Source organism: Lemur catta, chromosome 11 (genome assembly GCF_020740605.2).
Source record: "Lemur catta isolate mLemCat1 chromosome 11, mLemCat1.pri, whole genome shotgun sequence".
NCBI lineage: Eukaryota > Metazoa > Chordata > Mammalia > Primates > Lemuridae > Lemur > Lemur catta.
In genome coordinates this window covers 72,444,538-72,576,575 of record NC_059138.1, presented here as the reverse complement: position 1 = coordinate 72,576,575, position 132,038 = coordinate 72,444,538, and the positions used below count along the sequence as shown (strand labels likewise).

The 132,038-nt window shown below is 41.8% G+C and overlaps 4 protein-coding genes across 12 annotated transcripts; 1 reads left to right on the top strand and 3 right to left on the bottom strand.

The window, feature by feature from the left end:
- Nucleotides 1-13,355: 13,355 nt before the first annotated feature.
- Nucleotides 13,356-14,393, bottom strand: LOC123647218 (exosome complex component RRP43-like). Its single transcript, XM_045564515.1, has one exon. The coding sequence runs from the start codon at nucleotides 14,209-14,211 to the stop codon at nucleotides 13,381-13,383; it is 831 nt and encodes a 276-aa protein (XP_045420471.1). The 5' UTR covers nucleotides 14,212-14,393; the 3' UTR covers nucleotides 13,356-13,380.
- A 5,865-nt stretch (nucleotides 14,394-20,258) lies between these two features.
- Nucleotides 20,259-31,610, bottom strand: CBX3 (chromobox 3). 4 transcript variants are annotated; one of them, XM_045564513.1, is made up of 6 exons: nucleotides 31,233-31,251; nucleotides 29,744-29,795; nucleotides 26,878-27,020; nucleotides 24,526-24,688; nucleotides 22,163-22,257; nucleotides 20,259-21,497 (listed from the first exon to the last, which is right to left on the bottom strand). In XM_045564513.1, the coding sequence occupies exons 2-6, from the start codon at nucleotides 29,765-29,767 to the stop codon at nucleotides 21,371-21,373; spliced, it is 552 nt and encodes a 183-aa protein (XP_045420469.1). In that variant the 5' UTR covers nucleotides 29,768-29,795; nucleotides 31,233-31,251; the 3' UTR covers nucleotides 20,259-21,370. The 4 variants fall into 4 exon arrangements, with proteins under 4 accessions (XP_045420469.1, XP_045420468.1, XP_045420467.1 ...); XM_045564512.1 differs by lacking the exon at nucleotides 31,233-31,251 and adding an exon at nucleotides 30,957-31,071; XM_045564511.1 differs by lacking the exon at nucleotides 29,744-29,795 and having other exon boundaries at nucleotides 31,233-31,610.
- A 72-nt stretch (nucleotides 31,611-31,682) lies between these two features.
- On the top strand, nucleotides 31,683-42,096 carry HNRNPA2B1 (heterogeneous nuclear ribonucleoprotein A2/B1). 6 transcript variants are annotated; one of them, XR_006738167.1, is made up of 13 exons: nucleotides 31,683-32,217; nucleotides 35,088-35,123; nucleotides 35,221-35,331; nucleotides 35,500-35,646; nucleotides 35,913-36,123; nucleotides 36,296-36,397; nucleotides 36,474-36,554; nucleotides 37,046-37,108; nucleotides 38,431-38,550; nucleotides 38,779-38,901; nucleotides 39,626-39,708; nucleotides 41,072-41,144; nucleotides 41,759-42,096. XR_006738167.1 is itself a non-coding variant. In XM_045564507.1 (12 exons), the coding sequence occupies exons 1-11, from the start codon at nucleotides 32,212-32,214 to the stop codon at nucleotides 39,685-39,687; spliced, it is 1,062 nt and encodes a 353-aa protein (XP_045420463.1). In that variant the 5' UTR covers nucleotides 31,683-32,211; the 3' UTR covers nucleotides 39,688-39,708; nucleotides 41,759-42,096. The 6 variants fall into 6 exon arrangements, 4 of the variants coding, with proteins under 4 accessions (XP_045420463.1, XP_045420462.1, XP_045420464.1 ...); XR_006738166.1 differs by having other exon boundaries at nucleotides 41,072-41,207; XM_045564507.1 differs by lacking the exon at nucleotides 41,072-41,144.
- A 4,025-nt stretch (nucleotides 42,097-46,121) lies between these two features.
- NFE2L3 (NFE2 like bZIP transcription factor 3) lies at nucleotides 46,122-74,369 on the bottom strand. The gene is made up of 4 exons (XM_045564505.1): nucleotides 73,496-74,369; nucleotides 54,296-54,475; nucleotides 49,673-49,756; nucleotides 46,122-47,913 (listed from the first exon to the last, which is right to left on the bottom strand). The coding sequence occupies exons 1-4, from the start codon at nucleotides 74,063-74,065 to the stop codon at nucleotides 46,642-46,644; spliced, it is 2,106 nt and encodes a 701-aa protein (XP_045420461.1). The 5' UTR covers nucleotides 74,066-74,369; the 3' UTR covers nucleotides 46,122-46,641.
- Between the last annotated feature and the right edge of the window lie 57,669 nt (nucleotides 74,370-132,038).

The window sequence follows — 132,038 nt, the reverse complement described above, 5'->3', positions numbered from 1 at the left end:
CCTCAAAAGTCCATCTGTGTATAGGAGCTCCCTCTCTGAAGGCCCACCTTGGGGGGTGAATCATAATGCAGATTCAAGCTAATGGCATAATAATTACCCTTAGATTACTCTAGGTCACTTCTTAAATCCTATAGTGCCTGGGCTGAGGAATTCCCAGATTGACAAAGCATGCCCTCCTTCCCCAGGTGTAGCAGTTGGTCGGGATAGGATTAATGGTAGGGCAACACCAAAATGGAATGTGCACCTTCATCCTTCTTCCCAGGTGGGGCAGTTGCTCAAGGCAGCACCAAAGCAGGGCACCCTTGTCCTGAGAAGAGCTGGAGATCCTAACAGACCCAATAAGGGCATTGAGCCCACAGGCTCCCCTCTCTCTCTATTCCTGCCTGTGCTCCCCAACCTCTGTGTGTGTGTGATTCTCACATGTGCCTCATACCCACCAAAGTTTTAAGTAATAAAATCTTTATTTCCATCTTGTGTCTCTCCTAATCATTGGAAGGGTGCTTTCCATGTTAAAGATTCTAAATTACTACACAAGTTCTCACAAAACCTCTTTGGAGCATAGACCAAGGAGAGAAGGGTAATTCATCTGTATTATTTTCCCCTTAAAAATCTTCCTCTGATGGAAATTCTTCAACAGTTCCCCCACCAGAGAGTAAAAGTCTAAGTCCTTTGAATGATCTACAAGGCTTTACCCTCACATACCACTGATCAATGTTAATTTTAAAACTTATCATCGAGCAGCATAAGGCCTCATCTCTGGTTACCAGCACCTTGGTGTGATCACAGCGTGCTGGGGGCTCATGCACAGATTTGTGGCTCTAGAAATTTGCTTATGGCCCAGAGTTAAGCAGACATACAGACTTATGTCAACCATGAGCATTTCTAGTTGTTAATTTTACAATGGAGAGGATATAACTTTCCAGTAGAGAGAATAGGTATGTCCTCTATCCACTCCTTTTCTGGCTGACAATCAGAATTACTGACCAAAAAGCTGCCTGGACGGATGGAATCACTGCATGATTGTAGGGGGTAAGGTGATGTCAGACTGAAGGTATATTTATTTAACACAGGAAGTGGATTAAATACACTTTTGGTGGTAATAAATATTAGTATACCTTTGAAGGGCAATTAAGTACAATCTATTAAACTTTAAAATGCATATACCCTTTGATATAATAATTCTGCTAGGTACATAGCGTAGCTTTCACTTATGCAATAGACTTATATCTGAGGATATTCATTGTAGGATTGTTTGGAAACAACATAAATGTCCATCAACTAGGGGATTGGTTAAATAAAGAAATGGAATATCTGCTGATAAAAAATAATGAGTTATGAATGGAAAAGGAATGTTTTCAAGAGAATTTTAACCACTTGGTTAAAAATTACATAGAGAGACTATCCCTATACTTCTATATCCTAGGGAGGACATATAAGAAATGATACTAGCAGGCAGCTGTGGAAAAACACTTGGGTCCGCCTCTACTACCTGGGGAACTGCCCCAGCTCAGGGATCAGGTAGATAAAATCCGCTTAGTAAGCCTATGATAGGGAATAATGCAAAAACCTTTTGGCCCCTCTCTCTGTGTTCAGAAATTTCTACCTCACAAAAATGAAAAGAATTTAAGGTAGTGTGACTAGATTGAGCAAACAGCTTTGGGAGCCAGACCGTCTGGGTTTGAATTCCAGCTCCACCGCTTATAAGTTGTGCAACCTCAGGCGGTTATTTCACTTCTGTGTGATACAATATTCTCATCTGAAAATGAGGATCATAAACACTACATGTTTATATTCAGAAAGTTGCAGAGAATTTGAACGAGTTAATATATCCAGGAAATTTAGTTTCTGGCACATAGTAGCAACTCAAAAAATGTGAGCTTTTCTTCTTAATATTATTAAACTCAGAGAGGAAGGGAAGGGAGTCTCTAACCTGGCAATCTTAAGAATTGCTTTTCACTGTGTAAATGTGAATGTTTGATTTCTTAAAAACAACAACCACCATGTGCATTACTTCCTTCGGGAGAAAAGAAATTATTCTGCTGAATTAAAAACAAAAAAATCCAGTCATGGCAGATTGGAATGAACTATCAGCTCTACCCCAGGGTATGCTGGGACAGATCATTCATTCATTCATTCATTCATGCATGCATGAGCATCAAGGCCAGGTTCCCTCTCCTAGTCTCCTTGCCTCTCCATCTCTTCCCTCGACTCCAGTCCTCACACTGCTGAGCAGAGTGGCTCTCTCAACTGCATGTAGAATAAAGGAGTAATTAAAACCAAAATAAAATGACCAATTGGGATTTTTATTTTGTTTGTTCATTTGACCTATCTGATTGGCAAAAATTAAAAAAATAGTAAGTGTATATTTTGGTAAAGATGCTGAGAAACAAGAATTCTCATACCCTGTAGGTGAGATTAGCCATCTTTTCTGGGAATAAATCCGGGCATATGTGTCAACATTTGCAATGTGCATGTCCTTTGCCTCAGCATTTCCACTTCTGGGAATTTAAGGAAAATGACCCAAGTATACAAAGATGGATGTACAAAGATTAAATGTAGCTTTAAATGATAATAATAGAGGACTGATTAATTACTTAGGGTGTATTATACAATGGATGCATGCATTAAAATGATTATACAGAATTATTGACAGAAAAATAAATAGTATATACAACCATGCTTGTCACATGATCTTTATTCAGTAAATATTTATTAAATGAATCACTGTTCATAATGTATTAGGTAAAAAAACAGGTTATAAAACAGTGTATGTAGGCCGGGTGCGGTGGCTCATGCCTGTAATCCTAGCACTCTGGGAGGCCGAGGCGGGCGGATAGTTTGAGCTCAGGATTTGAGATCAGCCTGAGCAAGAGCGGGACCCCGTCTCTACTAAAAATAGAAAGAAATTAGCTAAACAACTAAAAATATATAGAAAAAATTAGCCGGGCATGGTGGCGCATGCCTGTAATCCCAGCTACTTGGGAGGCTGAGGCAAAAGGATTGCTTGAGCTCAGAAGTTTGAGGTTGCTGTGAGCTAGGCTGACACCACGGCACTCTAGCCTGGGCAACAGAATAAGACTCTGTCTCAAAAAAAAAAAAAAAATTATATTAAAAAAATAAAAAAAAAACCACATTGGGTGGAATTTACAGATAAACAGGAATTCACATGGATGATGGAAGTGTAAATTCCTACAATCTTTACAAAGGTAATTTGACATGTTTCAAAATCCTTAAAAATGCTCGTACCACATGATGCAGCAATTTTACTTGAAGAAATTTATACAAAGGAAGCAAATAAAAATGTCCACCAAGATGCTGAATAATATAAGGCAGTTAAATAAATTGTAATATCCATATGATGAAATAATACATAGCTGAAAACAATGTAATCATAGTTTCGTGATATTAAGAAAGGATATCTACATTTCCTAGACCCGTTTTTCCCTCTCCCCATTTAGTTATCTCAGTGGAAGAGAAAAAAATCTTTAAAATTCAAAAGGTGAAGAAGCCAGTGTGGATAGATGAAAATGAGCTCAGACTAGACACCAGCCTTTCTTCCCTATCCCAGCGACCCTTCCCCCTTTCCACCCCACCTGTACCCTGGGTGGAAAAAGAAGAGCAAGATGTAATTGACTGAGATTTAATTTTTACTCCTAAATGGAAGGGGTTTTGGAAAAAAAAATAAGTTCAATTATACAGAATTTAGTTATAGTTCTTGTATAGCTGAGTTTGTATCTGATTCTGAGATTTAAAAAAAATACATATGCATAGAAAATATTGAAGAATATATACCAAAATATTCACATAATAAATTTTTAAATATCTGCATTTCTTTTCTTGTCACTTCTTTTTTTACAATGAATGGTATTACCTTTGGAATTGAAAAAATAGTTATGTTAGAAATACTTCTGAGTACAACTTTCCCTGCTTTGCTTTCAATAACATACTGTAAATGCTAAGTTTCCACTCTGCAGCTGACTGTGGAGGTGTTTATATTAATAGCTATTGACTTTACCAAGCTTATCTTTGTTACTTTTTGTTAAATCCAACTTTCTGGGGATTTTTCTCTCAGTTATGCTTGTGTTTTTCCATGTTCCTATGGTGAAGGCAAAAGTAGGCACTAGAGCCTGTTATAGATATAGATGACACTAAGTTGGCTTAAAAGTATTCAATGACAAGATAATATAAAGTGGCCGGGCGTGGTGGCTCACGCCTGTAATCCTAGCACTCTGGGAGGCCGAGGTGAGTGGATCGCTCGAGGTCAGGAGTTCGAGACCAGCCTGAGCAACAGCGAGACCTCGTCTCTACTAAAAATAGAAAGAAATGATCTGGCCAACTAAAAATATATATAGAGAAACTCAGCTGGGCATGGTGGCACATGCCTGTAGTCCCAGCTACTCAGGAGGCTGAGGCAGGAGAATTGCTTAAGCCCAGGAGTTTGAGGTTGCTGTGAGCTAGGCTGATGCCACGGCACTCACTCTAGCCCGGGCAACAGAGCAAGACTCTGTCCCCCCCCAAAAAAATAATAATATAAAGTAATTATGTAGTCTCTGAAACAAAGTAGTCATTTTTTAAAAAAAATATTAAGTCAGTGAAGGAAAAATTGGCAATGGTTTTCATAGAGTATTTTATGCTTTCATTGTTCTTTATTGAATTATATAGCTATGAAGGATGTCTGGTGGTGTTAAGGTCAAACCTGGAGGTGACACGAAGCCTTAACCTAAATTCTGATCTTAGCTCTATCACTAATTGAGCGTGTCTGAGGCCTCTGAGACCTGTTTGCAAAAGGGTTTAAAGCAATGACCTGGCCGGGTGGGCCAGGTGGCTCATGCCTGTAATCCTAGCACTCTGGGAGGCCGAGGCGGGTGGATAGCTCGAGGTCAGGAGTTCAAGACCAGCCTGAGCAACAGCGAGACCCTGTCTCTACTAAAAAAAATAGAAAGAAATTATCTGGCCAACTAAAAATATATAGAAAAAATTAGCTGGGCATGGTGGTACATGCCTATAGTCCCAGCTACTCGAGAGGCTGAGGCAGGAGGATTGCTTGAGCCCAGGAGTTTGAGGTTGCTGTGAGCTGGGCTGACGCCACGGCACTCACTCCAGCCCAGGCAACGGAGCAAGACTCTGTCTCAAAAAATAAATAAATAAATAAATAAAATGGAGCAATGACCTGGCAAGGTCTCCCACTGTTCAGAGTAGTGCCCTAGATCTGGATAGTGCTATTTAACAGCTCTTTCAAAACCTTTTTGCATGTAGGTTCTTATGTCCTTCTCAGAGTATTATATATTCTGAAAATGCAATGTGTTTATTTGCAGATGATGAAACTGAGAAAGAGAAAGATTAAAAGTTGACCAAGGTCATGCAGCTGGATTGTAAGACAACAGAGATCTGAAGCTGTAACTTGCAGCCCCTGGAACACTAACCATTACAGGAAAAATACATAAGGAACAAATGTTTGTGAAGTGTTTAGCATGAGCAGGCACCACAACAGTACAGTTCAGCAACTTGAAACACTATCTTTTCCAACTTCGATGTTCTTCATCAAAATTCTTTCAAATGGCTACATTAAGAGTTCATGCTGTAGCAGTGCTATAATCTACCACTTTCCTAGTGTTGGGCATTTTGCTGAGTGTATGCTATTTGAACTTCATTTTTATATATCATTTAATAGTTTTATAGAAGTAGGAGTTCAATAGACAGTTATTGACTGAGTCATCAAACCCCTGAAGACAGTTGAGAGGAGTTACATAGGTGTTTTCTCTCTCTTTTGTCCCAGCAGACATCCTAAACCTAGCACAGTTTCAGGAGTATAGTAAGAATTGTTGGAAGACCGATGTGAATGTTAATACTTCATTTATAAAGGGATAAGCACTATAGGAATCATCTAATGAGCTACTATTTCTCCTTGAAGGATTATTCACTTGCTTGATTTTTCTCTCCTGTTCCCCCCTCCTTTGTTAATCTGATGGTCTGTCAGATTAACAAAACTATTACGAGTTTTGTCCAATTTTTAGAAAGGGCTCTCTCTCTGAAAGACAAAGAAGGTGTCTTAGTCCATTCGGGGTGCTATAACAAAATACCATAAACTGGGTGGTTTATAAACAACAGAAATTTATTCCTCACAGTTGTGGAGGCTGGGAAGTCGAGGCAGATTTGGTGTCTGGTGAAGGCCAGCTTCCTGGTTCTTTGATGGCCATCTTGTTGCTGTAACCTCACCTGGTAGAAGATGCTAATGAACTCTCCGGGGCCTCTTTTATGAGGGCACTTTTATGAGGGCTCTGCCCCTTGACCTAATCACCTCCCAAAGACCCTGATCCTAATACCCTCACCTAGGAGATTAGCATTTCAACATACGAGTTTTGGGGGTATGCTAACGTTCAGTCCATTGCAGAAGGTATCTGTGTTAGTTATGTATTGCTGCATAACAAATTACCTCCAAATTTAGCAGCTTAATACAACAATCGTGTATTATTTTACACAGTCTGGTTCTGAGTGTCTCTCGCGAGGTTGCAGTAAAGCGGTTGGCTGGAGCTGCGATCATCTCAAGAATTGACTGGGGCCAGGAAATCGGCTTCCAAGCTCACTCAGGCAGTTGCTGGCAGGCCTCAGGTCTTCCCGCCTGGTGGCTGGCAGCTGCAGTTCCTCACCAGGCAGGCCTCCCCAGAGGGTGGCTCCCCAAGTGCAGCTTGCTTCTCCAGAGCAAGTTAGCTGAGGTCGGGAGTAGGGGTGGAGAGCACCTGAGACAGAAACTGCAATCTTTCATAACCTCCTCCTGGAAGTGACATACCATCTTCTCTGCTGTACACTTTTTGTCACACAGACTAAGGCTGGTACAAGGGACTATACCCACGGGTGTGAATACCTGGAAGCAGAGTCATTGCAGGAGATCTTGGAGGCTGCCTACCCCAGCCCCCAACCAACACCGACTGCCTCTGCAACCCACTCTTCCCTCCTGAAGATTAATAGAAACAGGGAAACACATTTTCACTTTTAAACAATGAGCTTCCTGCTTAGTCGTGCTGGGAATTGTAAACTGACCCATGGTTCGCCAAGTCCTATGTGGTTTACAGAGGCATATGTTGCATGGAGTGGAAATGTCTTTGCTCTCTTGGTGGTATTTAATTAGCATTCTGCCACATTTTCTGTTGTGCTTATCTGATATCTGGATGTTGTACACAATGCATTCTTGGTATTAGTTACTTCATAATAGATCTTTATTTCCCCATTGAAGCACCTAACTATGTATAAAATTCTACCAGTTCTGTACTTATAAGATTACTAGTACTTTTTGCATTAAATTTTTTTTTTCACCCTGAGCGTTTCCAACTTTATGTTAACAATTATGACATCTTTTCATAGAGTCTTTGTCTTACTGTGGGCTTAAATGCACATACTCCAACGTGTATTAGAAAAGAAACACACACACTATTGTGAACATTTGAATGACTATAAGAATGCAGGTATATAATTTATTCTTAAATTTTTCTGTGCCTAAATAAAACCTTCTATTAGCTAACCCACAATTTAACTTAAATATCTGTGGATGAAAAGTATTTACAACCAATATTCCACAAAAAGTGATGAAAGATCCGGAAGAAAATAACACTTCTGTTTCTACATTGTATAACAGGGTCCTAGGCATTCTGTGTGTCCATAAAGGATACAAATGCCTGATAGAGGATATTAACTGTGATGGTAATAATGCGATCTCATAATTGCTTTTACAATTAAAAAAGAATTATAAATAGAAATGAACATTTTATTTGATTTATGGTTTATTTTTCTTGTCTTGTCCTTACCAATATTTTTGTACAATTCAAGTATTACTGCTTACTGTTCAAGGAAATACCCCCAGTGTTGCAGGACTCAAGGGATTCCTTCATATGCCTTTATGCAAACACAGAAATGACTTCTGATTTCTTTTTGAAACAATGAGCTGTGTCCTAGGTCTGGAGTTCTGTCTTTTGGCCAGGAGTCTGCCACTTTCTGCCCTGGGCAGGAGTCTGCCACTTTCTGCCCTGGGCATGCTTATCATCCACTTTAGCCTTTCTTGTGCTACCCCCATTCTGCCTTCTCCATTTACATCAACTGCGTCATTGCTCCTCTGCTCCACCAGGTCACCCAGGTGGGCGTTCCTGCTGGGCTTTTGCACCAGTCTCCTTCGCCTTCCACATCCATTCATCAGCAGGCCCCACTCATCCTCACCTATCCCTGTCTCCAACGGGCAGCATCTAACTCACCTCTTCATTTCCTCTTCCCGTAGCCCCCATTATAACGCAGCTTCCTGCAGTATGGCGTTCTCACTGTATCATGTTCCTCCAGCTCCATACTTAGTCTGGCCCCTCATGATGGCCACAGCTGACACAGTTCATGCCTGTCTTCCTGACACTGCAGTGCTCATGTCCTCACTTACGATGGTGAACTCATAGCTTGGCACTGTGTTTCCGGTACATCCTCTCCCATAGACTGAACTTCTTTTCAAAGCAAGAAGCAACAGGGAAGTAAGAGTGGCCAGGGACTGTGGCAGACACTTTCACTAGTGACTCTCAACCAGCAATGATTTTGCCTCTCATGGGAGAGTTGGCAATGTCTGGAGACGATTTTGGGGGTGCTACTGGCATCCAGTGGGTAGAGGCCAGGGATACTGTTTAATATCCTACAATCCACACGACAGTCCCCACATCAAAGAATTATCCAGCCCCAAATGTCAACAGTTCCAAAGATGAGAAATCCTGATATACACTCTCATTTAGTCCTCACAGAAGCCCCACAAGGGTATGATTAACCCCTTTCTCTAGATAAGGAGGCTGTTCCTTTCCTCAGTTTCCCTTTCCAGGAAATGGAGACTGAATAAGTTATTTTCCCCAGTTCCACCCTCTGGTGGAACTAGAATTTGCATTCAAGACTCTTGGCCTAGAGTCTGTGCCCTTTTTCCTACTACCTCCACCTTGGTGCAGGCCTCTCCCGGCTGACAGTCAGGAACTGCTAGCACAGGGCTGAGGGTGCGCCATGCCTGTGTTGTTCAAACTGCAGGTTCTGATCTATTACTGGGGTATATGTGAAACTAGCGGTGGTCTGGGACCTGCAAAATAACAACCACCACCACAATAATAATAAAAAGGACATAAAAGACTAGAATACATATGGAAGTGTTGTTTTGTGAAACTTTAGTTTTGTGGTGGTGCAATTACTGTATCTTAATGTAAAATTTATTTTTTATTAAGATTTGCCATCAAAGTGAGAAACATGTTCTATACAGTTGCTAAATTGGGAGTATAATTCATAAAGAAACCCTTAGCCATGATCCCTGAGGATAGATGGTTTTTGGTACCCCAAAGCCAACTTTATCCAGCCCATGGGAGCTAGGAAGGAAAAGGTGAAATTGGCTTAATTATGTACTAGAGACACTATCTCCCCAGTAATCATCCATTCATCAAATATTTACTAAGCATCTGCTCTACCTGAGTCTATTCTAGGCAGTAAAGATAGAGTGGAGAACAAAACAGTGAAGCTCTAATGGAGTGTACATTCTGGTGGGGGCAGGCAAAAGTCAGGTAGACAGAAAGAGACAAGAAATTACCCCTCTAATGGAGACTGCAGTCACTTAAAGAGGTGCTGCTGGCATGGGCACCTTCTCCCCTGACATTCCAGTCAGTCATCCCATTGACATACTTTATCCTGGTTTCTAACAATTTGAATTCACATCTCCCTCCAGAATCAATGCAGTGATCAACCTCAGCACACACAGAATTTAGAGAAAGGAAAAATTAAAAAAAAGAAGATGGCTGGGAATGAGTGAGAGATTAGATAAGTAATCCCAAAACTCTACTATTTACTAGAGCTTTTAAAATACTGGTAAGATGCTGCAGAACTGCCATGAAGAGAAGATAATAAGTCATGGAGCTTTTAGCCCTGTAGTTTAAAACACTATATATTTAAACAACATGTTCTTCCTCCCAATTTGTTTTATGGGAGAGTTGATGGGGTTTTTTTGTTGTTGTTTTGTTGTTTTGTTTTGTTTTGAGAGAGTCTTGCTCTGTTGCCTGGGCTAGAGTGCTGTGGTGTCAGCCTTGCTCACAGCAACTTCAAACTCCTGGGCTCAAGCGACCCTCCTGCTTCAGCCTCCAGAGTAGCTGGGACTACAGGCATGCGCCACCATGCCCGGCTAATTTTTTTTTTTTTTTCTATTTTTAGTGGCCTGGCTAATTTTTTCTATTTTTAGTAGAGACAGGGTCTCACTCTTGTTCAGGCTGGTCTCGAACTCCTGACCTCAAGTGATCCTCCCACCTCAGCCTTCCAGAGTGCTAGGATTACAGGTGTGAGCCACTGTGCCCAGCAGAGTTGATTTTTTTTAAAATAGCTTTTTTGTTTGTTTGTTTGTTTTAGAAGTTTTCCTAGAACAGAATTAATAGCTTTTTTGGAGTCCATCTCATGTTTATAGATGATGACTCTTCCTGAACAATGGATTCTGTACATAGGAGCGAAAGGGCTATGAATTATTGATACAAAGTCAATAAATAATCAGACTGATGCTTCCTCTGTTGTTACGCTACAGTAACACTGTATGACACAGATGAACTTTCATATTAGAGATATTTAGAATTTTATGAGATGTCATATAGATATATGAACTGCATCTGTCTAGGGCTGGAAGTGGCTGGTTTGTGAAGTGAATTGAATTTTTGGCCATTGGCAGGTAAGGACATTGCCAAGAATGAAGCTGTGAATTTAGGCGGAAATGGCCTTTAGGCTCTGGGAGCGTGTTGCTGTGTGTGTTGCTTGGACAGGCGACTGATTGAGATTTTATTCATAGCCTCATCAAATGGCTAATCTGAATTGGCTGTGTGTGTGTGTGTGTGTGTGTGTGTGTGTGTGTGTGTGTGTGTGTGTGTGTGTGCATGTGCGCGCTAGTCAGAGCCTAAAACGGCAAACAAGACATGGTCCCTGCTCCCTGGGAGCTTGTAAGGGGAAGACAGGCAAATTAGCTAGTAATCACAATACTGTGAGGTAAGAGGTGTGATGAAGTAGAGACAGAAGCTCATGGGAGGGAGCCTAACTTATACATTTCTTTTGGGGGAAAAATGTAAATTATTAACAGTAGTTACAGTGTAATTGAAAGCAGAGGAAGTAGGTAAGTAAAAGAATGGCGAGATCACAGAATGGCAGGATGTGTCCTGAGGACTATACATGAGCACTCTGAGGGTCACCTTGAAAACTCCAGCCTTCCAGAAAACTTGTAATTCCAACAGTGAAATTTTGAGTATCATTTTTAGGACCCTGTTAAGAGTGTACATATATTAAAAGAATAGGGAAGGAGGGCAAAGTATTTCCTTAGCTTACTGATTTCACCTTGAAAAACAGAATCCATGGTTCTGAGAGGTGGGAAACGGGGCAAGTGAGTTTAAAGAATGCTGCAGAAAAGAACAAAAACAATAGTTTAAAATCAACTTTCCGTCATGAATTAATTATTTGAGAATAGGTTGTAATTCTCCAGAAACACACACACTCCCCACGAAGTTTTGCATTACATTCTTTCTTTCTTTCTTTTTTTTTTTAAATATTTTTTTAGTTCATTCCAGAAGAGGAATGGCTCAACCCTGGCAAGTGGAGGAGACCTTGCATTAAATTCATGGGGCCTCTGGCATCAGGTAAAGAACTGGTTTGAGGCACAGGTGTGGGCAGTCCCCAGTGAAGTGCCATGTGAGGAGGCCCTGGGCAGCTATAAGGGAACCAGAGAGTGGGAAGGGAAATCTTTGGAAGAGAGGAGGAGGAACTCAAAAAGAAATCACACAATTTTCCATACATTGGCCTTGCAAGGTAATGGTGTACTATGGTATAAAGTAGGTATGCCACGTTGATAATATAAGGTAGAGATTCTTAATTGTTCTTTTAGAGGAAAGGTTTACCTACACACCTTTTTAAAATTTTTAGTAGAGATGGGTAATCTTTGATAATTAAAGATTATCAAACTACAGTACTTGGGCCAAATCCAGCACTCTGACTATTTTTATATGACCAGCTGCCTGTTTTTCTGTGACCCAAAAACTAAGAATGGTTTTAAAAGTTTTAAATGGTTGAAAAAATATCAATGACAGAATATTTCATGATATGTGACAATTATATGAAATTTCCATTTCAGGGTCAATACAGGTGTTCTTGTTTTTGTTTTTTAAAGACAGGGTCTCCGCCGGGCACGGTGGCTCACGCCTGTAATCCTAACACTCTGGGAGGCCGAGGCAGGTGGATCGCTTGAGGTCAGGAGTTCGAGACCAACCTGAGCAAGAGCGAGACCCTGTCTCTACTAAAAATAGCAAGAAAATTATATGGACAACTAAAAATATATACAGAAAAAATTAGCTGGGCATGGTGGCACATGCCGGTAGTCCCAGCTACTCAGGAGGCTGAGGCAGTAGGTTCGCTTAAGCCCAGGAGTTTGAGGTTGCTGTGAGCTAGGCTGATGCCACGGCACTCACTCTAGCCCGGGCAACAGAGCAAGACTCTGTCTCAAAAAAAAAAAAAAAAAAAAAAAAAAGACAGGGTCTCACTCTGTCACCCGGGCTGGAACTTTGAACTCCTGGGCTCAAGAGATCCTCCTGCCTCGGCCTCTCTGGTAGGTAGGATTACAGGCGCACACCACCACGCCTGGCCAAGTTTTACTGAAGCATAGTCATGCTCATTCATCTGTGGCTGCTTTTGTGCCACATTGGCAGAGTTTGTAGTTACAACAGAAACCATATGGCCCACAAAAGCCTGCATATTACCACGTAGTCCTTTACAGAAAAAGTTTGCCAATTTTGCTTTAGAATAAAGCCAATAGGCATCAAAAGGCATAAATGATAATATGAGTTATTTGGAGCTAGTATCAATGAAATAATTATTTTCATAAAAACACATCATTTAATTTTTTATACATCGGTTGGAGGGAGGTTGAAAAATATCTCACCTGCTCTTGACATTTATATTAATCCTTAGGATTAATATACCAATAAAGCTATGACAATTTAATTTAAAATATATAATGTCTACATATAAACTATTGATCTAGGGTGATATCTTATTTAAAGTACAGATGAAAAACAAGTGACATAGGCCGGGCATGGTGGCTCATGCCTGTAATCTCAGCACTTTGGAAGGCTGAGGTGGGAGGATTGCTCAAGCCCGGGAGTTCAAAGTTACAGTTATCTATGATCACACCATTGCACTCCAGCCTGAGCGATAATGAGACCCTCTCTTAAAAAAAAAAAAATGTGAGTTAAAAAAGAGCTGTAATTTTGTTCTTCTTTTTTTTTTTGTAGTTTGATATTTATTTAGTATAAAAGGTTTGTGCACAGTTCAACAAATACAATTTTTACAAATCTGTTTTGAAAACGTGGTGGCTATTTATTTGGGTTTCATACTGTTAATTACTTCATCCATCAGTTTTTTTACTTCTTTGTGTCTTGTAACTGCTCGACTCATACAGTCCTGAAGTTTAGCTCCAGTCAGTCCACTTCCACCTGGTTTGTGAAGACAACAGAGCTTGCTTTCCTCATCCATTACTATAGTTAAGGTTCCAGTTGCCAGATGTTCCTCCTCTCCAGTAGGGTCAACTATGAGCAAAGTGTCATCAAACACAGCAAAGGAAGTTGCAACTGGATGAGTTCTAATATTCAAATAATTTTTCTTCTTTAAATTAACTTCTGCTAAGGCAGTTTCTTCATTTATAGTAACTTCAGGCAGCTGTACATTTTTTAAGGCCGCTAACAAAGCAAACGTGCAGGCATCCAAAATGTTTCCATCATAGTCAAGACAAATGAGATCACAGTATAGAACCCAAGCAAGCTTTCCTGGAGAAATGCATAAGTCCTCTTTCTGAATTATCTGTGAATTTTCAATGACGTCTGCAATGAACTGGCTAGCCACTTGCGCCTCTTCTCCAGGAGGTCCAGACCGAAATCTTGATGAACACAGGGGTGGTAGATCCACATTAGGAACAACATATCCTTTACCAGGGGCATCTGTTGGTGGTGCTGCAAATTCCGCTTTAACTCCACAAATTACTGTAGTATTTCCCAGCTTCACTAAAGCAGAACCATCTGCAGTACTAATTGAACCTATGTTGACAGTTGTGGTCCTAAATTCACCAAGTTCCCTTCCATCAGGATGGCAGTTCTCTTTCAGAAATCTCCTGTAATAGTCCAGAAGTTCCACGGTTTTGAACCCAGTCGCCATCTTCCCGCCCACGTGCCTGCCTGTAATTTTGTTCTTAACACACCCTACCTACCTTCTACCCCCTTACTGGAATTGTCTGTTCACTGGTGGGAATATATAGCCATTCTGCTGTACAACTTCAGTGCAGTCATATCTATTTTAGTATCTTCTATGCTGCAAATCAGAGCACTGTGATGATTACACAAAGTTGTTTGTTTTTCTTGTAATATTTAGTTGACCACTATAGTTCAGGAGTCCTTTCTATGAGCATGAAATGTGAGGCCTCTTAAGAGAATTTCTATCTAATTCTAAAGACTCTTTTATGATTTACCTTCGAACTAGAGTCTTTATCCTAAAGATAATTGTTTCTTGTTTTGGGGAATTAAACTGCTGCCTTTTTTGCTGCGTAAGAACAGGTTGTCTATCCATTCTAAGTATGCAAAAAAAAAAAGAAAAAAGAAAAAGAAAAACGAAGAGGTTGGGAATAATAGTTAACTTGACATGTTAGGAGATATTATTTTAAAAACTCATCAGCTGGCATTAGTAATTTATTTTAGAGGTTTTCCTTTGGGTTACCTTAAAGAATGCTTTGCATTTTGATTTTGGAATTTAGCAAGTGAACTTTGTTTTCTGGGGTTGGGGGCGCCAGAGATAAACCAGTAAAAATCAATCAGTAAATAGACAGCAAAATATGGGCTATAACTCTGCTTTCTGTCAAAAAGCTGGCAAGTCTGCCAAAGTTCAGGAATTGTTTGGAAGGTGGATTTCATCCGGATTAATTTCTCTTGACTGACACTTGGGTTTCCAGTCTGTAGGAAATCACTGCAACCCCAGTAGGGTCAGAACAATCTACAGGGGACCCCAAAAGACTTAACTTAGAAGTCATAGTAATGAATCCCAGGGGCAATAGTTGAGGATGTGGCTGAGAATGTGAAACAAAATTCAGAGTCCTCAGGTTCTCTGTGGTATAAGCCATCGGATAGCATAAAGTCCAGTGTCCCCATAACTGACTAGGAAATCTGCCTGTTAGCATGTCTCTCATCCCCAGGCCAGCTTTGTGGAGTGAAAGGCATTCCAGGATTCAGGCGTCGACCCAACTCAGGCCATTCTGCACCAAACACTTTCATAATCATCCTGTTAATTCTGCAAGATGGATAATATGACTATTTTATTGATGTCACACCCTAGAAAGATGTGAGGAAGGGAAGACGTGAAGGCAAGAGTAGGAAAGTTTCAGGAAGATGACAGAAAATAATGACATGATCAAATCAAAGCATCTAGAAAGGAGAAAAATAAAAAGCGTGACTTTTTAAGAATTTAGTTTAATTTTATTTTTTAATTCCCCCCCAGTTTTATATGGTATAATTGACAAATAAAAAGTATATGTATTTACAGTGCTTGATGTGATGTTTTTGACATAGGTAGACATTGTGAAATGATTAAATCAAAGTGATTAACGTATCCATTACCTCACATTTTTTGGTGGTGAGAATAAGATCTAATCTCAGCAATTTTCAAGTATGATACCTTATTATCAACCATAGTCACCATGCTGTACAACTGGTCCCCGTAACTTATTCATACTAACCGAAACTTTGTACCCTTTAACCCCTCTCCCCCTCCCCATTCTCCTCTCTGCTACTTTTTTTTGTTTTTGTTTTTTTAGAGACCTGTCTATGTTGCCCAGGCTGGAGTGCAGTGGCCATTCACTTGTGTGCATAGAGCACTACAACCTCTAACTCTTGGGCTCAAGTGATTCTCTTGCCTCAGTTTCCCAAGTAGCTGGGACCACATGTGCACACCACTGTGCCCGGATCTACTCTCTGCTTCTATGAGGTCAGCCTTTGTATACTAGATTCCACACAGAAGTGAGATCATGCAGTTTTAGTCTTTCTGTGTCTGGCTTTTTTTACTTAGCATCATGTCCTCCAGGTTCATCCATGTTGCCACAAATGACAGCATTTCTCTCTTTTTAAAGTCTGAATAATATTCCATTGTATTTACACACACATTTTCCTTATGCATTCATCTGACAGACACTTAGGTTGATTCCATATTGTGGGTATTGTGAATAATGCTGCAGTGAACACAGGAGAGTAGATAGCTCCTCAACATACACATTTCATTTCCTTTGCATATATACTCAGAAGTGGGATTGCTGGATCACATAGTAATTGAAATTTTAGTTTTCTGAAGCATCTTCATTCTGTTTTCCCTAATAGCTGTACTAATTTATATTCTCACCAACAGCATGGAAGGGTTCCCTTTTCTCCTCATCCTGGCCAACACTTGTTACCTTTTGTCTTTTTGCTAATGGTCATTCTTACAGGTATGAGGTGACAACTCATGGTGGTTTTAATTTGCATTTCCCTGATGATTAATGACATTGAGCATTTTTTCATATACCTGTTGTCCATCTGGGAGAAAATATTTGCAAACCATTTATCTGATAAGGGGTTAATATCCAAAAAATATAAGGAACTCAACTCAAAAGCAAGAAAAATAATCAGATTAAAAAATGACTTTTGAACAGTATTTTTTCAGCTAAGTGCCTTCTCATGCCTCAATTTTTTTTTTTTTTCACCTCAGATCATTCGATTCTCACAGGGAGCGTGAACCCTACTGTAAACTCTGCATGGGAGGGATCTAGGTTGTGCCTTCTTATGAGAATCTAATGCCTGATGATCTGAGGTGGAGCTGAGGCGGTGATGTTAGTGCTGGGGAGTGGCTGCGAATACAGACAAAGCGAATACAGACAAAGCTTCCCTGGCTCACCTGCCACTCACCTCCTACTGGCCTGGTTCATAACAAACAGGCCACAGACCGGTACCAGTCTGCAGCCTGGGGCTTGGGGACTACAGTGTTAAAACATACACAGAAATTTAAAAGTAAAATTAAAAACTTTCCTTTCTTTCTTAGTCCTTGTGGGGTGATATAGCCATACATATGGGCACAGCTTGGAACCTGAGGGTAGAGTGGTTAAGACAAAAAAAACCTGAGCTGCTGTTTGTGTGACAGAAATAGGAAAAAATGATCAAGCTCAAACTGATAATTTCCTCACATTTTCCTAACATCTATCTTTATTGCCTAGTTAAGGTTCAAAGTTTTGAAAGGACAGGGATAATATTTTTAATATCTTAACAGTTACCTTGAAGTAATACTTCCATTTTTTTTTTAAATAGAGACAGGGTCTTGCTATGTTACCCAGACTGGTCTCCAACTCTTGGCCTCAAGCAATCCTCCCACCTCATCCCAAAGTGCTAGAGATTACAGGCATGAGCCATCATGCCTGGTTACTTCTCCCCAATCTTCATCTCTGACTAGTCTGTGGTAGTTACTATTGCAAGCACCCTGTGCAGTACCTATGCATAACGAACCTTTTAAAACCAGGCTGTTGGCAGGTCCAGTCAGAATTACCAAGAACCACATCTCTGGCTTATCTATAAATAAGATATGAGATTTTTTTTTCAATTACAAAAAGGAAAGCATAGGCAGGGGAAAGGTAATGAAAGATCATACTATGAACACTTCAGAGGTACTAAATGTGGCTTTTGTTCTCAAGAGTATTAAACTCAGGGATCTTGTGAAACCAACCAATACTTCTCCAAGCATCTGAGCAGATTCCAAATCCTTTATAAAAAAGTTTCAGTTTAATCTATTGACCAACTTTTTCTGCAGTAGCCTAATGATTTTCTTTGATCCATAGTATTTGGGAAACTTTGCTATCTATATATCTGACTTCTTCAGCAAAGGTACTGATTGTCCATACTGTAAAACAAAAATCAGAATCATTCATCATAATAGCCAATGAAATCCCAGACAGATTAAAGACCTGACTATAAAAAGCAACACAATGAAAACAAGAAAATTTAAGATATTTGTATAACTTCAATCTCAGGATGGAGAGATATTTTTAAATGAGACAGGAAATCCAGAAGACACAGACTGATGAGTTGACCACATAAAAAAATTTGGTACAACAAAAAGATATAAGGATATGTTCCGAGAAATGCACCTTAGCCCATTTTATTGCTGTGAGAACACTGTAGGGTACTTAGACTAACCTAGATGGTATAGCCTACTCCATACCTAGACTACATATTGAGAGATATATATCTTAGGCTACAGATCTGTACAGTATGTTACTATACTAAATACTGTAGGCAACTGTCACACAATGGTTTAAGTATTTGTCTGTCTAAACAGAAAAGGTGTATAAAAATACGGTATTATAATCTCATAGGACCATCATATATGTGGTCCATTATTGACCAAAATGTTATGTAGCACGATTGTAATTTACAGAGTGGAAATGCAAATAGTTCATGAAAAGAATGCTCAACAAAAATATCAAACATGCAAATTTAAACAAGATGCCATCAGATTGGCTAAAAATTAGTAAAATCAATACTGTTAATTTGTAGTACTAGTGAGGATATGAAGTTATTGCCTATTGATGGAAGAGTAAATCAGTGCAAGTTTGATTTCACTAATGACTTCTGACAATCCATCTGTATCTACTAAGTGTCAGCATACATAAGAATGCTCACTACATTAATAACAAGATACTACCAACCACCTAAGTACTCATAACCCAATAATTGGTTAAACTGGGGACCTGCCATCCATGATAGCCCATATCCCTATTAAAAACAGATAAAACATCATGATTACTAAATAAATACAAGGCACTGTTTTAAGTGTCTCATATGTTTACATTTCATTCTTCCAGCAGTCCCTGAAGAATAGTCTTTCAGAGACAAGGAAACTGAGGCAGAGAGGTGAAGTACATTAATTTGTTCAAGATCAAAGAACTAATAGCAGATTCTAACCCAGGCAATTTGGCTAGAGTGGTTAGCAGGTATGCTATTACAGAATAGCATAGATAAATTGTAACGCATTAATATTTACTAGGTAAGATGGGCCCAAGATAACCAGTTGGTGAGAAATTATATATACTGATTTTCATTAAAAACGGTATTAAAATGTATAAAGTATAAGCAGAGATAAAGAAATGTATATTCAACTAAACAACTTTGGGTTTGAGGGGGGAAGAGACCAATGATGTGGCTTTACTTTGTTAGCATTTGAGTTATTACAAGCAGCATATTTTTCTTTTATAATTAGACATCAGAGGGTAGAAATGAAGGGAAAACAGGTTTTCTTCTTCAGCTGCAAGTCAACGATTCAGGAATTCAAGAACCTGAAAGAATTGTTTGGCTCAATCTTTCCATAACACACCTGTGGTAGACAGGAGTGATAGAAAAGAGGGAAGGAGGAAGGCAGAGACAGAATGTTCGATGCTATACTGCTTGCTGGTTTTGGAGATGGAAGGGGCCAGGAGCCAAAGAATGCAGACCGCCTCTAGAAATGGAAAAAGACAAGGAAACGGATTCTGCCATCAAAGCCTCCAGAAGGAACCACCCTAGCTGATTCCTTGACTTTAGCCCTGTGAGACTGACTGCACTTCTGACCTCCAGAACTGGTAGGAAAATAAATCTGTGTTAAGGCATTAAATTGTCGTAGTTTGTTACAGCACCAACAGGAAATTAATATAACACCTGAGATAACAAAAGTAATACATGGACAACACAGTTTCCAGAAATACCCTTACTAAAATTTAATGTAGGGCAATCAACTGCTGACTGATACAAAGTTCTGTATCACCTGTGAACACACTGTTGAGCAGCGGTAGGTCCATAAGGAGATACTTAATAAACAGCACAGGTTATCATTTCCCTTTTGCTGTTATGGATTACAGAAATCAGTAGAAATGTTTCTGTCAATAGAATCAGCCCTACCAAAATACTTAATTTCACCTAATTGAGGTATATTTCCCCTAGGGATCAAATGAAACTAATTTTTATCTCCCACTAGAAATATTCCTGTTGCAATACATACTTTAAAGTTTAAAATTCATAAGCTAAAAGGATCTAGGCCATGTACTCTAATGCCTTAGTGGTATCATCCAATTTGTAAACATGAAGATAATTCAATAAAGTACATGAGTGGGGGCATTTCTACTCCCAGCATAAAGGCAATTGGATAAAGAAAAAAGTCTAATCGCATAAAGGAATATAAAACTATTTATTGACCACTGTTCACCAGTATTTACAATAAACAATATACAGTTGGATAACATTCTGATTACTACAAGGCTGTTTTTCCTGGCTTCTGCAGAACCAGTAACCCAAATACTAAAAAGATTGAGCCTACATGTAAGAAATGAATTGGGGTAAGAAAAAAACATGCAGGTCAATAGCTTAGATTACAAAAAGTTTGTTTACTCATTTATGTCAGCAGGTCTGAAACTGCCAACGTTTCTAACCATCTGAATAAGTTTCCATGGGCCAAGCCTCAAATATTCCATTAATCATGAACTTTCAGTCAATGCAGCATAGGATTTCAAGTTTTTGTAAAAGAATTGCTCACTAGGGGAATCTTTAATGTTCATTTAACTAAGTCTTGTTTACTGTATTAGAACACATCAGAATTTGTCTAGTTTCCTCATCTGGGTGGGGAGATTGTTGGTAGCGATAAAGCTTTTCCTTTTAGGAATTTTACAAACACAATGTTGCACTTATATGAATATACATGTAGATACGGATTCTAATACTGCTGCCTTTAACTTATCCAATTAATTACGAACCAACTATTTAGTTTGAAATGTTACGGCTTCAGGAAAATTTTCAATTCTTAGGTTGCTCAGAATGATAGCATCACAGACACATGGGCTTATCCATGATTTTTGTTTTGGTGAATGTTTAAAAACAAAGAGAATCATTTACATATGCATTTTACATACACACACACAAAAACAAATTTAAAAAACCCAAAATGGTCCTTAGGCATGAGTTAAACACAAGTTCTGACTGAATAATGGCTATGGAAATTTCCCCTAGCATTTAGAAATGCTATTCTCTAGTGCAGAGGAAATAATATACCACGGTATCATATGTTCTTTTCTGATAAAGGAAGCAACTACAGAAAGCTTTTATTTGTTCAAAGTAACCAGTGCTACTGATGCACCCTCCCCAACAATTCTCTCAATACTACTTTCAAAACAAATGTATCAAACTTGATTTATTAGATGTAGTTATTTCTTCACACTAGTAAATCAAAAACCAAGACCCAGATTGTATATATATATATAAATATATATAAAAAGCAATGCAAACAATTATTGAGCTTCATCTTCTGGACAAGAATGCCAAGTTAGTCTCTCTTCATAAAAAGCAATTACAATTTGAGGACACTTCATATTTGCTTCTTTTGCCAGCACCAAATCTGCCTCATCTGAATCTTTCCTGTTGTGAGGGGGAAAAAATTCCGTTAAAAATCTAAATTGCCATGTCAACTGACAACACCATTCATTTAAGAATAATCCAATAACAAAGTATTTAAGTGTTTTGAGCGGATATATGTTAGTTGTGGCTATGTTCCAATAAACTTAATTTTCCAAAGCAGGCCATAGTGCGCGAACACGTGTGTCATAATCAGAAGTAACCAGGCTGGGCACAGTGGCTCACGCCTGTAATCCTAGCACTCTGGGAGGCCAAGGTGGGTGGATCACTCGAGGTCAGGAGTTCGAGACCAGCCTGAGCGAGACCCCGTCTCTACTAAAAACAGAAACAAAAATTATCTGGACAACTAAAAATATACATAGAAAAAATTAGCCGGGCATGGTGGCGCATGCCTGTACTGTAGTCCCAGTTACTTGGGAGGCTCAGGCAGTGGGATCGCTTAAGCCCAGGAGTTTGAAGTTGCTGTGAGCTAGGCTGACGCCACGGCACTCACTCTAGCCCGGGCAACAAAGTATGAGACTTTGTCTCAAAAAAAAAAAAAATTAACCAGAATCATCCTTTCAGCAGATAATTACTTTCTACCAAAATGATGGAAACTATAAAACCTTTCCTAGATAAATTTATAAACAATATGTCTAATCTTTAAAATGTGACACCTGCATACTTACCATTTCATAAGAAACATTAATTCTCCACTGCTATCCGTGGCACCAATTATTCTTTCAGGATCAAGACCTCTGGCAAAGCCTCTTGGTTTGTCAGCCTATTTAGGAGAGGTTGAGTGATTATTTACATACATGTTTCCATATAGCAAACTAAGGATATTAACTTCTAATTTGGTTTCATGATACACACCTTTTAAACAATTTCCAAAAGTGAAACAAAATGAATAGAGCAAGAGCCCGTATTTGCTATTAAAATATGTAGTAATTTCCATTAATTTTAAAAGCAGAAAAAACAAATCTGGATATCTGATATCCAATGTAGAATACTTAAAAACATTCTGAATCAAGAAAACAGACAAATAACTTTCTTTATCTAAAGACATTAAAGGTAGAGAACTGTGCAGGCATACAAGAAAAAATAAATCCCTTTATTGCTGGTAATGATAATAATTATAAACTCTTGAAAGTTAGTATTTCAAATAAATTCTGGGAATTAGTCTAAATTATCCACCTATTTTAAAAGCATAAACAAAATACAAATAGTAAAAATTTTAAAATTCAAACTAGTATTGCAATTGGTCTGAATTATAACAAACTTTATAAAGTACTTAGTATGAACCAATGGTTCTCAAAGTGAAGTGTAAGAACCCCTGGGGGCCCTGAGACCTTTTTGGGAGGGGGTTCTGCAAGGTTCCCTCTTTTTATGTATTCATGACTTTGGACGGTCACATATACCTCCACCAAAACAACATACCACAACAATGTGTAAAGTAGAGCTGTCTTCTGTTAAGCCAGACATCCAAGAGGTTTGTAAAAATGTAAAATGCCACTCTTCTCAACTTTCCTCCTGCCTCAGCCTCCCGAGTAGCTAAGACTACAGGCACATGCCACCACACCTGGCTAATTTTTAAATTTTCTGTGGAGATGAAGACCTTGCTATCAAGATAGGCCAGGCTGGTCTCAAACTCCTGGCCTCAAGCAATCCTCCCGACTTCACCTCCCAAAGTGTTAGGATTACAGGCGTGAGCTACCGTACCCGGCCTGAAATTTGTTTGTAAATATAAAGGGCTAGCATAATGGCTCTATCCCCCCTTTATGAGCTGTGTGGCTTTGGGTAAGTCAACCTCTTTGCAGTTCAGGTTCATTACAATAGAACAAGTAATTTAGAGTCTCTATCTCATAGATATTTCATGTAAATAAAATTACTTAGAACACTGGTTGGCACACAGTAAGGACTCAATCAACGTATGTGCTAAGTATTATCATTAAAGTTGTGCTTCTGTTGGGCATGTGATTTCATTTCAGAACCAAGTTAGCAGCCAACTCTTGTTTTCTCACCTGTAAAACAGGATCATACCCATAGAGTTGCCATGAAGATTTCACAGACTATCTGCAAAGTTCCTGGCATCTGGTTCAAATGATCGAATTTCAAATCCAAAGTCCTTACCAATTAATCTGCATCGTATGCTTAGTGCCTGAGCCTAGAAACTAATTCAGCACCAAGACCTTTCCCAAAATTCCCATACTACGCTACTAGGCCGGGCAAATATAATTACACTTAAGAATGGAAAGAAGTTACCTGACTTGCCCAAAGCTATAGAGACATTAGTGAAACAAAGACTGGACCAAAGTACATATGTAATGAATGAATCAAATGGCTCGATTCATGTCAATAAAACATACAGCACTGAGACCCTGTCTCTATTAAGAATTAAAAAAGGAAAAAAAAATTAGCCAGGTGCAGTGATGCACACCTGTATCCCCAGCTACCTGGGATGCTGAGGCAGGAAGATTGCCTGAGCCCAGGAATTCAAGGTTATAGTGAGCTACAATGGGGCCACTGTACCCCAGCCTGGGGGACAGTGTAAAACCCTGTCTTAGCAAGAACCAAAACAAAAAATATATAGCAATTTTTATTAGCAAAGATTACATATTTCATAATCAAAGTACTGTTTGGCAATACAGAGATCATAAGCAAAACTACTTTCTGGTAGTCAATGCCATTAATGAACTACAATCAGACGTACTATTTGGATTGTTTTCACTGTAAAGTCTTTCAACGATCCAGTTAGTATTGTTTGTATTTAAGACTGTTAGCCTTGGATCACAGGTAATTGGTTTGATCACAAATCAAATCCAAGAAACTATTAAAAATAACACTAGCACGTTTTAATTTAAGTGGTATAAGCACAGTGTCGGCTAAATCATGCACATCCTTTTTGTCCTACACATCAAGCATTCATAAAAGGCTTCTTCGTGATATTTTAAAAATATCTGAGTTTTAAAAAATATCTTAAAAGTACTTAAAAATCAAACCATCAACCTTTTACAGAAAGATATTCTGGTGCGTAATGTTTTACACTTACACCGTCTCTTTTTTTCTTTGACTTGCTATCGTCAGATTCACTGTCAGATAAAGACTTTCTTTTTGTACCATCTTTTTCTTTACCAGCTTTTTGAGAATTAAGAAATGCTTCAATTAACTCTGGACAATCCAAATTTTCTTCAGGTTCCCAAGTATTGTCAGCACTGTGTTCAGGGGGTTAAAAAAAAAAGAGAGAAAAGTTGATTCGGTTAAACACGGTTCATCACCATCATCTGGATCCATTTAACAGGTATCTGAAAAAAGCGTCCTCTGTACTGCAGATACTAATCATTTCTTCCATTTCCTCTACATTCTTTTGAGACTCTGCTTGGATTTCCTCTTGTGTCTGCTTTCACAGCCCCAACCAAGTGGGCAATCTGCTATTTTTACCTCCAAATTAAATGAGCCTCACTCCAACACTGTAATTGAAGCTAATATTTCTCCAAATCTCACAATTACTTCAGAATTTTTCTCAAAGAGCTTTTAAAAAATGCAGATTCCTAATTCCCAACTTAAGTACTATATCATATCATGCCTAGGGTTGGGACCTCCACTATGCTGTTTTAAAACAATGATGAAGGCATTCTCAAATGTTAGATGAGTTCAGTTTTTGCTGGGCGCTCAAACTGGGAAATGATATAAAGCAGGAGTTGACAAAGCAGAAGCCAAATATAGCATTTTTATGGCCTACAAACTAAAAATGTTTTTTTACATTTTTAAATGATTAGAAAAATATTTCCAGTAACAAACTGTTACTGGAACACATTCATGCTCATTTAACATATTATCTATTTCTGCTTTTGCACTACATATTCAGAGACCTAGAAACAGACCTATGGCCCACAAAGCCCAAACAGTTACTATACTGCACTTTGGGGAAAAAAGATTTCCGACCCCTGATATAAGGCTGAGACAACTATTTCCATGAATTTTTCAGAAGGGCTGTAAAGAAAATGAGTATCAACCAACAAATGTGAGAGTAAGATTATCCTACACAGCAACTGTCTAGCTAACTTTTTGTGCTCTGGTCCAAAAAGACTTTATAGAACTAGATGAAATGAAATTAATCATTTTAGGGATGCCGGGAAAGGTGCTATTAACCTCTGGTACTTAACAACTTGGTCTGCTGATATCCTAAGACTGCAAAATTGGCAAACCTAAATTAGTGGGTGGAGGACGACGTAAGAATCTCTATCCTGTATCATATTCACTACAGTCTTCTATGTTACATAATACATTATACTGCACAGGGCAAGTTCTCAATCATACCAGAGGCTTTAAGTTTTGGAAGAAAAGGAGTCCATTTCCTAATGTTTTGATGGGTAGAACATAAAAGACAAATAGCTTTTCATGTCTCGTGGGATTTTTTAAAAAAGTTAACCATTTGAAGGTAATCAACTCTGGCAAACTAGCTAAATCTAATTTTAAAATAGTTCACAGACTTATTTTGCTTGGTTCTGCTATCTGTAAGAAATTTTTTAGTGGTAAATCATGCACTTATGATATATATTTAGGCTTAACTACCAATACTGCAGGATAAAATAGGGAAACAGAAATCTTCCATTCAATTCATAATCCCCAAATTTCTATGGAGATGGCTTTATTTGTGAACAGTGGAGGAAATAGTAGATAATAGACATTTGAAGCCTCATCACTGGACTACCATATGTCCCATGCTCAGGAGACTATTGATGTCAACCTATCCATTTTTAATTGTTACTGCTTATGGAGCTTTGCTCCCTGTTTTTGTGGTGTCAGGTAGAAAAATCCAAGTAGATTAGCACAATTAAACACAAGTGTTAAGACTGTATAATATCTCTGTTTAAATCATTCATAAGACAGCTAACATAAAGAGTAATTATGAGAGCAATTTGTAAGGAGGAACACAAGGAACCAGTGAGTTTGAAAACTGTCCAGGCTTTACTTTCAGAGATTAGGATACAATAAACCTAGTATAAGACCTAGATTATGATCAGTACTTCTTTTTAAGACCTACTAGTCTATACTGTACAGCTTCAATGTTTTCCAGTGTCCTCTGTATGGAGTGAAACAATGTACATTAGATATTCCAGTTAGTATAGTATCTAACTACATTAAAATGTACCATACAGTAAACTACAATCGACAATTTTACAAATTAGACTCCCCAGGGTAATAAAATGATCTCCAATTTGCTTGGGTTCAACTGTAGACAAAAGACTTGGCTCTTTTTTAAACAGACTTCAAATAAGCTACCTTAAAATTAAAAATGTTTTTAAAGAGATCTCTGGGAAAAAGAGCGAGGCTAAAAACAAATTTTAAAGCCACCTCACTGCAGCTAAACATATGATAAAGAAGCACTGAGGTTTCTTACTCTGTAAATCCCTTCCACTTCAGGAAATACTCCACTTTCCCATTTACTACACGTCGATCCAATACTTTTTCCACCACAAATTCTTCAGGCTCTGCCTCTTCAACCTTTTTACTCTTCCCATTCTGTTTCTTTCCCATTTTTTGCTAAAACAAAACAAAAAGGAAATTAAGAAACACATTTGTGTTGAATTTTGAGCACATGTTATAAGCCAAATTGCTTATATTGTTATATTTGACACAAATTTTTACTTCTGTATCCCAGGGCAGACATCTTCTGAAAAGATAAAAAGCCAATGGACAATAAAGGAATGCTTTATTCCGTTGACTTAATTCCAACTTATGACCCACCACTCTTCACCAAAATGATATAATCAAAAACACTAACTGGAAAATAATTATCTTTTCCCAGTCCTATCTCTAAGTAGTCTGTAAGACTAAGTTTACTAGAGATTTCACTCATTTCAACCACAACACAGCAACAAACGACTACGTATGAAGTGTCAGAGGACAACAGAGTAGAGATTAAGTGGTATTTACAGACTTGTTCGAACTGTAGCCAGACAGTAAGACCCTCTTTCCCAATGGAAACACTAATGCTAAAAGCCTCAATGATACAGAAAAAAGTTAACTACAGAATGAAAATATGGTTCAGAATTTTGGTATCAACCATGGAGACCACGGGGAGGTTAAAAAGGTCAAGATTATTCTTCCATAATCCCTGTAGCTAATTGCCACTTGGAACAAATCTATAATGCTGTCACTTAAAGAGGCCAAAATGCCAGATGTATTTTAATTCTTTAATGTAAAAGAAAAAAAAATCCTTCTTTCCTGCTTTCTCAAGAGAAAGAGTCTAAGTTGGTAACCAATACAATTCATTTCAAAGAGGTGTTTGCTCTTTTTTAGTATAACGCTATTTAAGAGGAGTCCAACCTCAACCAGCTACTTCTAGTAACTCAAACAGATTCATTCTGCAAGGATTGAAAATAGGTAAATTTTTAAAAACCTGAAATGGCTAATTAGAAGATATTAACGGTGGAAAAATTCCTAATGTAATGTGCATTTTAAAACACTTTTATCTTAAAACAGTGCTATTAAAAAATAAAACTCAATTGCCCAGTCATGAAAGCTACCCCACAGCATGCAAGCAGAAGAAATAACAGCAATGTCTCAAGACTGCAAAAAGACATTTTAAGCCATGAAAACATATAGGTGTACACACACACACACACGAGAAATAAAAATCCCCTGGAATTCTAAAAAATGCAGCAAACATCTGATTTTGTTGGATACCGTTTCCAAGTTAGGCCTTACTATTCTAAGTCAAAATACTTGAATACTAGGCCTAATCAAATAGGTTTTTCTGCCTCTTGAAGGTAAAAATGATGGTGGGAAAAAGAAAGAAATTAGAACAGACAATTTATTAGATACTAATCCTAAATAAAAAACAAAACAGCTACTGTCCACAAAGGGAGGAGGCTAACAAAATAAAGAGGATATCAAAATTGAAACGATACATGCTAACATAAACTTTTGAAGTGGTCAATCTGTGATCCTTTTCAATACAAGAAAATACAAATATCAACAAATAACAGACATTGATGACTACCAATTTGTCTGCAAAAGCCAGTTTAATTTTAATGGGAGCATCTGTTTGCCTTCTGTATCTATATTCATCCTCAAAGCCTCACGGACACTTGGAGGAAGATACAGGTAACTGTAAAGTCAATTATCTACATTTTGGTTTAATGATTATGGAATCTGAAGGTCAGCTCAATCCTGAGGAGACACAGAAGACACTTTGTGCTTTTCCCATTGATGGCTTTGACTTATACATACAGTGTATCCGAATCATCTGTACCACAGACTCATCAGATAGGCTTTACATTTCATATCACAATCATTTTCCAAGGCACCTGACTTAATGTAAATCTAATGAAGACTCAGATTAAAAATCACCAACTTGCCCTTTTTCAGCTTGAAACCCAAAGGGAGAATATACAGACCAAAACCAAATACTCTGCTTTACTTAGATGTTAACACTCACCTTTATGTGCTTAAGATTAACACAACGTGCTAGAATTAAATAATGTGAGAACCATAACTGAGAATTATGTATTTTTATATGAATATTCCATTCTTCTTTAAGCTTATACCTTGACATGGCTGAAGGTACATGTTTTTACACATTTCTGTAACTTGTTAGGAACCCTAAGAACGCAAACTTTGGGTTTAAGAAACCACTGGAGAGAAAAAAATTAGGCACTCAAAAGATGCAGAAAAACCTAACCTTCTCTCCTTCCTGATCATATTTGTGATTTTGTTCACCTTGTGGTTAAAAAACAAAAGATTGATATTTTAAATTTAAGATTCTTCTGTATTTAAGTAAGCAAGTTTAAAGTAGAACAAAGTGACCAAAGTAATTTGAAAGATTCAATAACTTTTGCTCCACACCAGTGCGTACAAGCTACCTGTTCTCTAAACTGGGCATTAACGTAAATACTTGACTTCACTAGAATTCAGTAGATTCAAGGAATATTATGCCAACCAACAAGGGCCTTACAATTTTGTTTATGTAACATTCTTTTCTCTTATGTAAATTTGTGCATTTTTATTTGAAGATAAAAATACTCAGCAAAATCCAGACAGTGTTGTCCTAAGATTAGGTTTAAGACACTCTTAAGCCAACTCAGTAAGTATCTCAATGTAATGTTTTCGTTGTTGTCCTTAATTTTCCTCCCATATAATACTGGGAGAACTAAAAAAACGTACAGATGTAAATTTCTCAACCACAGAGATGCAAAGTTTTAATTTTTTGGGAAAAAAACTTGAGTTAAATCCTTATATATTTTAGGTTTTCATTAACTTACCAATGTAGTTTTATTGGAGGCCATTTTTTATTGCAGACTTGAAGAGCTATTACTAGAAAAATGCACGACAGTTAAAAAGAAGTTTGCATGACACAAAAAAGGTAGCTAAATACAAGTTTTGTTTGGATTCCAACCCCCAGATAGATAGTGCACTTTTCAAACCTCCACACTACTCTGGAAAAGCAGATGTGAGCTCCTGCCTAAACTATTAGTGACAGGCTATGCCTAAACATATCGGTGTTTTTAACCAAGTGAGTCTAGAAAGACCTTACTGGGAACCCTGGTACCTGAGACAGCTTTACATGGCGATAAACAGTGGATAATATTTTTTCCTATCTAAATCTCATTTATAATAAATTCAATATTCAATTTCTTTAAATATGACAAACTTTTTGATTTATAATCACGCACAATTACCCAAACAACTCAACGGTAAACATGCATTTTTTTTCTCTATACCTCTGAACGTTCAAAGAGGCTCCTATATAATCCTAACTTGATCTCTTTTAGAAACCTTCTCCCTTTCCAATCAGTAAGTAACTGAAGCAAAAACACACCGAGATGCTCCAGCCCCATTTCGTGACACTTAAAAGAAATCATCTCATATATACCCGCTCTTCCTAAGCCCCAGGCCTGTCTTGCTTTAATACTGAGGCCTAAGCGCCCGCCCCCCACCCGGGAGCGCGGGCCTCGTGGTCAGCGCATCCGCTGGGAGAAACAAAGGCCGCGGCGCGGGGGCTCAAGGGCACTGCGCCACTCGGCCCGCGCCGAACCCCGGCGGCGGCCACGTAACGGAGCGCAAGCCGCAGCCCTGGAAAGCGGGCCGCGCGCGCCGCCAGGCCTCGCGGATGCGGGAAAATGCAGCGCCCTTCCTGGAGGCCCAACTCTCCGACCCACCCCGCATGGACGACTAGAGAACGGCCCCTCATCTTGAACCGGGATGGGGGAGGGGGAAGGAAATGCGCTTTGTCTAGAAATAAGGCGGCTGTTGCCACCGCTCTCCACCCTCTCGAGGACAGAGCCGTCCGCCCAACTAACTACCGGCGCCGGCCCAGCGCCACGCCAGCCGCAGGGCCTCCACTCGACCCTCCGCTCCTGCCTGCAGCTCCCGACGGAGAGGAGCAGGAAGTGGGGAAAGGGGGGCCCCGGGACGCATGTGGCATCTTAAGCACCACGACCGAATGAGAGCGAGAGATTAAAAAACGCCACAGACTTCACCGCCTCTGAGCTGCTCCGGGTCGCGGGTCTACGGCGTCTCTGGCTCGGCGCGCTTCGGGCTCGAGCCACATCGGAGGGGGAGGGGAGGCGGCAGGGGAGCTGCGCACGGGGCCGCCGGGGGGGAGGGGGGGGAGTGGCACCGCCCACGGTGGGCGGCCGCGAGGGGCGGGGCCGTGGGCGCGCGCGCCCGGCGGGGGGAGGGGCCGCGCGACTCGCCGGCTGGGAACCTGGAGCCCGAGGGGGGAAGGGCGGCGGCAACTGCGGCACTTACCGTTTGCGGCGTGGCGCCTGTTGGTCCCCCGAGGGGAGGGATCGGGAAGGAGGGGCGAGGACGGTGACCGGAGTCTTCTCGGCGGATGCTTTTCTGCTTCGCAGCAGTAGCGGCTGGCGCCAAAACCCGACTCCGCCCACTTCCTCGCCCCTGGGGTTGGGATCCTCCAAACGCTAGGGGAGGGGGGGAATTGGGACCTAAAAACGAGTGCCCCTCTCGGGTCATTCGCTGGAAACACCTTTCTCGACCCCGAAGGGTCAGCCCTAAAGGCTAGGGTTACGTCGGTGCAGCGTAGACAATAATTTGTTGACTAAAAGCCGCTTTGGGTGTTTCCGGAAGGGGCTGAGTTAGTCTTCTGCTGGGGAGGGAAAACGAAGGGGGAAGGCGACAAAGATTTTTATGGCGGGAGAACTAAGAGGCCTGTCAAAGGCGTAGCTTCAGGGACCACCTCCCGGGTTGAGGGGGCTGGACCTCCGGGCTGCGGATTAAGCTCCTCCCGACAGCGTTTATTTCAAACTGCGCGACCGTTTCTCACCTGCCCTGCGCTAAGGCGGGGGCTGGAGCTAATTCAGAGAGGAAGTAACACCCAAGACTCGAGCCTTCCGCAATTCACTAACCCCATTTACGCAAGTGACGTCAAGCACTGTTATTGGCCACAAGCGGGAAAGGGGTACGTACTTGGCGTAAGGAGGGTGTAGAGCGTTCCCGCCATTGGCGGCGGTTAGGGCGTTTACGCAACGGCCTGACGTAAGGAAGACGCGTTGGTCGGGGGGAAGGTTCTAGAAAAGCGGCGGCAGCGGCTCTAGCGGCAGTAGCAGCAGCGCCGGGTCCCGTGTGGAGGTGCTCCTAGCGGCGTTGTTTCTCGACCAGTGGCAGTTCTCACTACAGCGCCAGGACGAGTCCGGTTCGTGTTCGTCCGCGGAGATCTCTCTCATCTCGCTCGGCTGCGGGAAATCGGGCTGAAGCGACTGAGTCCGCGATGGAGGTAACGGGTTTGAAATCAATGAGTTATTGGAAAGGGTATGGTGAGGCCGTTGGCGCCTCAGTGGAAGTCGGCCAGCTGCCTCCGTGGGAGAGCGGCCGGAAATCGGGGCGCCTCAGTAGCGGTTGGTCTGGAGATATTTTTAAGAGGGTCGATAGCGGAGGCCTGAGTGTACAAACACCTTCCCCACCCTCAGCCTCCCGGCGCCATTTCCCTGTACTGGGGGTGGGGGAAGGGAACTTCCACATGGCGGACGCAGCCCCGCTTTAGTAAAAGTGAGGCGCGGAAGCGGGAATTCTTATACCCTTTGTAAAGCACGCTGATTTGGGGGCCCCGGCGTCTCCGCGGGGAGCGTTTCGGCGGCCATCGGGTCCCCGTGAGCGAGTCTGCGGCGCTTCCCCTCCCCCTCTCTCCCGGGAACCGGATTTGGCGGCCGCCATTTTCATGTCTCTCCTTCCTCGCAGCGTTTTTCTTTTTAACTCTCCCAGTTCTACTAGTTTGATTTCTTTATCGAATCAGAGACGTGGTTAACTATGTTTCTTTCTTCTCGGGCCGTTTTCATACCGTTTCGAGGTGGATGTGTGGAGTGTTTTGTGAGCTTGGAGGTTTAGAGTCCTGCGCACCTCATTAAAGGCGCTCTGCCTTCCCCTCGATGAAATGGCGCCATTGCGTTCGGAAGCCTCACAGAAGAGCGGGCGGGGGGGCTCCGGGGCTTGCTGGCGCGGTTTAAGACAAGGTATTACGGCCTAGGGCGCTGGGCCGCCTTTGACGCGAGCCAAATTGTAAAGAAACCGTTTTATGTTTTCCTGTTCTTTCTTTGGGTAACGGTTTTGTGTGGGTCTGCAGTGATTAAAAGGGCAGCTGAGTCGCAAGAAACTAAGAAATGAAAAAACTTGGAGCCTTTAAATTAGCACCGAGTACGAGAGTGGCAGTGAGGAAGGGAGGCTGTTTAGAGGGGAGGGGTAGTCTCAGAATCCTTTATTGCCGTGAATGATTCCGTTTAAATTGTAGAAATTCATATTTTAAGTAACATTTTTATTGGGAAGTTTAATGTTTGCTGGGTAAAACAAAACCGTGGATTTTTGTGGATAAAGTTATGAGGAAGGTGAAAAGGTGATTTTTATCTTTAGTTGTAGTGTGGTTAAAACATGGCTCAGCGCTTTAATAATGCGTGTATATTTATGTACAAAATTGTTTCAGGCCTGGGCCACTGTGTATTTGAAATTTGTCACTTGCTTTTCTCATTTGTGTTTGCAATCATGGTTGATCGTTACATTGATAAACGTAAGGGCTCGAGCGAAGGGGGTCTATCTGATAACTTTCTTTGACCCTTGACCCTAAGCACATTTATAAAATAACTTTGTTTATAATCGATAGTGGACGTCGGGTAAGTTTGGAAAATGTGAGGTAAGTAATGAGTTTTTGCTTTTTGTTAGTGATTTGTAAGACTTGTAGATGTACTTTATCTTCTTTTGGGTTTAGAGAAGCGTTATGTATAGATATTTAGAATAGATGAAACTAGCTGGAAAATCCAGATTATCAATTTGCCAAGTAATCATTTTAAAAGACTGTTATTTGAACGTCTTATAGGAGCTAGTTTGATAATTTCAGTTTTTCCTTTTAAATTTTCAGAATCCTGAAAACTCTGAACTATACAGGAAAAAAATCTGGCTGAATTGGTTCCTCCTACCAGTGTATATTTGAACACTTGGAAAAGTATGCATGGAGGGAGAACCTCCATTAGAACTGTGGGTTTAGAGCAGTAATACTGCTTGCCAGGGACAAGATTCTTGCATTAAGAATTACATTTGACCTTTTTAGTTTGCATTGTGCATTCATAGCAGTTGATTCTGGATGTCATGTCCTCTATGTTAAACAGATTTTTCATTTTTTAAACCTAGTTACCTTACCTAGGTAATTACCTAGTGAGGTAGTTTATCTAATTGATTCATTGTTTTTTTAACTTCACAAAATAAAGCGCTGTTCAGTGCAGCATATTTGCTTACTGATTTGCAGATTAAGATTTCAGCTCAGATTTTTTTCCTTTGTAAAATTTGAGTCACTTGTCTTGTGCTGTGTTTACACCAGATGGCCACTTAAGTTCAGTAAGAGTGAGCTTTCACTGTATTTAATGAGTCGATTATCTTTAATGAATTTACTCCAGGTGAATGTGTTTTACTGTACGTACAGTTAGCTGAATAGTAATTCAGATTTTTCTGTACTGTCTCCTAAATAATAATGAGTCCCTACCAGAAAACCAATATGTTAGTTAAACTTTTTAAGCTTTAGGTGCTGCTGGTTTTAAAAATTAGTTTGGGTTAATAAGAGGCTATTTTTAAGGTCATTATGTATATCTTGAATTTTTAAATTTTTTCTTAATTGACAGTCATTATATGGAGAAACTTAGTTTATTAGTTTTTTTTGGTTGAGAGAACTTAAAATCGCCACCAGAGGGGGCAGTTAAAGGGAAAGAAATCTCTTTTCAGATAACTGAATCCTGAAATAAATGGTAGACTTTGGGTCATGAGGAACCAAGAGTTACTTTTTATATTTTAAAAAAAATCTAAATTGGGTAAAAGCTAACTATTGTGTTTTTAGGCAATAGGCTTGAATGATGAAAATATTTATAAGAATTCTTTAGTGACCCATTAGTTACAGGATAGATTTGTTCCTTTATCCTCAGAAAGTGTTTTTAAAAAATTTAAGTGATAGTAAATATGTTCAAGATAATTTAATGTTGTAGATTTAGATCAAGCATTAATGACTTTGAAATTTGTATAGTTCAGCTGAGGCAATATTTTTGGTGTAACACAACTAATATGCAGTTTAACATATGGTTTAAATTTGATGTAAGTTTTTTTTTTCCCCCCCAGAAAACTTTAGAAACTGTTCCTTTGGAGAGGAAAAAGGTACTCTGCCAGCAGGTCACCTCATATTTAAGAATTTAATTTCCTGCATACGAAGAGAAAATGTAAATAAAAATTGAAATGGTGTTTTCCTTTGCAGAGAGAAAAGGAACAGTTCCGTAAACTCTTTATTGGTGGCTTAAGCTTTGAAACCACAGAAGAAAGTTTGAGGAACTATTACGAGCAATGGGGAAAACTTACAGACTGTGTGGTATGTGAGTTAATGAAATTCTGAATGCAGACACTAGTCTTTTTGCTTTATGTTCAGTGAATCATGCAGAAAATAAGGCAGTGTTTCTAGAAAAACTCCTGTAATTCATGTTGTAGTTTAATAACAAAAATAAGATCAAGTATTAAAGTTTACCCTTTGGTTTTCAAGGTAATGAGGGATCCTGCAAGCAAAAGATCACGAGGATTTGGTTTTGTAACCTTTTCATCCATGGCTGAGGTTGATGCTGCCATGGCTGCAAGACCTCATTCAATTGATGGGAGAGTGGTTGAGCCAAAACGTGCTGTAGCAAGAGAGGTAAGCAAAACATAACATGTGGAAAATCTGAGTGGTTTTTGAAATAATTAGTTTTTTCCCTTATTAAAGCTATGTTGGGTTTCTGGACCTTTTCCTCCTTAAGCTAACTTATTTTCCAAAAGACTGGGCTCTTAAAAGCTTCCTTTGTCTGGTGTTTTATCATAAGGTAGATAGAAGCCGTATGTGGTACAAATGTGGTATGCTTTCAATCATGCTTGTGGTTTCTTGTGTCAAGATGACTTTTCTTCTGACCCCCACCGTTTTAGGAGTCTGGAAAACCAGGGGCTCATGTAACTGTGAAGAAGCTGTTTGTTGGTGGAATTAAGGAAGATACTGAGGAGCATCACCTTAGAGATTACTTTGAGGAGTATGGAAAAATCGATACCATTGAGATTATTACTGATAGGCAGTCTGGAAAGAAAAGAGGCTTTGGCTTTGTTACTTTTGATGACCATGATCCTGTGGATAAAATTGTATGTAAGTGTCTATAGGCGCTATAGGTGTGTGGCTTTTAACATATGTTAAACTTAGGGTATGTTATCTACACCTTAATTAAAAGGTGAACTTTCTGTGGTTTTTTTTTTTTTACTATTGCAGTGTTGATTAATGGAGTCTGTTTTTTGTTTTGTTTGTTTTTTTTTTATTCCAGTGCAGAAATACCATACCATCAATGGTCATAATGCAGAAGTAAGAAAGGCTTTGTCCAGACAAGAAATGCAGGAAGTTCAAAGTTCTAGGAGTGGAAGAGGAGGTAACTTCATTAATTCTGTTTTTTCTTTCTTTTTATTTGTGGAAGTGCTTGCTACTAACTAGGACATTTATTGTAGGCAACTTTGGTTTTGGAGATTCTCGAGGTGGTGGTGGAAATTTTGGACCAGGACCAGGAAGTAACTTTAGAGGAGGATCTGGTAAGTTCAGGTTCTAAGTGTTTAAATTAAAGGCTGAATGTGCATGATTAAAAATATTGCTGTGATTAAGTTTTAATTAGAATCAGGAAATCCAGTCTAAATTAAAAGGCTGTCCTTAAGACTTAAATAGGATGAATCGCAGTTAAAAGGTAAAAGAGATTAATACCAGGTCTATTTATCTGAATAGATAACAACGTAATGAAGTGCCAACAAGAAACGCTTTGGTGCCCCATCCATTGTCATTCCTATGTGTAAACAAATGGGATCTCTTAAATTGAGCTTGCTCAGTCCAAGCCCAAAGACCATTGTCTTGGTAATAAGATTTAATTGCGTTTTCATGGTTTTTTCTTTTTATGAATAAACTAGTACACGCAAGGGTGTTCCATCCTAAGGTTCTCACCTCTCCTTGGGGTTACTAACAGAATGTGGAGGGAATGAATTCTAAAAATTGAGTAGGGTGAACAGTTTATAATCATTTCTTTTCCTCACAGATGGATATGGAAGTGGACGTGGATTTGGGGATGGCTATAATGGGTATGGAGGAGGACCTGGAGGTCAGTTTTTTTTATTTTGACTTCTGTGACTTTAACTGCGTTGTATGTTTATCCATCAGCTTTTAAAGTCTTCTGTATTTTACCCCTTATAATGGGCTTAGGTGATAGTGGTTCAGTTATTTTGCTTTTCGTTTATAAATTTGCATCTTAGCTATTTTATAACTTAAGGAATATAGTGCAAAATCATCAATGGATTTTAAATGAGAATTTAAAAGTGCCATCATTCTATCCCATTGTTTCTCAAGCAAACAAATTGGATCAAAATACGATTTTTATGTACTGGAAAGGTATAGAATACGGGAATTGACTGAGATCAACACATGAAGGGAAGGATATGTAAGAATAATTCTTGTCTTAGCCCTCAAGTAGATAATGGGTTTCCCAGAAGAACATCTAAAAAGTAACCTGAGGAATTCAAAATATATGTAAGTGTGCTCTTGGCTACAGATAGGGTTATGAGCCACTGTTACACATAAGTGACAGCTTTAAATGATGAGTTTCATTGGATTACAGAAAAGGGGTTGATAACTTCCTGACTGGTGTCCTAATAAGAAAAGGGACATTTTAAAACTGAGCTAGCAGTAGATTTTAGCTCTGGTTTTGCCATTTACTAGGCATAACTAAGTTCTGTATCTCACCTTTCCAATGTTACTTGGAAACTTTAATTTTAATTTAAAATTACGACTTGTAAATAATTTGAGACTTGGTGTACCAGTTTTGAGAAGTTTTTTTTTCTCTTTCTAAGGCGCTAGATTGAATAAGTTTTGATTTACATGAATGTTTACAAATTTCTGGTCCTCTCCCCAGATTTACTTTGGAGAGGGAACTGAACAATACTGTTTAGGAAAGAGACACAGTAATTCATTTCATAGGGAAACATGAATTGGGAATTTAATATTTTGGACCAGTAGGAAGGAAGTGGCTGTTCTACTGTCTCCTAGCCCATACTGCTAATCTGCTCCTCACAATCCTTACACAAAATACACACGTATTTCAAAATGCCTTCAAGAGGGATCCTTAATATCTTCAGTTTTAGGGGAAAGCTATGGTATTACAGGTATTTAAGTTTCTATAAATGGTTTATGCTGTGGTATTACAGGTATTAAAAGTCTCTGTCAGTGATTTACCCTGTTGGCTGTGGGTAGGCACCCTACCCCTCAAATGTTTGCCAAGGATAATAGGTATTCAGCCCTTAAGAGATTTTGTGGAGGGAATATATTTATGAAAATATGTATTTTGGAAAGCTGGAAGTGGGTGTGATAAGACAGTTCAAATGGAATTGAAAATATTAAGTGATTACTTAAAGGCTTATTTTATAATAGGTGGCAATTTTGGAGGTAGCCCTGGTTATGGAGGAGGAAGAGGAGGATATGGTGGTGGAGGACCTGGATATGGCAACCAGGGTGGGGGCTACGGAGGTGGTTATGACAACTATGGAGGAGGTAATAAATTCACCTGCAATTCTTGTGGGAATTTGGAGTGGAATTAATGGCTTTTAACACTTGATTTTTCATTTCACTGTTGTCATTAGATGCCTTTAAAAACTGTAGATAGGTGTTTTGCATATATTGTGATATGTGGGATTTTCTGAGTACTCAGCATGTATTAGTGGTGTAATGTTTGTTTTATTTTGAGGTCCATTATGCTCCATACTCCAATTTCTTTTACAGGAAATTATGGAAGTGGAAATTACAATGATTTTGGAAATTATAACCAGCAACCTTCTAACTATGGTCCAATGAAGAGTGGAAACTTTGGTGGTAGCAGGAACATGGGGGGACCATATGGTGGAGGTAATTAATAAATAGAGATTCTTCACATTTTTGTGTGATTAAAAGATTAGTCTTTCATGATTTAAACATATTAAGTATGTTTGCATTTGGGTAATTCTCGTATTATATACAGTGTTACTGAATTAAAGGCATTTTGCAGAGATCTCTAGAAGTACATCAGCAAATAATTGTAACATCAGATTAGGGATTGGGGTGGGTGGAGGTGGCTGGTGAAATATTTTGGACTGAGGAAGGTAGTTTAGATAATTCTGATGGGGTTTTTTTTTTCTTTGTCCTTGTCTAAGTACTTATGGAGAAAGTCAATCACTGAGCATATTGCAAGTGGTATAAATTGGTATGGTGAACCTCTTTGAAAGTTAAAAAATAACTATGCTTTTATTCAAACCAGTTTAGCTTAATTTTCGAAAAAGTTTTTAGTAGGACTAACGATTTTATATGTATTTTGTTCTTGATACAGTTCTAAAATTTTTACTTTCTCCAAAATAATGGTGAGAGGACCTTTTTAAAAATATCATCAGAAAAATGTATTAAAGATTGTAAGAAAAGATGTCTATGAACGTGGGTAATTTATCTCCCAAGCAATTTGGCTAATTGGGAACATTAGGTTATGATCTACTTGTTTTAAAGGCTGAATGGGTATAAAATAGAATTAACTATCACGTATTAGGCTGATCCTGGGAAATCAAAGTAAGATTGTTTTCTTTTGCTGTTCCAACAATTCTAGGAAACTATGGTCCTGGAGGCAGTGGAGGAAGTGGGGGTTATGGTGGGAGGAGCCGATATTGAGCTTCTTCCAATTTGCCATGGGTAAGTAGCTTTTGAGTTTTACAATTATTATTGTCTTGGGAGACTTAGCTGCAGGAGTAAAAGCTTTTTAGGATCATGTTATCTTTCCTTAAAATCTGGTTAGATGGATAATTTCATAACCTATTTTTTTTTTACTCTTTACTTCTGTTGAAACAGGCTTCACTGTATAAATAGGAGAGGATGAGAGCCCAGAGGTAACAGAACAGCTTCAGGTTATCGAAATAACAATGTTAAGGAAACTCTTATCTCAGTCATGCATAAATATGCAGTGATATGGCAGAAGACACCAGAGCAGATGCAGAGAGCCATTTTGTGAATGGATTGGATTATTTAATAACATTACCTTACTGTGGAGGAAGGATTGTAAAAAAAAATGCCTTTGAGACAGTTTCTTAGCTTTTTAATTGTTGTTTCTTTCTAGTGGTCTTTGTAAGAGTGTAGAAGCATTCCTTCTTTGATAATGTTAAATTTGTAAGTTTCAGGTGACATGTGAAACCTTTTTTAAGATTTTTCTCAAAGTTTTGAAAAGCTATTAGCCAGGATCATGGTGTAATAAGACATAACGTTTTTCCTTTAAAAAATTTAAGTGCGTGTGTAGAGTTAAGAAGCTGTTGTACATTTATGATTTAATAAAATAATTCTAAAGGAAATTGTGTAATTATAGACTTTTTATTTTAAATAAGTTAAGGAGTGGGTAGTATAATTAAGGTCCGTTGCAAAGCTGTTGTATATTTGTATAAGATAAATGCTGGTCAGATATAAGTGTGTTGTCTGCAATTCATCAGGATTAAATTATGTAGTTAACTTAAGGGATATCTCTGCAAGGAGAAACACCTTTTTAGATCTTTTAGATGCTGCTTCTTCAATGCAAGGAAAGGAAATAACCCCAGCGAGGTACTCTTCAGGGACACAGGTCTAGTACAAGAGAACTCTTGACACGGCTACTAAGTTCAGCCAGTCTTAAAAAACTGCGCTGTTTCTACAAAGCTTTAACTACAGTAGTTTATAAGGATGCCAACGAAAGCTGAGGGTGTAGAGCAAAATAGTTCTAAGCTTCAGTTAAACTTCTTTAGGTAAGATCTTATTTACTTTTCCTTTCTTAATTTTCCTCCCTAAAAGATAAACTAATACTACTCTTCAATGGTCTTTCAGTATAGTGGTTCTTATGTAGTTTAACATAGCTATAAATTGAGTTTAACAATTTATAAACTCAAGAGAATTTTTTAAACCCTGTTTTCCAATCTGTCATTTACTTAAATTATTTTGGTTGTTTTTCCCTTTTTTTCCTTCTTTCCCACCCCCTCCCCCCTCCATGAAGATTCAGGTGCTTAACATATCATTTTTTTCCCTGCTGGAATTTTAGCATTGATATGAGCCATGGACAAGTATATTCTGCTGCCACAAAGACTGTAAAGTGCTTCATTTCAACAGCTGAGGCAAGCCAAGTGATCATTAATAAAGCTTTTCTTGGTTCCTTCAGTGGTGTTGGTAGTAAAATGGTAGGTAAAAGTTAGGCTGCAAGTTGAATAAATCATGAGATTTCCCATCGTTACATCCTTGTGTATTCACATTTCTTGGATCAAGCATTTCCAGTGAATTAGAGTTTTTTTTTTTTTTTTTAAATAAAGACATTTGTTCTGTTACTTTATGGTTCTAGCTTTACATGCTTATCACGAGGCTGAAAGAGAAGGTAGGGGCAAAATGGTTGAATCTACTTTCAGATAATAGTTTATGCTTATGAGTAAAGTTCTACATTATAAATCTTGTATGTATCCAGTACTAAATAGTTTGGTTTAAATGTAGTAATTCTTGCCAGTGTCCTACCCCGAAGAAAGATGTAGGTTGGCTGCTGAATTTCATTTCTTAAACTAAATGTCATTGGAGTTTGATTGCCTGGCTTTATTGCCTTTTCAGGAATGTGATATTCAGGGCTTATTCCACTGTATGCACCAGTGAGTCTTCTTTGATCCTAAGACCACCACTGAAGTTATTTAGGTTCTTTGGACAAACATGATAAACTTCTTCAGATACTTTTTTTTTCCTTTGGCAGGAAGGTGTCTTGCTGCAGGTAACTAATGAAGAAGTGGTCAACCACAGAGTCTTCAAGAAATAAGAAATTCTGTACCATCTGAAAGTAGTTCTTGTTGGTGCCTTCATTTAAAAAGCACTCTTTAAGATAAAAGGGAAATGTTTTCTGATAAAACAAATTTCATTTAGTTCAGGTTCTTGATATAAAACAATTACAAAATGAGTGTTGTTTGTAAAACAGTAACATCAAATCAGCTAGAGAGATAAATGTATCGTGTTTTAAGTTAGGTTTTGTGAGTAGATAGATTAAAATTCTATTTTAAATATAAAGTTTATAAAATAAATACTTTTGTATCTAAATACTTGGTGTAATGTTTACACATAATGTGTCAATCTTGTTCTATGAACATACAGTTGTCTAAAAGATCGCTATCCCCTAAATTTTTAAAGCAGTTTCACAAAGCTATGCATATTTACAGTTTCTTTCAATATTAATACACAAATAAGAAGAGCATTGTGGACATTATTGGCTGTCCCTAATAAAATGCTATTCTTTATGTACTGTATATTCAGCGTTTGAATACTGATGCAGTTTCCTGACTTTACCCTGTATGTTTAACATTGCTGGTGATGTTTTGAAATCATGAATTTTAAATTAACCAGCTAGAGTGGTCCAAAGTATCTGGCTATGCAAAGCACTGAAGGTTAAAGTCTCTCATACTAGTTTGTCGAATATCAATTAGTTCTTTTGCATTTTACACTTAGATGAACATCAGTGGTCATCTTTTTAAAGGGTTAAACTTCTTGGATAAAATTTAATAGTCTTTCCTGTTTGGACATTTACCTGAAATCAAAGAAACCAGAAAAACAAGGGCAAAGTTAACTTTTTTCAATTACAGTTTATTTTGATAAAATAGGTTATCACAGGTAAGTCAAACTAATGGCTATGAGCTGTTTTCTGTTTGAAATAGTAGCTGCATCCATCACTATTGCATGAACACTTCAAAGTTAATTTTGAAGGTTTAAAAACGTCTGGCACAAAGTTGAACTTTGAAGAAGCAAGTAAGTTCATAATGTACCACCTCAAATACCTAACTCAACTAGCAAGGCCAAGGGAATGTTACAAATGATAGGAAAAGATTGGGTGATGCACAATAGGCTGAAATGAACTGGTTTATGAAGGTAAGGGTTTACTAACCATGTGGGTAATGTTGAATATTCAGCAGACATTTTCCTGTGTGTACACTGATCATTTTGCTGAATTTAAGGTATTTTTTTTTTATTTGAGACACTGAAAGAAGAAAACCTACTTGTGTGTATTATTGCTATCATTACCTCATTACTTAAAGGACTACAGAGCAACATACTCTTCAGCATCTGGAACAACGTGTGTGATTCTGGCTAAAGCTCAAGGTTGCGGTCACAAAAAAAACTTGGTTGGGGTGGAAATTAACATTCAAGATGACATAGTAACGGATGTCTGTTACCTTCTCAGTGAATGATTCAAGAGAGCAAGGAAGAACTTAAGACAAACACGACCACACTTTGTCTCTAATGATCACACGATGTGGGAGGGTTCTAATTGACATAGATGGTTTTTGAAGCTGTTCCTAGGTTTTTATGCGTTTCTATGAAACTGGGCTTTTCACCTATTACAAGGTTTTTATGGTCAAATTTGGTCTAAGAATCTAGTCTTGGCCTAAATTTCAGGTATTGGAAGCTAATTTATGGAGGCTTTAAAAGAAGTCTGAGTTGATTACTAATAGGTAGTTGAAAAGTATGGGTTGGTTTCTTTTGTAGAAGGTAGAGACCATCATTAATCTCAGGACTCCCGAAGTATATTCTCAGCTTAATTTTATTCAACCTCAGTCTTTAAGGTTTGGAAGTGATGTCTTTTAACAAAGGTCTTATGCTCTTGCATACAACCCATATGCTAACGTTTTGTGTTCTGAAGGCCAGTGCTGAAATTGAAGGCACCTTTCAGAGGGACCTCAAGCAGTGGTTTGGGGCATACATAGTTGACCTTTAATCTGGTCTCACCTGTGAAGATGTTCAACTTGGCCATCTGCTGACTGCTACCAGAAGGAAATTTGAGGGTTTTAATAAAGGCAATGTCCACATGGTGGGTGGTTTTACCATATTTCACTTTAACTTCCTTGTACAACTGTAATTTCGTGGCAGTGCAATCACTTAATGGGTAGCAGTTTTTATTTTTTATAGGTAAGGAAGGACGTTTATATTGGGATCAGTCCAAACTGAAGTGGGAGGTTGGGGACACCCACTGAATTCAGGAGGGGAAAAGGTGCATACTAGAAAAGGCTACTAACATACAAGGATAGACATTGCAGATTTTGCAGTTCTTGTTTTGCATGTAAGCCCTACATCACATGATTTGAAAATGCTTGGGGCACAACACCGTTGTGGGCTGATGGCTGTTACCACTGTTGAACTAAGGTACTGGCTAGCAATAAAATAAGTCAACCCTTAGCTTTCAGATTAATTTTTCAGTGTACACTAAAGTCTTAACATGAGGTTTCTCCACTGTTAGAATTGTATTATTGTTGATCAGCTTCAGTTTACATGCCCTGAATCCAGTATGTTTGGAGGTGACCTATTCTGGTTAGCAAACTACTCTATGGCAAGTTAGATCTTGTGGACCTGGCCATTGAAAGCATGATTTCTTGACCTTTGGTCACAGTGCATCAGTTGCAGTCCCTTGGTGTATTGGGCAGAAATCCACAGATGCTCAAGTTCCTTATATCAAATGGTGTATTTGCACATAACCTATGCAATCCTCCTATACACTTTAAATCACCTCTAGGTTGGTACCTAATACGAGGGGTAAGCTAGGTAAATAGTTACGCTGTGTTCAGAGAATAATAAGCAAAAAGAAGTTGTGTTCATCACAGGCACAACCATCTTTTTTTCCAAAAAAAAAAAAAAAAAAATTATTCCATATGCAGTTAGTTGAATCCAGGGATACAGAGGAACAACAGTAGTAAATACCTTAGACTTAAAATTTTATAGTTTGAATTTCAATCATGAACATACTCCCAGTTTTCTCCACTGTATTTTTTTTTCCCTTGATATTTTCAGGGGTTTGAAAAGAATACCGAGTCTGGCAAGCAGGCACTCATATGAATAGACTTAGACCAGTTTTGAAACTTAAAAGTAAATTGATACTGTAGGATTTTACTTTGTAGACACAATTTTTGTTTTAATGTGCCCGGAAGTAATATAAATAACCAGAAGTTTTTAATACATTTGGAAGAAAGCCTGCTAACAGCCCAAGTGATCACTGAACAAAGCAGTGGTTGTGGAAGGGTAATGTTTCCATCTAGAAGTATTTGCTGGCAAAACCTAGGGCTTGGAAGAAATGCCTATGCCCAACTTTTAAAAAGGAAAAAGAACTTCAACCATAGAAGTCCAGACTGTATAAATATCTGTGACCCAAAGTAAATACTTTTTATGACTTCTGATATTCTGCATCGTAAGTCAGCGATTTCTACGGCAGAAATAACATCTGAGAACCTTAATTCTGAAAATTTGGAAATTAAGCATCAGACTAACAGTACATGTTGAAATCTTGATGTTCCCCAAACTTGACAATCTGGGTGAGGTCATTGCTATCTTCAGAAAATTCACAATCTCCTGTTTACTGTTCAAATAAACTTCTGAAATGGTTTTCATTTCACATACCATTATTTCTAGGATTAACCACTAGTTGGTTTACTTTCAAATCGGTTTTTTGCCCTTGTTAGCCAACATTTAAATGCCTTTCAGACGCTTCCACTATTTCTAGTTCTTTGGTTGTAAAATCTGTGTGTTCATCTATTGACTTCCTTTTACTGTTGGTTTTTTGTTTTTTTTTTAAAGCTTGTAATGTTTTGGTGACTTTGGTGAGATCTCAGTATCCTAGGATGTTAGGCCATCCCTATGGGCTGACCAAGGACCCCATGGGTTTAAAAATATACACAAGGAATTCTGTTTCTATGCAGGCAGCTCCATTCTATCTCTGGTTACAGGGCACAGAGAGGCCTGTGCTCTAAATTCCCAGTGGCTGTAGGTCTTTGCCCTCAGGCCTAATGCACTCTAGTATTTTAAAGTTTTTGGTTTTGGCACTTTGGCTCAGAGCTTGGCCATTTTTAGTTTTGATTTCATGTAATCTGTGTGTGAAGTTGGGGGGGGGGGTTGCCATACCAGTTTGGCATACTTTGTTGACATCAATCTGGCTTGAATCTGATCAATTTGTGTAAATTAAAACAAATTTTCACTATGCTGCCCTATTTGCAAGATGTTCACTCATATTCTCGAATGATTTTGGAGGGAAAATATCTAAGGTAAATTTGCTTGGAATTTCTGTATAAAAGGGAAAAATTTAATCCATTCAAATATAAAATTTATTTCCACAGAAAGAAAAATTTATAAGTTAAATACTCATAAAAATTAAAATAGCTTTTGAAAAGCCCACTACAGTGCTAACAAGGTGGAAATAAGGCTACTTTACATTTTAAGTAATAAAAAACAAATACATCTTAAAACAATTAGATCTAACCCTGTGCTCTTTTTGAAGAGACCATCTTATTAAAAAAAAAAAAGTTGCCAAAGTGACTGGTAAGTCATACCAGGTTTTCATATTACTCTATTCTTTAAACATAACTATTTATGAGTCTTTTATACAATGCAGTATGAGGATTTTGTGAAAAGTTGTGACTTCCTATAAATTCCCCATAAGTTACCATCTTGAAGTTCAAAATATTTGTCTCTATAAACTTCAAAATGTAGCCTTCCTGAGTGCTTCAGGTAGCAGTACTTAAAAGATGTAACACTTGAAGCAATTTCAATGGTTTGTGATCCAGATTAAGTTTGAACATTACTACTTTATCCACATAATGGAGTCCATCTTCAGTTTCTTCTCTCACTTTTTCTCTTTCCCTTTTGGGTTTCCTTTTTGTGGCCTGAGGTCACCAGTTCTTTGGGTACGATCAAAACACTTCCATCATGACTGCACTGAAGAGCATACTGATTTGGATTGACTGGCCTACCTTGGTCATCTCTTAACCTACTAAAAACATCATGATAAAGGTCATGCAGTTTCTGTTTCATTAAGTCAATAGCTTTGTTACATTGGGCTCGCTCTCTCTTAAGGGTTTCCTTCTTTGCTTGCAAGTTACATACATCATCTTCTAGATTCAAAATTACGTCTAATTTGCGTTTACGACAGTTCTGAGCAGCTACTTTATTTTTCCCTCTTCGTCGGATATCACGGATGAGCGAGACTTGTAGGTCTGTCAGATAGTACCTACTTAACATGCTGTTGAAAGAATCCACAGGCATACGGACAATTTCATCTACAGAAAAAGGGATATGCAGCGCTTTAGCACGCCGTTCATCACGGCTCAAGTTTCTGTCTGTGTCATCGAGGTACCTACTCATTTTCTGTGACTTCCCAGGCCACGAAAAGGATTCAGAAGTGGATTCTGGTGCACTTGGCTGTAAGTGGTAAGTGTGGTTATGAAATACATGTTGAAATGTAAGATCCCCATGGAAACCAGAACCACTCCTATGATCCATGTGACAAAGCTTACGGGGTTCTGCATAGTAGCCTCCTACAGCCCCTTCTAAGTCATGATGGGAAAGAGATTCAAGGTCACTGCTATAACCTGTAGCACCTTCTTCATCATACACAGAATGAGAAGAATTAGACTTGGTGACAGAGATGCTGTTGTGACTTGAATTTAAAGAAAGGCCAGAATCAGAATCTGGTTCTTCAAAAAGCTGGGAAACTTCCATTGGATTAAAATCTTCTTCTGTGGCCAATGACATTAAGTTTATCTCATCAAATATATTTACATCAAGGTCATATAGTAGGTCTTGGCTTGTTAGATTCCTCCTCTGATTGTCAACAGGTGGGAGAAATCCTGTCAAACTAGTTCCACTAAGGGTTTGGTCAGGATTGATGGTATGAGAAGTTAACTGCAGAAATGGTTCTTGTGCCTGTGAAGTCCTTGTTACTGGATCTCTTCTAAATGTACTGTTGGGACACAGCAACATGGCCTCATGAAGATTCACATCGTGACTTATAGCCTGGCTAAAATTTACATTATAATGTGCTGAAGAATTCATGACATCATTGATACTGCCTAGAAGAGGAGAAATACCTCCCAGTGAGATGCCCTGAAAAAGGAAGGGATAAAAGCACTTTAGATATGCATAACTGTTTCAAAATTTGTTGTATAACCTAATATAACTTTCCTCACTTTTGTCAATTCCTCTACACAAAACAGGGATACGCTGTTGGCTATAAATGACTCTGCTTAAAATACAAGCAACATAATACATGGTGTGAGTCCAAATCAGAATATACTATACTTAGGGAAAAGAATCATTTCTTTGAATAAACTGGAAATTTAGAAAGCTTACCTAGGTTAGTATAAAACTTGATCTCATTTTTATAACCTTGTTGTAATTTAATACTTTATAACAAGATGCAAGTCTCATCCTAGCTGTTGGGTCAGAGATAATAAGCTATAGTGAAATAGTTTGTGAGGGGAGAGATTGTTTAAGACTCCGTAAACAAAATAAACTGTAAGACATAAATGCTACCAGAAAAAGCTATGCCTTAGTTTGTCAAATGTTTACCATTTTGCATCAATATGAATAGTCTAAATTTTCTTATTGATATATAACTATACATATTTATGGGGTACATGTGATATTTTGATACAGGCACATGATGTGTAATGATGGAATGAGGGTATTTAAGATATCCATCATCTCAAAGACTTATTTCACTTATCATTTTATTGTGTTGGGAACATTTCAAATCTTCTGGGTATTCTGAAATATACATAAACTATGGTTAAGTATACTCTCTTGTGCTATTGAACACTAGAACTTATGAATATGTATCTAACTTACTGCACGTAACATAATGACCTCCAGTTCCATCCATGTTGCATTTTTTGTTGTTGTTTTTTAGAGACAAGGTCTTACTCTTGCTCAGGCTGGTCTCAAACTCCTGAGCTCAAGCAATCCTCCTGCCTCGGCCTCCCAGAGTGCTAGGATTACAGGCATGACCTACCATGCCCAGCCCACATTGCTGCAAATGACAAGATTTCATTCTTTTTTATGGCTGAATAGTATTCCATCGTGTGTATATATACCACATTTTCTATATCATTCATTTGGTGATGAACACTTAGGTTAATTCCATATCTTGTCTACTGTGAATAGTGCTACAATAAACATGGGGGTGCAGGTAGCTCTTTGATATACTGATTTTCTTTCCTTTAGATTAAAAAACCCAGTAGTGGTAGTAGGATTGCTGGATCATATGGTAGTTCTATTTTTTTTTTTTTTTTTTAGACAGGGTTTCTCTCTGTTGCTCAGGCTTGAGTGTAGTGGCATCCTCATAGCTCACTGTAACCTCAAACTTCTGGGCTTAAGCGATCCTCCTGCCTCAGCCTCCTGAGTAGCTGGGACTACAGGCAAATGCTACCACACCCAGCTAATTTTTCTATATTTTGTAGAGACAGGGTCTTGCTCTTGCTCAGGCTGCTCTCAAACTCCTGGCCTCAAGCAATCCTCCCACCCTGGCCTCCCAAAGTGCTAGAATCATAGGCCTGAGCCACTGCACCTGGCCCTATTTTGAGAAACCTCCATATTATATTCCATGAATGGTCTAAATTTGATTATACCTTTGGGATTATTATTTGGAAGGAGGAATGGAATATATATTTGGTTAATTCTCCAAAGTTGAAGTGTTTCTATAAAAAGTAAACAAGTCTGTGTGCTTAAATAATACACACGTGATACATATTAATAAGTATTACTTTAAACTACAGTATTATCCAAGTAAAAAGGTTATATTTATTCACAAAGAGGTCAGTGCAGATATGTTCCTGCAAAGATAAAAAGTCAAGCCTCCAATTACCTCCAGTGAATTTTCAGGCTGTGATGAAAGCAACTGGAATAAGTCTTCCAGAGAGAAAGATGTATCTGTCCCATTTAGAGGTCTCTGTAGAAAAACACAAAAGGTGCATCATACTTCACATAAATTAAAAGAATGAAGTGGTCGCCTGGGGCTTAGGCTTAATTTTTAAAGGATACCCGGATCTTAACTCCATGCTGGATTTTTTATCCCTATATAGTTCCTTAAAATTGGAAGTTTTACATCCTAGTAACATACTATAGAAATCATCCCTAAAAATATAGTCTTGAAAGTTTTACATTCTATTCCTCTTCTTTTAGTGTCTTAATATTTTAACATGCATACTTGTTTTTCCCCCTAAAAGGCAAGGTCTTACTCTGTTGCCCAGGCTAGCTTGCAGTGGATAGCTCACTGCAGCCTCAAACTGGGCTCAAGCAGTCCTCCCACCTCAGTCTCCCGAGTAGCTAGGACTACAGGTGCTTGCCATCATGCCTGGCTAAGTTTTTAATTTTTTTGTAGAGATGGGTCTGGCTATATTGCCCAGGCTGGTCTCAAATTCCTGGCCTCAAGCAATCCTCCTGCCAGGGTCTCCCAAAGCTGGAGAGTTACAGGTGTGAGCTGCCATGCCTGGTCGACATGCACACTTAAAGTCAAAAGTTGATCAGTTAGAACGTGGAGAAAAAAAGGACAAAAAGTTAATCAGTATATCTCTTCCTGCCCTGTCCATCTTCCATATATAATTTTTGGCTAGTATTTTTACTTTCACCTTATTTGGCCCTCCACAGCCAGCCCTTCCAAATTGGTTACAAAATTATATAATTTTTACAGTCAATATTTATTTTATATTTATCCAAATGTTTTATCAACTTACTCATCATTACATCTCACTCCTGCATTCATAGTTTAGCTTCTTTATTGTTGAAAGAACTCCTTTGAGAGTTGTTTTTAGAGTGGATCTGAGTAGTAAACTCCCTTTGTTTTTGTTATCTAGACTTACTATTTTGCCTTCATGCTTAAATGATAGGTTAACTGGTAAAAATAATGTTTTCTCCCAGTACTTTGTCTTATAGAATTTATTAGTATTAGTAAGTTTGTTCTTAGTGTTATTTACAGTGAATCTTTTCTTAGGTAATTTAAAAGATTTTTTTTTAGTTTTTGACATTCTGCTATTTCACTTTGATAGGTCTGAAACTTAATTTGTTTTTATTTACTCTGCTTGGGACTCTGTGTGCTCCTTTAATCTGAGGACTAATTTAATTCTGGAAGTATTTTGCTATAAACTCATTTTAAACATTGCTTTTCTTCCAAATTTTCTAGTCTCCTTCTGGGTCTCTTAGATTTCCTCATTCTATCATTATCTCAGTTTTTATTTCATATTTTGCATCCTTCTCAGGTACATCCTGAGTAACTTCCTTCACTATGTCTTCTGATTTACCCTTTTCTTTATTAGTCACATCTGATCTGCTGTTCACCTCTTCCACTCTTTTTAACTAAAATGACTACACTTTTCAAATCCAGAATTTCATCTTGGCTCTTCTCTACATCCACTTTCCCTTTTTTCATGATAGTCTGTTCTTGCCTTGTAGATTCTGTTCCTTTACCTTGAACAATTTAAACACCTCGATTTTAGAGTCTTTTCCAGAGAATTTGTGAATATTGATCTTTTTTGCATATACTGGCTATTTATTTATTTGTCGTTTTTAAAAGATGAGCTTTGTTGGGAGTTGTTTCTGTAGGAGTCCCAGACGCCAAGGGTTACCAACTGTTAGACAGTCTGGCACTTTCCTCTACAAGGACCAGTGTTTATATCATTTTCTAGAACTTACTTTCTTGGCTCAGGATTCCTGTTGGTGATGGTAATGTGGATTCAGACCCTCTATCTAGCTTTGTGGTTGATTTCTAATGGATGGATAGAATTATCTCAGTCCCCGTTTCCTAGATATTCTTCCAGAGTTGTCACCTGAAAGAATGGAAATGCCAGTGATTCACTGGCCAATAACTCATTTTTTAAAAAAATTTCAACTGTAAAAGCACCTACCAAGTAATATCTTGATGAAAGAGCAGATGATGACTATATTGTCAGAGCTACTGTAAGAAGTGTGTGGTCTGCAGTGCACAACGATGTGATGTGAATACTGACTGAACACACGGGACAGCTGGAACACGGAGGTGCGTGGGGAGAAGCCGGGCCTGGTTAAGAGCTGAGGCACAGATGCTGCTGTGTGACTGATGTGTTTCCGAAAAGTTTTATCCAAACTGATGTTTGTCTTACATCACATCTAGTTTAAATTCTCTCCAAGGAAGCTTCTTACTTCACCTATCTCCTCATTAATATTTAATGAGTGCCTCTTGTCTGTCTAGCAGTGGATTAGTTACTACAGGTCATTTAAAGAAGTAGAGAAATCAGTTCCCACTTTGCTGGTAAGCCCAGTGAGGGAGCAAAGACAAAGACATACCCGGGAGGAAAACTAACCAACAGCACAAGGCAGTAGACAACTAAGCATAAAGAAGTGGTAGAGAGACTGTGGTAAAACATCTTCTCCCTCAAAGCAGTTAACTGTGAGGCACTCAGGAAAGTGGGCTGAAATGCTGTCTCTTTCAAAATAAATATGGTTCTTTCACTATTTAAATGTAAAAGTCCATCGGCATTGATTTGACAATAGGGCGTGGGGAGGGGAGGTGCTAAAGCCACACCAAGGGTACATGAATTATGAGGAAATACAAAGCCTAGGTAAGTGACAGGAGCTGGGGAGAATGCCAACTGGAAAAAAGCACAACCAGCTACTTCTGCATTTGAAGGTGAAATGCTAGGCTGCGAAGGTTAGGAAAGGGTTGAAGCTGCAGAGGTTTGGGAGTGATAATGCCAGGGCTCCTTGGGGTGAGTTCTTGGCCGCTTCCTCTCACCTGAAAAACAGCAAGAAGGGCCTCAAGGAGACTACTTAGAACCTGGAGTGTGCTCCCTGAAGTTTGGGGACAGAGCTAAGCTTACTGTCCCACTCTCGTCTGAGAAATATAGAGGGCAAGAAGAGGCCAGGCAAGGGCTGTGGTTAGGGAAGTGACTGAACTGATACAGGTGTGAAGGGTATGTTTCCAGGGCCAGATGCTTGACAGCCAGCAAGTGGTTGAGAGGGCCACCTGCCACTGAATGTTCAGGAAGGAGTCCTATAGGACCAGCTGGAGCGGGGAGCTGCATCTGCCCTTGTCAAGAGAAAGGCAAGTGAAGGACTCCCCAGCCGCGGGGGCAGGGGTCTGTAAAGAACCTACTAAATGAAAGTGCCCATCAGACAAAGAGTTTTAGTTAAATGTAGCCCACAGTCAATGGAAACAATGTCACACTGGTGCCAGTCAAGTGGCACCTTTCCTGAATTCTTAGCACCCCACACTCCCAGAGAGAGCAGCCTAATCTGAGGATTGGGGAAATAGAGCAGGCCCTGAGGCTGCAGCAGACAAGATGGGAGGAGGGAGGAAGCTGAATTTTACTAGAAGAATTTTTGAGAATTACACTGGATTATTCGTATCAATTGCTGCACTGGGATGACCAGAAGAATTTTTATCTGAGTATCTAGAAGTCATGGAGCCTGCCCTAGATTTCACCCAAAGGGTAGGGAACAACTAGTTCCCCTAAAACAGGTTAGAACAGGCTGGAGAGGGCAGGGGAGTGGTGGGTAGGCAGAGAGAACAAAGCTGTTTTCTGATTTCACGCCATAAAATCAAGTAGTGTTTGATGTGACATTATATGGTCAAGGCTGCCATGATGATGGGCTGTCTGAGAAGGGCCAGGATATGGCACTCTCTATTGCCCAAGGGTGTTCAAGGCACAGGGCCCGAACTCCACCTCCTGGGGAGGGGACATGCTGAAGCAGGCGGCAGTGCCATGTGGTTAAAGGTCTGTGGGAAGTGCAGGCCAGGCTGTGGGCAGGACCTCAGCAGCAGGGCTGAATGGAAACCAGAGTATGGCCCAAGTCAAAGGAGAGGGGGAAGCACAGGCTGCAGGAAGAATGCATCCCACCAGCCTGGCTCCTGGAGTTCATCTTTCTATACCTCTTCTCACAGATAGCGGGTGTGGTCAGACAATGAGAAGCCAAGGACGTGGTCCCACTAGGCCTGGCCCTTAGTCTAGGCCAGAGGTACAAAGTGGGCTCCTGGGTGCCCAGTGGTTCAGCTTGGCCTGCTGGGAGCCTGAACAAAGATTCGAGCCCCAGCCTTAGCTGGAATCATGGGTCATCTGCCTGGAGAGTTGGTCCTCTGGCTTGCTCTCCCGGACCTGGCCAGCCTGGCTGCCTGTTCAGGTAGCTGGCTGAAGATGAGTAGGTTCAGCATGCCCGCCATCTCTTTATCCCTTGCTCTGGCAAACACAACTAGCAAAACCTGCTGTCAAGTTCCTGGAGGGATGTGTGCAGATACCCACACAAAATCTTGAGTTTAACCAGAGAAAACACTTCTATAGGCCGATTTGCTTGTAAATCAAATTACTACTCCCACAATTTAAAGACACATATATTTTCATATATGAGACTTGCTAAGAGTAGAGCACAATTACATGCTCAGTCTCAACACAAGTTGTCAACGCCATAAAATCTACATTAAAGCCAAAAGGGCAAGGCTGGACTATTTGGACTTGCTTACCTCATTTCTAGACTCAGTGGTCTTTTCTGCCTCCCCGTCAGGTTTATCTGCTATTTTGTTTTCATCTTCATTATTCTGCTGTAGTGATTTCTCCTTCTGGGCTGACACCCTTTCTTCATTTTCCTCCTGCTGAGAACTGTGATCCACAGCTTCACGCTTCTCTCTTAGTACCTCATTCTCCTATAAAAGTACCCAAAAATGTGCTCAGTAGAAATCTGTATTTCCTAAAATAAGCAAACAGTCTTTAGAACTGCAATGTACTTACTGTTCAGTGATCATGAGGACCTGCAAGTCAAAAGCTAACGCTGACATTTCATTATGTCAGTATCAAAGGAACATTACATTCTGAAACAAAGGTCTGTTTTATGCCCTGTCCTTCTTAAGTACTCACTCTGAGACAGGCTGTTCTAATCTGCAGAATTTAAATTATATGCATTTTTATAAAGCCCCTGAATTGAAAAATACTTGTAAGTTAGATTAGATTTGGAAATCACTGTTGCCAGCAGGCAGTTTTTATTTAGTTCTCTGTTGAAAACAGATCAAATAGCTGAGTTGGAAGCAAACACGGATCAAATATACACAGAAGAATCTGGGAAGTATTATTACAAACTATTAATTGTGGTTCTCTCTGTAAGGTGGAATGGGTTGGGGATAAAGTGAGAAAGAGTTGACTTCACTTTATGGACTTCTATAACTGTTGGAACACTTTACAATAAACACGTACTCCTTTTACAATTAGAAAAATGATAAATATATTTTTATTTTGACAAATAAATCTACTATTTCCACAGATCTATGCTTATTTACCCAGATGAGTCCTTCCACCTTTTAATTTACTTTATAACTAAGAAGGCTTAAATAATTAAAAGGCTAGAGAATTCTTTTAAACATTCAAATATGTTACCATTTAGCACAACTGTATATACTAATACTTTCAATCATGATGTTAAAAGCTCTCTGCGTATAATTTTTTTTCCTCTAACATCAGGCTTCTCAAACTCTCTCAAAGGATCTATTTTTAATTTCTGACTTCCAGGAACATGACACACTGGACTAACTCAAGGACCTCACCTGTATCCCACCAAACCACAGAAATAAAAAAATAAAAAAAAATAAATGCAGGTGAAAGAAACGGAAATCCGCAGATGCCAGAAGCAAGGAGAGAAATCAAAGCAAGAAAAGGAAAGGAAGTGGATGTCCTGGTGGCCTGCTGGTTTTACTTGCTTCTCCATCTGTCCAACTGTACCTAACTATACGACACACTTCCTTTCCAACACTGCGGATGACTGTCTTGTTCCTAGCTCAATCTCTGCATTTGCATACTCCATCACAACCCTGCTCATGCACTCAAGATGTTGCTTCAGCTACTCTAACTCCTCTCTCTCTTCTGCGTAAACAGTTGTTTCACGGCTGCTGGACAGTTCCCACCAGCCTACTAACATACACTAATACCTCCCATTTAAAAAAAACACCATCCCTTGGTCCCACACTACTCTTTAGATCCCATATCATTCTTCTGCTTCCCTTAAGAGCAAAATCCTCCAGAGTTATCTGGACTCAGGGTGTTCTCTTTTGAACCTATTCCAATAAGGACTTTGTCCCCACCACTCTACTCAAACAGCTCATCAGGGTCTCCCAAATCCAGCAATTCTCCATTCTCACCTTATTTGACCCATCAGCAGAATCTGACTTAGTTACCACCTCCTTCCTAGAAACAGCTTCTTCACCTGGCATCCAAGTACCTTTTTATTCTTCTGCTTCACCAAGCACTTCTGTTTTGCTGATTCTTCATCCCTCTGATCTTAAATGTAGCAATGCTCCAAGGCTTAGTCCTCAGGCCCACCAAGCACTCTCCCACTTTGCGGCCCTTGTGTTTGCTGCTCTTTCTGCCTGTAGGGCTCTCTCTGCCCTCCACCTCCCGCCTCAGGTCTCTCTTCAAATATTTACCATCTTACTTCTCTTTCTTGACTCCTCTCTATTAAAAAGTACCTCTCTCATCAATATCCATCTCCTTTATCTTGCTTTTTTTCCATAGCATTTAGCACCAGCTGATATTAATATATTACCTTGTTTTTTTGTTTTTTTTTTGCTGTCTGCCCCACCAGAATGCTTTTTTTTTTTTAAGGCTGATCAAGTGAAGCAGTGGGAATGCAGAAGGAACAAAGGAACCTGGAACTGGCTGTGATCAATTAGTTATAAACACCACTGCACTCGGACCAGCCAAAGAATGCTGGTTTCTTGAGGGCAGGGACTCTGTCTGCTTGGTTCCTGCTGTATACCCACTGCCTATCCCAGAGCTTGGCACATAATAGACCCTTATTAGAAATTTGTTGAATAGCTGAACTCTTAGACATAATATCGTAAGACTTTGGTAGGGAGCCTACTGCTTGTGATTGTTCTTTCCTGCAATTACAGAACTGATTCCTATCTAAACTGGCGGACAGAAGGAAAAGGTGACTGACTGATCACCACTCTTTTTACCTCTCATTTTCTGCCAAGGCAAGGTTTCTTTTGCGAAACCTGAAGATAATCAAATTCAAAATTCTGGATTTCTGAGGCAGCTAACAAATTTGTTCACAAATTTGCTGTTAGTGGACAGAGGAACTTTTTTTTTTTTTTTTTTTTTTGAGACAGAGTCTAGCTCTGTTGCCCGGCTAGAGTGAGTGCCGTGGCATCAGCCTAGCTCACAGCAACCTCAGACTCCTTGGGCTTAAGCGATCCTACTGCCTCAGCCTCCCGAGTAGCTGGGACTACAGGCATGCGCCACCATGCCCGGCTAATTTTTTCTATATAGATTTTTAGCTGTCCAAATCATTTCTTTCTATTTTTTTGGTAGAGACAGGGTCTCGCTCTTGCTCAGGCTGGTCTCGAACTCCTGACCTCCAGCGATCCACCCGCCTCGGCCTCCCAGAGGGCTAGGATTACAGGTGTGAGCCACTGCGCCCGGCCAATCATCTGTTTCTTGATACAAAGGACACCATTTCTGTGATTTTCTCAACAAAAATTCATACTCTAAATCTAATCATGAGGAAATACCAGATACAAAATTAGGTGGCATTTTTACAAAATAACTGATTGATACTTTTAAAAAATCTGAAGGTCAAGAAATACGAAGACTGTGGAACTTTTTCTAGATTCAAGGTGACCAAAGAGACTTGGCAACTAAATGCAACATATAATCCTGGATTAGATGCTGATCCAGGAGAAAAAGTAGCTATGAAGCACATTATTGGGGCAACATATTCTGAAAATGCATAGATTAGATAATAGTCTTAGATTCATATTACATTTCCCGATTTTGGTAACAGGCTATAGAAAAGAAAATCTTTATTCTTAGGGAATATACACTAAAGTGTCTGGCTATTGGGGGATGCAATAGCTTCAACTCACTTAAATGTTTCAGAACAAAAAGAACTACATATGTATATGGAGAAACAGTTATTAATATAGATAAATGGGGCAAAATGTAAATAATAGGTAAATTTGGGTAAAGGATATATGTACTATACTTACAAATTTTTTAATGTTTGAAATTATATTTAACTAAAAAGTTAACCTAAAAATCCCTGCATAGCAAAATCACTTTGGTCAAGGCAACAGCAAAGGATTGGCCCAGAACAATTCTTACATTAAATTTTCTGTTAATTCACATTTTTCCCCCAAAGTATACAGACATATAAATTACTTTAATAATTACTTTCAACTCTTCCTTTCCAACATTTAAATTTCATATTTCATTTTCTTGCCTAATTGCTGTGGTTATGCTTCTTGAATAATGTTAAATTATTATGGTGAAACCTGACATTCTTGCTCATAAAATTAATGGGAATGTTTTTAATGTTTCCCAAATAAGGATGACATGTGGACTTTTATTTGAGATAGAGTCAGTCACTTTTAAACGGAGTGCCAAATACTACACTAAAAGATGGGGATACAATTGTGAAAAAGTACATTCAGACCCTTCAGATCTTTCATTCTAAAGGGAGAGGGAACTGCAAACACAAGTGAACTAAAAAATGACTGCAAGCTATGGTCAGTGAAAGAGAAAGAGCTAGCTATGTGAGAGACCATAGTCCAGGAAAAGGTGGTGGTAACAGATACAGAGAGAGGTGGAGGATGTCAAGCCATATTTCAGACAGAGAGTAATCAGGGCTTATTGATAAGAAATGGGGAAATAAAAGAAATGGAAGACTTAAGAATGATTCCTAGATTTCTGACTTGAATAACTTGATGGATAGCTGTAGGGAGAACAGTTTAAAAGGGAAATAAAGAGTTCTTCTATTTTGGATATGTTAAATTTGAGATGTGAAAAGTCAAGTAGAAGTATCAATTATACTGGTGAGATGAGAATCTGGAATTTCAAATAAAGATCTGAACCAGAGGTGTAGACTGGAAACATTACACACACCACACCCACACACACAAATATAAAATCATAGGAACTGATGAGATTTCCAGCAAAAGAGTACAGAGCAAGAAGGGGGCTTAGCAATGAGCCCTGGGGAACTGCAACATGAAGAGGTCAGGCAGAGAAGCCAGCAAAGCAGGCTGAGAACAGGCAGTGCAGTCTGGAGGAAACCAGGGGGACAGCAGTGTCTTGGAATCAAGAAGGGAGTGGTTGGTTGTATTGCAATGCTGCTTGGAGGTTACACAAGGTAAGGACGGAAAAGTATCCATTGGATTTGGCAATAAGAAAGCTGTTGGTGGTCTTCAAAAAATCAACTTTGGGTAGAAGCCAAATGATACTATGTTGAAGCGTAAATGGGAGTTGGCAAATCAGAATCTGTATACAGACAATTCTTCCAATAATTGTCATGAAAGTGAGAGGAAAAAAAGAGCAGTGTTTTTGTTTTGTTCTGTCTTGAAGATGAAAAATAATAGGGCATGTTTGTAAGGAAATAATTGAGGACAAAATAACTGCAAAGCACAGTCCTTCAGAAAGCAAAAAAGGATGGACTCCAAAGTATAAGTGGCAGGACTAATTTTGAAAGAAGGAAAAAATAAAGCCCTTATTTCAAGATAAGGAGTAGAAGGTGGATACAATACTATATTTGAGGCTTTGGTAGTAGGACAATCCACCTATTCTTATTTTTGAAGAGTATCTTTAAAAAGTAGGAATAGATATTGAACACTAAGTTGGTTTTAAAATGCCACAAATTATGTGATGCTCTTTTCTTCAAGAGGTAGAGGTAATTCCTCTGTTCTTGAGTGGAGGCTCTATTTAGTGAATTGCTTCTAACAGAATCTGGTGAAAGTGACAGCACAGCACTGTGGCTTCCTCCTTCCTCTCTGGTCACTTGTTCTGGTGAAGGCTCTCATGCTGTAAGGTCATTCAAGCAGCCCTGTGGAGAGGGCACGTGGCTAGAAGCTGAGGTCTCCTGCCAAGAGCCATATGACCGACCCATCTTGGAAGTGAGTCCTCTATCCCCAGTCAAGCCTTCAAAGGACTGCAACTGAACCAACATCTTGATTACAACCTCATGAGACCAGGAACGAGAACCACCCAGCTAAGCTGCTCCAGAGCTTCTCACCCACAGATACTGTGGGATAATAAATGTTTGTATGGAGCCAGTAAGTTTTGGGACAATTTGTTATGCAGCAATGGATAACTAAAAAAAAAAAAAAGAAAAGAAAATGCTCTTGACATCTATATTCTTTGTATGCCTTGCTATTATATTTAATATTTTGCATGGATATATGAATATTCCTAAGAGTGATTTATGGTTTTCTTTGATGCTTTCTCTTTTCTCTTCTTTTTTCAGATCTTTGTATCATTGTCATGTTGGTTTTGGTTGGAAAGCTTTCACATCATAATTCCATATTCTTATAAAGTTTGAAAGCATTCCCCTTGAATTCTGTCTGGATCAGTTGTCTGTTTTTTTTTTTTTTTTTTTTTTGAAGAAACTACTCTAACAACTTTTTCAACTTCATGGGATCATGAAACCAACAGCCCTCCAAAAACTCCCAACTTACATTGCCATATTTGGGCATACCTATTTCCTCACACCCCACCTACCCTGGGTTTGTTTCTTTCTTAACATTTGCTGATTAAAAGGTTTAAAAGGCAGCTCACCAGCAGCCACCATCTCCCAGATGTCAATGTACGGATGAAGCCAGTGGTGAGAGTGACACAGTCGGGGCGGAGCTCTGCACTGAGGGAGAGACCCTTACTGTGAGCCGGTGCCTGAGTGCTCTTAAAGATGAGGAGCTGAAGGAGCCCAGGGGAGGAAAGGGTGGCCAGAGCAGGCACTCCTCTTCCTCTTCTGCCAGGCAGAGAGAGGCAGGAAGAGGCAAGAGAGGCAGACGGCGAGCCTGGGCTCAGTCACTTCAGGGCTGAAAACCTGGTTTCCTGAGAGGGCCCTTTCCAGCTCTGACACGCCAGGGTCTATGAGTAAGCGGCCAAATAATTTATCACCCAACCAGTAGACTTTTGAGAGGGTAAGAGGGTGATATGAACAAGAAAGCTGGGCAACAAGCACAGACCAGGACTGTCCTGTATGGTCACCCTATGGCTGAGGCCACCGTGGCGAGAGGGCACTGCGTAACGCTCCGGAATCTCCATGGCAGATGGACACGTGCTGCCTGACTTCCACAGACCCAGGGAAGAGAAATACTGCACCTCGCACAGCCTTGTGTATTTAACAAGAATCTTCTCAGACAGTCCTTCACGTATCATTCCACTCTCCTTTACGGAGAGCCTGTTGTGAGGCTAACAGGAACACACGTTATAGGCAGGGCCCCAGGTTAGCACGACGCACGTGGACATGTGCAGCCTGGACCCCCTCCAAAGGACTTGTGGCAATTCCTGGGGACGTGTGGGCAGCCAGCCTCACCTGAGGTCACACCCTTCCCAGGGCGCCCACACTGCGTGACTGGTCCGGCGAGGGTAGAGCAGCCAGGCCATCTTGGCCCAAGGTGGGACCATCCTGACACACCACATCGGCCCCAGAGCGCCTGGCTTTGTTAGCCTGTGTCACGACTCTACTTCCTCCATCTGAGCCTGTTCTTGTCCTCCCTTCCAGTTGTTGATCCCAAGGGCTCTTCCTAATAAACCCCCTGCACACTAAACACAGTCTCAGAGTGCGCTTCCCAGAGAACTCGACTTCTGACAACAATTATTCTATCTTGAGGGGGAGAGAGGAGAGACCAGTCTCAAGGCAGGGAGGGGTGGAGGATTCACTATTATAATATTTATATTTACAAAGTGAAAAAGGCCTATGGCATCTGAAACATAATTTGCAGTCTGCAAAAGCCCAAAATAGCCAGTGGCTAGAAGCGTTCAGGTTCAAAACAGCCCAGTAAAAAGGCCTATCCTACCCCAACAACTGTGTGACCTTGAGCCAGATGCCTAATCTCTTTGACCTTCAGTTTTCCCATCTGTGAAATGAGATGATAATATTTAATATCATCTAATTCATATTTTAAGGAATTAGTTGGAAAAAAGTCCCTTCATACATTTCAACATGCTATATACACATAATTACTACTTTCTGCTGCTTTTTGATTCTTAAGAGTAACAAATAATGCTTAACTGCTAACAACTCAATTTGAATTTCAAGAGAAAGTGATCCTAGCCAGCCCTGGTAGCCAGTAATTACTATCTCTGCTCTCTTTTTTTTGCTGTTTTTCTCAACTCAGTGACATGGAGCTGAGATACAGAGTACGTGTTTTACAAGTACATTGTATATACTGGAGGTGTATGGCTCATCCTCTTAATTTAAAGAACAGGTAAGTTAAACCCATCATTAAGCTACTTTTTATTTGCGTGCAGATGATTTTTACCCTTGTGGAGCTGGGATCCAATTAAAAAAAAAGTTTCCAGGCTTGCCATAGGAAGCCATCATAAACTTGTGAGCTGGGGCCCTTAATCACAACTAAACACCCAGCGACCTGCACAGAAATGGCACTTGCTGGAAACTGACCCATAGATCCTTTGCAAGGATCCAGAACCCTCTCAGTTTGAGTCCATTAGCCAAAACTGGGTTATCCTGTCTCTAAAATCTCATGGCTTCTAGGTTTTCCCTTATGGCACTTTTATTCTATATAAAATAACATGTATTTGGGTCTTTTCTTTCCCAATGGGCTGTTATCTTAGGATTCCTGCCCTCTCGCCATTCACCTTTGCCACCCACGCAAGAGGCAGAGTAGAGTCTTGCATGAAGGTTTGCTGAATCAGTAAAAGGGGAGAAGGAGCAAAGCTGGGCTTTTCTCTTTTCCTTGCAAAGTCTCGGAAGTCCCTGTCAAGTGGCAACATGTATGCTTATACTGTATTGGGACCTGAATAATGAGATGGAAGAATTTGCCCCTGAGAACACCCTTTGTGAACAGTCTCAGCTGGCACTGATGAGCCTTTCATTTATTCATCTGGAGGAGGGACTGGGACCTGCTTTGACCTCAGGGTTGGATGAACCTTCAAAGACAAAGAACAGTGTGGTGCCTACAGGAAGGATGACATCAGAGGGAGAGTGGTGAGGAATTCTGTGGCCTGTCTCTAGGCTGGAGGCAAGCTGGAGTCATCAGGGCTAGAGAAACAAGGAGCCAGAGAAAGAGGGACTGTATCCTGTTTGGCCTGGGTGGTTTTTGATAGAAGTTCGTAATTATTCTAGCTCGCATTTATTGGGCACTCGATGTGGGTCAGCCACCATGTACATTATCTCATTTTAAGCTGCTCAGCATCCTTGTATAAGGTAGGTATTGCTACTGTCTCCTCTTACAGAGGAGGAACCCGAGGCAAAGGGAGGTCAAGCAACTTGCCTTAAGTCACACAGCTAGTAGGTGACAGAACCAGGATTTGGCTGCAAGCATTTGTATTACATAGCCAGCTCTTAGCCACTGTACTGGTCCTTGTTTGCCTTTCCGGATCCACGTGTGGCCCCCAGAAGATGACCCCTGCAAACTCCAGTACTGGCTGGCATCCAACTGGGATCACCAGTGGGAGGCTGGAGCCCACAGGGAGTGGGCAAAGGACAGGGCAAGGCATTTCACCCCAAGCCCCATGATGAGAGCCCCTCCTACAGGGCCCGAAGACCCCTCCCACCCCTTCCCACTGATGGTCTCTGGGCACCTCAGTGTCCCTGTCTACATGGCTGTTAGAAGCCATTCTTTTAAATCTCTTCATCTGAGCCATGCAGGGTGAATTCCTGCTACTGCCACCCCCCACAGTGGCTCCACATTGTATCACACAGATTACAGCAGCAGAGGTGGCAGGAGCTGACGCATACAAGTCAAATGAAGCCCCCTGTCTAACTGAATATTACTTTATCATGCAAAAACAGCAGGATAAAACGTAAGGTATAGATCTTGTGTGGCTCTTGATTCAAAATCAACCATGGAAAAACTATTCATGAGATAACTGGAGGAAATCTGAACACTCACCAGACATGTGACATTAAAGAATTCTGGTTAATTTCTTTTAGGTGTGCTAATGGTATTGTGGTTATGCTTAGAAGAGTCCTTATGATTTGAGGATATACAGTGAAATATTTCCAGAAGGTTTTCTGCGTCCATGAAGGTGTGGGGAGAGTAAGAAAGGAACAATATTGGGCTTCTCTCTCCTCCTTGCTAAGTCCCTGCAAAGAGCTGGCACAAGAATCACAAGAAATGATGAAATGATATCTGGGACTTGTTTCCAAATAACTGGGGTGGGGGGACAGGCATCACAGATGAAACATGACTGGCCATGAGCTGGTAACTGCTGAAGCCACCTGACAGGGATGGGGGTTCATTATCCTATTCTCCATTCTCTCCACCTGTAATGTGTGCTCGGCATTTTCCGTGACAAAATGTGATATAGGCTAAACTCACTTCTGAAGGCCCCTGGGGGAGGCAGGGAGACAGCTAAAACAATGGGCAGACATCCTCCAGGTGGCTGATGCTAAGATAAAAGAGGCCCATACTCAATGTGATTTCCCACCAGGAGAGGTCAGGTGTAAAAAGAACCAGTGTTTCCAAACAGAAGCCACACCACCTGTGACACAGGACATAAGCTCCAACCCACAGACTCTGATTTCAAATGGAGCTGCTTCTTGTGCAAGTGACCCCTGGACAGCCTGAGGGCCTGGGGGGGCTCGGCGAGAAGGAGGATAGCAGTACAGATTCACTTATGATTCTTTCATTTAATGCTAGATGACCCCCGCAGGCAGGATAGGCCAACTAGTCCTCAAAAGACATGATTTTTTGGCATTTTCTGTATTATGAAAAATTTCAAATGTATTACAAACAGAAAACTGGAAAATATAGTTAACTCTCCATGTACCTATCACCCAGTTTCAACAATGACCAGCATTCTTATATTAATACCTCCACCCCTCCCCACTCATTTGTTCTTTCACAGGTTTTTGTTTGTTTGTTTTTGAGACAGAGTCTCACTCTGTTGCCCAGGTTAGAGTGCTGTGGTGTCAGCCTCACTCACAGCAACCTCAAACTCCTGGGCTCAAGCAATCCTTCTGCCTCAGCCTCCCGAGTAGCTGGGACTACAGGCATGCACCACCATGCCTGGCTAATTTTTTCTATATATTTTTAGTTGTCCAGCTAATTTCTTTCTATTTTTAGTAGAGATGGGGTCTTGCTCTTGCTCAGGCTGGTCTCGAACTCCTGAGCTCAAACAATCCTCCCACCTCAGCCTCCCAGAGTGCTAGGATTACAGGCGTGGGCCACCTCGCCTTGTCTCTTTCACAGGTTTTAGGTAAGACACACATACAGAAATGCAGAAACCTTAGCTGTACAATTTGATAAATGGAGGCACCCATGTAACTCAATCCCCAACCATGATATGGAACATTTCAGAAAGTTCTCTCCTGTTCTGGTATTTTTACCTCAGCTTTGCCAATTCTAGAACTTAAGCATGAATTTTAAACTGCATTTACATACAAACTAGTTCTGCATTCATTATTAGTTTTTTTTTTTTTTTTTTGCAAGCTGGTTCCCCATCCCTCGACCTACCTACCATCCCCATCCAGAGAGATGTTCTTTAGCATATATGAGGAAATAATAAAGGGAGCTAGAGAAATCCGGGCTTCCACTTTAAAACACCTGGTAAACCAGCACTAGCCCTGGGCCTGCTACCCAAGCATGTGACTTTGGTCCAATCCTTTAGCTATTCTGGGCCTTAAATTTATGGCAGGGCTTTCAGCCAGGCCCCTCCTCCATTCTGGTGTTGCTGGACACCGAGGAGCTGGTGCAGGGGGTGTTAGGTGCAGGGGGTGTTAGTCTGGGGAGGAGGAGTGCTAAGGCAGAGATCCTCCAGCTAGGGCAGCCATAAGAACCACCTGGGGGTCTGGAAAACTCCACAGGTATTGATTCTGCAAGTCTGGGGTGGCCCAGCAATCTACATTTTAACAAGCACCCCAGGGGACTCTGATGCAGTCACTGGACTACCCTGGGAGAAACTCTAAAGGAAGGCAAAAACGAAATAAAGAAAAAAGGGCTAAGAGGGTCTTCCTGCAGTTGAGTTTCAGTTTGCCTTTGGGGTTCTGCCTCCTTCCCATAACAGCCCTTCCACAATTTGAAGTTAGTGCTTATGTTCCTTCCTTAGTCTGATGTCTCAGCATGGAACACCCCCAGTTCGTTCAACCATTTCCAGTATTGTGAACTGACTGAATGGACCCCCCTTTGGCCAAGGGGATCCCCCCAAAAAACCCTTAAAGCTGAGTCGCCAGCCATGAGAAGAAGGGAGGCCAGACACACCTGGTTATGCCCTGTGTCTTTTGGAGTTATTCTTTGTAACAATAAGATACAAAATCATTAACAAGCCTAAGGCCATCTAAAGACAAAGGTTAAACCACACCCACAGGTCACCAATGTACTTAACAGATCACTTGAGTCTGGGTATATGTCCAGTGGCTTAGTCTATGTTTAGCAGAGACTTCCTTATCTCAAAACATTCCAAGCCTTTAGACAAAGGTTCATTTCCTTAACCAACTGCAAATCAAAGAATCTCTAAAACCCACCTATAACCTGTAATCCCCTGCTTCCAGATATCCTGCCTTTTCAGGCCAAGCCAATGTAGGCCTTCTATGTATTGATTTATGACAGTATGTGTAATTCCTATCTCCCTGAAATGTATAAAACTGAACTGCCAACCACGCAGAGACCACTTGCTCAAGGCTTCTTGGGCATGGCTCTCTGGGCCATGGTAACACATATTCGGCTTCCAAATAAAACTCTTTAAATTATTCTACAGAGTGTGGGTTCTTTTCTGTTGACAGTATGCTCTCCCCCCTTGGGGAGGGAAGGGTTCCTTTCATGTTGAAGTGAATCTCAGTCTTTGGTAATTTCCTCTAGAAGACAGGGGTGTTCCGGAGGTTGGACCTGGAGCCCAGGAGCAAAAGTAAATCATTTCTTGAACATTTATTTATTTATTTATTTATTTATTTTTTGAGACAGAGTCTCGCTTTGTTGCCCAGGCTAGAGTGAGTGCCGTGGCATCAGCCTAGCTCACAGCAACCTCAGACTCCTCGGCTTAAGCAATTCTCCTGCCTCAGCCTCCGAGTAGCTGGGACTACAGGCATGCGCCACTATGCCCAGCTAATTTTTTCTCTATATATTTTTAGTTGGCCATATAATTTCTTTCTATTTTTAGTAGAGACGGGGTCTCGCTCTTGCTCAGGCTGGTCTGGAACTCCTGAGCTCAAACAATCCACCCGCCTCGGCCTCCCAGAGTGCTAGGATTACAGGCGTGAGCCCACCGCGCCCGGCTGTCATCTCTTGAACATTTATTAATACACCAGGAACTGTACCAGCCCTTTAACATACAGTGTCATTGAATCCTCACAAGAACTTGCCAAGAAAGACGTTAATTTTTTCCTTTTGCCAATTTGGAAGCCAAGGTTCACAGAAGTTGCCCAGGAAGAGGAGTTGGATGGTGTGAGTTTCATATGTCAAGGAGCTAGGCTATAGTATGCAGTTATTCAGTTAAATGTGAGCCTAGGTGTTGCTCTGAAGGTATTCTGTAGATGTGGTTAGCATCTGTAGTCAACCAGCTGTCTTTAAGTAAAGGAGATTGTCTTCAATAATCTGGGTGGGCCTCGCCCAATCAGTGGAAGAGCTTTAAGAGCAAAACTGAGGATTCCCTGGGAAACAAGAAACTTTGCCTCAAGCCTGCAGCATCCCAGCTCCTGCTGAGTTTCCAGGGTTTCTAGGTGCCCCACAGTTTAGACTTGCCAACTTCCAAAATCACATCAGCCACTTCCTTGAAATAAATCTGTGTATATGTATTTATTTATTCATATTCTACTCATTCTGTTTTTCTGGAGAACCTTGACTGATAGGATGAGAACCCAGTTCTGTTCAACTTCAAACGGTCATGTCTTGTCTCTCTGTCCCGTCCATACTCTGCCAACTGTCACCTGCATCTCGACCAAAAACCGCCCAGACAGCAAGCTTCAGCTGTGCAGAAATGTATTTGAATATTTGTGTAGATCTTTAACAACTAGATTTTGAGAATAAACTCTTCCTACCACAAGGCTGCCATGAATGGGAGAGGCTTCTGGTTTTCATTTGAAGTTTTGTACTGGGCGGGAGCTGTGGTTTACTCAATGCTTAAGAACAGTGACCTGCTCTATTCTGGGCAAGGTCACTAACTTACTATATAACTTTAGGCAATCCCAAGTTTCACCGCCTGATTTATTATAATGCCAACCTGAAAGTCTGCTTTCCACTGCCCCCATCCACTCAAATAGCTGGCATCAAACAGTCAGAGGGCCCCTCAGGATTTCAGATGTGACCTACTTTCTAGTTGAGCCTCTGGCCTTGAAGGACCCAAGACACATGCACACTCAGGGTATCCTTGGAAGTTCTGCAAAGCCAATGGAGAGTGAGGAATAAGTCCTCAGCAAACAGACACAGACTGAACTGACCTCTGCTCCTGACCCTGTCCCTAGGTGCCACTGCAAGTTAAATCTAATACCCAGTTTCCACACTCAAGACACTGCAGTTCAAAGTAGAAGACGCCAAGTCCTACAGAAGAAATGTCACAGAGTGCAACAGGGCTCAAAGGAAAGAAGAGGAAATGTTTTGGAGATGAAGTGATAGTTGAGCTGAGTCTGAGAAACAGTACAAGACTTGGGAAGAATGAAAAGGCACTCCAGGCAAAGGTAATAGAGGAAGAGGCAGGAAAGCACAGGGTTGTTTGGAGAAAAGGGAGGGAGAAAGTTTTTAGCTGGAAAGTAGGCTGCAGGCAGAGGATCAGTAGGCTGTGAGCTCAGCAGAGGCTGCTGGAGGGCTGGGTCACACTGGCCACATGGGGGGCCTTGAATGACAAAATACTGAATTGGCAGGTAATGGGGAGCTAGTGGAAGTTCCCACACAAAAGTGGAGAGATGAACTAGGGTGTGCTTTGGAAACCTGCACGTGGCAACAGAATGGATGGGAGTGACAGGAGGAGGGAGCATTACAGAGCCCCACCTGAATTAACAGTAGCTAACTTCATTGAGGGCTTGCCATGTATGAAACCTGCTCAACTTAACTTGCATTATCTCACTTAATTCTCACAGCTGCCCAAGGCACTCTTACCATCCCATTTCACAGATAAGGGAACTAAGGCCCCATGAGGTTAAGAAGTGGGCCCCAGATCACATAACCAGACAGTGGTGGAGCTGGGATCTACCCCAGCTACTGGGTTTGACTCCAGTGCTAGCACATGTGACCACCAGACCAGCCTGCCTCCAAGTCGGGGCCTGGGCCCTGCACACTGATGTCCCACTGTCTGAGTGATACAAGAGACAATGATACAGGAGACACTGCAAAGATGATTTCTCTGTAACCTACCAATTAAGGGGAAGGACTGACTGAAAAAAGATGGTTTGGGCAAAGATTCTCCACGGTTGCACATCAAGCCAACAAAATCCTAGACTTCCTCATGAGCATATACCAAGTCCTGCTGCAGATGATCCTACACATAGACCAGCTGCTTCCAGAAACAGCTGACTTAGCTTTTAACGGTTGGTGCCTATTTGCTAAGCAAGCTGAACACCCCAAGACTTGACAGAAGAGAAATGGTGACTATTATGGATTCAACTGTGCCCCCCCCAATTCATGTTGAAGTCCTAACCCCTAGTATCTTAGAATGTGATATTATTTGGAAACTGGGTCATTGCAGATGTAATTAGATAAGACAGTAGGGTGGACCCTTATCCAGTATGACTGATGTCCTCATAAAATGGGAAATTTGGATACAGACATGCACACAGAGAACACCATGTGAAGATGGAAGGCAGAGATCAGGTGACGCAGAAGAAACCAAGGGATGCCAAAGACTGCAGCAAACCACCGAAAGGTAGGAGAGAGTTGTGGAACAGATTCTCCCTAACAGCCCTCAGAAGGAACCAACCCTGTCAGCACCTTGATCTTAGACTTCTCACCTCTAGAACTATGAGACTATAAATTTCTGTTTAAGCCACCCAGTCTGTGGCATTTTGTTATGGCAGCCCTAGCAAACTAATACAATGACTTAGGAAGACTATACATGTATCCTTACAACATCCTTTAGTAAGCAAAATGAATATCCTGTGAAACTTTGCCAGATGCAATGTATGTAATAATAACACTATATCTCTATCAAACAGGTAGTGTCTGAAATTTCACCTCTGTGCAATAGCCCAGGCATTAGGGGCTATCTCTGATTTTGTAATGAAAAATAATTTTTACTTTAACAATCAAGAACCTTCTTTCTTTTCCCTTTACTCTTAGAATTAAATATTGACTGTGTCAGATTCTCTCTGTCACCTGAAGAAACAAGCCAAATGAGCAGTAACTCAGGAGGCCCTACTGGTCCCCTCACCCAGCAGAGGGTGGCCGTCATGGAGCATGAAACTACATCAAGAGGACTAGAGGCTTTCTCAGTTCCAAAGTGGCAACAGCTCTCTAAATACTGAAGCTGACTGCAGGCAGCTGCCACATTTTCAAATATGTATGTACGTTCCATTCTACAAAAGCTGTCCATTTCTTTGTTTAGCCCACACACACACTTAGTGTTACTCTGAAGAAAACGTGCTTCGTTGGTTGTAAGGGAATGGCTGTGGTTAGGAAGGGAAGCGTGCCGGTCCTGGGGAATTCCGGAGCCTGATGGGCCCCACTAAGAAGTGAAATCAAAGCCAGACTTCTTTTGACACTTGGAAAATCCCCTACTCTAAAATATTTTTGCACATGTACAAAAATACGGAAAATCATATTACAAAACCAGAATCTCCTACAACTCAAATGTAGGCTACTGGAATGATCTATTAAAACAAACAAACAAACAATCTCCCATGCCCCCAAAAAAGACCTATGATATTTCTGTGAGGCAAAGCACTCCCTCCCTTCAAAATTAATAGTAGCTAACATTTACTAAGCACTTGAGACACACTTGTCAATTCTCGTATCAACCCTGTAAGGTAGGCACCTTTTAATATTCCCACTGGGCAGATGAGAAAAATGAAGCACAGGCCAAGCAACTTATCCAAGGTCACAGAGCTACAAGTGGCAGAGCTGCGGCTTCAAAACCAGGCAGTCTGGCTCCAACACACCTCACTCTCTTAACAGCCAAAGCCAGACATACAAACAAGCCAAAAGAATAAAGTGAGTGGGGACAAGTGAAGGTGGGTGGGTTGAGGATGGAGCAGCTATAATCCAGGCACTGTGCTGGCCTCCCCCATTAATTAGCACAACTGCCCTCTGGGGCAAACATTACTCTCCCACCTGACATATGAGACACTGAGGCTTGGAGTGATTCCAGTAGCCCGTGGGAGGGTGTGTTTGCAAGGGATGGTCCCAAACCCAGGTCTGGCTGATTGCAAAGACTGGTGTTGTTTTCCCAGCCCATTTTCTCCCACAGTCATTGTAACCAAAGTGTTTCCTCTGCATTATGAACGGTACAATCTGCTTTTAAAAGTCAATCTGGCGGCCAGGCGTGGTGGCTCACGCCTGTAATCCTAGCCCTCTGGGAGGCCGAGGCGGGTGGATTGTTTGAGCTCAGGAGTTCGAGACCAGCAAGAGCGAGACCCCGTCTCTACTAAAAATGGAAAGAAATTATCTGGCCAACTAAAAAATATATATAGAAAAAATTTGCCAGGCATGGGGCGCATGCCTGTAGTCCCAGCTACTTGGGAGGCTGAGGCAGGAGGATCGTTTAAGCCCAGGAGTTTGAGGTTGCTGTGAGCTAGGCTGATGCCATGGCACTCACTCTAGCCCGGGCAACAAAGCGAGCCTCTGTCTCAAAAAAAAAAAAAACAAAAAAAGTCAATCTGGCATTGGAGAGTAGTTATCCTGGGGAGCTGGGGGCTGAGTCACCCCACCTCAGATCCACGTGTGTCCAGAGAGCCTGTGTATAGTGTAGGTGCTTCATTAATGTGCCAGTCTGGAAGTAAGGAGACTCAGGTTCTGGTCCCACTTCTGGCATTAATTAACATGTGGCCTTAGCCAAGTGCCCTAACTTTGCTAGGCTTCTATTTTCCTTAAGCACAAACTGGATATAAGAGTGCCTGGCCTGCGTAGCTCACAAGGCTGATGTAAAAAGCATTACCAACAAAGGTGAATCAGCTGTGAGAACAGTAAGGTGCTTGACATATGATCTTTGCTGGGTTGAACATAACCAGGTCATCCCAGCAGCTACCATGATCCAGCAGGTGCACACATGGCAGCCCAGCCGGAGAAGGCACTGCCAGGAGAATGGCCCTGTGTGAACTTCACCTTCTCCCCTAGGAAAGCTGCACTCAAGGTGATCTGGGTGCGCCTGGCCCCCAGAGCTACCTCCAAGGCAAGCCTGCCTGTCTAAATAGGTATTGACCAGGTGATGCTGGTGGGGAAGTCCTTGAAGAGCAAATGGCCTCCCCTCTCCCTCCCTCCAGGTCGCCATACACTCTGCAAGCAGGCTGGCATTCAACTGTGAGGGGGGCAGGGTGCCATCTGGTAACGCATCCAGCACTGGGTTTCAACCCTGTATGTTACAGAAGCAGGAAAGGTGGAAGTACAGCAGGTACGCACTCATTAGGAGGCAGAAGATTCAGGTGAGACAGACCCAATGGGGTCCAGATTAGATGAGTAAGTGGGGAAGAGCCTCCTACCCCACCAAGGACTCAGTGAGAGAGCCTACCAAGACTCTCTCACTGACCCCCACCCCATTAGTTGTGGTCCCCAGGAAGAGGAAGGGATCAGATTAGCATAACAGTGAATCACCTAGCACTTCGACACAATGAGCCCTCCTGGAGAGGGTGGAGAAGCTCGTCGGGCAACTGCCTACACAAACGGCAATTCTGAAGAGCAGCAAACAAACCAGTTTAGCCCCAATTCCCATTTTGCATAAAGACTGCACTCCACAAAAACAACATCCGGGGAACACTTGTTCACCACCAGTTGTTAACACTAATTTGGGCCAAGAATTTTAAAAATGCCCTGGAAGGTGGTTTTGTAGAAACTGACTCTAAGGCACCACGGCAGCACCAGATAGTTCAGTGAACACACCTTGGAAAACTTTGTAACAAGAAATTAAGCCAGCGGAGGGCTTGCCTCCATAAACCAAAGGGAACTTGTTAGTCGCTAAGCGACCGTCAGGGCACCTGTTTTCTTTATGCTAATAGGGGGTTACACAAGTTCCAGGAGGGAGAGTCGTTAGGTGCGGGGGATGGTTAGGTCACAGAGGGACTGTCTGCCGGCTGGCCTTGAAGTGGACATTGCCCACAGCTCCTCAATCCCGGGAAGCGGCAAAAACGAACTGCAATTAGGTTAAAATCAGGGCGAGGGCCACTGCGTTAGGCGATGAGAGTAGGTCTTAAGAGAAACGTCCATCCTCCCAGCGGGGCCTCTTTCATATCCTCGAGGTCGGGCACGGGTTCCAGAGATAGACATCTCTGGATGTCTATTAGGTGTACATTAGGTAATGAACGAAGACAGTGGGGAAGAAAATTAACACCTTCCCTTTTCCCCACTCCACTCCCAAACTGCTCTTGCCAGCCATCAAACACAAGGAAAGGTGTTCTCTGCAACCAAACGGATAATTTCACCCACTTCTTGTTCAAGAACCTAAAAACCATAGCGACAGCACCCATAGCCTTCATTTGGATTCACAAAAAGGAGGAGCAGCATCGTCTGTGAACCTACAACTACCCAGGAGCTAAGAGTGGAAGGACAGGGCGGGTGTGCCCTCTGCCTAGGTCCGTCACAAGCCTGGAGGGCTCCTGGCAGGTGTAGACGCCGCACCTCGCTCGCGTCCCGCTCTGCGGTTACCTCGCTCGCGCATCCGCCAGCGTCCGGCACCTGAGCCGTCGGTTCCGCGGGCGCCTTCTCTTCCTCCTCCTCGGCGGCCAAGGGGCTACTCTGAGTCGCTCGCGGGTCCCCGCCGCCCCCCGGAGCAGCCTGGCTGCCGCCGTCCAAGCTGGCGCCGACTCCTCCGGCCGACGAGGCAGCGGCGCCGAGCAGCCCGTGGGCCGTGTCCGCGTCCCCCGCCGCCACGCTGTGCACCAGCCACGCATCCACCCGGGTGCGGGGGATGAACGGGACCCCTAGCGCGCGCACCTCCCGGAGCAGCTGGCCCTCGGGCGCCGCCGCGGGGTCCGGCTCCCGGCCCTTAGGGTGCAGCCAGCCGGCGCGCCCCCACCCTCCCGAGGCCGGGAAGGGGCTGAGCGCGTGGGCGGAGCTGGCCGGGCCGCCCAGAAGCAGCAGCTCATCCCGGAGCAGGGTGGGCGGCGGCAGCAGCAGGTAGAGGTCCAGGTCCACGTGGCGCCCCGCCAAGCTCAGCAGGATGGAGAGGTGCAGGAGGCCGCCGCCGGCCGACCACCACGGCTTCAGGGGCTTCATTTCCCGCTGCGCGCCCGCGGACGCCCCTCCTGGCGCCCGCGGGTCCCAGCGCTCCAGCCGCCGCGGTGGCACGTGAGGACCCGCGCGCCTGCGGCACCTGCCTGGAGGAGGCGGAGAAGCGAAACAATGGACCCTGGCGCGCAGCGGCCGTCGCGGGCTCCCGGAGCCGGGCACAAAGGCGCTCCCTCGGACGCCGGCACAGTGCCTGGCGCGGCCCGGGATCGGGAGAAGCGGGGGAGGAGCCACCTGCGCGCGGAGCCCTCCCGCCCCGGCGCCCCGCAGCCCCGCGCCTCGGCCAAGCCCCGCCCCCGGGCGCGGGCGCAGCTGCCGGGAACACGCCCACGGCGCCCGGGGCCCGCGCCCGTGGGAGGGGCCGCGCGGGGCGGGGCTCCCGGAGCTCAAAGCCTCTTTATGCCCCGGGAACGCAAAGCTTGCTGGGAGCAGAAGTTCTGGGCGCCGAGACGCCCCTTGCAACCCCGTGGCCTGGAGCTTGGCCACCCTAGCTGAAAGCTGGGAGTGGGAGTCGGGGACGGGGGGTAGGTGGGTGGGATGGGACAGGATGTGTAGAGAGGGGGGAAAGTAACTGGGCAGCCGCGGGGTACCAGGCAGCTTGCAAAGGGCTTCCGCCCACGTGAGGACAGTTGGCTGGCGCAGTGGGTAAGAGTAGGCTGGGGAGTTTGACCCCTGGATTCAGATCCCAGGCCCACCAACCGCCGCTTTGATGAGTTACTAACCTCTGTCTCAGTTCCCTTATCTGTAAAATGGGAATGATACCACCTGTCAAATAAGGATGTGGTGTGGTCAGATGAGCGATTGCATGTAAAGTCCGGAGTTTGACATATAAATGCCACAGTGGCTATTGGGATCAAACAGTATTCACCACCCCCCCCCACCCTCCACTCCTCACTATCAGTGTTCCCCTCCTGCTCTGCACATTGCTAGGCCTTGCCTATTGTGTCCTTTGCTCCTTAAGCGAGGGCTAAGAGCTCCAGCTCTACTGTTAACCCCGTATGAGTTCACATCCGCCCTTCACTACTTACCAGCTTGGACTTTGAACAAATCTGTCACTTTCTCTGTGCCTCAGTTTCCTCACTGTAAAATGAAACAGTAGTACTTCTCCAGCAGCCTTTTGTGAGCCCCAAATGAGATAATGCATGTAGACCACTAACCACAGGACTGGATGGGTAGGAAGTGCTCTCAGTTACCCACTGTTTGTGTTACCCATCCTCCAAGGCTTCGCTCCAAAGCTACATCCTCTGAATTTTCACCAGTTGGGTTTAATCTCTCCTGCATCTGTTCTCCCACAGTTCTTTCTCCATATGCCAACATTGCAACACTTGGCCCATTCTACTTTGTTCTGTAGTCAAGGATGGGTCTGATTTGCCCATTATGAGTTCTTGAGGGCAAGGAACCTGTTTGGTTCACCTTTGTGTCTGTACAGTACCCAGCACTGGGCCTTGCAAATGTAGGCCCCCCCTCACTTGCTTCACTGGGGGGATGCCCAGTTGAGGGTTGGCAATTGTGTAAGAAGTTGAGCAAGAGTTGTTTTAAAAAACCCCTTCTTCTATCTGGTTTTCTCTTCTCTCTCCTGGGACTGGTGTGATAAGAGATTTCAGTTTGCCCACTGGGGCCAGGGCACATTATTAAGTTTGACCACCATACACTTATGTATCTAAGAAGAAGCAGATTTCATAAAGTTGCTTTTGCTTTAGGCCTTGGAGGATGGGATGGGCTAAAGATGGTAAAGAGGACGAAGAGAGGTGATTGCCAGGTTAGCAAGATCTGGGATAGAAGCCCTGTTCACAGCACTTAGTCTCTGAATAGGGGATTTTGGGTCTTGGCTCAGTAAATGCCTGCTGTATTCAGGTTTTTACTGAGGACCTACTAACTGCTTCATGCTGTGCTGGAGGCTTGAAGTATATGAAATGGAGTACTTTTGTTCAATATGTTTATGGTTTCCTTAGGGAGAGTAGATATAAATCTGTGAAACGCTAGAAACAAGAGAGAATATACTCAATGCCAAAACATTGAGATGGAGCTGATCTTGGAAGCCAAGCAGAGTTGGGCCTGGTTAGTACCTGGATGGGAGACTGCCTGGGAATACCAGATGTTGTAGGCTTACAAAAAAAAAACCCCAAATATTGAGATGTAAATTACTTCGAGGTTTATATACGAAGTACTGTAAACCAGTTGAGAGCAGAGTGGCACCTTCTTCAAGGTGGTACCTTCCAGAATCTTCCAGAATCACACAGATGATGCTCGAAAAATGTTTTTTTCAGTTAAATTGAGGAAATCACACTTGAGATGTGTTTTGAGGGGTCTCAATAGACTAGAACAGGAAGAGCATTCAAATGTCTTTTCTAACATGAGTTGGGGAGTGGGCTGACCCCTCACCATTTTACAGTGTGAACTATAACTACATAGTACCTGTCAGAGTGCGCACTTCAAAAGTGTGCCTTTAACTCTGTAACTTCCAGACTGGTGGAAAGGAGGACACGTAAAAGGCCACACAGGAGACTCATAATCAATCCTACATACCTTGACCTTAATCACAGCAAAAAGTCCCATTTTAGGAGGATAGAGAGAACAGAGATTAGAAGGAAAGATTTCTATTATATTTAGTTGTATGTCTAGAACCCCTCCATCCAGGAATAGCCGAGTGAAAAGTCCAAACCATTGTCTTATAAGAACCTACAATTATGAAATCCTTACAACTGTACTCTTCGAAGAATGGTCTGAAGCTGGGGCCAGTGTGCAAACTATTTGTTTCTGATCCTGATGAGGTAATAGAATTGAGAGTGTTTAGAAATTTTTATAGCAATTTGACATCATTGCAACATCCAACACATCATCTGTGGGTTTGTTTCTTTTTTAAGCCTTTGTAATTTTATTTTTCTAGAAGTGAATTTCTATTTTATTTCACAAAAGTACTAACTTGTGACAAATTGAAAATTTAAAAAAAAAGTTGGTCCTGCATCAGTTAGTTGGAGAAGCACTACCTTAAATGGTATCCTTGTTAGGTAGGCGGCTTGTACGATGACTTCCTTCCTTTCGCTTGAGTGTAGGCCAGATCTGGTGGCTTGCTTCTAACAAATAGATTATGGCAAAAATGATGGGATGTCATTTTTGAGATTAGGTTACAAAAAGATGGAGTGGCATTTGTCATGCTTACCTCTCTCTCCATCTTTCCTGCTCTTCCTCTTGCAGCCCTCACTCTGGGAGAAGGAAGCTGCCATGTTGTGAGTAAGTCCTACACAGATGCTTATGTGGCAAGGAACCGGTGTCCCTGGCCAACAGCCAGTGAGGAGCCAAGGCCTTGCCAACAGCCACTTGAGTGAACTCAGAAGCAGATCCTTCCCTGGGTGAGGCTTGAGATGACAGTAGCCCTAGCTGAATCCCTGATTGCAGCTTTTGGGAAAGACCCTGAGCCAGAGGATGTATCTTCACTGACCCAGAAATGAATCTAAGATAATAAATGTGGTTTCAAGTCACTACATTTTGGGGCAATTTTTTACATAGCCCTAGATAACTAATATACCCTGTGTTAGAGGTGGACATCAGACAAGTTGAAGGAAAAACTAAAAACGCAACTGCAGTTGTGTAATGAATAATTTATAACTATAAAATGACATTACAGTAGTACATTCTGGTCCCTAGACGCAATTATCTGGCTTAACCCTTTAAATATAACATTATAACTTGCCATGAACCATAGTTACCACAAAAACATAGTTACCCCTAGCTGGTGTGAGGTGAGCACACCATGGCAATTTCTTGTAAACATCTAAATAGGAAAAGCTTTTGTTGTTGTTGTTGTTGTTGCCCAGGCTGGAGTGCAGTGGCATCATCATAGCTCATTGCAGCCTCAAACTCCTGGGCTCAAGCGATCCCTCTGCTTTAGCCTCCCGAGTAGCTGGGAGTACAGCTCACCACCATGCCCAACTAATTTTTCAAATTTATTTTGTAAAGGCTCAGTCTCGATATGTTGCCCAGGCTGGTCTCCAACTCCTGGATTACAGGCGTGAGCCAGTGTGCCTGGCCAAAACAGGAAAACCTTTTTCTCTTCTCTGTGTTCTCACACACCACTTCTGACAACCAATGTGTGGGGTTTCCACACCAAGCAATTCTCCAGTTCTCTGTGGCCACCAACCAGGTGCCCATCAAGTCAATTCAATTCTGACACCATGTACCTGGAGTTAGCAGACCCCACAGGATGAGGCTCACTCAGTCTCAAAAGACTCCTCCCATCTCAGGTCTGTGCCTCCCGAACATCTGACTGACAGGCTGTAAATTGGGGGTTCTCATGACCCCCTCCTCGGATTTGATAATTTGCTAGAATGGCACAAAAAACTCAGGGAAACATTTACTCATGTTTATCTATCTGTTATAAAGGAAACAATAAGTAGAAGAGATGCACAGGGCAACATATGGGAGAGGGGCACGGAGCTTCCCTGCCCTCCCCGGTGTACCACCCTCCCAGCACCTCCACCTGTTCAGCAGCCCAGAAGCTCCCAAACCTTGTCCTTTTGTTTTTTTACGAAGGCTTCATTATGTAGGCATGATGGATTACATCACTAGTCTCTTTCCCCTCCCCTGAGATTGGGTGTGGGGTGTAGGGGACGGTGTGGGGCTGAAAGTTCCAACCCTCTAATCACATAGTTGGTTCTCCTGGTAACCAGCACTCCATCCTTAGGGGCAGTCCAAAAGTCACCTCATTAGCATAAATACGCTCAGGTGTGGCTGACAGGGGCTTGTCATGAATAACAAAGGATGCTCCTTGCACCTGTATTGCTCCAGACCTATTTCAGGAGGGGAGCCAGTGACATAAACCAAATATTATAACAAAAGATGCTCCTGTCATTCTTCTTATTGAGGAAATTATAAAGGTTTTAGGAGCTCTGGCCAGGAGCTAGGGATGAAGACTAATTATATACATTTCTTATTATATCACAATATCATAGCATCTATCCAAAATCAGCAAGAAAGAAAACAGGTCAAGATCTTGGCATCCATCCCAGAGTGATGGAGATAGGTGACCTTTCAGACAATTCAAAATAGCTGTTCTGAGGAAGCTCAATGACCTTCAAGACAACACAGAGAAGGAATTCAGAAGCCTATTAGAGAAATTTAACAGAGATTGAAATTTAAAAAAAAATCAAGCAGAAATCTTAGAGCTTAAGAATTCAATTGATAAACTGAGAAATGCATCAGAGTCTTTCAGCAGCAGAATTGACCAAGCAGAAGAGAGAATTAGTGAGCTTGAAGACAGGCTATTTAAAAATACACAGTCAGGAGAGAAAAAAGAATAAATAAAAATGAAGCATGCCTACAAGATCTAGAAAATAGACTCAAAAGAGCAAATCTAAGAGTTATTGGCCTTAATGAGGAGGTAGAGAGAGAGATTGGGGTAGAAAGTTTACTCAAAGGATCTTGGCATCCTTCTTTTAGAAAATTTCTGTTAATATTAGCCACAGAAAATTTAAATTTTTGCTAGAAATCCTAGTAATTTAGCAACATAGCTTATTAAAGTCCAAGACATAAATTAAGATATAATTTGTATCATCTAGGAGGAAGAATTAAGTATAGCTAGTTCAAAACAGGCATAGTCACTAGAACTTAAAAGAGTCTGTAATCATTAAGACATTTTGCCAAAAGCTTTTGCAAAAGAGAATAGGTTTATGAATGGCCTAACTTGTTGTGTAATACCGATCTTGGTGATGATGAATCAACAGATACTTAATAAAGAAGATAAGTTTATGCTGTTTTCTTCTTAGTCTATAATCTGCAAATTTGACTGTAAAGTTGGTAGGACATTATGATGACAATGATCACCATCTGCATACTCACACGTAGCATTCACAACAGCAGCTCCTGTGTCCTAACCCCTGCTCTGTGCTGGGCCCTTTTCCTGCATTTACCCCTCACAGCCACTCTGTGAAGTAGGTATTACCTCCATTTTATACTGTCTAGAGGAGGACACTGAGGCTCAGGGACATGCCACTCTCTGCCCCAAAACATGCCCTTCAGTAGATGGCAGAGCCAGAATTCAAACCCACAATCTGTCAACTTCCCACTGCTGTCCACCTCTCCTCCACACTGCTTTGCTTTCATTAATGTTTTGTTGCATTACTCATCCTCCTCTTCCTACAAGAGGGAATGCCCTTCTTCAATCAATACATTCTTCCCACAGCTTTTGAAAGTGTAAAATCGGCTAAAATCTTCTTTTCTTTCCTGCAAAGTTTCAGAAGAAATGAAGTATTGGTTTTGTCCCTCTGCATGATGCCTCTTTCTTGATCTTTCAGAAACGAAAAACAACCAACTCTGTATTTACAGCCTTTTATCTCGTTGCTTGGCTCTGGGGATTCCTGCGCAATTTTGGTTCCTATTGATCCATGCCAACTTCATTTACCATTAATGACATACATAAAGCACCCATTGGTGACAGTCCCTGGGATACAAAGACAGACAAGGCAAGAGCTTGCATTCGTATTAGGGAAGCAGAATGTGCGCAGGGTGGAATGCTCACCACTGACTTGGGAGACTGAACTCCTCATGCAAGAAATATGTTTGTTTAAGGCCTGGCCTATACCAGAGAAATCACAGGCTAAATAGGCTTGCTGCCTCCCACCTAGTCTCTGTGGTGTGAATTGGAATTCTTACATTCAGGTTCAGGGTCCAGAGTCAGTAGTTGCCGTGTGTGTGTGTGTGTGTGTGTGTGTGTGTGTGTGTGTGTGTGTGAGAGAGAGAGAGAGAGAGAGAGAGAGAGAGAGAGAGAGAGAGAGAGAGAGAGAGAGAGAGAGAGAGAGGAGAGAGAGAGAGAGAGAGGACTGCAGAGGACAGTAAAGGAATTAGAAAGAGGAGGGTTTAGGGGACATTGGAGTCAGCTGACCAGTGGGGACTCCGAAGTCTGCGAGTTTACAGCATACACATTTGGGAGAAAAGGGGAACTACCTTTGCCCGCTGTCGTCCTGTCTGTCAGATCCAAAGTGCTGGACCCAGAAATGATTCTGAGCCTAGTTCTATTTAACCACTCACATGAAATCTACTATGCTAGTCAGGGTGGGCTAACCACTGCAACTAACAACCCCTGAATCTCAGTGGCTTAAGCAAATGAAAGTTTACCTCTTGCTTATTTTACACTTCAGAAAAAGGGTGTGAGACAAAGGAAATCTATGCTCTTAAGGTCATTTGAGGACACAGACTCTTTCCTTACTGTGTCTCTGTCCTCTAGATCCTCAGAGCCCTCTCCATTCAGCTGGCGGATGGAGCAAGAGAAGACGAAGCATGGGGAGATTCTATGGGGCAGGCCTGGAAGTGGTGCTCATGAACTCCACTCATACTCCATTGGCCAGAGCCTGGCTGTGTGGCCATACCTAGCTGCAAGGGAGGCTGCAACTTGGGCCTAACTGTGCCAAGACCAAGAGGAGAACGTAGATAGCTGTTTTTGTCACACTTGGTGAGCCACTGTCCCTTGGCTTTAGTCTGTATGCCATTCATTCAAAAATCACTTATTCAGCAACTACTAAGTATCTCACTCTTTTTGACTAAGAATATTCTTTTAGCCACTCATAGTGAATTAATATACTAATGCAAACCTAGAGTGGCTTGTTCATGGTAGAGCAGCACTTTACCTTGAACAGTGTTGATGTTTAGGAATTGCTGCCTGGTGAGAGTGGTCAGAGTAAGTGGCACATATCACAGAAAGAGCTTGGGACTTTTGGGTCTAATCCTAGTTTGGCCCCAGCAAGTCATTTGAGAAAGGATGCCTACATCTCTGGACCTCAGGGCCTCCCACCTGCACAGTGAGGACTTGAATCGGACAGGTTTCTAAGCTCCCCTCTATCCCTGAGGGTCTCTGAAATCACTGAAAACAACTGAGGAATTATGTTAGATTATGACCAAACTTTGGTGTTTTTGCTCAACTATGTGTATGTCAGCCCTAAAACCACCACCATGTGGCTTTGGAAAAGAAAGCAAAGGATAGCACACTCTACTCTTGGTTAAGTCTCTATCTGGAAGAAGATTCTAAAAGGCATCTCTCTGACTTTGGGATCATCTTACTTTTTTGTCAGTACGTGCACCTGCCAGATGACATTGTGAAAGTCTAACACTCATATTGATCTGCATTCCCTAACTTCACACTACTTGACTGTCAGACAGCAGCACATGAGTAAATTGGATTGTAGGCAAAGTCACTAATTATCCACAAAGTAGCAAATCCAAGTACCCATAATTGGAAATTAATACAAGCATGGTTCGCAGAGGCCCAATTTATTGCTCCTTTGATAGAAGAAACTTTAGTTTTGAAGCCAATGTTCCTGATCATTATTTAATAAAGTTGATGGGTTTTTATTACCTGAACTGACCATTAGTTTAGCCCCTGCATTCTCTCATTTGCTTAATCATCTCCCTTAAGCACGTTTGTATTTTTTGGTAGCAGCTATAATGTTCTCTTTACTAATTCACATCAAACAACCCCCTTTCAACTGTTTCTTTGCCTTTGGTGGTTTTCTCTAATTCCTAGTTTTATTGTCCTGCATTCTGGGATCTCTACCTGATCTCAACTAGGCAGCAGCTTTCTGATTGCTAGAAAGAAGGTGGGTTCCTCAGTTGTCTATGTCCACTTCAGAGCCCCTCTAACCTCTGTCTGCCTTCTACTTACCTTCTAAAAATGTAAATTCTAGTTAAGTTTTAGTGTGCTGAATAAATGTGTCTATGATATTGTACTGGGTTGAATAGTGTCCCCCCCAAATTCACATCCACTCCAACCTCACAATGTGACCTTATTTGGAAATAGGGTCTTTGCAGATGTAACTAAGGTAAGACTCGAGATGAGGCCTGAAATCTAGTGAAAGTGCCTTATAAGAGACAGAAAAGGACACACGACGACACAGCAAAGTGGATGATGTGAAGACGGAGGCAGAGATTGGAGTGATGCTGCCACAGGCCAAGGAATGCCAGGAGTGAGCGGAGGCTGGGAAGTATCCTTCCCTGGAACTTTCAGAGGGAGGATAGCCCTGCCGGCACCTTAAGTTCAGACCTCTGGGCCCCGGAACTGAGAGAGAATATATCTCTTTTGTCTTAAACCTCCAAGTTTGTGGTCATTTGTTATGGCATTCCAGGGAAACTGATAGAGACTTGTTTTTTATTTTCTGTCCCTTTTTGCTTTGTTCTTGTTATTATATAAGAACTATTTTTATGGACTATTATTCAGCCATAAAAAGAAGGAAATCCTGTTTTATTTGCCACAACATGGGTGAATCTGGAGGATGTTATGTGAAATAAGCCAGACACAGAAAGACAAATACCGTGTGATCTCACTTACGTGTGGAATCTAAAGAAAAAAGTCAAACTCACACAAGCCGAGCATGGAGCCGTGGTTGCCAGGGGCTGGGAGGTGGGGGGAGTGGGGAGATGTTGGTTAAAGTGAACAAATTTTGTTATAGGATGAGTGAGTTCTGGGGATCTAATGTACAACATGGTGACAGTCGTTAATAATACTGTGTCATTTACTTAAAATTTGCAGAGAGAGTAGATTTTTTTTTTTTTTTTTTTTGAGACAGAGTCTCGCTGTGTTGCCCGGGCTAGAGTGAGTGCTGTGGCATCAGCCTAGCTCACAGCAACCTCGGACTCCTGGGCTTACGCGATCCTCCTGCCTCAGCCTCCCGAGTAGCTGGGACTACAGGCATGCACCACCATGCCCAGCTAATTTTTTCTATATAGATTTTTAGCTGTCCAAATCATTTCTTTCTATTTTTGGTAGAGACGGGGGTCTCACTCTTGCTCAGGCTGGTCTCGAACTCCTGACCTAGCGATCCACCCGCCTCGGCCTCCCAGAGTGCTAGGATTATAGGCGTGAGCCACCGCGCCCGGCCGAGAGTAGATTTTAAGTGTCCTCACCACAACACACACACATACACACACCCAAGTGGTAACTAATTGTGGTGATGGGTATGTTCATTAATTTGATGTGGTAATCATTTCACAATGTATTCATATGTCAAATCATCACATTGTACACCTTGAATATATATAATTTTTATTTGTCAATTTATACCTCAATAAAGGTGGGGGGAAAAGGAGCTCTGCTTGCCTTGGGTAAAAACGGGGCTCTCTGGGTGCTGAGTCTGAGACAGCCTCAGAGCAAAGGCGTGGGAGGGAGCATTGCTGAAACAGAGAGTTCAGATCCTGGCACTCGAGGGGCAGCACCAGTCCCCACGGTGGAGCGAGTGACACAGGGGGAGGTTTGGCTCAGATGGGCAGTGGCTGGTCTGAGAAGCCCACCTGAATCCTGTACTCCGTCCCTGTCCTGCCTTCCAGGCTCGACCTGTACTGATCCTTATTTTATCCTTTCCTCCCACCTGCAGCAGATCCCCAGAAAAACTGTACCTCAGGCTTTTATAAGAGAAGCTGATTAAAAGTTATCTGTGACTTACTTTTTACAAACTGAAAATAACTTTTTAGTTTTCCTCCTGATTATAGAAGTAATATACGCTCATTGTAAAACAACAACAGACCCTACAGAGAGGAAACAAGAATTTAAAATCACCTAGAATTCCACCACCCAAAGGTAACTTTTTTCTGTGTAATAGAAACATATGCATATGTATTATTTTTTTAAAAATAATTTCTATGCTAACATATGACTTGTGTAATTTTGATAAAAATAGTTTGTTTTTGTATCTGATTGCTTTTAGCAACTGCTTTTTAAAAACTACTTATATTGAGTTCATCTTCCACATAAACACATATAGCTCCACCTGTTCTCTTTATAGGCTGCAAAGTACCCCATAATATGTGTGTATGTTGATTTAGCTAAACAAATTGCTACCAATAAATGTTTAGATTATCGAAGTTCTGCTATTATAAACCACTCTGTGTTAAATTTTGCTTATACATATTTTTGGGTACATATCTGATTTTTATACAGTGTAAACTTCCCAAAATTTCTGAGTCAAAGAATATAAACTTTTGGGGGAGAGTTTGATATATTCTGCCAATTGCTGCCCAGAAAGGATAGTATATGGTGACTCTTGGTATTTTTTAAAAACAGTATATCCTAATTTTGAATTGCAGTAAATATTCCCTGATTATCTGAGTAAAACTAACATAACCTTGCTGTTACTAACACCTAGATTAGAAAGGGTCTTTTAAAGAAAATTTCGTATAGTAATTTGAATTTTTTAGGAGAGCATTTTTCTTCTGTTTTCTCCTCCCTACCTTTATATCCTATCTCATTTCGGTCTGAAAGTGCTTTGTGACCACAATGTCCCAGTATTATTTACTACTTTGTGACTTTTATAAGCACCAATTGACTGTGAACATTATTCTCTATGATGTATGTCTTTTTATAATTCATTCGTAAGTGCATTTCCCCAATTCTATTGAACTATATCTCTTCAAACCTTTTGGATTGTCGAGATGAGTTAGGAAGAAACAGGATCTGGACCTGTTTCCTGCAAAAGTGTCAATATTTGTTAAAACAAAAAGTACCCCCAGTGGAGTGCCATCTGTCCTTGTCTTTGAGGGCCTGCCGGAAAATCTTTTCTCAGCCAAGAGAGGATTATTTGGCATAACTGACACTGAAATTCAGCACCGTGGTTTACAGATCAGAAACTGGCTTATGTAAACAGATGCCTTGCTATGTGAAAACTGGAAGTGTAGAAACGTGCTTCATTTTTGAAACTATAAATGAGGAATTGTTTACTTTACCGGAGTATTTCCTGTAAGAATCTTTCAACCAGCAGGGTTACCTAGTTGATTTAAACATTCAGATCATTCACAAATTATTTTGTTGTACAGATTTTTAGGAAGTGAGCAGTTGATAAGGTGAGACATGAGTCCCCTCTCATAGTGTTATTACTTCAGCCATGCTGCCTCTGAAGCAAGTAGCTCACTACTTTCTCCTATTACCTACAGAGATTCAGCTCTGTTGCAATTTTCAGGCTGAAGCGTAGCATACAAAGTCCAGGACAGTAGAGCTGCAGTCTCCAGGTCTATGCTGGTACCTCATCCCCAATACCAGTAGCCCTTCTTTTAGGAGGCAAGTGTGTCCAACATGCTTCTGAGTATGGTCACTTATGTGGTCTGAGTTCCAAAGGAGAGTCTTAGCTACCTGGATTCCTTTGGAGAAAACTCGAGATTCCTTCCAACAGCAACCTGAAGAGTAATTCAAGAGGTCATCTTGGGTAACAGCTGTAAAAGCTGATCATACAAATTGGATCATTTTTGTCACACCCAACTAGAACAGAGTTGAGAGGCCAAAAGGAAAAAGCACTTAGGACACATAGCATTGCTCTAAGAATGTAAGTTCTGTGAGCCTGGCTGCTGAAACTGCCTGCTGTAACCTGAAACCAGTTTTATCTAATAGCTGCTGGAACATCCTGGGACTCTAAGACTAGTTTTACCTATTGGTATCACTTACCAATCAAAACTTGCCAGCTTCTGAAAACCTTACCAGTGCCAATAAACTTTCTCAAAAAACACTACATAATATTTCTCTCTCTTTTTAAAATAAAACCTCTAATCTTCTCTTTGCTCTTTAGGCATACCGAAGACCACCCAGTCTGCACATATGCCCCAAATTGCAATTCTTTCTTCCTAAATAAAATGTTGTAACTTCAGAGTCATCTCTATATTTTATTTGACTTCAGCACAGTGAAATTCTTCCAAATCTATGAGACAGCTTTCGGAGCCCATTCCTCCTCCTCCAGTGTATCACTTAGTGGGATGTTAGCCACTCAGAATTTCTATCCATCTGTGTCTCGTCCAGCTCTCCCTGAAAATGAATTAATTTGGGATCCTCAAACCATCTGTAGAGTCTGACTCAACAATACTCTTACAACCCCAAACACTCCATCTAGCTCTGTCATTGCTTCCAGGTTTATTTCTAACAGATACTGCCACCCCTCATTTGGACCTTCATCTAATCTCCCTCTTCCCAAGAAAAGAACAGTCATCCCAGCCTCAATCAGGGCTCTAGGCCAGTTCCTCCAGTTGTCCCTCCCTTGGGTTGGAATAGACCTTCTCTCACTGCAAGGCAAACAGCTGTCCTGAACACATCTTAGCCCAGTTTAACTAGATCCAGCTAATCCCTGAGGATCTTGGCCACCACGGAACTACATAATTCTAGCATCCAAAGACACATGGGAAAAGGCCCGGTGCGGTGGCTCACGCCTGTATTCCTAGCACTCTGGGAGGCCGAGGTGGGAGGATCTCTCAAGGTCAGGACCAGCCTGAGCAAGAGCAAGACCCCATCTCTACTAAAAATAGAAAGAAATGATCTGGACAGCTAAAAATATATATAGAAAAAAATTAGCCGGGCATGGTGGCACATGCCTGTAGTCCCAGCTACTCGGGAGGCTGAGGCAGAAGGATCGCTTAAGCCCAGGAGTTTGAGGTTGCTGTGAGCTAGGCTGCAGGGCCCAGCCCTAGTACCAACTATTTCAGTGCAGAGACCAGTGCAGTAGGAGGGGAGAGCAGTGCCATGTACCAAATCATACTGAACATCACAGACTATGGTGAAGAATTTACATTTCACTCTGAAATGCATGGGAAGCTATTAGAGGATTTTGAACAAGAGATTAATACATGCAAAACACAATACATCACACACAGTAAGTACTCATAAAACGTTAGCTTTTATTTTTACTTTCCTTGACTCTAAAGGAGATAGCCATTCTGCTTTATAGGAATGGTATTTTTGAATGGCCTTTTTCTCTGCCTTTCCCTTCTTCTTCTTCTTTTTCTGTTTTGTCAAAGCCATAGATAAGAGCGATCATCTTTCTTTTCTTACACTATGAGGCCCAGCTCTTGTCAGAGGCTGGACGGCCGTCTCTTTGAGATGGAACACCATGCCTTTTATTAAGTTTCACAGTTCTGACCAAGAAATGTTTGAAGTTGACGTGGAAATTGCCCTACACTCTGTGACTATCAAGACTATGTTGGAAGATTTGGGAATGGATGATGAAGGAGATGATGACCCAGTTCCTCTACAAATGTTAAATGCAGCGATATTTAAAAATTGTCATTCAGTGGTGAGCCCACCATAAGGATGACGCTTCTCCTCCCAAGGATGATGAGAACAAAGAAAAGCAAACAGAGAATATCCCTGTTTGGGACCAAGAATTCCTGAAACTTGACCAAGGAGCACTTTTCAAACTTATTCTGGCTGCAAACTACTTAGGCATCAAAGGTTTGCTAGATGTCACATGCAAGGCTGTTGCCAACGTGGTCAAGGGGAAACTCTTTACTGAAGAGGAGGAAGCCCAGGTAGGCGAAGAGAACCAGTGGTGTGAAGAGAAGTGAAATGTTGTGCCTGACACTGCAACCCTATAAGGATTGTTCCAGATACTAGTAGCCCTGCTCTGTTTACACTTGTTAATATTAGACAAACAGTAGACAAGTGCAGCACCAAATCAATTGTATTAGCAGAATCGTCCTCACTGCATGTGTAGTCTGAGTGCAGATTCCAAACCTACGGCTGACTTTCTTCTAGTATGATCGGAAGTTTCTTTTTTCTTTGCTCTGAATAAAACTGAGCTGTTCTCTATAGAAAGCGGCCTTTTGGTCTTCCCCTCTTTTTTGTAAAGCAATTTCTGCCTAGTTTACTGTCCAGTTAACTTTAGTGACCTTTTAAAAGTTGACATTGTACATGAAACAACTTGCAAAAAGTTTTCTGAACTAGAATTAACAAATTCTAGTTCAGAAATATTATCTTTGTTTAAGTTTGAGAATATTATGGGGGAGCAAATGTTTTGGCTATGTAAATTGGTTTTGTACTGTTTGAGTCAAAGTTAAGTGTGCCCACCCCCCAGAGAGTGTGCATTGTACCCACTGGGTGTGAATGTACCCATCCCCTCCTCCCATCTCCCAGCTGCTTGATTTCCGATGAATATTATTTCCATATGTGCAGAAATATTATCTTAATTCATGAGTTGGAAACAGGAGAAAGGCTGCTTGAAGTGAACATTCTAAGTAGGGTCATGAGAATGTCTGTCAGCCTTCAGTAGTCAAGGGGCACCACTGGTATTGATTAGCCTGTACATAGTAGGGCTCCCTCAATTGGATCTGAAGACTTGTTTTTTTTTTTAATTTTAATTTTCTTCACTTTGAATATATTGCCTAGAGACCCAGTTACTTCCCAGCTTGTGGGTTTTTTGGGGGAGAGAAAGGTAACTGGATGATTTGTTAGCTTTTCAATTAAAAAAGACACTTAACATCTGCCCCCCAAAGAATGGTACTTTCTTTTCTAAAATATGGCAGAAAAGATGGAAAGCAAATATAAAAATCCTGATCTTATAATCTTTAGGTCCAATTTAATATCCTGTGTCTCTAAGAGGTTGGATTACTAGAAAATTAAGTCCCTGTGTCCGAGACTTTGGATACTTCTCTACATTCTGCTATTCAGCAATGTGTTTTTTTTTATTTTTAATTTTTTAAAAATAAAAATTCCTGCCTTTTAAAAAATTTTTGGCTTGCTGACTAGAGTAGGAGTATTTTTTTAATTCCTTATTATGAACATTTTCAAACTTAATACAAAATTAGATAGAACACCCAGCTCCGAGCTATTAATTATGAATTCAAGGCTAATCTCATTTCTTCTATACTGCCATCCGTTTTCCTCCCCTTTCTTACACTGAATTATTTTAAGGCAAATCCCCATCATGTCTTTTCATCCATGAATGCTTCAGTGTGTATCTCTAAAAATAAAATCTTTTCCTTTTTGCATTACCACAAGACCATTATCACATCTAAAAATTTAACAGTAATTTCTTAAAATCATTAAGAGTGCAGTCTGTCATCATTTCCCCGGTTGTCTCATTAATGCTTTCTTAAAAAATAATTGACTTGTTTAAATCAGGATCCAAATATTGCATTTGGTTGATAGGTCTTGCAAATCTTTTTAAATCTGACTATTTGCCCTCCATCTTTTCTTTTTCTCTCCATTTCTTGTCATTTTAATTGTTGAAGAAATCCAGTCATTTGTTCTTTGGGTTTTGTTGAATGTATCCCCATGGAGTTGTTGAATATGTTCCACTTCTCCCCTATTTCCTACAGACAGCAGCTAACTCTGGAGGCATAATAAGGTGGGAATTTTTTGGTGACTACCTCATAAGAGGTGCTGAGGACTTCCCATTGCATCCCATCTGGAGGCACCTCCTGCCCCGTTGCCTCTCTTTTTGTGGTGTTAGGATTGATGGGTGGGTTCAGTTGGCATCGGCCTGATCCATCCATGGTAAAGTTCCCTGTGAGCCTTTTCGTCTGGTGGTTCTATCTGCCATCAGCAGTTGCTGCCTATTCCAATGGGGTTCCAACGGCCTGCCTTTCACAGAGGTGCGGTGCTTTGACCGCTTTGCTTTTCGTTAACATCAAAGCAGCACTGTTATGGGCAACAAAGTTCATGGGACTCTCTGAGGGGAAAACATGGGGGTGGATAGAGGAGGGATTGGTGACCAAAAAGTTAGGAAAAAGCCACCTACCATGGGCTTCTCTTGCTGCAGGTTCCAAGGCCCCCTCACAGATGAAGGCCCCTAGGGAGTCCTGCAGGAAAGCAGCCTGTTTAGCTTCGTGTGACTCTGTATTTTCCAAGTTTACTTGACTACAACTTTTTCTTTATCATATTTCTTACTATCCATTGGAACATGCTTTGGAGAAATACTATTTTAGTATCTAGGTTAGTTAAAACAATACCGCCTAATTAATATATGCATGTGTTTCTCGGCTGTTTGGAACCAACTTAGTCTTCTGAAGCCCACGTTCACTCAGTGGCCATAAGCTGACTGCATTCTTAGAAAAGACTTGGATAGCAGAATTGGCAGTATTTCTGGCAAAGCTTCCTCTGGAAACTCTGAATTGAGATTACGTCCCTGGAATGAATGTGTGAGCCAAGGAAGAAAATACCAATTTCTCTCATCACCTCCTTGAGAAATGCTGTATTGGTGTGCTCCGCAGGCAGCCAGTGTGAGACGTAGTTACTCTCTGTCTTCATTGCTTTCCTCCACACAGGCTCAAACTCTGTCTAGGGGGTCATTCCCCTTTATGTTTCCCTGGGTGACACTGCTGTGGACTCTGTCTCACCACCTGCACAGTCAGAGTGGTTAGGTGATGACAAACACAAGGTTTCGACCAAGAGAGGATCCAGCAGATTCCTTGATTAATTTTCCAAGGGCCTTGAGGAAGAAGTGTTCACTTTAACTATATTTCACTTACCAGCTTGCTTTTATTTATTTATTTTTAATTTAAAAAATTTTTATTTTTAAATTAAAAAAATTTTTTAAATTAATTTTTTTCTTAGAGATGAGATCTCGCTCTATTGCCCAGTCTAGTCTTGAACTCCTGGCCTCCAGCGATCCTCTTGCCTCAGTCTCCCAAGTAGCTGGGACTACCGGCATGCACACCACCATGCCCAGCTAGTTTTTCTATTTTTAGTAGAGATGGGGTCTCATGCTTGCTCAGGCTGGTCTCGAACTCCTGAGCTCAAGTGATCCTCCCGCCTTGGCCTCCCAGAGTGCTAGGATTATAGGTGTGAGCCACCGCACCCACCCTCTGCTTGCCTTTAAAGAGCTACAGCCAGTCAGTGAGCTGTGCAGGGTGCTGACTTCTGATCTGCACCTCTGTGGTCAGAGGCAGACGATGGCCCCACCCTCCCTCGTGGGATATTTAAACTGGTCATGAGTTAGCTGAGCCCACGTGGAAGTAGAGGCTTATGGGGAGTGGGAGGAAGCTGGGGAAAGCATGAGTGGCGAGCAGTCCAGTGTGAGGGAAAGTGGAGACCCCGTGTTGTCTCACCATTAAGAGGGTCTGGTCCTGTGACTGGTGTGTGCTCTGTCTGGGATCCCATAAACGGGTGGTACTCAAAGTCAGCCAGGGGGCAGCATGGTGGTCCCAGGTGAGAGGTTCACTTTGATAGGACCCCAGCCAGTAGCTGGGGATACAGAATCAGGGCCAATCCCCAGGGGAAGAGCTGGGCAGGGGGCCAGGATCCCTGCCGTGAGCTGCCTTGGTCTTGATGGGCTCAGAAACTTGGCAGCACTGAGTATGCTTGTGGGAGGCCTCTTGGCTAAAATAATAGGGCCTAAAAATTAACTGACACAACCTAACATCCAACATTATCAGACAGGCTGGAATTGAATGATTAATGATCACAGCAGATCGGTGATTTTGGTCTGCTGGGCTTCAAGGAAAGGACCAGAACTTCAGTAAGGCCCTGGGGATCTGAGTGTGAGCTGGATGCACAGTGGGAAGGAGGGAGGGGGCTCCAGGGCAGGTGGACCACAGCCAAGGCAGGGAGGGAATGGACATAGCTTGCGGGGGACACAGGGAGAGCTGGCCTTTGTCCCCCACCTCCCCCCAGACACAGCTGTTTGGGGATAAAGAGGGTTATAGACACCCCCATCCCCAGGCTAACAGGTCCTGATCATGGTTTGCGGCTGTTTTCCAGGTAAAAAGCGGGTGACGGCCAGGCTCACATCTGTGTCCCTAGGTTGCCTAATCTACCCTGATGGCATTCTCTAGTCGCTCCCAGGTGTCTCCCATCCTGTTCTCTTTAGAACAATCACAAAAGTTTCAGCTAAACTTAATATCAGGCTATAATTTTCTTTTTCTGATCACTCAGCTTATTTTTTCTTTCTCTTGTCTACACAAGAGAAGAAGATTCGGCTTATTCTGGAGAAAAGGGAAACCTTCCCTGAGATCCTTAAACACATCTTCCCTTGATAATAATAGTGATAATAGTTTAGTGAAAGTGGGGTACGGGGAGCACCCTGAAACTGCCAGGCAAGCACGGCTGAGTGCCCGGAAGTCCCAGGGTCAGAGGCCTCCATGGCAGCCAGCTGCCCGGCCTGTCTGCACCAGGGCTCTGTGCGGTCACTGTCCCAGGTTTCCAGGGGAGGACACCGCCCTTCTGTGCCAGCCAGGCCTCCAGCTCTGCCCACCCGCCATGGTGATTTGGGGATCTAGTTCGTCTCATTATATCATTGGCTAATACCAGGCCAAGTAGCTGCTTTTTGCCCACTTCTTTGTCCCATCCATTCTCATTTTTTTTTTTTTTTTCAATCTGTTCCTTTCCACTTTGAGCTCTAGAAATACACTTCTGGTTTTTGTTAAATTTTTTAAAAGTCAATCAACAACCTTCCTCTAACTCTGCCAGTGCCCACTGTCTTCGGCTTAGAATGTCCGATTTCCTCCTGCCTCTTCTCTCTCACCTTCCCCATGTCCTCTTTGGGTCATCCTCAGCCCTGTGCTTCTGCACAAAAGCATCCTGGATATTGAGCATCTAGTTCTTCCCAACTCTCACTTCTGATTACGTCCCTCTGTCTTCTCGCAGCGCCACCTCGGGACCAGTTCAGCCCAGTGTGGTGTGAGTCTCAGCCCTAGGTTCAGACATGTCTGTTGTGGAGTCACAGAGCAGCTTGGTGTGTTAAAGGCAAACTTCAGTGGCGTCTAGTAAACCTTGGTAGTTTCTAGCAGACTGCTATGGCATTCTCTAATTACACCCTTAGTCTGAACTCCCAATTCATAATCATTGCTAACCGTAAAAAGTAGGTACAAGTTGGGAACAATGGTGCATGTCTGTAGTCTCACCTACTTGAGAGGATCGCTTGAGCCCAGGAGTTTGAGGCTGCAGTGAGCTATGATCACGCCTGTGAATAGCTACTGTACTCTAGCCTGGGCAACATAGTGAGACCCCATCTCTTAAAAAAAAAGTAGGTACAGTATATACTTGGAGCTGCCCACTTAGCAAGCATGAGATGCTAAAGTTCTCGCTATTTGTTGCTAAGTTATTTGTGAATCTGAGTCAGCTTGCTATTTTCCCTACTCAGTCTCCAGAGGAGGTATGTGCTGCTTCTCTGTGTTTGGCACTGTGGGTGAGGAGAAAGGTGGTGAGTCGCTCCTAAGGCCAAATACATGACCTGCCTCCCTTTCACGACAGTTTCCAGACAGAGTCTCAAGGGTTAAGTCTAGGAACTGCCCCAAATGTTACCTTCTGATGGGAGAAGTGATTCCACCACAGAAAGAAGTTGCTTCATAAGAATAAAAAGACAACTTCAAAAATGCTGTCAATAGTTGATGAAGCAACGAGTCCAGTTCATGCTGGGTAACCAACCACTCCTGGGTTGAGAAAACCAGTGGCTGATAAAAGGAGGAAGCATACCTGAGCCAACTTGCTCATGAGCCGAAATATTCAAATGTGGGTACAAAGCGATTACCTAATTCTTGCACCTGTTCTGACTCAGCTCACGATAAAGTGCTGAACCAAGATTTAACAGGATGTCAGTACCAGCGGCAGAAGCAGAGTATTTCACAGTGATACCACCCAAACGGTGCCAGGGAAGGGAGGAGACAGTCTTTCGTCTAACAACAGGGAAGACAGGCTCCCCTGGGGGAGCCTGCAAAATAAATTAGCATGGATCTGACATTTAAAATTTGCCAATTGTAGATTTTTAAAGTGTATCAGTGGGATTTTGGTTTCATGATTGCTGCTAAAAAAATTTGAGCCAATCACATGACTATATACAATTTTCTCTGATTTAATTACTGCTTAGAAACGAAGTTGCCAGACTTAGGTGCCCAGGAAAAGACATGAGCACTGTGCACATCACATTACTCATGGTGTTTACGGTGGAGTCAGTATTGATCAAAACCTTTCAGCAGCCTTTAGTCTACAGCCAGTGGTTTTAAAGTGACATGTAATTAGCTGACTTATTTTGTGGTCCCTTCTTCGTGACTGTGTGTTGGACAGTATCAAAAGAGATTTGCCTGCAGGTGTTTATATAAATCTCTAAATTCGGTATCTTCATGGCTTCCATAAAAGGTAACTGAAGAACTTCTATTTGAAGAATATGAAAGTGCTTTCAAGCACTTGTGGGAGAAAATCTTGAGAAGATGGTAGATGTTTTTTTGTTGTTGTTGTTGTTTAGAGGCAGAGTTTCACTCTGTTGCCCGGGCTAGAGTGCCGTGACGTCAGCGTAGCTCACTGCAACCTCAAACTCCTGGGCTCAAGCAATCCTCCAGCCTCAGCCTCCCAAGTAGCTGAGACTACAGGCATGCGCCACCATGCCCGGCTAATTTTTCTATTTTTAGGAGAGATGGGGTCTCACTCCTGCTCAGGCTGGTCTTGAACTCCTGACCTCAAGTGATCCTCCTGCCTCAGTCTCCTGGAGTGCTAGGATTATGGATGTGAGCCAGCTTGCCTGGCCAGTAGATCTGTTTTTAGGAGAGGTGGGAAATAATGGACTTTCTGGAATATAGAACAAAAGATATATGCATCTACTTTAAGCAGCTTTTTATTAGTGTAATCATGGTTTACTTTATAAATAGTAAAATCTAAGCCTTGGCAGCATTTTAATACTCCAGGGACTGCAACAAATGTGAAAAGGGCTACTTGGGTTCATGGGAAGATCCAAATGAGTTATAGAATAACTAGAAAACCCAATTCAAAATAAATGTTGACTGAGAGCTGTTCCTGGCAGGTGGGGTGTCTGCCACTTGGATGCATCTGAATCATCATCACAGAGTGGGCGAGGACCTGAGTTGGCATCTCCTCCAGCTTCCCCAGCCTCCAGTCCTGGAATCGATTCTTTGACGTTCTAGAGGGTTGAACATGCCCAGGACTCCATCGGCAGCCTAGCTCATGGGCGCTTGTCCAGGTCTAAGGTTGTAAAGTCCTCCTGTGGCCTCTAACCGCTGGCTTGCTCTCTGGAACTTCCCAGAATGGTTCTCCCTTCTACAAGACGGGCTTTCTAATATTTGAAGTCAGGTCTCATGTGTCTCCTGATTTGCCCTTTTCCTTTTCAAGTCTGCTCCTGTGGCTCTGGATCCTTCTGAGGTTGCTCACTTAATCAAAGGGGATGAACTTGCCATGGAGAAGAGAAGAGTGCTTTAACCTGGCAAATAGCAGTGGCTGTGCTTCTCCAAACGGCCCAGCTGCACTTTTCCAGGCCATCACCCAAGCTCACTCAGCTGTTCCTCCCTGGCAGTTTCCAGACCTTTCACCAACCTGCAGGACAGTTGTCTGGGTGGCCTTGGACTGTCCCAGTTCTCCCCACTTTCTCACTTATAGTTGTCAAGAATAACTGCAGAATGTGCTGGGAATGCAACATCCGGATAGGGAGGGACCGCCTGAAGCAACTTGAATTCTGTTCTAGTTCCTCCCTAGAAACAGGATGTCCTTCAACGCTTTATCCTAGCAACTCATGTTCCCCGGGGTATAAAACCCAGGGCAGGTTACTTTTGGGGGGACCTTCAGCTGCAGTGCAAGTGAAGCATGTGCAGGCAAGATTCCATCTGCCCCAGGCAGCTTTTCTGAGCCTTGAGGGACCAGTTCACAATGAATCCTACGCTTCTGTTGTCCCTTACTGCCTATCTGTAAGTATTCATTAATAAACCTGCTTCATGGGACTTGTGTGTGAGTGTTCTGTCTCGCTGGACTCTGACAAGTTAGTAACCAGTGCACAGTGAACCTGCTTGACACATCCTGGAGGTCTACCACTAGGTGGACATCAATTAGCCAATGGTCTTAAAAAGGGTGCCCAGCACAGGAATGAAACATGGCAGGCATAGTCTGATCAGAGCCCCTTTCCCTGGGCAGTATACTTCTAGGTGGTTGGGAAAGTTGAGAGATTCATCTACCTCCCTTTGGCTGTAATTTAACATTTCCTGAACATCTTTTACAAGTTATTATTTTTATTATGTAAATTACAGCATACAGTACAATCACTTCGGAAAACAATTTGACATAGTAAAATTGACATAGCAATTCCATTTTTAGGTACATACTGTAGAGCATCTCTTGCACATATGTACCAGGAGACAGGTAAAAGAATGTTCACAGTAGCATTGTCTTTAATAGCAACAAAGACAAACAAACAAAATTGGAAATATCCCAAATGGCCACTGATAGAAGAATGAGTAAATATATTGTTCATTCATTTTTTTCCCTATTTCTTTATTGTAGTAAAATACAATGTAAAATTTACTGCTTTAACCATTTTTTTTTTGAGACAAGGTCTCACTCTGTCACCCAGGTTGGAGCACAGTAGAACCATCATAGCTCACTGCAGCCTCAAACTCCTGGGCTCAAGTGATCCTCCTGCCTCAGCCTCCCAAGTAGCCATATTTTAACCACTTTTAAGTGTCCATTCACATTGTTGTGCAACCATCACCACCATCCATTTCCAGAACTTTTTCATCATCTTCACCTGAAACTCTGATGTTCTACTACTCTGCTGACTGAGCTATCCAGGCTCCTGCTATCACCTGAAACTCTGTACCCATTAAACAGTAATTCCTCATTCTCCCTTTCCTCCAGCCACTGGCAACTTCTATTCTACTTTGTTTCTATGAATTTGCCCATTCAAGGTACCTCAGATAAAGTATTTGTCCCTTTGTGACTGACTTATTTTACTTGGCATAATGTTTCAGGTTCATCCATTTAGCTTTTCAAGGCTGCATAATATTCCATCACACACACACACACACACACACACACACACACACACACACACACACATGCATGCACACACCATTTTGTTTATGCATTCATCCATTGTTGGACACTTGGGTTGCTTCTACCTGTTGGCTGTTGTGAATAATGCTATGACACAGTTGTACAAATATCTGTTCTAGTCCCCACTTTCACTTCTTTTGGGTATATACCCAGAAGTGGAATTGTATGGCAATTCAAGTTTTAAATTTCTGAGAAATCATACTGTTTTTTATAGTGGTTGTACCTGTTCATTTTTTTTTTTACTGCATATACTATTTTACAGTATAACCATTAATATAATTTATTAGATATTGCCAAACTTTTTTCTAAAATGGCTAATATATATACCCACCAACAGTGTATTAAGAGTTCCTAGAATCCATATCTTTGCCAACACTGGGTATTATCAGATTTCTCAATTTTTGCCAATTTAGTGACTTTAAAATGATTATCTTATAATATTGTTAATTTTTGTTTCCCTGATTACCGTTGTGATTACTCATCTTTCTATATGTTTGAAAGTTTTGTTTTTCACAGGAAAGTCTTTAGTCCATTTGGAATTAGTTTTTATGTATGGTGTATAGCAGGGGGTCCAATTTCATTCCTTTTTACACGGGTCACTGAGAGTGCTGGCTGCATCCTTTCCCGGTGCACCTCTCTCATATGTCACGTTTCCTTATGTGGTGAGTCTGAGCTGTTTATCTGTTCCCTTGGTTAATTTGTCCAATTAGGTTAATGGCATCTGTTTCCTTTACTGTGAAGTGACAATGATGTGTTGAGAGGGACTGATGCTGGCTCAGTGGGTACTTATTATCCGGTACGATAATGGCACCTGAGTATGGACTGTGTGGTTGGAATTGCTGCTTTAGTAAAGCACAGTCCATGCATGCATGGAGCTCACAAATATTTAAATCCTGGCGATGCAATGTAATAGTGTGGTAATAAAGGAATACTTGAAGTGTTATGTGAAAAAACAGTAAAGGACATAACCATTTCTAGCAGGCAGGTGTCCAAAAAGCTAACATCAGGGAGGCTGACCATTTCAAACAGAAGGTGTGTAATATCATGGCTAAGAGCTGAGTTCTAGAGGTAGACAAGCTCATATTTGAATTCCAGCACCTGCACTTACAAGCTGTGCGACTGTGACAGATTCCTGAGATCTCGAAAAGCCTAGACATCCTTATCTATACAACAGGGTTGTATAGATAATACCTACCTCAGAAGGTTGTTGGGAAGATTGAAACAGATCATGTATCAGGAGCATGTAGCCAGTGCCTGACACATTGTAAGTACTCAACAAATGTGAACCTATGAACTCATTCAATAACATTGTGTACTGCTATGTGGCAGACATGATCATAGGCTATAAATACAAGTGTGAGCAAAGCAAATGGCCTCTGCCCTCATGTAGCTTTCAGTTAAGCGGCACAGATAGATGCTCATGAAATAATCACACAATTATATCATTACAGACTTTGATGAATACCAGAAAGGGAAATTATAGCAAGCTAAGACAGAATAGAATAGGGAAACCTGATTTACGAATATTATTATTATTATCATGACTTCTGAACCAGGACTTGAAGGATGAATTAGAGTTATGGGGCAGCGGGGAGGCAGGCAGGGAAGGTCATTTCAGGCATACTGAACTCCAGAGGGAAAGGCATGGAGCTGCAAAAGCTCTTTCCAAGGTCACGGGGAAGGGCCGGGGCACTCCTTACTGCCCAGAAGCTTTGGAGGGATTTCTGTCACCCACTTTTCCCAGGGGACACTCAGGGGAAGGAGGTTAAGTGGCCACCTGTGGCCCCCGAAGCACATCTTGGGGCTCGGTGGACTCCAGTGTTTGGTCAGTGTGAAAAATTCTCAGTGCCACTGATCAGCCCCTTGGTAGTAACAGGATGAACATGAATGGTGAAAATGGCTCAGGTGAGCAGAATTGCAATGAAGTCCCTTTGATGTTAGCATTGATTAAAAAAAGATTTAGGACTCACTTCAGTTTGGTGCTCCAAAGCTCAAAGATAAAAAGAAGTGCTCAAAGTTGTGATTCAAGGTTTTTCCAAGACATATGTGAAGTATTTTTACAAGCTGACAGTGAATACTATTTTTCATGTAGAGTAGATGTGACTGAGAGTTATATTTGCAAGAAGGGGAAAATAGATGAGTGTGAGGTTTTATTTTTGGAAGTACGATTCAATGGTTCTCAAATTTTAGTGAATATAGACTCCCTCTAGGAGCCTGTTAAAAAATGTAGACTCCTTGGCCATCCCTTAGACTCGGGAGAAGTGCTGTGGCCCAGGGCTCTGCATTTTAAACAAGCTTCCCAGGGGATTCTTATGCTGGAGGACACACCTTGAAAAACCTTGTAGATTTAGGTCTTTAACTCTTCCTTTTGTCTTTGGTTTCAAATTCCTTTTTTTAGAAGGATCTCAAGAATGGGCTCTTTCTTTTCCATTTCCCCTTGGCCTGCCTCAGTGTCAGCTGGGAGTCCCAAGCACGATGGCCTGGGCAGTTGCATGGATGTGTGCAACAGCCAGGGTGGGAGGCTAGGACGCAAGCTGACTAGGCGGCCAGCCTAGCCCAGCCAAGTCACTCCACATCTCTGCACATTGTGCTGGCCAAGGGCACATGTCCGAAGGCTTTATTCGGCTCACTGCTGCCAATTGGCCACCCGAGCACAGATTTATATAAGAGTGTTGGAGTTAAGGGTACAGGCTCTAAACACAGCTGACTTCAGCTGGAGTCCTGGCTCTCTGCCACCTACTAACAAGTAACCTTGGACAAGTTACTGAATCTCCCTGAGCCCTTCTCTTCTGGTGTGCAAAACTCCACTTGCTTCCTGGGGCTTCTGTGAGGATGTAACAGAGTAATAAATGAATGTGTCTGGCACAGGGGCTGGCGCATAGTGAATAGGTAGCATGGGCATGCTGCCAGGCGTTGTCATGGGAAGGAGAAAGCGCCAGGCAGACATCTTCTCATCATCCTGCACACGGCCCCTCTCACTGTGACCTCTACTTTTGCTGTCACTTCTCCTTGGATAAACTTCCAGCTCTCGTTCCCAAATATGCGCTTAGCTAAATTATTTTCAGAGCTCAACTGAAGTCCCCCTTCCTCTATGAAATCTTTCACTACAGCAGGAGCTTTAGCTCCTAGTGATGTTTTCTTTCTCTAAATCATTGTTAGGCTTTTAGTCCACACCTGCACCACTTAGGTTCTGATTACCTTCTGCCTTATATTGATCTTTAATCATTACGTGGGCGTGTTTTGTCATCTCATCTAAAATAACACTCAGGGTAAATATTTTGCTTCCAATAACTGCAGGAAAAACCTGTATATATGAAAGGGAGATAGAAGTTTGCCTTGGCTTTTTTTTTTCTTTTTGAGACAGAGTCTTACTCTGTCGTCCAGGCTGGAGTGCAATGGTGTCATCAGAGCTTACAGCAACCTCAAACTCCTGGGCTCGTGTGATCCTCCTGCCTCAGCCTTCTGAGTAGCTGGGACTACAGGTGTGTGCCACCACGCCCAGGGTCTTGCTCTTGCTTGGGCTGGTCTTGAACTCCTGGCCAGAAGTAATCCTCCTTCCTCAGCCTCCTAAAGTGCTAGGATTATAGTGCATTGACTAACTTGAAGTAATTTTTCTTGCTTAATAAAGAGCCCAGGCTCTGAATTTTTATATAATTCTCACATGTAAATTCTCATAGAATTCTTAAAGAATCATGCATTCTTTGTATCCAATGTATTCAATCATGTGTTCCTGTGCATTATAAATACAGAACTATGAGAAATTCATTAGCAACCTATATCTATGTCTTTCTCCTCCACATACACATTCCCCAGTGGGGCAACCACTGAGGACCAAGATGATCCTAGTAAAGACAGGCTGACGTGGCTCCCACCTGTAATCCTAGCACTCTGGGAGGCCAGGGAGGGAGGATCTCTTGAGCTCCGAAGTTCCACACCAGCCTGAGCAAGAGTGAGACCCCATCTCTATAAAAAATAGAAAAATTAGCTGGGCATGGTGGCAAGTGCCTGCAGTCCCAGCTACTCAGGAGGCTGAGGCAGGAGGATCCCATGAGCCCAGGAGTTTGAGGTTGCAGTGAGCTATGATGATGTCACTGCACTGTAGCCTGGGTGACAGAGCGAGATTCTGTCTCCAAAAAAAAAAAGATGTTGGTTACTGGAACGCTAATCTCAGCAGTTTCCACCGGTGGCTGGTGTCCTCTCTCATGTACAAACCTTCTGACTGGGAGGTTGTAATCCTCAGTCCCAATTCCTTCCTGGTTGGCTGTGGATGGATCTGGAGGCTGCTGGTGTCTGTCTGCTTTGCTACTCCCGGCTGTGACTCCACTCTCAGACAGAGGCACTGCATCACTGCTCTTTAAACATTTTGCTTAGAAACTCTTCTCTTCCCATCCCAAAATAGAAGGATACATTATTCAAGCAGACGTGCTTTCAGCCAGCAGCGGACAGTCTGCATTGAACGTGATCACAGCTGCCCAGAAGCAGTCATGTCTCAGTCGGGGTCGGCAGCTCCCGAGAGGCTGGGCTGGGGGTATTAGCATGGCACATCCCTGTGCAGTTGCCTTTACCTTCCTCTTTGGTCTTGAAATAAAGCACACAGCTTTCAAATTTCCTGTAGCTTGGTATTCTCTCTTCTGGGGACCCTGTCTCCAAAAAGGTGGCTTTCAGGGGGTCTCAATCTTGTGGTCTGGAGGCTTGATCTTTGATCCCCGGGCCCTTCCTTTTTCCTCCCAGGAGGTCTAAAGTCTTTCATGCAATGTGACCTCTAGAGTCCTGCTGTGACATCCCCACCAAATCCAGTGGGGTCCCCCCTCGGTCTTGACACCAGATGTAAGCATCCAATGTAAGCTGCCTGCAGCGAAGTGGGTGAAAAGATCTTTTTAAGTTATTATTTCTGTTAGAAGGAAAATCTTGGCTTAAATTCTAGCAACCAATTTCTCTGGGCAACTCTAGTTTCTCTAGTACATTTTCCTGTGAAGTTGGACTAACCTGCCCTGCAACTTTTGAGACCTGAGTACACTTAATTTTCACGGTTTAGATTCCTTATTTGTATTAAAAGAATCTCTCCATATGTTTGTCAAACCCTGAAGGCTTTCTTGGCTGGTATGATTTTATCCTTTACAAAACATCTTACTCAATTTAGGATGGGAAAACAAACACATGGCAAACTTTCGACCCCCCGTAGGTGTTTACCATAGATTCATCTACTGTCTGCAGATACTTTCTTTTTGTTGTGGTCCTGTAAGTTGATGAATGAAAATGACCTACTTTTCCATCTTCTTTTGGCCTTACTTTGTAGTGAGGTTTTGCAAGTTTCTCAGCAGGAGGAAATTAAAGACAATCAGGACCAGAGATCTACAGATCTGTTCCTTTCTAGAGAACAGGTACATTTTGCAGGATCATTACTCTGTAAAAGATGGCTCACGGCACTGTACTTCGGAGCCAAAGTCAAAAGACCAAGTCAGGTGAAGTGACTTACACTGAGAGAAAATGACCTGGTGTCTTTTAGTAATGAGGTTGCTAACACTCACCTTGCGGGAGAAATTCACATTAGTTTTACCGACACCATATGCTTCCAATTCAATCCAAAAAACCTGATGTTGCCAAATAGAAACATAGACCCTTATTCATTTCTTAAGTAGAATAAAATAAAATTGATTGTCTATAAAATATTTATCAGATCTGGGCTAGTGTTTGAATTATAATATCTCCTGCAGGCTTTAAAATGTCCCCTCTCTGCTTATTTCATTATTGATTAGGCAGATAAAATTTTTAGTTAATGCAGTGACTATAATGTGTTTACTGGGATTAATTTACTCACCCTTGAGGATTAATTTAATTTCCTTGTGATAGCAATTTTTCCTGGGATTTTTTTCCCCCAAAGGGTCACATCTAAATTTATTAGACTGTTATATGGGTCACGATAATTTGGATGTAACTGAATAATTTATGCCTGTGGTTGCCAAGCCTGGCTGCCCATCAGAGTTACCCAGGGAATGTCTTAAAAATATAGATTACCAGGTCCTGCCCCAGACCCAGTGAAGCAGAGCGCAACCTGGGAATTCTTCCATTTAGAGATGCCCCCGGTGATTCAAGGGCAGCAGCCTTGCTTCTGTTGGTGGACTAAGGAATGGGAATGAGCAACATAGTTTAGTCTCAGATAATTTTAAGGTAAAATCTTATTGTCATCAGATGTAGAATTTTCTGTTGCTAACACCACATGCCCTTCTTTCTTTTCATTCTCCTGCCCACTAGAATCGCCCAAGCTCTCCTCCCTATGTGAGAAGTGGACATCAGAGGACACACGAGATTAAAGAGGTTTAGAGTGGAACTGTGACCAGAGGAGCCACTAGAGCAAGCAGAACAGCCACAGGATGAGGTTCTCTCTCTCCCTTCTGCTGGCCTGGTCTGGCCCCGCTCTTTGGGTCGGTGTCGCTCTGTTTGACTGGGTCCCTGAAGACCTTCAGAAAAGCAAGCTTGGTCTCGGGTTATGCACCCAAAACCTTGCTCAGCGATGTGAGTTGGTACCTGGTGCCAGGACTTGAAAAACACTGACTTGTAAAGTTAGTTGATGGGTAAACATAGTTATACCACTTCAAATCCATCAAGACTAAACCACAACTGCAGCAATGGCAACAAAAGCACTAAAAAACAAACAAACAAACAAAACCCTTAGGTGGTGTTTCCTTCCCCTTAATATCAATGAAGAGGCTTTCTTGATGGAACAAAGGCCATCCATCTATTTTCAACTAAAAATTAATCTCCTGGTTTGATCAAGGATTTTATGCAAATAAATTTATCTATTAGAAAATTTATCTTAACCTGTGGTACAAAAAGTAAACCACATTTTTAGGCATGCATTTTGGGAGCGTGCATTTGAGGGTGTGCATTCTGGGGACACATTGCAAATGTGTAAAAGGCATATGTTGAAAAATAAAGTTCCTTCTCATCCTTCCTAGGTTTTGTTGCTTAGAGACACTCACTAATCTCAGTTTCTTGGTTGTTCTTTGGAAAATATCTTGTATGCATATCATGTACTAGCTCATACATACATAAGCATCCCCTTAAAAAACCAGGTGTTTTCAGCCTTTTTGCTATTATTTAAAAAATGCTCTAATGAACAGATCCATGTACACATATATTATACATACCTGAACTTGTGTCTCTGAACCCATGGGACAGTATATCTGAAGGACAAATCTCTAGAATTGAGTTTACTGGCTCAGTGCATTTTGATAGCTAGTCCAAATTGCCCTGGAGGGGTTGCACCAGTTGACCATTCACCAATAGTGTACGAGAGCCATTTTACTGTACGCTCTCATTGTTTCTCAAAGCTTTTCTGTTGATTTTTTTGTGTGTTTTTCAAGTTATATATCATCTGCAGATCAGGATAATTTTACCTCATTATTTCCAATCTTAGTACCGCTGTTTCTTTCTTTTGCATTGGCTGGCAATTCTAGAGCAATGCTAACCAATAATGGGTAGTAGAGTGCATGTCCTTGTCTTTTTCCTGCCTCTAATGGGAAAGCTTCCATTATTTCCCTATTAAGCATAAAAATGAAAAAAAAATTTTCCTTACTGAGATTTTTAAAAATTAGGAATGAAATAATAAGTTTTGTCAAATGCCTTTTTGGCATCTCTACAAGTTACTTGATTAAAAATAATTTTTTGCATTAATCTAAGACTGTTCAGTAAATTTAAGACTTTAGCCCTGAATCTATCAAAAAATGTGGTTACATTATTTGTAATATGAAAAAAAAACCCTAGAAACTATGAAAATGTCTCTCAATAGGGAAATGGTTAAAGAAATTATAGCACTTTTATGTAGAATAAAAATATGCAGCTCTTTAAAAAATAATGAAGCAGATTATATATGCAAAGATGAATCAGTCTGAGAGCTGAGGTCAAGTACAAATGGCAAGTGCAATACAGGGTGTGTTCTCATTTGCATAAACAATAAAAGGGACATGCACATGTGAATATGTATATGTATATATACACACACAAAGAAAAATTCTAGAAGGACACAGAATACATTATTAGTGTTTGCTTCTTGATGAAGGACAGAGGTCTGGGGATCTGAGATAATTTAGTCTGCATTTGCATTTTTTTTTAGCATGTGCATTTATTCCTTTTCCAGTGAAAAAAGAATAACAACAAATGTAATGATTAAAGTTATTTATTTAAGCCACCTAGTCTACGGTGTATGTCATAGCAGCCCACACAGACAAAGACAGCGTCAAGGCAGCCTTCGGAATGCGACCTGTATAGCTGGATTGAGTTCGAAACCAGCTCTGACACTTGCTATTATAAATAGGACCTGGGGCAGCCTTATTAACCTCATTATGCCTCAGTTTCCTCAGACTGTACAAACGGGACACTAGTCCTTCCTTCCCAGGGTGGTTGTTACATAACCAACGCAAATATATCAGCCAAAGCTCCTAAATAGGAATTTATCTGTATTCTAAGCAGAAAAGGAACTGTACATGGAACTAGGAACATAAAAACCAATGACAGGCTGGAGAAGCAGGTTCCCGGCTGAGAAATGGCTCCTGGAGCACACTTCTGAACCGGCCTGCGGGGAGCTGCTTCCCGCACCACCACCAGGAAGGTAGGGCATTAGTAGACCATCACAGGTCTACCTCTACATCACAGGATTGACTTCCAGAACCCAGTAACATAGCTGTGACCCAGAGACCCAGAAGCCACGTGGCTGCTACTCTAACCACTCTCGTCACTCAAGAGTTGGAGACTGGACTGTGGACAGTACTCTACCCAAGACCTTTGAGATTATGGAGGTTCAATTTTTAGTGTTGAAACAATGGCTACTGGTCAAAATGCTTGCGTTTGTAAACAAATGATGAAACTTGAAACTGCATGATCTAACTCTGAGGAGCCTTTCAGCTCTATAATTTTATAATTCCCAAGTCACAACAAAAATCGGTCCCACTACAGTTCCATTAACTTGTAATTATCTTCTTTGATTGTAAAGAAGGAGGACTGTAATTCATGGTTCCTCCAGCAGAACGGAAGCAATTATTGCTTGCGTCCTACTGACTCCCTTGAAATGCAGCTATAATAGTGAAATTCACTTCTGTGATACTGTTCGGGTGAACTGACGTTGGTGCCAGGCAGTTGGCAGCGGGATCACATATGCTGTTGAGGCTGGGACTGAGCCAAAGGAGAAGCCTCTGGACCCCAGCGACATGAGTCTGGCAGGGAGGAGGGAGAGAAGGAGGACGAGGAAGCTGTTCCTGATCGAGATCCCACAGTCATATGTCAGCTGCGTGTGTGTGGGGGGGTCTCACCTGCCCTGCAGTAGGCAGGGGCCGGGGTAAGGGTGGGGTGGGATGAGCAATAGGTTGGGTTCAAAGACGGGCATGTCAGCTGTGCCCTCAGCTTCCATTCACACCAGGAGAGCTGACCTAATGGCAGGGCATGTCACAGGAAATCTAGACATTGGGAATTTTCAGGGCCTCGGCAAGTAGAAATGAGTTCAGGGGTCTTGGTTCTTACACAGCAGGACTTCCCTAGTGAGGAGGGCGTGCTGGGGTGTGAGCAGAGGATCAGGGGCCTTGCAGAGCCACGCCGGGTATCGGAGCCCCTTCCTCCTGCGTGTCACCACTGGGATTTAGAGTGGGTTCCAGCTACTTTGAGCAGAAACTCTATTAAACCAGCATTTCTTTCACTTGAATAGTATATAGACCTCTTTTTTGTTATCAGAAAAGAAATTCTCACAAGTTAAATATTGGATTAAATGGTTTTTATTGTAACTACTTGAATACGTAAAAATACAAAGTTATAAACTTTTGCACATGGTATTACATAACTTCATAGAGCTATATCTAATGACAAAAGAGTATAGTGTTGTGTTAAGAATACAGGTTCTGGAGCATGACCCACTTGGGTTCAAATCCTAGATTTATCACTTAATTGGTGTGTAATCTCAGGCAGGTTAATCTCTCTGTGCCTCAGTTTACTTACTGGTAAGATGCAGGTAACAGTATCTATGTCATAGGGTTGTTGTGAGGATTCAATAGCTAATACATGAAAGATGCTTAGCCCAGTGCCTGGCATGTAGGAAGCACTCAATAAGTGCGAGCTTTTATATTATCATCAAAACAAAGCCATCAAAACAAAGCCAAAGTATGAATGAAGCCCAAACACAACTGCAAAACCAATATTGCTCCAGTAAGCAACACCAATTTAATATGACAGATGATGCCATTGTCCTGAAACTAATCAGTCATGTTGGGTTTAACAGTAGGACAATACGGCCTCAGGTTCAGTTCTGTATTTACTGTCTTTGGTCTTTGGGTTCAACGCTAATGCAGAGAATACCTGTTAGCCTGGTCTTGTTTGCTGGTTCAAAATAATCAGACCTCATAATTAATTAAAACCTCTGCCCTTAAGCATTTCTGAAATGCTGATTTTAACTGAAATGCTACTTGATAACTATGAAACTGTCTTGTTCACTCAAAAGTAAAGTTAGCATTGCTGCATCCTGGAAACCTGGCCTCATTGAATGTGTAATTGCATAATTAGAACTAGGAACAGAAAAGTTCTTCATTGTTCCTTTACTGCTACAGTCATAATAAATAAGATTTTAGGCTGGGTGCAGTGGCGCACGCCTGTAATCCTAGCATTCTGGGAGACTGAGGTGGGAGGATTGCTTGAAGTCAGGGGTTCGAGACCAGCCTAAGCAAGGGTGAGACCCCCGTCTCTACTAAAAATAGAAAAAAATTAGCTAGGCATGGTGGTAAGTGCCTGTAGTCCCAGCTACTTGGAAGGCTGAGGAGGAAGATCGCTTGAGCCTAGGAGTTTGAGGCTGCAGCGAGCTATGATAACACCACGGCACTCTAGTCCAGATGACAGAGCGAGACTCTGTCTCAAGAAAAAAAATGCTTTTACAAGGTGGTACGTCCAAAATGGACACAACGAGAATGTGGTTCTTATTGCTACAAGGTTCCTTTGAGTTTAGATACCAAAACACTGGGCATTCTAAAGACTTCGATCTATTCAAATTATTTTGGATCCTTCATCGTTCATTATCACATGATATCATTTGGGCTTCCTGTGGTGAGTACGTATTTATGAATCTAAATCTAAATCTAAATCATATGGCAGAATATCATTTTTTAAAAGAAAGATTACCATCAAAATAAAAACAGAAAACTGAAAAAAAGCAAACCAACTGACAGTCTTGTGGAGAAATGAAGACCCCCTGGGAATCCGAAGACTCTCTCACTTTGGTAACCCAGTACCTGGTGTATACACAGGGGCTGTTCATTAAATACTTGTTTCTGAATGGGGGAAAGACTCTAGTAAGGGAAGTGAAGGCAATTGCCCATTTCTGTGGATGGGGCCAATATGGCAGGGGCAGGTGAGAAGCTGGACAGGTGGACCTCGGGGCTCACCTTTGGTACTCCAGCTCAGGGGCACCTTCTGGGAACAATTTAGGAGCAGGGATGGTTGGGCCAGGGTGTCAGGTCTGGAAAGGATGACCTAATTATCAGCACAGTGAGCAGAGGGTGGGGCCGAGATCCTGCCATTGGGATTGCACCAGAAACTGGGGCTGCCCAGCCCTGCACCTGGGCCCGTGGGCAAAAGCAGAGTCTGGGAAAACCAGTCCAATGTGGAGACAGGGAGTGAGATAACCTCCACCCATGCACCGCATCTGCCTGAGCAGAGGGGCAAACCACACAGATATGTCCATATGAGTACTCATTGCCTCCATTGTGTTCAGTTGGGGAAATATTAATTTTAACCTGAACTTCAGGGGACACAGACTCCAATACACAACAATTTCCCCCATAGAGCAAGGTGGCCCACATCTATAGCTGTGTGGCCCACAGTGTGGTGCCGATTCCTGGGCCCCAGCCCCTAGAGGTTAAGATTCATTAAGTCTCTTTCAGAGCCATGGTATCTGCATTTTAAACAAGCTCCCCAGGTGATTATGATGCAGGAGGGCTGTGACCCTGCCTTAACACACGCTGATCCATGGTTTCTTTAAAGACTCAGCAGATCTGGTTTAAGCTAAATAAGCTACCGAGTTAATTAATTAAACAGCCAGACGATCTTTATTGATTTCCGACCACGTGCTGGACTCTGTGCTGGGTCTCTGCAAGAGAGGCAATTGTTCAGCTGTGTCTCCAGCCTGCCCCTCACTTCGTGCCCCACATTCGGTGCCTGCTATCTTTTCCCTGTAATTAAGCCCTTCTCTCGTGCCCCAGTTTTACTCGATGGGCACCTGTATTGTTCCCCTGTGCCAGAATCCGTGCTGGTGTTTGTCTCTGTGTTCCTCTGGAATCGGACTTCCAGGCTGCCCTCAGGACTTGGGTCCCCTGCGAGCCCAGCCTGCTCCCTGCTGTTGGGCTTCCAGAAGCTGCAGGGGTCACTCGCCTGCCCTCGGCTCCACTGCCTAAACAGCCACGCTGCTGCCTCTCCCCGGCCACAGCTGCTGGGGTAAGGCTGACCCAAAGACATCCCGTCCTGGGCAGGGTGGAGGTGTGTGATGCTGGGAGAGATGACCTGGTTCCTTTCTTGGGGATTTGGGAATTTGGAGTCTAATGATGGGTGCTGGAAGACCATGGAGAACTTAGGTGCTAGTTTTGTGGATCTGTTGGATTTTTTTTTATATAGTTGGTATAAGTTAAGTTCCTGTAGCAACTAGTTTTAAGGAACATAATAAAAAGTACAGACAGCAGAAAAGAGAATGGCCATTTCTCAACTGCATCAGTTCTACCCTTCCTCAGGTCCGGCTGCTCAGCTGAGCCTGGGATTCCCAGCATGTGTGTCCTTTCCACAAACCTTGTTTTTCCAAGTCAACAAGTCCTGGCTAGAGCAGCTCCTCTACCTGCCTCTGCACTCCGTCCCTCCTCACCTACCTGGACAGCCACCCACCCGTCAGCACACTCCGTATCACGCTATTTCTCTTACCGGGACGGAATTCTCTTGCCTGTGTGGGATGTGGCCCCAGGGCCCAGGCTCCTCATTTGGGGAAGAGCCCATCCCATGGCCAGCCATGTTCCTGATGTGGCCTCGTGTTTAGGTTTGTAAAATGTTAAGTTTTTATTTCTGATCTGTTCTTATATTTTGGAAAAGCAATATTACTCCCTAATATTTTAAGGACTGGAGCCATACCTTCTCCATTCCCATCCTGTAACAAACTTCACACTTACCTGTGGAAAGAAATGTGATTTAAGAGGAAATGATATTTTTCTTTCAGGTTGCTGAAATTTTTACTCGAAGTCCTGATTATATGGAAATTCCTGCACAAGTGTGTTTGTGTGTGTGTGTGTGTGTGTGTGTGTGTGTGTGTGTGTTGGGGGGGCGGAGATAGACAGCAGAAAGATTTCCTAATTGTGATTCCTGATGTAAATATTGTTGCACTTCATTCTTTCTATACCGGGCTATTGTGACAGTCCATGAAATTATACTTCCTGTGCTTTTCCTTAGCAATGAGCAGGCACTGCCTGTCAGATTTCATGCTTTTAGAAGTCATTGCTGACTTGTAGTTAATGTGTATTTTCCTTCTTTTTTCTCTTTTACATCTCCCTTGCCAGAGTGTTCATCTCTCCAGCAGTTGAATCAAATTGTTCCTGAAACCAGCATCCCACCACGGGTCAACGTTTCTGTCTGCAGTGGCTGCAGCTCGCATCGTTGTGGCATTTGCTGGGCTCTCTGAGTTCTGTTCAGCTGAAAGGCAACAGTATTCAAGAGGGTTTTGGTTTTTTTTTTTTTTGCTGGCTGGGACAACCACCCAGACCTGAAACTTCTGGTTTTGCTGGAGCTGGAAGATGGCACCAATGAGCACGTTGGAGTGTGTTCTTGTGAGTATGTTCGAATATAAGAAACATTTACTGACAGTGAATTAACTGTAAGACCTGGTGCTGGGCAATGCAAATTGGTGAAGTAACTTCTCCTCTAGGGTTTTTTACCACAATGAAAGACAAAAAAACATTTACAAAAAATAATTATAACCCAATGCCCAATGAAAGAAGTGCCAGGCGCTTCTTTCACATAGATGTGAACTGCTATGGAAACTATGCCACTCTGTCTGCTCGCCAACTCTCACAACACGAGGGAAAGATTATTAAAATGACTTCTGTAGGATTATAAAATTCTAGAGCTGGCAGGAAACTTGGAGATTATTCAATATGTGGGCTTTAAATGTTTGACTGTAAACCACACTAAGCAATAGACTTTACACTGAGACCCAGTACACACCGATGTAGATATGCAACTGAAACGTGTTTTACAAACAGTACTTCCTTGCCACGTGCAACGTCCTCTAACATTTTCTACTTGTTTTATTCCATTAATTTGAAATGCTGTTTGCAATCCACTAAATTAAATTCCTGACCCATGAAAATCAAACTTTTGTCTGGAGTTTGAAAATACTGATGTGGTCCAGCCCCTCACCTGCACACAAAAGCTCTGAGGCCAGGAGAGTGACGTGGCATGGCCCAGGTATCACACTGAGGTTGGGGCCTAGGACTTGCCTTCATTTTTTTCTGTTACCATGTTGGGTCATGAGCTTGGGAAAGTTAGTTCTTGGAGGCGAGCACCAGCCAAATAGACAAGATGACCTAATGGATGATGTCAGGAGAGCTGGCGGCCATCCCCGATGGGCAGCTGTAATATATCCTGTGGCTTCAGGTGGGCACCCTTATCCTCTGACCAACGGTTTGTTCTGGTTTGCCTAGAACTGAAGAGTTTCCTGGGATCTGGAGCCTCCAGTGCTAAAACCAGGACAGTTCCAGGCAAACTGGGACAGTTAAAAGACATTTATACCCTACCACCCACAGTAAGTGAATGGCCAGCATTTGAACTCCATGTGCAAACAGCTACAGGCACAACGAGCTATGAGTGTGATATTTGGTATGTATTTTTGACGATCGCTGGGGAACAAATTGTCTCTGCAAGACAATACTAACCCAGTGGTGTAGACTCCTTCCCACGTGCACCACTATACCCTGTGCTACCAGAAAACACTACTTGAATCCTCACTTCCAGTACTTTTCAGAATTGGTTGAGGGGAGCATTGGTGGCCTAGAAATTCTTCTGGTTGCTTACAAGTGTCTCGTAGCTTGTAGATATTCTGACGCAAGGATTATGTCTGGGTGAAAGGGATTGGTGGTAGGAAATGTTAAGAAATGATGACTCTAAGGATAATAACAAAAATATTTAATTTGGAATTATGGTCTCACATTTCTTGTGGTCCTTTAACTTCCTGTTTTGCCCTTTTGTTCTGTTAGTTTGGTCTTCAAATATGATGAAGAGGTTTCACCCACCATAATGTCCCCTAGTTGGAAGATCACATCTCTGTTCCTGATGTGGCCTTGGGACCTTGATCTCCAAATAGCAATCTTTATCTTGAGGCCCTTGTGGACTTGGGGAGACTCATTTAACTGATAGACTTATAAAAATGGAGGACTATTGATATATTTTCATTATTAAGCATTTAAAATATATTTTGTTAATTGTAGAGTGCTACAAAAAAACTGTCTCATATGTTGTAGATGCCTTTTGGGGCTATATGAACCATGGGTCTGCAATCAGATCTGAGATGGGGCAGATCCAAAGGCAAATGAGGCTCTGTTTGCTAAAGCACATTGTAAACGCTAAGTCCTAGGACACAGGTGTTAAGTACGATGACACTTATGATGTGTTCTTCTTGCTCGTTTTGGTCACCCTGTGGGAGTGGGTAGATTTACTAAATCAACCCTCAAAGAAGCATTTCTGGAACTGCTTCTTTGGATTTGCTTTTACAGCCAGGGTAAACACCATGTAAGAAAGTTAATTCTCATCACATCGTATCATATTTCTCTATTGCTTCATAACCTAGAATACTTGATCACTGACCTGTTACTAATACCATTTAGCTCTCTAAAAGAATCAAATCTACCCCCCAAATATTAAGGTTTGCCACTATAACAGACATTAAAAAGAGTAGGTCTCATGCTCTGTGTAGACTTTCTAAAAAAGGAGTTTTAAAATGCTTTGAGCAATGGTATCACTGTTGGAATAAAGATGTCGGCTCCTGAGCTTTGTACTCACGAGGATGTGTAAGTTCTGATGCATTTGTTTAAAAATCTGTCACATAACTTTAGAGCTTCTCTCTGTATAGACTCACATAATACAACTAACTTGAACTATGTATTTCAAGTTTGCTGCTGTTTGCATGCATAGCCTTCAGCCTATAGGGATGTGTGAGTGTTCCTCTAAGTTACCCTTTTTTTTTTTTGAGACAAGGTCTCACTTTGTCAGCAGGGCTAGAGTGTGGTGGCATCATCATAGCTCACTACAACCTCAAACTCCTGGGCTCAAGTGATCCTCCTGCCTCAGCCTCCCAAGTAGCTGGAACTACAGGCACCTGCTACCACGCCCGGCTAATTTTTCTATTTTTGGTAGAGACAGGGTCTCGCTCTTGCTCAGGCTGGTCTCTAACTCCTGGGCTCAAGTGATCCTCCTGCCTTGGCCTCCCAAAGTGCTGGGATTGAGGCTCTAAATTGCTCTTAATGGAGTATTTTCTATAATTCAAAATGATTATGTAGTTGTATTTCATTGAATTCTTCATCTTTTTGTGATTTGAAACTGTTGTGACAATCTAATTCTTGGAACCTGTTTTCATGGATATTAGGGCAGATTTGAGCAAATAAAGTAATTTATTTGGCCATGTAATAAATCTTTACTGAGCACTTACTATGTGCTTGGCTATGTGGGAGGAATGATTTATATGCCCCATGGTTCTAATGAGTTAGATTTCCCTTTGTGTTTGAGAACTTCCTCTAACCTCGAGCCTAGAGTGAAATTCAAGGATTGTGAACACCTCTCAAAAGAGAACAAAAAAATCCCCACCAGTCCTGTGTAAAGTCAAACCTTGCTTCTCCCACCAAGTAGGATCATTCTCAGGTGAAATGGGGTGTATTTTTCTTCCTTCGGCTCCACCAATCAAAGCTTTAACTTGCCTTGGACAAGCTTTACCTGGCACTAATGCCTTTCATCCAAGATGCCAAGGCTCTCTATAAACAGCAATTATGTCTCATAACACCCTTGTTAATCCCATTAGATGGGGAAGAGTGAGGTACTGCTTACAGAGGGGCCACCAAGGAGCAATGATGCCTATGGCTCGTTGAGCTGGCTCTGTCTGTGGGTAACCAAAAAGCACCAAGTAACTCAATCTACTCCAGTGTAACAGCTCAGTGCATTAGATACTCTGGCTTCTTGGTTTTTATTTTTCTGACCACCTGGGTTCCCGAAGTGAGCTTTTAAAACAACCACCCTGAGAAATAGAAGGAAACTGTTATGAGGTCTTGGAAATCCTTCCATAAATATTCCCCTTCTCTTTGTATGCAAGATACTGGGAAATTGCTCTAGCCTCTTTTGGACTGGAAATAGACCATTTTTCAGAACCCATAATCGGGACACACAGTTTGAAAAATTATAAGTGAATTTACAGGAACAACGGAAGAGAGATTCAAAATTGGGATTGTAGTGGAAAATCCTTAACACCCATCAACTGTAGGCACAGGAGTGTAAGTGGCTTAACAAGGGTTATAAACAATAGATAAGATTTTAGATCCACCACTGTGAATAATATTGCAACCCAGCAAAAATTGGTGGTGATGTGGGGCTGGGAATAGAAACAGGGTGACCGTCAAAGTCCAGGCCAAAGAAAAGGAGTTGGAATGCAAATCCATCACGCTCGGTGGCGGAGTGAGGAGGAGGTAGTGACAATCACGGCGTGTGTGATGACTTACTTAAGCAAGGGTGTGTAGTACGCTCATTTTAGCTGTGGGTGATTGAAGATTTTCTGGGTTTTGCCTAATACCGATGCTCAAAAGTAAGTTAACCATCATTTTTTCTTCACTTGCAGATATTCTGGAAGCCTTTGTGATCATACTCACACACACACACACACACACACACACACACACACACACTTTTGGAAAGAACATTTCCATCTGGCTGCCCTTTCTTGGGGGCCCTCTGGGTTCTTCAACTGAGCGGTCTAGCTGTAGACTACCACATTTCCCAGAAGAAAACAGCCAAGTTGCCTTGGCCTGAGGAGTTAGTTGGAATGGATGAAGAAAGGCAGAGGCAGAAAGGGGGATGGTGAAGGTGGGGCCTAGGGGTGAGCTGTGGGGTTGACACAGCTGTCACTAATTGCCCCCATACAGGGAGCACGCACAGGGTCTCTGAAGACTATGTCGCCAGGTGCTCTTCTAATGTGCCCGAGACAACAGAATTGCTTTGGGTTGTGTGAGTTATTGTAGTCATAACAATGATGACGATGGTGAAATAATTACACTAATAGTAACACCTCCCTTTTATTGAGTACCTATGTGTCAGGTGTTTTTAACACTTTCATTCCTAAAACATCTTTTATATCAGGGTTGCCAATGCACTCACATTAAGACATTAACACCTGCCATCTTCTCTGCAATGTAAAGCCACAAGGTGCAATGTCCAGAACAGGCCCATATCGAGACACAGGAAATAGATCGGTGGTTACCCAGGGCTGAAAGTGGGTGGCTGGGGGCTGGGGAGTGAGTGCTAAAGGGTAGAGGTGTCTTTTTGGGGTGGTGAAAATGTTCCAAAATTGTGGTAATTGTTGCACAACTCTGTGAAGATACCAAAAGCCATTGAATTGTATGCTTTAAATGGATGGATGAATTATACCTTCATGAAGCTGCTATTTACAAAAAGCCACATGGCTTGGCCTTGGAGAAAGTAGACTACAAGGGAATATTATTTAAATGGATTAAAGAAACTGCTGTGGTATATTCATACAATGGAATATTATACAGTAATGAAGAGGAACAATCTATTGCTTCTCGCAACTCCCTGAATATTTCTCAGAGAAGTATCATGCTGAGTGAAAAGAGGCAGACACAGGAGTGCACGCTGTATGATTCCGTTTATACCAAGTTCCAAATCAGACGAAACCAGTCTGCGGTGTTAGGTGTCAGGATGTGCTTGCTCTTGGGAGGCTGTGCGGTGCTGGTTACATTGTTTCTTGATCTGGGTGTGTTTGCTTTGTGAAAATTTAGGGTTTATAATTTGTGTGTTTTTCTATATATATGTTAGACTTCATTAAAATGTTTACCAAACAATGTATACATTTGCTATTTGCAGAAAAGTGTCCCTGTTGTGCCTGCAAGATGGATTCTGTTATTCCCATTTTACAAGTGAAGAAACTGAGGTCTGAGGGTTTAAGTGATCTGTTGAAGACTACACAGCTACAGGTGACAGACTCTAAGCAGGCCTGTCTGGCCACCAGGACCACGACATCACACCCTTCCCCTGCTCCCTGCCAGGTCTCCACCCCCTTTCCCCTTTGGCCACAGCAGAGTTTTCTATGGAAAAATGTGTTCTTTGGACAGCATAGCTACAGAGCTCGAAGGCCTTCCTCCTGCCTCAAGTGCAGAAGGGAGGTGGGGGAGATCTGCCAGCCAGGACTTTTTAGGCCTGTTCTTACCCTGTGAGCAGCTCTACCATGTTAGCTGCGGCCCTCTCTGTCACTAGCAACTTTTACCAGCTCTAAATTCCCCTACAGGCTTCAATAAGGGGAACAACATTGGAATAGATGGATGGTATTCACCTGTCACATTATAGCTAAAAATAAAAAGGGAGAGTTATAGTGAGATGCCATTGGTGGGGGAATACCAGCTGATTGACACATTCTCATTGTTATTTCCAGTGAAAGGAAATATCCAAAGCACAGCAGGCTCTGTCATCCAACAAGGCAGTAAATTCTGGTCCCTCGTTAGTACCGTTTGAGCCAGAACAGGGGGTTATGCAAGAAAATAACACTGATCAGCAGCGTCTTCCTTGAATACAAAGGAAAATGATAGTGCATAAGTGAAATCTAGACACGCTTAGTATAGGATAATTGGATCAATGCTGCATAAAAGAACGACACTCTCTCCCACACACAGGAGAGGTAAGTAATGAGAGTCTCAGGCCAACATTTAGCTGGAAAAAGACCAGAGCTATGTTTGGGCTGAGACTCCTGACGTCCCTTCCATTTTAAAATGTATTTTTCAATATAAGTTGATTTGTGGAACTGAATTAGAATTTTAAGTGGAATTTTGAGATCTTCTGAATAATTACTGGAAGTTTTTTTTTTTTTTTTTTTTTTTTTTTTTTTGAGACAGAGTCTCACTTTGTTGCCCAGGCTAGAGTGAGTGCCGTGGCATCAGCCTAGCTCACAGCAACCTCAAACTCCTGGGCTTTAAGCGATCCTACTGCCTCAGCCTCCCGAGTAGCTGGGATTACAAGCATGCGCCACCATGCCCGGCTAATTTTTTCTATATATATTTTAGTTGGCCAGATAATTTATTTCTATTTTTAGTAGAGACGGGGTCTCGCTCAGGCTGGTCTTGAACTCCTGACCTCGAGCGATCCACCCGCCTCGGCCTCCCAGAGGGCTAGGATTACAGGCGTGAGCCACCGCGCCCGGCCTGGAAGTTCTTGAGGCTTTATTTCCCTTAAGGTCAGGCTATTCCTAAAGTGTTCGTTTCATGTGTACGTGTATTTTTAAGTGATGAAATAGGAATCGATGAGTTTGGCTTAGGGGTCAGGATGTAAAAAGTTGTTACCATAGAAACCTGAATCTTGACAGGCACACTTTGCCTGGGGCAGGTTTTTAGTTTTGGCACTTTGAGTTCAGAGGTTCTGGATGAGAAGTTTTCTCTGTCTCAAGAGGGTTATGTTTACTGAAAAAGAGTTCCAGCAGGACTGGGCTTGCTTTAACACGGGGGGAGCCATTTCTCAAGGCCCACCTGGATCTACTGAAAATGCAGTCCCAGTTTGCTTAGGGAGAAAAAAACTCAGCCAATATTAGTTATTATTTTTACTTAATTTTTGTAATAAGTCCAGAGTTCTTGAGGGGAAAAGTCATAAAAGGAAGAAAGCAACAGAACCCATGGATCACAGATGGTAAGAATATTTTAAATGAAAAATTACTTCCATCATAAGGTTAAATTCTTTTCCAGAATCTCTTCTATCACAAGGACTTCCAGGAGGAGGTGTTCTGTCTCCACTCAAGATGAGCTTATTTAATTATTCACAAAGGGTGGTCCATTCAGAAATTTTTACTTTGAGCATTCAGAATTTAAACTTCTCTCTTTGGGATGAATCTATTTTCCGTAAGTTAATTTTGCCAATTCATGAGTGGGATTTACAGAAAGGACTGAAGTTGAGGGTGGCATATTCTTTAGCATAAGGTTGGAGTTTTTCCCCCCAATTTTCTTTTATTGTGATAAAATACACAAACATAAAATTTATCATCTTAACCATTTTTAGTTTACAGTTAGTAGTATTAAATACATTCATAATGTGTGCAACTGTACATCTCCATAACTGTTTTCATCTTATAAAAGTGAAACCCTATACCCATTAAATAATAATGCCATTCCTCCTTCCCCCCACCCCCTGGCAACCACTAAAATAAGCTTGGTTTTATAAGATTTATAAGAAATAGATATATGAGATTTGAATGCTGAATTTTAGGAGATAGAGAAATTATTTCATTATATTTCTCCATTTAAAAATTAAGGAGGAAGGAAATTCTTTCCTTCTAGGCAAAGGCACGTTGGGATCTCTGGGGACAAGTTGAGAAAGGGTTTTCTTTAACTGGATCTGAAATGTAGTGGCTGAGAACAGAGGGAGCCCTATTCATTTAGGCAAAACAGAGACATCTGGTGGTGGATTGGCAGACTTACTTTTCCAGAAGTTCCAAAGGCCCCTGAAGGGTAATATTTGCAAGACAGGGACAAATCTGTCGCAGTTTATGCTGTCTCCTTTTAAAAAGAGCTGTTATCTAATCATGGAATAAGAATGTTCAATAAAAGAGAAGAAAACTTACACATGCCATTTACTGATGACTTTCTTTCCTTGACTACACCTGGATTGAAGAACTAGGATTCTTTCAAAGAAGGCGAGTTTTTACCTACTCCTTGCAATTCTCAGTCTGCAGCAAAAGGCCCGCTGGGAGCAGTTCTGTGAGGAGTCCTCATTCCTCGACCAGCCAGCAGGCATCCTGACGTGTGTGTATGGTTTCTGGGGTGCAAAGTGTCTGGCGGGAGTCTAGCCCAGCCTCTCTACAGACTAGCTGCTGAACACTCAGTGTGTAACCTTTGAAAGGAACTAAGCAGTACCCACTTCTAGGACGTCATAAGGATTGAATGAGATTTGGGGATGCAAAGGTGGAGGATGGTTGATAAAGGCTTGTTTCTTCCCTTCTCGCAGGGCCCTCCTGGCCACACTCACCATCTTTCAGTTGGGCAGAAGCCTCCAGGCTCAGAGATACTCTGTTCTCCATCTAGTATTTTCAACTCCCTGCACAAACATGTCCCACCGTTAGCTCAGACACGGCAAACCTCAAACAGAATTCATGGCCTCCAACGGCCTCCCTGTTTTGAAGAAACAAAAAGGAGCTGTTTCTGATAAGAAGTGGAGGCATCCAGTTTGTCGCCAGGGCCTGTTTATGTCACTGCAAGCACAGGCTCCGAAGTCAGGGCCTTGGTTTTCTTTTCTTTAAAGTGGGGTCAATAACACCCCCTCCCAGGGCCACTGTGAGGATGCAACAAGGTGAGCTTATAAGCTCTTAGCACAGGGCCTGGCCTAGAGGAGCGACTCAGCGTGGTTCCTAAATGTTTAACGATACAGTCTCCCAGGTGTGCCATCTTTTCTCCAGTTCTATTGTCGCCAGACCTGGGTTAATATGGCCACCGCCACAGTGATTTCTGGGCCTTCAAGCTGCTGCCTTCTCCCACTGTTCTTACAGACTGTTGCCAGGCTAATGTCCTTGAAGTTCAGCTCTTGTTGGGCTATTTCCTGGTCAAGAAACTATACGGGCTTCTTAACACCCCAATTCCCTAGCCTGGGTCTAAGTCTCTCTAACCTGACTCTACCCCATCGTATCCAAACTGCCTTCTCACTACTCTCTGAGGCACAGCCTCCATTCCAGGCAGGAGGTCGCTGAGAATACCCTCTTTCTCTGGCCCTGTGCCTTGGTTTACGCCGTCTCCCTCATCCTTTATGCCTCCCTCTTCACCCCTCATTCTGGCCTATATTTTAAGACGCAGCTCAAATCCCACCTCCACCATGAGCCTTCTCCAATAGGCTGTCATGATTTTTCCTACAAACTAACTCCTATTGCTCTAATACATCCAGATTTCTATCTGGATAATAAATCCCATGCAGCATTCATTAGTTAGAATTTCACTGTTCTCAAAGCTTTCTTACATGTTCTATAAAGTAAGGGCCTATGTTACTTTGTCTCTTGGGGGCTTCAGTTTCCCTCTTTGAAAATGATGATAAGGGAAGTTCCTGCTTCATGGGATCATTGTGAAGATTATGTCAGTAAGCATATGTGGAGCAAGTGCGTGTTAGTTACTTTTATTGTTCTGGGCACATAAAAAAGTGATCAATGCAGCTTGTCTGATTAGCAGGTGTGTTTCGTAGAGAAGCCATCAGGCGCTGGACTGGAGCCCTTCACTGACATATGGGCCAACACTGTGTATCTTTTAAACAGGACATTAATTCATTTGACAAATATTTATCGAGTGCCTACCATGTTCCAGGTACATACTGTGCTGTAGGTGCCGGTCTTAGTTTTGTTTATTTTTATATATGTGGCCACCCAGCCATTCACATCCCCCCAAAACAGAATAGGTCAAATGTGGTCATCAAATGGGCTTTGAGTTCAAGTTTTGGCTCCATCCAAAAAGCCTTGAGTGAATAATTGACCACATCTGGGCTTTAGATCTTCTGTTGTATAATGAGCTCTAAAGGCCGTTTCTCTATCTTGTTATCTGTAGGAGAAACCAAAGACGGCTCAAGTCACACGTTAGCCAGGTAGAGATGGGCCCTCTCTCCATGCTTGTTCCCCCCAGGCCTGGATATGTGATCTCCTTGTCCTGATCTGACATTCCTCTCGCTTGTGCTGTGACGGTTGGTTACTCACCTTCTACTCTCAAAGGTGTAAGGAAGGGCCTCTGAGGAACTCCCTGACCTATTTACTTCACTACCCTTCCTGTTATTTTAGATGAGTAGAGGAGAATGTGATCTTGCTCCCTAAATGTTATAGGAGAGGGATGTGTGTACCTTTATCTGTCACCTCCCTCTTTTATTTCCCTATTTTCCTGCCCTTCCTTAATTAAATTACACATGCACATGTGCACACACACACACACACACACACACACACACACACACAGAGCTCATGTATGTGCTCCTTAACACAAGGCCCTAAGATACATTCAAAAAACCCCAAACACGCCTGTCAGTGTCTAGCATACTCCTAGTCCTGTATACTTTCTTAATATATTCTTGCTGACAGATGGAAACTGCCAGAGCTGCCATCATGGAAATGGAATTCTTTGTTTTTTCAGAGGTTTCCAAGTATGTGTAGGTTGTGAACATCTTCCTCTCCCCGCTCTCCAAAGGAGTCAGAATTTCTGGAGCCAGGACTCAGAAACCCGGCTGTCTCACCAGTATCCAGGGATTCCTCTGCACACTAAAGCTGGGGGCCCACAGAGGCCGGCCCACCTGTGTGAAACCCAACTCGACTACAGATGCCCATTCCCTGTTGGTTCAGAATTTCGGCTTCACAGAAAGAGGCAGCAGATGCCACACAGTTCTGGCTTGTCTGGGCTGAGTAACCAATGCTGACTTGCTCAGCGCCAACTCCCTGTCGCTCAGTCCTGCAGCACAGTGTTCCCACGTCCTCCCTCAGTGGCCCCAGCCACCAATCACGTTGCTCCCTTCAGTTCTCAGCCTTCATCATGTGTGGCTTCCTGAATGAAGTTGTGTCAGGTTTTAGTCTGAAACTGTCAGTTCTTGGCACGCTCATGGACGAAGAATGACCAGACACGACAAAGTTAGGCAAGCAGGAAAATGAGGTTTATTGAGGAGAGCAAGGTAGGATTATAAGGCAAGAACGAGATATACGTTTACAGAGCATGGTACATACATCACAGATGACGACCGGACCCATTGTCACAGCAGGGCAGGTGAAAGGAAGGGCAAAGAGAGAGAGCTTGGCTATGGTCTATGTCTTGTTTTATAGTGCCTGGATAGGGGCCTCCCTCGTGGTTCAGAGGTCACCATGGAGCCACTTTGATTGGACAGTTGGGGGGGGTCACATGACCTGAGCCTTTTTGGACTTTATGGTACCTATGCAGCTTGGCCCAAAGGCCAGAGAGTCCTCTGCATTCTTCTGCAGCTGGCGCACCAAGTTCTGATTGGCAGATTCGTAGGGGATTCCCTCTTCCCCCAGGTACGGAGAATTAGGGTTGGGCAGGACCAAGATGGGGGCAACACCCACTTTTGTCCCTAGGCGACCCAGAATCCCTCACTATCTACCTAACAGTTGAACTCTCTTTGACCATGAGATTTGCACACCTGGGTGTGGTCCAGTTGCTTGGATTTTTCAGGACTAGGTTGCTGTATTCTGAGGGGGTAGCATATTTTAGAGCAGTACATTTAAAAGTTTTTGGATCATAGCTCAGTGTAATGTCTGCATATTATACTGAGACTCAGGCTACATACAAATACACACACACACACCACAAATATGCCCAGTGAACAAACAAACATACCCATCATACTTTTGCTCTTTGACATTTTCTGTTCTATTTCATCAAAAATGCAGTCTTTAGGTGCAAAATCCAGGTTAAGAGTCTCTTTCAAGAATCTGACAGAAGCTGCAGTTCTACTCTTCATCGTTTTCAAATGATTTCAGAGTCCATCTCCCCAAACCATCTACAGAGCCCAGCTGAGGCACTTTCATGCAAGCAGAGAGCATACCACCCTGCTCGCGAAGGAAGGCGACTAGGATGGGCTTTTCAGAAGTAGACGTGGAATTATTTTCAAAATATGCTGCTTCCCTCTAACATACTTTCAGAATATCTGGGGCAAGGAGAGGGTTCTCAGCCCCTGAAAGAGTAGCCTTTCAAACGGATTTTTCAACTTCCCCACCCGTCGCGGGGGCAGAGAGGTGCACAAACCCTCTGAAAATCACTGCAGTTGGGAGCCACTTCCCTGACAGCAGCACCGAACCCCACCTAGTATTGTTAAAGTGGACAAAAAGCTGAGAATCTTTCTGTTATTAATAGCAAAGTACTTGCAATACAACCCACAACCAACAGTGTGTGGTCACACCACAGCTGAAAAGCTGGTTCCACTTAACTTGGCTGCACCTGCCTTGTGGGCCTTCCAAACACATCTCCCAGCTGCTGGCTTCCCCTCTTCTCATGCCATTCCCTTCTCACCTCCTTCCTTTCCCAGTGGTTCTCACCTTCCAAGATTTCCCACCCCGAGCCTCACTGACACCATCTGTACTGGGTAACTCTCTGCTTGCATGATGGATGTTAGGTGTATGTATCTTAACTCCAAATGCATGGAGCGGAAGGACTAGGTCCCGCCTCTCTCTGGACTTACCTCCAGGCCCTAGAAACAGCAGGTGCTCAGTGAGAATTTCCCCCCCTGCAAGCCCAGACTCTGAGGTTAGCCCCAGCACCTTCTGTCTACCTCCCCATTAGTGCCCAATGGTGATGTAGCAAAATGGTCACTGGCACACATGTGGGTGCTGGGTGGTCTGGTTCAGGTCCCAGCTTTCCATATGCTGGTGCAGAAAGTTCTCTAAACAAATCTTATTAAGGCGTTGAGGGGGAGAAACAAGCTGTGGCACAGCGTGTTTATTCTGCCACCACTTGTGAGTGAAAGAGCTTATACACACTTGTTTGTTAATGCGTGGAATTTCTTTGGATGAATCCAAAAGAAACTAGTAGCAGCAACTTTCTCCATGGAGGGAAAGAAGGAAGGAGATTTATTTGCATCTTTTTCACTAGACATCTTTTGAATTTAGTTCCATGTGCATGTGTTGCCTAGTTAGAAAGTTTAAATTAAAAATTCCATCTTTAGTGCTCACTAGCTGTATGAGTTCTAGAAAGTTTGATTTTCCTAATCCTGTTTCCTCCTTTTAAAAATGGAGCTAAGACAGCTACTTGACTGGATTAGGTGGGTTAAATGAGATAATGCATGCAAAGTACTTAGCAGATGGCCCAGCTCATATTCTGTATTAGTTCATGATATGGTTGCTATAATTTTGTTACCCTACCCAGATACTTAGAATTCTGTCCCTTGCTCTCTTATTTTAATTCAAAGGCTAGAAGCTTGGAAAGTAACAACCATCATTAGCCTGCGTTCCTAACCTGTCGCAGTATTTGGTGACAGGGCCAAGGTCAGCATCTAGTTGAGGGCAGTGTAACCGAGCCTCCTGTGCTAGGGGCTGGCCTCCTCTTGGTTTCACCCCCTGGATAATCCTTCCTTTTCCTTCTTGCCCTCACAGTACTCTAACCTTTGTTCCTCCCAATGTTTGTTCTCTAACTCAATCCCTCATATGTGCCTCAGATGACACTAATGAGCCTCTTAAAAAACTGGAAATTCTTGAATGAAAGCACAAGAGATTCTACCCCAAGGTACCTGGTTGTTTTCACCCGGGTGAGGGAGCTCTGTAAACAGTGATTTATTTTCGCTCCTGAGTAACTTTCTCAGAATTATTGTGAGTCATATCAATTCTCTGACCCAATTAACTTTTTCTTTTCAAGTGTTTATAAGATAATTTACTTGCTTTTGCTTAAATCATGGGAAATAAATAGAAAGTTGAATTTCTGGAGCTTAGAGCTTGATGCAAAGCGATTGTCAACTCCTGTTATTCAATATTTGCCTGAAAGCTTTTGGTAGTTGTGGCCACACTGAACCGGATTTCCTTCCAGAGTCTTATTCTTATTCAAGAACAAGATGTATTCTAACTTGGAATGGGAGACAGGAAGGCGTGGAAGAATAATATTTTGCCAGTGTCTAACCCCATAAGTACAATAATAGCTAACACATATTGAACACTTACTACGCACCAGCCTCTGCATGAAACACGTAGTTTTGTTCTCACTCTAATTCTACAAGGACTTGTCCCCATTTTACAGATGAAAAATGAAGTGGCTTAACTGGGAAGTGAAGGTCCAGAGCTCCCAGCCAGAGCCCTGGCCACAAAGCACATATTCTTAACCATTATCTAGATCAGGGACTCAGATGCTTTTTCTGTAACGGGCCTGATAGTAAATATCTTAGGCTTTGTGGAAATGTCTTAAAGCAGAAAGCAACTAGGGGTAATATGTACAAGAATGGGCGTGGCTATGTTCCATCAAAACTTTACTTATAGGCAGTGAAATTTGCATTTCATATCATTTGCATGTGTCATGAAATGTTATTCTTCTTTTTTCTCTTCATTTAAAAATGTAAAAACCATCCTTAGCTCATAGGTACAAAACCAGACTTGGCTTGTGGACCATAGTTTGCCAAGCCCTGATCTAGATCATTGAAAATAGGAAAAATTATGGGAGAATGGAATACGCCCTATAAGATGCCTGCCCAACCTATTCTAGATCCTTCTGGATGGACTTCAGCCAGAGCTTCCTTCTCACACTTGAAGTTCCTTTTTGTCACATTTCATTGGAATCTACTCTTCAGCCCTCAGAGCCTCTCCTAGGCCCCCACTTAGACCGCCCCTTCCTAGGTGGTTTTCCTTCCTTCCTCTCCCTCGGCCTCATATCTCCTCAGAGAATGGCACAAGCTAAAGTGTGTTCTCAAAATTTGCCTTAATGTATTTGTATTTTAAAAGATGTTTCTGGACAGGGCAATTCAAAGATAGGACCCTGAAGCAGTTAGCCTGGGATGATGGTTGTGGTGCATTTGGAGGGGTGGGAGAAGGAACTTTTGCACTAGAGAGATTCAGCCACACCTGAACAGAGCCATAGGGGAGACTGGCCTGACCAGAGTACCCCAGGGCTTCCCAAGTCCCCTGGACTAGGCTTGGATGTGGGTAGGGGATGGATGTGGACGTCCTGTGGGATTTCCCCCGGGGCTCTTCACCTACAGCTGTGACTGAAGAGTTGAGGGCTGGATGCAGGAGATGATGACTTCCTTCCTTGGCCCAATCATAGTTCCCTGGAGGTAACAACCATGCCAGGTGCTCCTCTATGTGGAATATAGCCCATGGGAAGAATTTGCATCAGCTCCGAGGTCTTTTCAGTCACTTCGGGTGGTTCTGCTGAGACTTTGTTTGAGCCCCTGGACCCAGCAGAGGAGCACAAAGCCAGTCTTCTCACAAGGGTGCAGCTTCCTGAGCTGTTCGTGGTCCCCAGGCTTTCCTGTGTCTTGCGGTTATTCTCTGTCTGCCCTCCTCCCCAAATATACATTAGAGACACTTAATCTTGTGTTAATTATTGTAGATGTTTCTGGCCTATCAGATGCATTCTCATGTAGATGTGTTCACTTTCAGCCCAAAGTTATGTCTTTCTGGAAACCTGATTCCGTTTGTTATAGATCCAGCTGCCCAGAGCTGCTTCTGTGGTATTCTCATGGTAATGGCAGCTGGAGGAAGAAGAATATTTGGCAGGCCCATGTTTAAGGTAGAATTTTCCTCGGGAAATATCTTTCCTTGTCAAAAGGCAATTATCATTATTATTATTATTTGCTAGCTAAGTGGATATGCTTGTATTTTTGAACCTGCAGAAACAATGGAATGCCCTGTTGTATTTTTATTTTCTTAGAGTTTTTTTTTTTCTGTACTCAGATTTTATCAATATATAGGTAGACTATTTATAATCTCAGAAATTTCCTTTTCCTTCTTTTGGAAGGAAAAAAAAAGGTAAAATGAATAGTTAAGTGATATTATTTGACATTCCCCTGTAGCTTCAGAAAGGAAATGTATATATCATAAATATGTGTCTTTGACCCTTTTCTCCCTCCAGGGTCAAGTTTTGTTTTCAGATGTGGCTTATAATATCTTTAAATTGGCACACAGACTTTGAAACTCATCAATATTTGAACAACATCCCAAATTGGATGGTGTGTGGGAAGCATTATAATTGGCTTCTGTATCTGCCTCAGAGGTGGGGATTTAGGATGGAATTGATTAATACATAATGTTAAGCTTAATAATGAAATTTTGGATGGTTCTGACTTTGGAGCTCTATATATACTTCCCGCTGCCGAACAGTTTGGTGACTCCATTCACTCTGTGCTGCTTTTTAAAGACCTGTGCTCATTAACTACACCCACAGGTTCACATTTCTGCTCCTGTTTGAACAGAGGAAAGGAGCCTTGAATACCCAGGCACATGAGTGGGTAACCCACTTACAGCATCCCACTCGCAGACAGCCCAAATGCTAGAAGACTGTGTAAAAGAGGGATGAGTATTGTTTAAATTTGTGATTCAGTTTAATTTTCTACATCACTGATGTAAGGACAGCGATGTTGTTATGGTGCTACCCCTTAGGTATCTGGGAAGATGACTAGAGCTATAATGGCATATGGAACAGCAAACACGGTTCACTGGGCATCTACCACCTACTAAGCAGCTATGCCTGTGTTCTCGCCTTAATCTTCACAATAACTCTGCAAGGTGGTGTTTTCTTCGCGTGGCGGATGAGAATACTGATGCTGAGAGGGATCACTCCACTTGCCCCAAATCACACAGCTGGCGAGCAGCAGAGCAACATTTTCACCCAGGCCTGGCTGCCTCCAGCCCGGTGCGCTCTTGCAGACCTGTGTGCTCTTGCAGCCCTGTGTGCTCTTGCAGCCCTGTGCTCTTGCAGCCCTGCGGCTGCGACATCTGCTCCCGCCGCCACGGGCATGCGCGGGCGGGGTGGGCGCGTCGTCCTTCCTTTGTCTGCAGCGGCGGGCGGCGCGCCCTGTCCGAGCCGCCCGGCTTTGCGTTCCTGCTGTTGTATTGTTGGCGAGACCTCTCCTCCCTGGACTGTGTCTTTAGTGCAGTTAAGAGACATACCGTTTTATCGAAATTTATGTTCCGGATCTTGGATAACAGAGCAGCAGAACTGTTTGCAAGGACGAACATTTAGTGAATTGTTACAGAAACACCTCGTAAAACAATGAGTTATGTGAGATGAAAGAACCGCATGTGTGGATCTGGGCAATGGAAAGACATTCTTCGCTGCAGCAAAAGCTGTAAAATGATGATAGCAGAAGCCCCTTGACTTTCTCCCGTCTCTGATTTTTATTTTTACAATACGTCCGACTTTTAGATCTTGTTGCTATTTTTCTTTTTAAAAATGCCGCATCCTATTTTCTTTTAAAAAATGATTCTTTTGCTAACAAACATGATTAATTTTACATTACTTTAAAAATAATTGGGAAAGAATATTATTTCAGAAGATAGCTTACAGAAATCTCTATCATTTCCTGTTGGTAAACACTGCAGGAGAAGTCAGGGGGCTCCGTGAGAACTTATAAATTACCCACGATTGATCTCTAGTTAGAATCATGAACAAATGCACAGTGATTTAAAGTGAACTGTGAGAGATGAAAATATAGAAAGAAGAAGGAATTTTGAGTTTGCTTGGTCATTTTATTTTCAAAAATACATTTAATGACAAAACATCACTTTCCACCTAGGTACTTAGTTTTCATTTCCCCCAGTTTTACTTCATTTTGACACATTTAAATTTTCTAAGCACTCTAAATAAAAGCATTCTACATACTGTAAATTTAAGCCATTTCCTCCCTCTCTCCTCCCTCCCTGCCTGCCTTCTTTCCTTCCGTTTTTCCTTCCCTCCATCCTTTGTTCCTTCCTTCCTTCCCTTCTCCCTCTCTCTCCTCTTCTTTCTCCTTCTAATCACAAAGCACCTTTCCCTGACGGGAATGAGACAAGCATTTTATTTTCAGTATTAATTTTTAAAATTTGTTCAGAGATGGCATTTAAAGTGAAGCTATCATACTTTTTTTTCTTCCTTTATACTAAAAAAAAATTTTTTTTACCTTGATGCAAGTCTTGTTAAAGTCTAAAAGACAGACATATTTTAGTTATAAAGCATTTTTATAGAGACTCTGATAGGAAATGAATTGAGAGAAATGCTATTTGATGCACCGTGGAAATGTAATGTTATTGTCTTGCTGTCAATGTAACCTGGAGTGATATATAGCCACCTCTCCCTGGCATGAGAGATTAATGAAAGGACTCTAATTTTGGCAACCCTTGTATACTGAGAGTGGGTAACGTAACTCTAAGTTGATTTGTGCAAAGGGCAGAGTAGACTTTGAACAGAGCATCATAGCTTCTAGTCCCTTTGGTGACATTCGTAGTGCAATTTCAGCCCTATTTGATGCAGGCTGTCTTGTACGGCCGTTGCTACGGCCGTTGCTTCTATTACAGTCCAACTTACATCCTCTATCAAATGATATGCACTTCCAATGATTGTGTTTGCCAGTTAATTAACAGTTATTTGGTGCTTTCATCCATCTTATAAGAATGTATACTTTGTGTTTTCAGATTCAACCATTTTTTGGCTAGGGTTTCACCTCTGCCTCTTTCAATTATGCATACTACCTAGGTCAAAAGGTCCTCTCCTCTGTAGCCCATACGCCTCTCAAGGTGATTTGTTTCTGTGTAGCTAAGAGAATGGGCTTGGGAGGCTCACCTACTGGCTTCAAACCCGCCATCACCACCTCATGGGGGCATTATAATGATTAAATGAGGCACTGTTTGCCACAAAACAGTGCCCAGCACAGAGGAAAAGTATTTTTATTAGTTTTTTTTTTAAAAAAAACAAAAACAAAACCTTTTTTATGTTTTGGTCAATGGTTTCCCCTAAACAGCCTATAATACCAGAGCCCATGGATCATCAATGGCCACTAGCATCATAAAAAGAGACAAGCAGACTCCAGGACACTTCTCGTGGAAGGCCATGACCCCTCCAATAAAGCAGTTTTGTCAAAACATCACGCCTGAGTCTAATCGAGCCTCCTTGTAACTACCACTTCCCAGAAAATAATAGGCCACAGGGGGCACAGCCCAAAATGTGGGAAACCCTAGGCCAAATGACTTCATCTCTTCAATAAATGAATAACCAGGAAAATAAAAGTGTGTGGGAGGGAAACTTAGGCTAGAAAAAGACTCAAGGGACAGAGCAGCCAATTGCTACATGTGGATCTTAGGCAGACCTTATTTGTAAGAAGCGTTTAGAAGACAATTGGGAAAAGTAAACATTGGACATTTGATAAAATTAAAGAGTTATTAATAGTAGTGACAATGGTTTTAGATTAGTGTTTTAAGAAAGTATTTTTAGAAATGTATACTTAGATATTTAAGAAATATGCACTTAAATATTTATTTAAAATTTATGGATGAAAGGATATAATGTCTGAGTAGAGAGTGGTCCTGCGTTGGTAATTATTGAAACTCCATGGTGGGGGCTTATGATGCTGTTCTGTCTACTTTTATGTATGTTGACATTTTCCACAAGAAGAACTAAAAATGATCAAAACAAAGCAAAATCACAACAACAAAAACCCCAGCCAAAATCTAGTGGATCCTCAGTATAAATCCACAAACTCCCAGAATTCCTCCACCTGCTGCTTTCTGCTCACATTGCGGTGCCCATTTCTAGGTCATTGATTACAAGAGGGTGGGTGATTTCCCCCATGACGGCTTATTATCCTTAACAGAATTTGAGAAAATGGCTGTTTCAGGTTGGTTTCTGTCACCTGCCTCTGAGGTCAAATACTGCTATCAGGAGTTGACAGTTGCTATTTAGCTCAAAGTATTTGAGGTCATGGTCATTCCATTATCTTTCTAAGACTGCAATTTTTGAACCTGCCTTTACTGGGTATCAGGTGCTCAGTTGGTCGTCTTTTTATAGATGGCATCAATATCAGGTGGCATATAAAAGCTTTCCCAAACCATGATTGCCTTATTAATCAATTCATAAAACTGATCAGGAAGGTGGTAGGGTATCTGTTAATGTAGACGTCAGAAAATAAATCTAAAACCTACCTTTGCTGGACAAATAGGGTTTTAAAAAGGAATGGGGATAAAGTTCAAACCAACAAATGCATCTTATTATTTAATTTGCTCTTCTCCATCTTGACCTATAATTTTGCTCCATGCTATGTCTCCAGTTAGCAGCTAAAAATATTTCTCCATTCTGAGCACAGATAACCATAATCTGACAGGCTGGGTTCCTTTTGTTGTTATTGTCTTCATCTTGGAGAAGTTGGACATAAGATTTTTAGGTTATTAAATAATCCTAAGCTAACCGATTAGATATTTTTTTTGATTTTAAAAATTCAATTCGTTTGGCCTAAATAAAATTCCTTCTTTCTTTATGCTATCACATTTAAGCAAGATGGGCAACACGAGTCTTTTAGAAATAATAATCAGTTCATCAGGACTCTGGACCAAAACATTTATTGTTTAAATGAAAGAAAATACTTATCTTATTAAAATCACTATTTTGGGGAATTCTGATTATTTATTAAAATCCATGGCTCCACTGAAAGTTACAAAGTATTATATTTGATCAGTAAATTATACAAACATTATATCAGAGAAAGAATAGTATGATGGTTATAATTCATTAAAGATTCCGTATA

Coding starts and splice junctions, on each gene's coding strand:
- LOC123647218 (XM_045564515.1), bottom strand. CDS start 14,211: ATGGCGACTGGGTTCAAAACCGTGGAACTTCTGGACTATTACAGGAGA.
- CBX3 (XM_045564511.1), bottom strand. CDS start 31,457: ATGACCCGAGAGGGGCACTCGTTTTTAGGTCCCAATTCCCCCCCTCCC. Junction 22,258..24,525: donor CAAAGAAAAAAAGAGACGGT/GTAAGTGTAAAA, acceptor TCTCCTAAATAG/GCTGACAAACCAAGAGGCTT. Junction 21,498..22,162: donor TTAATGTTTCTTATGAAATG/GTAAGTATGCAG, acceptor CCCTCACAACAG/GAAAGATTCAGATGAGGCAG.
- HNRNPA2B1 (XM_045564507.1), top strand. Junction 36,124..36,295: donor TCCTGTGGATAAAATTGTAT/GTAAGTGTCTAT, acceptor TTTTTATTCCAG/TGCAGAAATACCATACCATC. Junction 38,902..39,625: donor GGGGGGACCATATGGTGGAG/GTAATTAATAAA, acceptor CAACAATTCTAG/GAAACTATGGTCCTGGAGGC.
- NFE2L3 (XM_045564505.1), bottom strand. CDS start 74,065: ATGAAGCCCCTGAAGCCGTGGTGGTCGGCCGGCGGCGGCCTCCTGCAC. Junction 54,476..73,495: donor CTGGCGGATGCGCGAGCGAG/GTAACCGCAGAG, acceptor GTACTTTTATAG/GAGAATGAGGTACTAAGAGA. Junction 47,914..49,672: donor AGCCTGAAAATTCACTGGAG/GTAATTGGAGGC, acceptor TTCCTTTTTCAG/GGCATCTCACTGGGAGGTAT.